This window comes from Anopheles bellator, chromosome 1 (assembly GCF_943735745.2).
Source record: "Anopheles bellator chromosome 1, idAnoBellAS_SP24_06.2, whole genome shotgun sequence".
In the NCBI taxonomy this organism is placed as follows: Eukaryota; Metazoa; Arthropoda; class Insecta; order Diptera; family Culicidae; genus Anopheles; species Anopheles bellator.
This window is the reverse complement of record NC_071285.1, coordinates 44,650,975-44,762,537: the sequence shown is the minus strand read 5'-3', so window position 1 is coordinate 44,762,537 and position 111,563 is coordinate 44,650,975. Positions and strand designations below refer to the sequence as shown.

Genomic DNA, 111,563 nt, shown 5'->3' with positions numbered 1-111,563 from the left:
CGGGCGTCGACAGAAAACAAAGGCCCTTCACGGAACTGACGGGACTTCACTAGGGACTCGGGAAAACTTGTCGGATGTCGTGGGGACCTCCGCAGTCAAAGCGCATCGGGTGGCACATAAAAACGCAAACCGGTGGAATGAAATTCCATTTCGCCATCGCGCCAAACTAGGGACGGTCAGGGAAGGTTTGGTTTTCGGTGTTATTTTATGAGGATTTTTTTGTTGTTGGTTTTCGCCTGCCACATCGGCGCGGCTGAAGAGCAGCAGATGGAACAGAGAAATCTGGGGCAAAATTGCGTTCAAAATTGCGCCTCCGCCGCGCCATTGTAACGCGTAACGCGCCCGGCGGTCGGCGGAAAACCTTCCACCCGAGTGCTCGACAAATGTTTTCCGACAAGTTTTTCGCATTTTTCCTGCCGCCGGGACACACGCTTTTCTTCGGTTGCTGACTGGCGGGCGGGCGTCTGTGATACGTTTCCCGGAAAGGTTACTGCCACCTGGCCTCCGGGGCCGGCGAAGGATCCGGGAAAGCGGAGCAAAAGTTTCTTGTGGTTGCACTCACCCCACGTCCCACCCTTTGCAGCATCGGTCCTCGGGACACACGGGACTGACGGGTGGCACTTCCTCGGAATGTTACACCGCAGCGGGCCGTGGTGCGGACCGCGTTGTTTTGCGGTTGTCGAGATCAAAAGGCCAAGATTGAACGATATTTGTCATTTTATTACGGAGCGCTTTGGATGGGCCGTTGTTTCACTGCTGCCGTCAAATGTGAAATGGAAATGGAAATGGGAAATATAATTTATTTTTGAACAAACAAAACGTGGCACAAAGCCACAAATCAACCAGTTAAGGATGTGATGTCTGCCACAAAGGTATTCACCAGAAGCGGGATTTTGTCACATGAGGTAATGGCTATTTGTGATGCTTGTCGATAAAAGAACTTAAACATATGAAAATCCTTAAATTAATGTAAAGTGAACAAAGCTTAAGCCGTCGATCGAAAAGCCATTCGTCTTCAATCTACCATCTTCTTTCTGCCATCCTCAAGGTAGATGGTGGAGCTTCCTCCTTCAGCTTACAATTCATAACAATAGCAAAAGGATTCATTTTTTGCGCTGTCGTCGTGCACAGCGAACTAGAATTGATCCGTGATGATAGAAGTTTGAGCAGCCGTTCACCATCTGTTTGCCTTTGCGACGTCGCACTGCAGTGACGCACGATGGGGTAGTCTGCGTTTATTTCCTTTCGAATTTGCACGTTCATCATTCCCGAGCCGTGAACGCCTCCAGAGTATTGGTTTTCGACGAAAAATGCAATCAATTTTACTTCCGCCTGCCGGAGCTCAGTGATCGAGCCGGGATAAGTAGTGTTCCTGGTGGCACAGGATATTCGTTTCCTGTTTTTTTTGTCGGGGTATTTTGCCTTTATACGAAAAGTTTCTTTCTACCACTAACGTCGTCTTGTGAGCTGGGAGCTTAGCATCGATAATGGGACGTCGCTCTGCCAGGCCCGATCTACTCCATGGAGGCGCACGGTGCTCCGATGGAGGCGCCCGGTACCCCGTTCGTTCCGATCAGTGGTCTATAAGTTCCATGAAAGCGCCACATTTATGCACATCGCAACCTCAGCACAAAGAACGAGAGTTAATTAACTCATCACGGTATTGAGGAGAAATTTTGACTCACCTCTGACAGGTGACGTGTGTCCAACTTTCCTCACCTGTTACAGGCCCGGCCTTAACCTGCGATGCAGCGTGTAGCGGTTCTTGGAGGCTCGTTGGAAACGGTGATGATCGATAAAAAGCGTATCCGATGCGTTCGAGTACGGCGCAGCGTCTCTAACCGGACCGCAAAAGGTCATACCCGTAGCGAGTGTTTTTGTGCCGTCAACGATTTGGCGTCTAATTTCCGTTTCTGTAGGCGATAGTGCAACTAGCGACACACCCTGACGTGACGAGAAGCAACAGATGGCCGGTTGTTGAACGATAGTCACCTATCCGACCGCTGCTGCACGGTCGAACGGTGCAGGAAAACGGCACACGACGGTGCCTCCGTAGCGACATGATTGATTGAGTCCCGTAATTAGTAGCAGTGGGTGCTGTATAATTCATCTGCGAACCTCCCGACCCGACACATGAGTGTCGAGGAAAGCCGGTTCAGTTTGAACCGCTGGTCGAGCGATATTGATTTCGTTCGAATACTTTCTCTGGCAACTACAACATAGTTGAAACCACGGAACTGAATAATGTATGTGCCTCGATGTGGCTACGTGTCCGGCTGGCGGTTTTCCACAGAAGCTAGCTCATCAAATTTCCTCCTATTCGAAATGCAAAACGGAGATTAATGCCTATTTATTCTGCTCAGGATTCTTTTTCGTTGCCGTTGTCGGGGAAACTTTGCACGGACACTTCCCACCACACTAATAATCGTAATTCGTGCACTTGCGCGTCACCGAACGCAGCGTAGCCCACGCTGCCCCATTTTAATCAGCAAAGCTGACTCATTAATATTCATGACGCCTAAAACATGATAGGAACGGTCCGTTCATAGCCTATCAGCAATTGGGCGGGCTTCGCCGACACTGGCCTGGTATGGCCTACCGGGAAACTGGATCGGGTGGAGGGGCATTACTCACGCATCCGGTCCGCGGGTGGGAAAAGACATGCCAAGTTACATGAAGAATGATTGCCATGGTGGGCTGAGCGAAATTCCTGTTCATCCCGGGTATTATCCATTATTTGGTCGTTCTCTCGATGATAGTGCCGGCCACGAACCGGCAAGGAACATACGCCATCACGTACGCCCCTTTCCAGCTGCCAGTCTGGGAAGGTTTGTGGTGATTTGCTTGATGCTACGGCTCGAATCTTGCACTGCTGTAGAGATGAAAAGAGAGCAACATCAAATGAAGTTGCCAGTGGACGAGTAGGTCTAAATCTGATTTGCTGACCATTCATATAGCACCGCCCAAGGCTAGGACACTGTGTGTGAAGGCCAGAAAATGTGGTAACTACTCACGAAACGAGAATGATATAAAATGTGATAATAAAGATGCTTCGAGAAAACTTCAAACATGTTTGTAACGATTGCAAGCCAGTAATCGTTGCTGCAACTCACGACACAAAATAAGAGTTAGAGACAGCACATAAAATGGGTTGCAAATAAATGTGCCGCATTTGGTTTGATTTGTTGTGCAGAATGTAATGATTGATGCTTTGCTTTTAAGAGCGTCATTGATTTTCTTTCGCATCTCGGTTTCATCTGCACCACATGGGACTCGCTGCACTCGGCTGCGTTTTACGAATATTAAAAACGGGTCCCTACATGCGCTTTTATGTGTTTTTTTCGATTGACTACCCCAACTGAATCGTATGCCTATAATGAATTGGAGTGCCTAGAATTGCTTGCGCTACCTGATCCTTCAGCGTTCGGGCGCTTTGTAGATACACCTTTTTCGCAACACGTCAAACCGTGGGGCTGCATACATAAATAAGTGCAGTGGCTGTTCCCGGGTGGCAAAAATATTCCTTCTCGTATGCCGTCTTTGAGTGTCGAAAGTGCCATAGGCAAAGCGACACCATCGGAAGTTGACTGGCAAAAACAATGGCCACCGGGCGAAATGTATCGGTGTTCGCTGGCTCGCTCTTTGATGGCGTTGGCGAAACCGTTCATATTTTTTGCTATGGCCCATCATGATTGTACATGAATATTCCGCCTAGTGGAAAACTGATGGCTTGCGATGAAAAAGGCTTTGTGTTTGGATTTATTTTTTCCAACCACTAGACACGGTTGTTTATTCATACATGTAGATTACATTCATTCGTGGTGTACGGAAATGTTGAGATGTATAAAAATGATTTTTTCAGCAAAGTGAGGATCCCAAACGGAGTATATGTGGTAAACTACTGAAACCGTGCAAATTGATTAAATTAAATTAATCTGAATCAAAGAGTTAAACGTGGTCCTTTAATCTGCCTTTGCTATGTTTGACAGAAACCCAAATGATGAAAGCGCTACCGATTGTCAATGAGATATTAAGGAGATCTGTATAGACAAATATTTCAGCAGGATGAAACCATTATAAAAACGATGGACTGAGCAGCAACACAATCCAACATTCCTGTGGTGTGGCGATATTTGATTAAATTACTCCGTCGAAAACAAAAGAACCGCGATACAGATCACAATTTGATAGAACAGCAATGAATGATTATCATCAGGCAAGCGGTTTTATTGCTTTTTCGAAAAAACAAATTTTCCATTTCGCATCGCAATTCGCTTTGTCGAGCATCCCAAAAATGATGTTGAAAAAATCCCGTCTATTTTTGGCAACAGAATGTTGGCTCCATCATTCTTTCCTGCGAAGAATGAAGCAACAAAATCTCTCCACAATCTGCAGGAGACAAAACAATGAAATATCTCAACAGAGCGTTTCAGGCTAGATCCCTACGAAGGGCTGGAACTTGTTACTGAACAAACAATCTTACCAAAAACAAAATAATCAAAACTTCAATTAACAGTACCAAGCAAGCAAAAAGCGCTCGTCGAAACGGGCTACACGTGGCAGCTCTTTGCGTCGAACTTTGGGTTGTGTTATATTAAGGCTTTAGCAGCGTTCGTACGAACACAAACAGGAGATTCTACTACGCACACACAAACACCGGCCCGATTCTAATCGATCGAACCGGTTCGAATGGTGGGTGGGTCGATGGGTGAAAGAAAACTTTTGCCACCCCCTGAAGCTCCTCGGGGGCTGAAGATGGCCACACGCCACAGCTGGACAGCCGGATCTGTTGCGGAAATTTATTGTGTTTTTATATGGTATGTTGATGCCGTGCGTAGGTTGACATGTTCCCGAGGAAGTTAACCCGGGCCCTCCACTCAAACGTGGCAAGAATATTTATTTTCATCACATCGCACACACGGGAGGGAGAAAACGTGACACTTTCGAGAAGGGAAAACCCGAAGCAGCAGATAATCTAATTTCAATCACCCGGAAACACCCAGCGAACCTAAAAGGTAACCCACCCGATCTTGCGGAAATACACGCCGAGGCACAACGCACAACGCACCGCACAACGGTGACACCGATATTCGCGAGAATTCAGCGAACGGAAACGACTTTTGGTTCGCCCAACTTTATACTCATTTTATCTTCGCAATCTTCAGCGATTCACGTGTCGCACTTGTTGCTGCCATTATCGATTAGCACGCTTCGCCTTCATCAAGACTCTGTGATTTATCTCACTGGCTCCATGGGATGGAAAGCCCTAGAAAGCGCGCCGTTTTGCTTCGTCCGTGCGACCTTACGGTGAGCTTGTTAAAAACTTTAGAATAAACTCCTCTCGTGGCACGCTCGCTGCACCATCGTAGACGTAGATGGGTGAGACAAGGTTTAGCACCAGTTTTGCCCCACATGGCGTTCGTGGAAAACGATCGGAAAAATATAAACAAACACGCCCGAGCAGGTGACGATTTTCGGGCGAAAGAAAAAAGTTTTCCCATTTCGTTCGTGAACCTATCGCAGGTCTACTTGAGAGAAACCCCCAACGAAAGCCACGGCCGATTCTGGCTTTTTTGTCCTGTATGATGCTTGGGTCGTGGTTTATGTTATTAATTTTCGCTCTCTCCTTTGCTGGGATGAATCATTCGCCATCGCGTGGGCAGCGAACCAAAAATGGCCCCAATGATTTTCGATACCTCTCACACGTCTAGAGAAACTGTTGTCGAGAATGCTTCTGTTCTATTGCGCCGGTCCTCTTTCGCCCGTCCGAGAACTCCAACAGCTCCAAGTTTTCTGTTTTCTCGCTTACCGTAGCACTTTTCGCCCTTGGCAGGGACACGCCACGTCATTGGATTGACGTAATCCCGGACGGGCGAGTAAGAAAAGTCCAAGTCTTTGCTTAGTCCCTCCCGATATGATGTTTTATTATTTCCGACCATTTGGGGCCAGGGACCACGGTAGGCGAGGCGTTCTGGCAGGCGTTGTCAAGCCATCCACTCACGGCGGACTGGATTACGGCAGTGGGCGCGCCGAACGTGGCCAAACAAAACGAAAATCCGCATCCGGCAATGATCATAATATAGTCACCTCCTTGCCATGCTTTTCCGGTCGGCCGGGCAGCTGGCTAGCTCGACCGTCACCCCGATTGATCTTATCTTTCTTTGTATGTGTGTATGTTTTTGGGCCGGAAGCCCTCCGGGCGATTCCAGTAGCGTGAGAAATGGTCGAATCAGTATGTAGTGAGCATTAATCCTTCGCTGTTGGCGGTCGCTTCCCGGGGCTTGGCTTTCGATTCTGGCATTCTGATGAGATAGCAACGGTGGACGATTTATTTTGCCTACCGCTCGGCCCCGTGACCGGACCGCTCTGGCAGGAAGCACCGGCGTGGCCGGTTCCGTTAGTCCAGCCCCGGGGGAATTGATTGCTGGACGTACGCTGGCGAAGCTTAGTGTCTGGCCGAACCCTGGAGTCAATCGAATGGGAAATAGATAAAAATGACCCGAAGTGAAAGTGAGTAATGTATAATTCATTTACCCAGACCATGGTGCGCATCCTTTCGGGCTAATCTGCGGTCATTCATCATCGCGGGGCGTACGATGATAATTTTTGAACGACCATCAGCATCCTGATCCGGTCGGGCCAGGCCCCTTAAAAGTCCAATCAGCGTCCTAATTTGACTGAATTGACGAGGAGACAAGCAAAATTTCATTCCAGCGTTTATCAGCGCCCACCAGGCGAGCAACGAGACACCGGCACTTCTGCGAGCTCCACCACCGAGCACCGGGGCGACCGTAAAATTTATCCTTTCTGGCTGTTTTACATTCCCACCATCGCACTATGAGGAATTTGGCGGACATTGAAGGTTTCAGGAAGAATGTAGGGATTTTTTCAACTTGTTTGTTTTGCTTTGTGGTTGGATCAAATTCAACATTCTACGAGTATCGTTAATACTCGCGTTCAAGAATACTAAATCAACTATTTTTCGGAGTTTCAGGGTATTTCAACGCCAAAAGTTATGCAATCGGCATGACAACTGCTCGAATCTGGGGTGCCACATGAAGCGAGAACAAACGATCTCACATTTAGTGTTACTGGGGTGCCACACGGAGCGTAAACACTCGATCTGACATTTCAGATCATTTTTAAACTTTTTGCGCAGAAAATTTCGTAACCATCTTCATGCACAGATTTCGCGATCGTTTTCTGGCCGACATGTTTCGCTTGTCGTCACGATTTTGAGTCACTACTTTCTTGTAGGTCGTCAGACCAGCACGTTTTTTAGCTCGATTGACGGTTGACGACGTTATTTCCGGTTTGCTTGCGCAATCTCGGACGGAGAGTTTGGGGTTCCGCTTGAACCAACTGATCACATCACTGATTTTCATACATTCGTGACCATTGATTTGGCCACATTCAACAATTTCGCTAACTTGGCGTGCGAGTAGTTCGGATTTTCACGCGGACGGTGCCAGCTCTTAAAACAATGCTCCTCTTGTTTCGACACCATTTCCACAAATGAAGGACAAATGTCACAATCGAATAGTATGTATGATACTACACAAAAACATATTCAAAACGTATTCAATCTGTATTTGTCATAGGTAACTTATGTACTTTAAAGAAATATAACTGAAATCTTCAAACTTTAAAATCGTCATCCTTTTCCCCATAGTGCATGGGTTCGGTGAGCCCCGCCAAAAAGGAAGAAAAAACCAAGGAACTCAGATGATAAAACGCTGGCAATCTTGGAGTGGCAGCAAACAGATAAGCAAATAATGTAATGTCCACTCGCTGCCTGGTGATGGTCCAGCGAGCCGTGCGATCCTGCGGCGTCCCATTGATTGTACGACGCCATAATGGAATCTAATGATTATGACAGCCGTCTGGTGTGAAAAGCAATTGCCAACTGTCCATTCGTTGACCTTTCGCGTCGCGTAAGCTGGTTTTCCTAACGGCTCCGCTCAGAAGAGGAGGTCCTCTTCAGGACAGCCTCTTGAGCGTTGGGTGATTGAAATTTATAAACTATGCGAAGAACTGCGCGAATTACAGCTTCAGTTTCAGTGTTTGTCTACAATTAAAACCCACTACCACCCTCTGGGTCTGATCGCCCCGGGAACGGGATCAGATCACCGGCCCACATCGTCTCGGATTACCGACAATTAAAGTTTATGTGGCTTAATTGCTAACACAACCGGGCCCGACCCGAGCCGTAGGCCGCCGTTGTCCCGTGCCGAGTTTGGCGTGGTTGTTTGCATTACCCGCACTTCATGGGGCCGAGTGCCGAGTGCCGGGTGGGCCGTACTTTCGTGTTTCTCGTCCTGGCCCTGGTTGGTGCAAATTAAGTCCAAACACGGAATCGCACGCACACGAAGCACCAAATTACTGGCCGGCGCCGCCCGGGGCGTTGGCAATAAAGGCTTTTTTTGCCCGTTTGCCGTTACGAGTTGCGCCGTTCCTGGTTTGCGTTTAACTCTACACACCGAGGATCTTGAAGCGCCAACGGTCGGCACGCCATTTTCTTACGCCAGTAACGGGGCGATGGGTGATCCTGATTGTTCGGTTAAAGCCATGCTCTCGATGTGTTTTGTGTTATCGGGTTGCGGGTATCATAATTGAAACGTAATATGTTCAAACCAATAATTCATGCGGTGGGTCATTGTGAAATCCTTTACCTTGTGCCCCATTACCATCGATCGGCTCATTACGTATTGTGAGACAACTAGACACAGGTTGGGGGGTAATTTTATGGACGCCTGAATTGCGTTGTCGCTCATAAATGTAAACGCTGTTGATGGAACCGTCACTTGAATGGGTGGCCCATTTTGCGGCTCAAAACTTTATGCTTATCCTTCCACTCGGCCGGGTAGCCCAAGATAATAAAGATGGTCGTAAAGATAAAGCTGGCATTTGTTTGAAAGACGGATATGTAAATTTGAACAGCAACAAACGCGTTAAGGAAAGGCGTGTGGTGGAAACAACAGCAACGGCCGTTCGGTTCATGCTTAGCATAAACAACGCAACGAAAAGCAATATACGCGCCAATAACTCTTGGGCACGTCCACCTCGGGCACGGCAGCAGGTGGGTTTTCGTGAAAAACCGTGGGCATCCTGGGCACCAAGCGCGAGAAAAACCACACAAACGAACGAACAAAAAGTGACGAGCGAACAAAATTAATCAATTCTTCCATTAAACATTCACCGTGCTGCTACTGGGGCAGGGGTTTTCCCGAGGTTGTGCTCTAATTTGAACCACTCACACAGAGACACACTTTTCGTTCGGTTTCCCGGAACCGGCAGCATGGAAACAAAACAGCGCCAACCAGCTTCCAACACAATGGTTTTATGACCTAATTCACCATCCCGGTAACGGTTCTCGATTTGCTACTTCACCTTAATTTAGACTACGTTCGGCGGGTCTTAAACATATTTATTGAACGCACTTTCGCTCGCCTCCGCCCGGGGGCTCCCGATTCCGGGAAAGGCCGACGGCAAAGACCTGGTACCGTGCCGACCGGCTGTCGGTTTGGTTCGTAATTGGAATACGGCTCACGCCGAGCTCTCGGTAACGCTCGAGTTGATCGAGTAAACTTTCCAGCCCCGAAGGCCCCAAAAAACGCGATCAGCGTAAGTATGTTTACATGGGTGACATAAAATTATCCACCCAGTGCCAGTGCCATTACCAGTGGCATGTACGAGGAAACAACCACGACACCATCCTATTTCGGCAACAATCAGCACCACCCACGACAACCCTGAAGCCAGGGCAATGCCAACATTTGCGACCATAGAAGCTGAGCATATCCCAACGCGTAAAGTCTTGTGCATATTTTTGCATACGTCGGCACCCTGAGCCCGGAGCCGACCGACCGTGATCGTCCATGGTAGACGTTGCAACCACTTAGTGTTTTGTAGGAATTCGGCACTTCCCACGTCCTGGTCTGAGGAAGGTCTCAGAAATTCCGCACCCGCCCAGTGGCCGTTGATGTTCGTCGAAGTCAGCAAAGAAGTGGCTTTTTGGAAGCAATTCATTTGTACGGATGATCAAAGCAATGCTCGGTGTGTGTTATTTTTGTGCTTCGTTCGTATGTTTTTCCAATTCTCCTTTAAACCCTTGAGCTGGGCTTTTGTCGGTAGGACTCACTACACGATTGGATGCGAATTTTGCAGCTTTGTTCTTATGACGGATCGTGATATAGAAGAGCTGCAATCAATTTTTCGGATTTCGGATTTCGTCCTTGGTGCAGTTTGTATCAGGAACTTATTGGATCATGACGTCATACGCAACTACTCGTCAGTGTGTGATTGGGGCCATCCCATGGCTTACATCACAGGAGCAGCTCTCCTGCGTAATTCTCAGTCTCGCTCGGCCCGGGTCTTAAGAACCGTCAGCTTTCGCAGCAATATGCAACAATGCTGATCCCGGTGCACCAGGAGATTACCAAACTATTTGTCAGTAAACGCCTGTAATTCCTTGTTCTTCAAGGGGGTACAGTGGTACAATAGGATGCCGAGACGCATCACCCAAGCCGCAGATCTGGGGGAATTCAAGCGCTTGTGCTCCGCATACATAAGAGCGGTCGTATAACTTGTGTCTAACTTCAACAAAACAGTAGTTACGTTATATGTTACATGTTGTATTTTGTTGTATTTGTAGTATCTGTCAAATCTTGGATCTTGTGGAGCAATCTGTCGAAACTGTGCTTGTCATCATACGCTTTGATTATGGTGATGATAAGATTAAAAAAATATTGAGAAATTGAATATGAAAAAAATTTTTAATAATAAATAGAATGAAAGAGTCTAGATAGGTTTGAGACACGCGCGCGCAAATGAGGAAGTGGTGAGCATTCTGTACGAATAGAATCATTGGTGTCAATTAGCTAAAAGCAGATGATCAGGCTGTGATGATCAGGGGTGGCACCACATTATCAATCAATGGTAACTGGAGGTGTGCACTACAAACAGAGCAAGAGAAACCTGCTGCGCTCCGGAGAGTGGACCCTCCCTTCAGTGGAGGATGTCATGCATTGTCATGGTCCAACACTTTAAGGGATGGCGACCGTTGTACGAAAGGAGTAAAGCTAGATGCCATGGTTCTGGAGAGATTGCTCCCACGCCCCCTCTCGCTTATTGTTATATGTAACTATCGATAGATAAATCCGTCCTTCTCAAACCTATGCAGGGGTAAGAGGTGGGACTTATCATCATCATCATCATCATCATCATCATCAGTATTCGTCTGGCATAAGCTGCTTTAAGCAGACCCGTGGCAGAAGGTACCGATTCGACTCGCTAAGTCCGGAAGAGGACACGCAGGTTGCGCTACTTGCATTAAGTGTACAGGATTGCTACTAACTTAATATAACTTTTGAAAACATACTATTTATCGAGAATTTTCCACCCTTAGCTCCCCATTTAACTCAGAGCGAATCAACTATAGCTGCAACTGCAACTTCTGGAATTTCTGACCCACGTGCTAGCTATGTGTCGTGGCATCGCACAATCAAAGCGAAATTCATCCTTTTACTAATAAAGGGGAGGGCGATGCTACGAAGGCCACCGGATCGCGGGGATTGAGTAGTGCCCGGGTGGCCTCGACGGTCTTATTCTTGCGTGCAGCAGCGTAAATATCATGCATATTACATCTGAAAACACTTCCTAGACTCACCGGCAGGTCCGGCCCCGTGATAACAGGCACGGTTGCGTCCCCGTATGCGCAAGCACGTTCCACCCACTCCCAGAGGGTGGATATGCAAAAAAGCCCCACACCGAACCCGCCGGAAAAAAGAAAACACGAAATATATATTGCATCCCAAATGCATGCCTTGGGGCAGCCAAGATTGTGTTGATGGCCCGTTGGAAGTCGCCAGACGGCCGGAAACGAGCACGCCGTTGACGCCGGTCACAATCACGGCCCGTGCCCGCCGCCACTATCACCGTGGCATCTTCCGGCCCCGCGCACTATGGAATGCAAATTTGATCTTAATTGAGTTTGCCAAATGGCACTCTAGATGGCACGGCACGGTGCCGTCGGCCAACCGATTTCCTAATCCTGCGAGGTACGCGAGTGCATGCCACGTTTTATTGCCACGGTCCCGGCGTTCTGAGCTTACGTCGTTGGCCGCCGTTTGCTAGAAAGTGGATAATAAATCTCGGTTCACATTCAAATACGAACTCCAGCTACGCGGAGCATTGGAAGCCGAGGAACGCCGGGGCTACAAATCATAGCGTAAGATCCTATATCTCCACAGCTAACCGATTCCTTCTTTTGCATTCTTCTTTTTCAGACTTCGCGGATCTGATCCTGGCCGTGGGCCTAGGTTTTGTGAACGATGTACACGCGAATCCCTGTCACTTGTCGAGGTGGATCAGGGCTGTGATATTTTTTAACTCTGCAGAGCACCCAAACCGGACCCCGGGTGAGATATCTGGTGGCCACGATTAGCCAGTGGACCTCAAGTGGGATTGATCTCCAACTGTTCTGTTCGCGCCCGCCCTAGGCTGGTCCGGCCCGAGGGACAGACGTGTCAGAAAACCCGGAAGCCGGAGCTGTCCGTGCCCTCTGACACCGATATTGTTTACTGTCCGGATCTGGCCTTTCTACACTCCTGGAGCAAGCGTTGTAAACAGGTCCCAGGTCCCGGAAGAAAATAAAGGACCTAGCAGCACGTGTCCCCGGCACGGCAGCTCGTAAATATCTACCCCGTGAGTGAGTGTCCGGAGGGCCGCCGGAGGGACAAGTTGTTGTGTTGTTCCCGCCCCTCAAACTCCAGCGCTTATCCTCTTGGCACTTCCCGGAAGCTCCCGGGCGGTAGTTGCTCCTTCGCAAATACGAAGACGTACGGCTAGGGCCTCGCGAGTCTCGAGGGCTACTCGAGGGCTGCTGGCAGCAATCTACTGAACACTGGACTCGCCGCAACGGTTGGCGGAACAATAGCAGATCAGGAAAAAGCCGGCCCCAACCACCACCACACACAACAAGATGAGCTTCTTCAGCTCACTACAGCAGTACGTGACGAGCGGCGTGGCCGGACTGGGGCTGAACCCGCGGCGGTTCTCGCTGTCGCGCCAGGAATCGGCCGACGGCTCGTCCGGGTTTTCGGCGGGGCACTCGTCCTCGTCGTCCTCGGTCACCACCCCGTACGGCGGGATGGCGGGCAGCATGAGCCACAGCCCTGGTCTTAGCCCGGGAGGTCCCGGCAGTAGCGGTGGCCCTGGGATGGGCTCCACCCACGGAACAGTCAATTCGGCGGTCGGCGGTGGAAGCCCGGGCCCGGCCGGACCGGGCACGGGTATCGGCGGCATGGCAGCATCAACAGCCGGAACAGCAGCAGGGCACGGTAAGTGGGGTAAACGGGCCTCTTCCGGGTGGGGCTGAAGTATCCTTGGCGAATGTGCCCTTTTCAGCCGCCATCAAATGCAATCTGTTGTGTGTCCTCGAGAGTGCAGTGCGCGTATTGCGCTGGGCATCCCGTCCCTAAATTCCCTATTCCCTTTTTATGTGGCTCTCCTCGTTACTTATCTGGTCGCGGCCCGTCCTAGCGGCCAGCTACTGGCGAATCAAAACGAGCAAGGGCCACAACTCGGACCGGATGTCGTTGGCGGCGCGGAAAGTTATAAGTGCCGAATGCTGCACGAAACTTTGACATATGCCACAATTTATATCCCACGCGAAGGGCCATTCGAGTTCGAGCCCGGGGCCAAGGCCACATGCCGCATGTTTCGGATCAAAATGCAGGACTTGATTAGGAAGTTTTCTCGGAATTCTTCTTTTATGATTGGTACGGGAGATGCTAGCAACAGAGACGTGTCTACTTCACATGTGGTTACTTTACTTTTTTTGTTTTACATGTGCGAATTGTATATAATCATTCAGGAGGCTACATTATCCACACACGGACGGAGAATATTTAGTTTATTTATGAAGCGAACGACTTGAAGATTTTCATACATATTGAGAGTGACTTTTGGCGTCGGTGTCAGGTTTTGAAAAATCTGATATCAATTCATTTAGCATGTCTTAATTGCCTCAAAAAACGTTAATTACAATTTCAATGATGAACTAATTCTTAGCACTGATTTGTGATGATGATAAGTGATGAGCACTTTCAAATCGATTTTTTTCGTCGAATTCTTCGTCTTTTGAAGCGAACCAATTTCGACTTACTCGCAAGAATCGAAGTGCTGCTCAGCCAATACGAGTCCCATCGATTAAAATGAATGATAATCTGAAAGGATCAATTCTGGTGAATACAGCGGGGAGAAAAAAAGCAGTTCCCAGCCAAGTGCTTTGATCGTGTCGTGGCCCAGTTTTACTTTGTGTCCAGCTGCATTGTAATGAAGCCAAGACACTGCACAAAGTTTTTTGGCCCATTCCAATCGTTTTTCCATCAATGCCCCGTTAAAAGTGATCATTTGTTGTCAGAAGGGATCTGAATTAACGGTTTCAACAGGTTTTAGAAGCTTGTGGTACACCACACCTTTCTGGGCCCATCAGAAAGTCCTTTTTTGCTTGTTAAGTCAAAATCACTATTCATAAACTTTTTGTAACGCTTAAAGTACAGCGATCTTTTAAAATCAAGCTTTGACAAGGATTTGATGCGATTCTGTAGCAGTTTTCTTTAACAGGTAGCAGAAAAGCATTGACCCCGGCGAAACGTCATTTTCAGGCGCAAAAGTCAACAAGGTCAATCTCTTCAAAGATAAGTAGCAAACTATTTGTTTCTTTTCGACATGAAATCATTTGCCTGATGTCAAAACTAGCTAATGTTGCCAGCAGCAGTTCAGAAAAATATCGGTGGTTTGCTAAATGTAAAGTAGTGTTAATTATTAGCTTTTTCTAGGACCAGGTAGCTAATTAAAACTGGCTTGCTTTCACTGTCTGAAAGTCAAAGCTGCTAATTGGACTGCCTTTGGAGTAATGGTGTTATTAATAAGCGGTAATGCAATTGAATAGCGATTTTTTACATAACTACAATTATTTAATTAAAAACGAAAGGTCACCGTACCATTCGCTTCCGTAAGACACCATTCACTGCATATCTTAAGGAGTTTATTCAGTGAATGAGGCCTTCTAATTGCCCAACTCCATCTCGGTCACGGTAGCGAGTTATGCTAAAACGACGAACATTTCCATACTTCCGGTAACCAAAGGCTACCGCCAGCCCAACGGACGCTTCCGCTTTTATGGTGCACAATACCCATCGACGCAACCGCAGCGCCTCCATTAGGCTTAGGGCGCAGCGAAAAAAGCAATCTCACGGTGAAGCATCCTCTATCGTGCTTCAATCTGCGGTGCGGTCTGCCTTTTAGCTCCACTCTACACAGTTGCGGGTTTACCTTCGTGGCCCTCGCCTTGCCCTTTATATTGCCTTCGGGGCAGCAGATTGTAAATGAGCTGGAGATAAAAGATTAAGCAAACAGTCTCCGGGTCTCTCGACCCGGCCGCCCGGTGTGGGGGTCTCCAGCAGATGGAGCAACGAAGATGGATTATGTTGCAGCATTATGAAGCCGGCGGAAATGGGGCTGTCCCCGGGGCTGCAGCGATATGTCCAACTCGTTGACTGTCGCCCACCTGACGTGGCTCCTGACGGGAAAAAAGGTATGGCCGTCTCGGGAACGGTTTGAATATTTGAGCTGGAACTAAATCAAGCCCCCTGGCAGGGCGCACAAAAAAGTCGCCAAGAGCCGTTTCAAGACATTCTTGCACGCCTCGTGGCTCGAACGAATCGTTGATCCTTGGACGAAAGGCCCTTCCGTTAATCGGTTTTTCCGAACGGAAACTTGACACATCCCCCAACCAGAAGAATTATTAATCATCAGGCGGCCGGGACGGATCATTTCACACGGGAATCGGGCCGCCGAGCGTGGCGAAGTCCACAACTCGCCAACTGCCGCCAAGTGGGATGGAGGCCGATTTTTAATGCCGCCCAAAGGTGCCCCGGTTCCGTTTGGTCAACCTTCTGGCCCTCGTCAGACGGCGGTCACGGCGTCCCACGGTGGAAGTCTCCACGGAATTTAAATTGAATTTCTGTCCAACTTTGCCACACAACTCCATAACTGAAACCGACGGGAACGGGGTGGATCGATTGCTCTGTTGGGGATTGTTAGCCGAAAGATTGTTACAGAGTTTTCGGCCGCGCATCTCTCGTTGTTTGTGTTGTTATTTGTTTAGTTTAGCCGATCGAAACCCTGGGTTCACGGCCGTCCTGGACTGTAACCCTTAATTGAATTACGAATAGAGTTAATGATATTGCTAGACACGCCGGACGCGGGCCGTCGAACTCGCTGACGGGTTGTTAAGGGATTTCGTAAAGGCGCTCGGAGAAGTTCCAGAAAACTTTCGTTTTTTTTTGCCCAAACACTGCTAATGTTGCGGCAGCCGTTTGAAACTGTGGCCCGGAAACGGTTTGGAAGCGCTTTCACAGCTTGGACAGCTTTCAACTCCCTGTTTGCCACATCAAAGAATTGGAACACTGCTGACATTAGATTGCTTCAATAAACTTCTGCAGAGTGTGTGGACTTTCGGAGAGCAATTATCAAGGCTACCGAAAGTCAGCAGCGTTCGGTTTATGACGCAGAATCATCGATCGAGTCCGCATGCCAGTACCAGAACTTCGAAGGACATCTATGCTACCATGCAACGATGACAAAGTTTTCCTAAGCCTTTCAAATTACGATATCTCCAGTGAAGCCACTCCTATTGGGATCGATTTTCTTCAGCCCACGCCCACAATCCTTGACTGGTAAGGATTCTTTTCGGGTTCGATGGGAACATTAGAATGCTCCAGCGACCGGGAAATGAATCTCTACCGAGGAACGCACTGAATCTCTTCAGGTAGAGTACTAATTTGAAGCGAAACTTATAAAGCGGATTATAAACTTCATAGCTCAACTTTCTGTACCATTTACTCTAGGCACTAGGGTTTCATTCGTTAGCATGTTCCTTTAAGCTGTTCTCAAAGTTTGCGTGAAATGTTTCACGGCCGATGGAGTGACATTATCGCTGCCAGCGGCTCACGGCAGACCGGCCGTTACATTCAGGAAAGAGAAAGATAGAAAGAGTGAGATGTTTCGGAAACCACCAAATAAATATACAGAACGCGCTTTACACCCAATCGAAACCATCTTCATCCCCATTCAGGCCGCATTTGTATGCAGCAAGCAAGTTTGTGGCCGTGCCCAGTGCCCACTATTGCTACATAACGACCCCAGAAGTCCGAACGGACGCACAATCGTAGCATGGCTTTGTGGTACTCCAACGCCCGGGGATTGGAGGAAGAAAAACCAACGCCACCCTGAGCGCAGTGACTTAACTTCGGTCGAAAGAATTTCCACCAAACCAAACTCTCAGCTGCGTGGAACAACTGCGCGGATTTTCCGACTCGCCGGCCTGCCTGCTTGGTAGCCGAGATTAGCCGACCCCGATCCGGGTCCTTCGTGGACTCCCTGCCTCCTGGGGAGCTTATCTTAAATGAGTCTTTGTGTTACTGTTACTTTACCGGAACTGCGTGGCACGGGAAATCCGAACCGTTCCGATGCCGGTGCCCGGCCCAACACGCAAACCCGGGAAACCGAAAAGAAAGCTTAACACCTGCCGTGCCTTTACGGGGTCCGAGAGAGCACGAACATAAATCAATTCAGGTCTTCCCTCGGAGGGGTTCCGAATTTTCCGGCATTCCGACACACTAACGAATGCACGAGATTTCGTCCCGGTTGCCCAGGCGAAATATCGCTCTCGGTTCATTAGTTAATAGCAGGACGCTGCTGCTTGTTATTGCTTGCCCGTCCCACGCCCGGTCGGTTCGGGGTCGATAAAATGTTTGTCGGCACATCTCGCACGGCGGAATTGGTGGCGCAATTTCTGGGGAATGCTGTGGAAGTCATGTTTAATTACACGCCAGCAGCTGCGATTGGCATGCTGGGCTGAGCTTCGGTTTTAGCGAAACACTGGTTCCAGGATACGGGACCACGAGCTAAAACTGGGACCCGGTGCAGCCTGTTGCTCGCCATTTCAACGTACATCAACGCTGGTGGTGATCTACAAAAAATCCGGGGTCTTCCTGGGGATTCCAACTACCTCTTGGCCCGCTGCGCTGCTAATGGCACAATTATAACACACTTCGAACGGACTCACAGACGTCGTCTTTGTGTCAGCAATGTCCCACCGGGTGGCTGCCGGAGCGATCGAGAGGGTCCCGGGACATTCTTAACCGACCCCCGGCCGAGCTGGCGGATGACGGAAATAATACCTTAATGCTATTATCAGTGCTAAACGATCACGTTCAAGTTCCGTCTGAATGGCAGGAACTTAAGGAAACGCAATTGGAGTTGCGCCGGGTGCGCTCCGGAGGCGAATCAGAAGCGGGCCTCCGGGCACGGCAAACGTGACTGGCCTTGTGCTTCGCTCGACCCTTTTCACTCGCACCCGTTCCGCCATTCCACCTGCCTAATGCACCCCGTTCATTTCTATTACTACGGACCATAATTTATAAACTTCCTGTTACTCCGTCCACCGTCCGGTGGGTGGTGGGACGAGGCCACTTTCCCGGACCACCCCGGTTTGCATCGTTTCCATTTCTTCCTTCGATGCTTTATCTCCGCGCCGAAGGTAGCGGGCGCCTCGCTGAAAGGCTTTCGCTCCTTTTTTTGTCCCACTCTTTGGTGTGCTTTTGGTGTGATTTCGCACGGTGTGAGGCTTAAAGCCTGGACGGCAACCTGTTTCAAGTACCGTCGGAACGTACGGTAGGTGAAATGGAAATTGAACCACCAGCAGTGGGTAGCAAAGTTACGTAACTAACTAACCACCGAGCTACTAACCTAATTCAGCGAAAGCTGCAAAAGTTTCTCACTCTCACTCATCGTCCTTGATTAGTTTCCCGGCCACGGCATAGCGCGGACGTTGTGGATTTGAAAAATTCAACGAAAAGCCCTCCCGCTTTTTAATTAATAAAATCGTTACTGACTATTTATTGCGAGGGCCACGAGTGAGTCAATTGAGTTTGCCACCCGCCAGCCACCGGTGCCAATGCTGGTGTGAAACGAAAATCGCTCCCTTGCGCGGAGGCGTTCGAAGTTTTCCCGAACTACGGCCTACGCACTACAGAACTCCGCTCGGCGAGGCCAATCATTGCGGGTCGTTCGTAAGCTTCAGCCCACTCTGACGTTCATGCGAATTCTCGGAGCTCTGGCTTCAGATTCCAGAGCCTTAATTTAATTCATTCATTAGTACAGGGCCAACCGTAACAGATTCGCCGTACTCATCAGTCAATTGACGTGTTTTCTTTTTCCAACCGAGAATGATGTTGGGTTCGTTCGACTGACTTTCGTGGTTCAAGATGACGCATGCGAAACGGTTCAGCTAAACACCCAACGTTGCCCATGGCTGGATGAGTCATTTATTTTAATCAAATATTTCCGCCATTTCTGTCAGGCTCAGCATTCATTCTCGACTGCTGCCCCACTTCGTGTGGAGGAAATAAATGTCGTGCCATCAGCATAAAACGGCCACTTTGCAGAACGCGCGTTAGCTAATTGTTTTTAGCACCTGAAACGGGGGGCACCACTCGAGGCAGCCACTCGCACGAACGGTTACTTGCGTGTCCGGTGTCCTGGCACACATTATGTTGCCAACCCGTTGGCTGACTAATGTTTGTTTTGTTGCCCTGTTCTCTTAGCACCCTCGCTGTTGCCCTTCAACCACCGCAAACGCCACATGTTGCGAGTGCGTGCGGTGCCCTTGATTTCAACCCTCTACATTACACCTGGCCAAGCACCGTTTCCAGATCTCGCAACCGGGTTCGGAACTGGAGATTGCAATCCGTTACCAAACACACCTGTGGCCGACGTAGGCACTGCCTTTTAATCGAATAAAATGGCTGGCCACGCTTTAATCACTGCCTCATTCCCACGGTGCACCACGCTCCGGTTTGTAATGGAAGCATTCGCCGGGCCGGGTGCATAATTTATGCACCACGCTTCTTCCGTACCGCATCGGGACCGGGCCATTAACGGGCCCAACCGGGACCCACATTAACGTGCAGGTAGGGCCACAAAAAAAACATACACAGCGGGGAACCGGCAACCGGAGAAAGCCTTCCGAAATGGCTCGCGAGAATGGTGTTTGATTGCCCGACATGCTTCAATTAGAAGCCGCTGCTTTTGGGGCCAGGAACAGTACAGTACAGCGAGGCCAGCCAGCCAGGGAGTAATTAGGATTTCGTGTCAATCGTCGAATATGGTACCGCGGCAACAAGTGGCCAGTGGCAGGAGCTCAAAAAGGATCTGCACACCGCACGATCATGTTGACCCACGAAAACGGTAAGCTGGGCGGACCTGTTGCGAAAGTGTTTGGCCACGAAGGGCTGCAAAAAACGCTATTGTTTCCCGGTAATGGCTGGTACTTGTTATTAACACTTTCGGTTAACATGACCGCTGTGTTGGTTTTGTTGCACGTGTGTGTTAATCAAAGTTTCATGCCACGCCCCGGTGGTGGTATCTTTTTAATTGTCACGCAACGTTAAATGAAACGATCTTCGGACGATAAATGCTGCCAAATGGTGTCATTTGAGGAAAGCACCTGCCCTACCAAACAAAGGGATGGTAAACGTTGCTTAATTTTACAATACATTGGTTGATGGTGGAGCTATTAGCTGGTCCCGTACGGGTTTTTACTTCTCGTATTTTGTATGCTACATTTGTACTCTCCAGAACGTGCTAAAACCTATGAAAAGCATCCAAAGTAAAAGGGAATAAAAAAGGGCTTTGTTCGAACGTCCCGTAGATAGACAGGTTCATTAGGTAAATCGGATCATTACTGTTCGAAAAGCGGCCTCTCTAGTGCTTCCCGCGGCTTGGTGCTACGCGCCCTGCACGCGCAACGTAACATAAATAAATCCTGCAAACGGCGTACTATTTTATGTTTTCCATCAGCACGCGTTACGGAAATCGACGAACGTTTAACGGGAAAAGTGGTCCGTCAACAGACGGGCAGAAGGCGGTCTGAGCAAATATGAACGCCCCACGCGGTGCGGTGCAAATGTGCCCGTCCGATCCAGGATCCACGCCAGGACGGTCCTTTGGATATCCTTGAAATGTGGAATCGATAACGTCGATGCCAACCTCGTGCCAGAAACCTCCCCATCAACGACGCACATGGCTCGTCCCCGGGAAACATTTCCTGGGAGCGTAGGACAGCGGGATGCGGGATCCTTGGCTCTTTCGATTGCCATTTTGATTGCCAGGCTGTAGGATTTGTACTAATGCAAATCGCATGATGCTGACGTAATCTTCGCCGCCGGGGAGGAGGGCTTCAGCCAAAAAATACGAATCGCGGGATGCGCTTGGCAAACAATAAAAAGAAATCGACAAAAAATGTTGACGTCTTGATGTGCCGTTGTAAGGATGCTCCGAGCGTGCGTCCGGGATAGGACAATGCGATGTACCAATAACGGCGTGGGTAAATGGGTTTACCGTAATCAATAAGCGGTTTATTTTGACGAAGCACTCCAGGGCGAAATGGTTGAAAATGAAATCGCATCAGATTAGAGAGGGCAGGCCTGTGGACACTCCATTTTTGATGAATATGTGGCATTTTTAGTATTAACTGATTTGACAAATAGGGTCTCTCCTTTTAACCGTTGCTCTGCTACTGTCATTCAGGGTTTATTATTTGCAAGGAAAAATGCAGACACCACTCTATCCGCAAATTACTGTTTCTCCTGTAGTCAAGAGAAGCAATTTAACATCGTAATGTGCTTGACTTGGCTTTAAGGAGCGTGATTTTTCAACCAGTTCGACCTTGTCCGCACTTGTTAACACGACTCATTTTCCCAGTGTTAAAGTGGCTTTCGCAAGACACATAAATTCTGTGCTTTGAGAATGAGAGAAAAAAAAATAAAGAGAACGAGAGTTTAGCGCTGACGAAGAAAAGTTTCATTGCTTTTCCCGAGCCCGAGTTTCCCGAGGCCGAGGCTTCCGATCAACGGATCGCAAGAATGAAACACTCCTTGCAACACGGTACCTGCCTACAGCCGTGAAGCACAATGGCAAAAACATGGAAACATGGCCGCACGGGTGTTCCTGGAGCCAACAGACCTGTGCTGTATGAGATAAACATTATTGGCAAAAAACCTGCAGAAAGCACCGACTTCAAGCAAGACAATACGTCTTCGTTCGTTCCTTCGTTCGTTCGTTGGGAGTTTATCGCGACCGTGCTGACCTGCCCCGCCTGGAACTTTGATCCTTCGAGTGGGCCGCCTTCTTCGACCGGCCATTTGCCGTCTCCACACTTTAACGGATTTTTCGTTTTTCAAATTTGTTTTACGGTACTGGCACATTAAACGATTTTTTCGTCCTGCGTTTGTCTGCACAACTTTGACATCCTTGGCACAAGATAGAGTGGATGTTGTGGCTCGAAATTCATGATATTGAGCAACCGGAACAATGGCTGGTTCGGTTCGCTTTCCGTATTTCCCCTTTCTTTAGTATAAAAAATTGGAAGCACTCAGCCTAATTCCGGCACCGAGTCGACTTTCGGGTTTGAACTTACAGAAACGCTGGCAATGTACGCCGTAAACGTAAATCCTTGGCCGACAGCAACGAGCAAGGGCCAGGGCATGACATTTATTTTGCCTACGGTGCAATCGGCGAAACAATGTTAAACGGCAAGATGTCTGAAGGGAGGACTTTCAGCAAAATGATTTGCTGTTCTTTCATCTTCTTAATGGGTTTATCTTTCGTACGAAATCACAAACCGTGGGGCCCAAAATGGGGAATCAAATAACAACGAATTTCATGTCCGGCACAAAAACTCCTTACCAACACACGGCACAATTTCGTGAGTTTTTAATTTACGTGCCACCCGGTTTCGGGCTCGGGGAGATGGACGCCAAGTTTTTCTCCGGACAGCCAGCAAACCCAAGTTGCGCGGAAATTTCATAAACAAACAATTAATTTAATTATCCCATGGAAATGATGCTGCTGAGAACTTGCGACTCCACTTTTTTTGTGATAGCGAAACCTTCCTCAGCATTATGGTCCATGCTCTTGGCACTGGCAGATACTGGAATCGTTTTCTCTCGGCCACTTTGACCCTTATTAGCACATTTGGGTAGCTACTTTTATCTTACGGCCCTTTCATTCCAAGCGGCCGCTTACTTCGCGGAATTACTTCCTTTTTCGACTTTATTACTATCGCACAATGTTTTCTGCGCCCATTCGCATCTGAAGATCTTCCTTTCTTTCTGTTCAGATCAAAAGTGTTGGCAGAGGATTGGAGCGAATGAAAAGTGCAACATTTCACAACGGGCGAAGCCTTTTCTTTCATAATCGGCAACCTACTTTCCCGTGTTGCGACTCCAAACACACTCAGTTGATAAGCTTCGGAACAATTGCTTCGCAACCTGAGTCACCGTCGACGTGCATAGAAAGATTGTCCCGCCAGAGGGCTTAGTGCAGCTTCGTGGAACGCGTACCGCTGCTGAATCCTTTTGTTGCCGAGATTTGCCTTTCCGCCATCAATCTCGCCAACTTTCTTGCCACACAATCAGCGGCGGCATCCGGCGGCGACGGTGGGCAGCTCCATTGCATCCCGATATCCGAGCCAGGGAGCTAAAGCAATTTCCCGGAACACAGGAGATTGTTTTTCTTTCGGTCGGCAATTGTTGATGCAAACAAAATAAAATACCAACCCCATGGTAGCGGCGGTTTGCCATGACAATAGGATTAAAAGATATGAATATTCACAAACTCAAACGCCAAGATCCAACTCGGAAGCCAGTCAGGATGGCCAGGCACGGGATCGTGGCCGGTTTTAGTGTGAAGTGCATCCACTCAGCATCCTTTTGAAGGCTCCTCTTAAAGCAGCTCCGACACCAATTTGCTACGAAGCTCTTCTGCCAAATGGAAGTGTAGTTTGTTATTTTTCCGCCCCAACAACGGCCCTCGTAGCGAACGGAACAGATCAAACGCGACGTAACGCAGGCAACGTGCCTCGAAAGCTGACATTTTGGGGCATAGTTTCGAGCTTGAGCTTGATTTCGATTCCGAGCACTGCGGCACCGCCTTCGGAGCGGGTTTTGGATTTTGCAGCCGTCCACTCCCAGGAGCCACTTACGTTACACTTGAGACGAGCCGGAAAAGATGAAAGCCACTCGGAATCGGAATGTCCAGCCCTCGAAACTCTCAAGTGGGGGCTCGGAAAACTTTCTGTTGGTTGGTCAGATCTGGTTCTGCAATGTTCGGGCACATCAAATAAACGATGTCGATTAAATGTCCAGTGGTGACACAAAAATGTTTTTAGAACAGTATTTAGATATAAAACTACTTCTAATCAAAATTAATTGGTTTATCAAATCCATCCTCTTACAATTTATGCGTCTCAAACGCTGAAGGGAACCAGATTGACGTTTACCTAAAATTTAAATCCCAACATACTGTCGTCAACCTAAAAGTGGTCCTGAACTATTCTTGGTCGACCCCAGAATGTTAAAACCGGGCCCCGTGTGTGTGTGGGAAGCTGTGTTTTATGTTACCACAACCACGCTCCACTGAAACGGGGCATGTGTCTCGCATGGTTCCCCGCCTGCTCCTACACTCGGACCCCGGTCCAAAGGAATGAAGGCCCAAGATTGCCACCTTAAGCTTGGTCAACCGCAGAGAAAAGTTCACGACAGTTCCCGGGCATTTTGTTAGCTGAGCCGGATCGGGTTTTGTTTATTACTGCCACCGGCACAGGACGTGAGCGTCCTCTCCACCATTAGCCGTAGCCGTGCAGGGCTCCCGAGTAACGACTTGCGAACGGCCCGTGCGAAAGAAGATTGCAGCCTGTAGCACGTAAGACCACGGTCGGTTGCACATCGGAGTGCATCCTAGTTCTGGCAACGACTTCCGGTAACCAATTACCAGCCCACTTTCACCAGATAACTGGCGCAAAGCGTGTGCACTTTCTTCCCGTGCTGCCAACATAAATTACGGCAGTCGGGCAGTGGGGCCGGCAGGCCAACAATAGAGCCAAGGCATCGGAAGGCAGCTCGGAGCCACAGGCACAGAATCATTTATGCATCTATGCGCCCGTGCGCACCATTCCGGTGCCACTGTTTACAATGGCATATCATACCATTCGCTCGCCTGGCCGGCCGCTGGGGCAACACTAATGGAAGGCCGTCGCCACGTGCTTCCAGCTACAGCACGGCCCTCCACTCGTTCCTGGCCATCCTCTGGGGTTGGCAGCTCCGGCACAGCCCCAGCAGGGCCGGCCGGCAGGATGTTCAAATTAGTGTAGACACATAATTCAATGATTTCATTAGGCTACAATAGCACAGCCGAGGCACCGAGCCTTACAGGATGGTGCTCTGTCACGAGCCCAGCCCGGGGCTCCCAGCCCTGCTGCGGCCGTTGCGGCTAAGAAACTCTTCAACTGCAGGCAGCGCGACCGAAATCAGAGGCCCTTCTGCCGATGAGTCGTTGGCTGGGCAAAGGGTCCTTCGGAGCGCACATCGAAACTCAAGAGTTCTTGCACTTCCTTCGAGGACACTTGCACCACCCACCCAACACCACCCAACTTTAAGGATGCGGGCTGCGGACACTCAGCGGAGCGATTGAATGGAACGACTTTCGAATTGGGCAAAACTGATTACGGATTAATAGCTTTCGTTAATTGTTTAATAAGTTCTTTCGTCCTTTCGTCGCCTTTTCTTTCTTCGCCACAGCAGCGTACGGCAAGGCGACGACACCGGCCACGCTGGCCGCCCCGGGAACGCCACCGATCCGGCGCCAGTCTTCCGGCCGCGGGCTGGACACGCTCGTGCCGCAACCCCGCCAGGGTTCGTTCCGCGGCCGCAGCTCGCCCATCAACCCGAACCCGCCGGACAAGCCGTCGTTTTCCGTGTGGAAGCGGCGCCCGTCGTGGCCCGAGGTCGAAATCAAATCCTCGTCCGGGTGAGTACTACCTTTTCGCGCCCTCTCGGTTTCCGTGTTTCGTGTCCGTTTCCGAACAGCCTAGAGAGTAGTGCTGACGCTGGCGCGGGGCGCGCTGCTTCGCTTGTCCGTTTAGTTTCCCGCCCTCCCCGTTTTCTAAGGCCATACGGTGTTTCAGTGTTCCCCGGCGTGATTGACGCACAAAAAGGCTCATAGGAAAGTAAAGGCAGGGAAGGCGTAAAAGGCGTTGATTACTAGGGCGAGTCTTTTGTTGTTGATCCTCATCATTTCAGTAAACGATTCAATTTTGGGCACCGGCCCTCTATTGAGTTATACACGAAAATTAGTTTTTAATGTTCCTCGGTTGGCTATTAATATGTTGGCTATTGATGGTTATTATATTTCTGCCCCTCGTGAATAGGGACGGCGTGCTGCTTGTCGGCGCACATTAAAATCAAACGTAGGTTTATTCGAAGTACTTTCGAAAACTACAATAGAAAAAGTACGTAAAAAGGAAAGAGCAACGCCGGTCGGAACTACAGGGTTGCCTTGCCCATTAGAAGTGGAAGCAGTTGTTCCATGAAAGAAAATAAATTAAAAACTATTGTTCGGTTGGTCGTTTGAAAAACTTTTTCTTTTGGTTGAAACAGCCAATGGCCATTGTAATAAAATGTGCCCTTTCTTCGTCCCAATCATAATATCCGTGCAAATACACCTAACTGAACAGAAATTGTTTGGTCTTAATGAAGTTGCTGTTGGATTAATTGAGGGTTTGTGATAAGCCGACAATTATTTAGTTTTTGGCAGGATGCTTTGTTAACTGGCCACCAGCCTTGTGTTGCGTTATTTCTAAGAACCAGCTAGTAATATGGCCAGATTTCTTTGAATGAAGTAGCTAATATGCCATTCGTTGCTCGCGCAGCTTATGTTCATGCTACTAAAATTCTTTCTTTCCCCCGTAATATGAATCTTTTCTTTCGAAGTATCACTTGCCTTCTAAGGCCATTTTTCAGAATTTAATCCGCTTGCTAAATTCCAAACGTTTCATAACCAAACGCATCTATTCATCACCCGAAAGATGGGCTTTGAAATCCGTGTTTTGAAAGGCTTTTGTGGCGACTCGTTTAAATCAAATTACCAGAAGCCCTGGCTCATGTGACTGCATCCGAAAGGCCCAGGCCCGTGCTGGACCCCGACGATGCTGCCGCCCCAACAAAGCCAACCGAAAACATTAAACTTGCGGCGCAAACAACCACACCATGACGGCCCGACGGACGGTGAGAAACAATGGTTTCACGCAAACCCGCCACGCTCACGTAAGCCCAAGCGCCAGGATTTTCGGCTCGGACCGCCGTGCAACAAAAATTCATTAAACTAATTTCTTTAATCTCCACTGCCCCATCGGCTAAGTGTAGCGCGCTACGCTGCCCGTCACTAAAAGGTGTACGGCGGCGCTCACCGCATTTCCGGTGGCCAGTGTTGGCTCTTTCCGGCCCGCCAGATGACGCCGCCCGTTTCCGGGCGCTAGCCTTTTGTGTGCTCCGCTCCACTAATGGAGCTTCTCAGGGCCTGGGGCTTGGTTGATGATTTCCGGCCCTCCTGACAGCCACACGCTGAGGGTGTGTTTCAATAATTAGTTTTCGAAAACCACACTAAAGGGATGCCGACCGACAGATTGCCAGCGGACACAGGGGACTCGGTCTCGGGAAGGTCCTGGCCTAAAGTGGACATCACCGTTACACGATAAACCGCGGAAATCCACACCACCCGTGGGGGGGTGTGGATGGGGAGTGGCGAGCCGCGCAGGGGCCGTAAACATTCTCATGACTTCATGCAGCTTCGCGAAAGTATGCTTAAAAGTTGGCACATAAAAATACCCTAAAACGGTGTGTGATGAGCCCAAACGAACGCCGCAATGAGGACAATCGTCTGAAGCCCCGTGGAGGGCAAATAACGAATATGATGTTATCTCCCGGGGATGCTGGACTCCCCGATACTGTCGCCGTGCAGTGGAAAACTCGTTACTTAACTGGTCCGAGAACTGGCGCCCCAGCGTTGGCCACTCTCCTCGTTATCCTTCTCGCAATTCGGTTTAGTTTCAAACCGCATTGGATTACCAACACTGCGCCGCAATGGAACACAGGGCGAAAGATAGAAAGAAAGACAGCGAGAGGCATCGAGTTACATCATAACACCATAAAACTTCTATTGCAGTCTTTTGTGACCGCTGGTTTGTAATTGTTTCCGGGAAATGGAAAAGTCCGGTTGCAGCAGGCAGCCAAGATAGTTGCAGCCGCTGATGGAGTTCCGAAAAGAAACTCTCGTTCCGTCCATTCGGATGGCCGGACGGGCTGGACCGCGTTGAACCTGAACCTGAATTGCTACCAACGAACGTTAAATCCGGTGGAAATTTCATCTGCGGACCATCCAAACAATAGCATAATACGCTTCGTAATAGAAATAGTAAACCCGGACCCGGAGTTCCTTCCAGCCGGGAGTCAGACAATTCTAAACCCCAACCCATTAAGCCACACTGTATCTCTCGCTCTCTCTCTCTCTTCTCTGGTAGTGACCTGCTTTGTGTCCTAGCCCGTCACTCTGGAAGAAACATAGAAGCTAACACGGCGACCGATGGCTAGCTAGGTTTTCTTGTTGGCCGATACTGAATCGATTCATTTCGTGCCAATCCGTTCTGTTGGCAGCGATGGACGGGTAGCCATCGACCATGGAATTACCTTGGATCGATAAGAAATAAAAGAGATATTAATTTCCGCACTGTGGGACTACCGTCTGTAAGCCACGTTGGCCTGCACGTCAACGGGCCATCGTTTCGAGTAAGCCATCGGTTTTCGTTCTTCCGAGCAAAACTTGTCGGCGAAAACAATGCTGTTCCTGCCTTTCGGCGTCGAAGAACGAACAAAGGATTCGACAGGATTCGAATACGTTCACCTGGTAAGCGCCAGGGTTACTGTAAGCTCCGCACATTCGGCTTGCAGTGTGAGTCGAGATTCGCTACATTCCGCTAGAACTTGAACGTTGTGTTCATTTTTTGCCCCGACGATGCTCGGGATAGTAGCATCAGTCCCATCGAATCAGGCAACTCATGCGTGCGGGGTTCGAACAAGAGGGTTGACCCATGAGCATAATAATAATCACGCATCCTTCCCAACAGTTGAAGACATCATAAAAGCGGGTCCGGGGATTCTCGTGATGATCAATGGCAACGGTGGCCACCAAATTACCATACTCACGGTCCACGGGTGTTAGAGAGCGCAGAAAAAAACGGGAAGCTGTGCCTGGTCACCCTAAAGCGACCCACAAAAAACCCTAAATAAATAATGAACCGGGAGAAATGTGTGACCCACCGTCGGGACCGTAACGAGAGTAACCCATTTCACGCTTGGTGCGCCGTCATCTCATTATTTGCCTGACGTTTTTCTTTCTGACGCAGCTTGTTTTTGCTTTTCCCAACCGTTTCAACGTTAATTGCGCTCCGTTTCGTGGGTGCGGAAACTATTTAAAACGCTCACGGGCAGATTTTCGGAGAAAAAATCCCCCAAGAATCCAGTTTCGAGTAGTTAAAACGGTACACGTCGCAACATACGCCTAATATACGCTGAGCTTATCATTTTGCCTTTGAAACATAAAAAGCAACGGACAGGACCAGGCCGACCAAGAAGCGGACGACCAAAATACCATCAACACTAGATCCTCAAAAATTACCGACGTGTGGCCAAATTTGGACGGCATAAATAATTGGCACCGAAACTACGCTGATGATGATGAAGCCACGCTCGGTATACTTTCTCAGTGTTGTCAAATTTGCCGGTATGTCCCGCGTATGGTCCAGAGAGGCCGCTGTCGGAGAGGCCAAAGTTCTGTGCAATAATTTTGTACGAGCAGGAAAAGGGTCATTCACTTACCGCCCGCCCCGGGTGGGTCCTTTTTCACCGACAAATATCTCCCGTCGGTGTCCATCCACATGATTTAGGATCCGCACTTGAAGTATGTTGTTGGAGTTAATTATTTTTCGTTTATGGTATCCGGCCATTCAGGGAGATTCAGGTTTTGACTGGTTAATGAACCACCACCGGGACCAAACGGGTGTCCTGCGAGTGGCGCACCACAAGGCGATTAATCTTGTGAGTGGCTTAAGCAATCCGACTTTATTTTTGTCCATGTATCCACAAATACGGCAATGTTTTTGTGCTCCGTTCAGGAAAATGTTAGCAAACGACCAAACAAATGCACTGCGTTGGGTGCTGGCATTGGTTTGGCCACTGTTTCGGAAACATTAGACGTACTGGCCACCGGTGCGCAACTTTCAACAAGCTAACCCGACTCAACTGGCTTCGAAACTTTGCTGCATTGCAACGGATTGGCATGGGTTTAGAGCGACCGAGTAGCGAAACAATGGAACCGCCCCAATGCCAACATTTAATTAGTGCTCGGTCTCGGTTTCGGTACAGCCAACGGTCCAGCTAACATACGTTCGTCCTCGCTAACGATTTACGCTTCAACAGCGCGGTCACACGGAGCAACTGCGAACCATTATTGAAACACCATAAACTTATTTCACGCACAGTAGAAGTGCTGGTGCAAGCAAGCACCCACGCACACGGACAATGGCCGCCATTATTAGGACCGGGCTGTGCTGAAAACCGTGTCATTACGGAGCGTATGCTACTGTGCAAACGCAGAACAGGATGAAGCTAGTGCCGCGTGGATAAAGGGACTCCCCTCGACGAGCTTGCGGCCTAGCAACGAATTACAAACCCAGCAACTAACTACTTCTTCTTGTTTAGCAATGGACAGCTCCTTGCGCCGCGGGTGCCGAGCAGTGTGGAGATAGAGCACGGCCGTTGGCTTGTTGACGAACGCGGACAAGCAAACACGAATCCTGCGGCATAGTTTCCCACCACACCGCATATCTCTTCTTTTCTTTCCACACACATTTCCGGTGAACGGGACATACGTTTCCGGTGAATGGGTTCCGCTTGCTGTTCAAGTCAAACAGCAAACTACCATCCATCAAATGTGGTAATGCTGCCCGCCGGCCTGGCCGCCTCGCTGACTGTGCAGTTATGTAATTTATGCTTTTTCTCCAAACAAATACGAAACTCGGAGCGGTTCGAAGCGAAGCTCCACAATATGTGCTCGAGAAATGCAAAACTTCCAACTTCCTGGCTCGGCCAAACAAGTGGGTCGAAGTAATGTGGCTCCCCCAATTAGTGGTCAAATGGTGGCCCTCGAAGTGAAACCGTTCCCAATTTCCGGTTCCTCGCGGGAACAGATTATGGGCCAGTAAATTGAGCCAAAACGGGCGGGTAACATATGCGGCCGGGGCCCCTCGCTAGGACATTAACTACACAAACCCATTCATCAAAAATGCTGCCATTCTCCGACACAGACACAGAGAGCTCACCCTCCTTTCACGCCCGCTGCCCATTCTCGTTCTGCGGCCCCAGTGTTCGAGTTTGGCGCGCGGCCAACATACTTCCGGCCGGAACCTGTTGCCCGCCGCCGGCTGTCAGCGGAACACGAACACGGGTGGTGGCCACCACCTGTTGTTTGTACGCGGCCGGAACGGAACGGCTGCTAATGTTGCAATGAGCCTGCAGTCCTCCCTTCCCATTGCAACGCCCTCCGGTGGGGGTGGTGCAGTAGTCAAACGGCATTGAGCAAGAATGTCTGCCCGACTTACTACGGACGGGCTCAAGGATGATGATGGGCTTGGCTAAAAAGGAAAGGATAATGGAAGCACTTCTTTTTCGCACGTTTCTTTAGCTCGGTTTGTTCCCTCGACTGACGAACAATTAATTCTGGAATCGTCTGGTTTTCTTGTCGACAGCGCACCTACAGCGGCCACGGCCACTGACATAACGGGCCACAATTTTCAGCACAATGAGTTTTGTTCCAACAACTGCTAGCGATTGTAGAGCTGAAAGACTGCTGAATCTAAACACAGGGTGTCCAAACTAACGTTCTTCTTTTCATTTGGTTATACGAAAGCCGATGAATATTTTCTTAAGCTTAAACATTTATTTGAAAGGTAAATTCTTAAAATTTATGTATAAAATACAATTTCGGTTACAGATAATTGGGAAATAAGGAAAAAAAATTCCATAAGCTACTGCCAAGCCAATTGGGGTGAACATTTGTTCAAAATTGTTTTCCCATTAAAGAATTGCATGAATTAACCTTTCAAATAAATGTTTAAGCATCACAAAATATTAATCCGTTTTTTATGGCCAAATGAAAAACGAACGTTAGTTTGGCACCATGTACAATCACCGTTACCTAGCTTTTAGTTTTATAATGAGCTCTTTTGCGGAAACATTCTCAGACTAAGGACGCGCCGAATTTTGCTACCTATATTTATCTGTCCATCTCTGTGAGAACCTCAAACGACCACTAACACTATACTCTTTTTCCTCTTTTTTCTCTATCTCAAACTTTTTCTACCATTTTCTCTTTTTCTCGCTAACACCCTGCGATGCTTTCGAAATTTATGATGGTTATGACATGCTACATTGTTTTACACTCTCTGCGCACTGCTCTCTGTTTAATTCAATCTCTTTTAACTTTGACCATCTACTTCGGCCACAATGTGCTCAAACTCTTGCGGTTGCGGAATGGCTCGTTTACGATCAATACATTCGCATTCTTTTCTTACGCAACTTACTTTGCATTACGAAATTTTGCGACTCATTCAATGTAAACCTCTGGCATAAATAAATACTCGAACACTCGAACTCGTAACGTTGGCAACCACTTAGATATCCCTTTCGGGCGCCCTTGATAATGGTGCAACCGGTGGCCGAGGAATGTCCTTCGCCGTACGGCCCAAACGAGCAAGGAGTGACGGAGATAGTGTACCGTTTCGACAAAATGCACCCACCCTATAACAGTGTCGTGAGTGGCAATAACAATAGGTAACGGAAATGCAAACACATACCACTCTATTACTCTATTCGTCGAGATGCCCACTGTACATGTTTCTTTTTTTTCTTTTTATGCTAACGTACCGTTTGCTGTAAACCCACTGTAAAGCTCAGTCTGTCACTTTCCGCAGCTATTTGTTCCACACACCATTTAAAACTGTAACACATGCACATCCACAAACACATGCCGGCCGATCGTCAGATGTCAGTTTGGAGCAGAAAGCCATCGGGATGCATCGATCTTTCGATATCGCCTACTCTGCCACTGTGGCCTGCCATAAATGTTCTCTCTCAACCGCTAATCTCTATCTTTCTTTCTCGCTCTCTCGTTTTTCGGCTCGCTTACTCCATCCATGTCAGTAAATATGAATGTTTCTTTCTCTCACTCTCTCTAACACTCTGTTTCTTGCTCTCGTCTATTCTCTCGATGTCATGTAAATGTTTACGATGTGGTAGATGTAATGTAACTTTACTAATTTTTTGACGTAATCCTCTTTTAAACCGAATTCATACTCTAGGCCTTGTCCTAGAAATTGCTTGTAACATTTGTAATAACGTCCCAGTAAAAGGGCCTCAAAGATGACAGGATGACTCTTAACAGCAAACCATCGAAAATATGTTTGTTTCCAAATGTACATTTAGAGTTTAATTTTCTTTTCAATACCATATCAGTCCCTTCATTCTGAATGATGCACTAGGTGTGTATTAAATCGTAAGCTTAAATATTTGAACATACATTTAGTTTTGTTTGAACTTTACTCTAAAAATCCCTCTCTGGGCGCACCACAGGCACTGCCGTTTGCGTATGCAAAGCAATGTGTACAATATCTTTCTCCATGTTCCACTATACCTTTATGTATCTCTGTAAATGGTTGCATCATGATCGTAGTTTCTGTCGGTTTGAATTGCATTAACTCGGGCGCCCCACTAATCGTTACGTAAACGTAGACAATGGTGGCTACAACGCTGATTAAAACTGTATTAAATATTCGTGTGCACGGTGCCCACGAATGTTATCACATAAAATCGCTACTGCCTGGAGACAGGCGAGACGGCACCGCCAATGTCGGCGGCCGTCAAGAAATTCGCTTTCTATGCAAATCCTCACTTAATGTCCGTTTAGGAGGGACCGCCGTCTACCGGAGCACGGTCGGTCGGGTGGTGCAGGACACTGCGAAGCAATGGGAGCTCATGAATAGCAAAGAGAGACCGAAGATGGACCGCGACCGAAACGTGGTTGGAATATCGCACCGCAGCCCCCATAAGCAAGAAGAAGTATCTTGACACGTTGGGTTTTCTTTTATTCGTCCTGGTGGTTTTCCAGTGCCGGGGTTTTGTTTGAATGTGCCAGCCCGAAACCCCCGCCAGACCGGGCTCTAATCGAGCGGTACGACGATAGTGGAGCCTGTATCGCACCAGCTCCTTTTAATCGCATGATCTTGTCGAGGGGTTGTCCGGGAAAAAGTATTTTTTAGCGAAGAAAAAGGCTGAAAATTATACACCAACAGATGATAAGTGAGAGGTTTCCTGTTCTGTTTTCGCGTTTTTTTTTTTTCATTCTTCGTAGTCGAATAAAAAATCAGGGGACCAGGTTTTGAAAAATGCATAGATATGAACGGCACAGCAGAGGTCAGAATCTGCCTCACATTAAACAGATTTTATGCTAAGTCAATTAGAAAGCATTCTCTCAAAGATAGTATTGTCGCCACACTTTTAGTCCGGTTTCTATGATATTTGTTATTATAATTTGGTTGTGGAAATGTTTCTCTTGTTACTGGAACTAAACCAAACAGTAGAAAATGGCTTCTCGCTTCTCGACAACTACACGCCACTTGTTGGCAACTATTCTTTGCCCTTACTTTCCGTCCAGGAATTTGCAAAGCACAGTAATAGTCGCCATCCTAGGAACTCATCTCAAGGATGACTGTTTTGTACATAATTTGCCAAATTATTTCCGGTGGCTCACAAGACTCGTTTCCACGTTGCAGGCAGCGAATGAAGATGTAGAAATGCATGCAATGCACCACGCATTAATAGCATAAAACATGAAGCTTTCGATCGTGTCGAGGAACGCTGCTTCTCCAAAAATGAAACCCCCGACCTACCGTGTGCACCGATTGATGTGGAAGCCTTGTGTTGTGGCTTTCTTCGGTTTTATGTGTGTGTGTGTGTGTGTGAAATGGCCAAACTTTCCATATTGTTCACCCATTGCCGTTGATTGTGTATTCGCTCATAAATCCCCGATTCGTTCGGCATTAACACAACGCTATCGCGCGGTGCCCGCTTATCGAATTTGCGATATTTTATTGCTCTCTCTCTCTCTCTCTCTCTCTTTCTCTTTTGTTTGCATTGTTGCCCACAGTGTGCAGGAGAACGATGGTTCCTACTTCGAAAGCTTCACTGCCCTGTCGTGGAAGAACGAGAACCGGCGGATGTCGGCGGTGCGGGCCGTCGAAACGCGGGCCGAGGTCCTGCCGGAGAACGACAACGATCGGCTGCCGGAGGACGACATCGAGCGGTCGGAGCAGAAGGAGCACCTTTACCTGGACGTGCTGTACGCGATTGCCAACACCGTCGGGGCGCCAGCCCCCGGGGGACAGGTAGGCCTACCGATCCGCCCCAATATGCTGCGTGTGTCTGTGGGGTCGGGCGTCCATCTCGGCGTGGAAGGAACCCGCATCGTGTACCGTGGTTTTCGTTCGTCTATGTTGTTTGTATTTGTTTGCCCTCCGTACTACATGTGTCTGCCGTCACTGTCCTTCGCTGTCCTGAATGTCTCCCTGCCGCGTGATAGGTTAAACACCAGCATCGTATCTTGTTCCGTTCTACAACTTCTACACGCGCCTGCATCGTTATCCCTGATTCGAAGCGAACTTCTTCGCTCTTTTCTCTCCCTTTCCCTCTATCTCTCTGCACATTCTCCAGTGTTCTGTCTCCTTATTTGTTCTCTCTTGAGCACGACAAACTTTGGATTCATCTAACAAAATGTACAACACTTGTGGTGGGCCCCACAGCCTGGAAAGAGTCCGAGAACCCTTGGCCACCTAAGCCCTTATGTAATCGGGTTAAGTTAGTTACCAACGGGAACTGGAGGACCGACTGCCGTCTCATCGTGTAACGGTCATAGTTAATTTAAAATTCGAACAATTTGATACATTGTGTCCTCTTTGTTGGCCCTTCGCAGGAAAAGCAGATTACTTGCTTTTTACGCGGTTACTCTTTAAGACTCTTTTGGATTGCTTTAAGCATTATATAACGTACTCTCAAGGATTGGTTAGTTTTCTTAGAACTCCATACTTTTAAAGGAAAGGATAGGGGACGAAGCATTACGGAAACTCATATCCTCTTCTAATGCCTTCACAATTCTTTCTCTCTCTCTCTCTCTGTCCCTATACTTCTATCATCTATTTCTATCTACCGCACGCCTGTCGTAACTGCACCGCAAACCGAACGGAAATTAAAACTCACCCACCATTGTGTGTCTGTGTTGATCTATGTGATGGCCGAATCCGAATTGGAAATCCGATTCAAACCAACCACCGAACACGCTGGACCCGAACAAAATCAATCACTCTGTCGTTCGATAGAAGAGACTGAAAGTAAATATTCTCCCTGCTCTATTCTCTACTCGGCCTAGCGCCATAAATTGGCTAAACATAACGTGTTCTGTGCGCCGCACGGCCGTAGCTTACACTAGCTTCAACAATAGTTTCATTGCCTGCGCCGCATCCATAAACTGTAAAAATGGCGAGTTTGAGCTAGGAGTTGTTTGATTTTGTTACGCAATATGGATTGCTTCCGGCGCCCGAAACCGAAAGCAGTAACCATAAATATTAAGCCTTTGCACCATTTCACCCTTACGCCAAGCGACCGCTTTTTGAGAGCTTTTCAATTTCAAACAGCCATCCATTTTCTCGGCCAAACCAGTCACTAATAATTAATCGTTTGCTGTTGTAGTTGTATTAATCTCCATTAGTTCGGTAGTAATTTATCCCATTTGAATTATTTCCGTTGCATGTGGGTAGAGAATCAATAAGCATGTACCTTAGAAATATTTTGAATTATAGCGTTAGAAAACGATCATGGAACTTTACAACGACCCTCGTCGACAATTCTATGATGGCAATTTGCATCACGTCAAACAACGAAACATTTTGACATCCCGAAACATGTGTCCCTAACAGCGATATTGCACCTACGACCAGCGAGGAACAAATCGACACTTTTTATAACTCCGTTCAACCATCGATGGAACCGACAACTTGAAACTGTGCCGAGAGCGGGCGAAACAAAACGTGAAAACCCATTTTAGTGGAAACACAGGAAAACCCTTGACAGGAAACTTCAATTTGCGCACAACACGCTAATAAACGTAATTCGAACCAGCAAAGGGTGCCCCCAAAAAGGGAGGGCGCCCAAATTTCACAACCCCTTGTTGCTTCCAGCGGAGCAAAACCGAATCCCCAGGTTTGCCGGTTGATCGCATTTGGCCTTAACCAACCGAACAAACAATTGAACGCTCCGCTCGGTTTATGCAGCGTTTTTCCGTTGAGAGCCCGCCCGTTCCGAGAGTGGGCGTTGCCCGTCAGCCCTAACATAACAGCACGTCAGCTGGCCCACCCCGCCCCCCGGAAAGCATCCTCCCGGCCCACCAAACTCCTAAGATCGAATTCTTCGCGGAGCGTGCCCGGAGAAACCGGAGAATGTTCGTTCATCCGCCTAACGAGTAGTTAAGTCGCGTGGGATTTTCCGATTTACGTCACCGCGTCAAGTGGAACGGAAAGTGCGCCGTTCACGCCCATGTTTCGGGGTGAGCTGAACCGGCCCAGCAACAACCGGCTTGTTTACGGGCAGCTGACGCCGAAGAAAATGGTATCCGAACCAGTGGCCGGTTCGAAGAGACGCAGCTAGCTCATCTCACTTACGTCCCAGAGACGCAAAAGTACCATTCGGTTCGACGATTCATTGATTTGTGGCTGTGTTTTGTTTCCCGAGATTAACCGCACACTCTACAAAAGACGAGTTTCAGTGGATCATCAATAGAGAATGTTTAAAAAAAATTGAGTTTTCAAATCTTTTAGAAATTCAAACAATTTGCCATTTGATTGGATTTCGGAATGGCTTCGATTGCTCCACCCAATCAAACACCGGCGACCGGGTGGCAGCTCAATAAGCTCACGGAGAAGGACCTTCACCGTCGGAAAAAGAATGGCACCCGTTCGTACCTGTTAAATGTTTAATGTACTATCGCAGGAAGTCACCGGCAGGAGATGGTAAACCGTGCGGACGTAAAGTGCAGTGCACCCTCGCCGATGCCCCGCGGAGAAATGTAATATTCGTTCGCGCAACAAATTCAGCAGTCGCCGTACCGTCGATATTAAATTTGAGAAAAAAGGCACAAGACCGTCACCCGTCTGATGTTGTGGCTGGTGTCTGTGTGCCGACCTGTGTGGGACGCTGGCCACGTATTGAACCGTGGAGACATCACTAGGGCCGGGACCGGGAACAGGATTCGAACGTTTCCAGCATGGCAGCCAGCTTCAGCGAATGGTAACAGCCGGTCACGATCGTTACTGCAGGACGGCTCATCGGAAAAACTCACCCAACACGAAGAGAATGCCGTGCGAAACGCGCGTGCTATGCCGACGATTGGTATTTGCATGGTTCGTTTGTCACACTTTCGGGTTTCGGCAGGTCCTGGGGCCAGCATCGAAATTCCATTCGCATATTTTACTCATCCTTTAATTGGACTTACAGTTTTTGGCGTACTTTAATAGAGTGGCACTGGTCCGCTGGTAAATTAGTAACTTTTGTGTAGTCGCATTAGTCGCACTAACAAGTAGAGATCGATTTTCCATAGACTCTAGAGTGCCCATTTAATTAATTTCGCTTGCATTTCGAGAACGGCCATCTGCAATATGTCAATCATAATGGTCTCCCTGTTTTCTTATTCTTCTCGCTCCGTCCGGGCCACAGTTTGCACACTACAAGGAAGAGATGTACCTTCAGGCGCAGCGTGTGTTCAGTGTGTCCGCCGACCGGCACTACCGGTTGCTGCACGCGGCCACCGAGGAGAAGCCCAAGATCATCGTGCTCACCGTCATCGTGCAGGAAGCGGAAGGGCTCGAGGCAAAGGATGCTAACGGTGAGTGGAGTGGCGCTGGGATTTTCTAAAATCAATGGTTTCAAAATTAGTTGCCCCCCATGGGGCGTCGACAATCTGGCTCCGCCGCATCTTTAACATCGAAATTCATGTTGAGCGCCGGGAGATTGAAAAGCATAAAATGAAAATATTGTCTGAGCTGGGGGCTGGAGCTACTGAAACACTGTCACCGGCTCGTCGTAAGAATAATGTTATTCGGTCTTCGGTGTGATGCGCAGCATCTTTGGACGCGACGTAAAACATGTTGGTTTTAGGGGCTTTTTGTTGAAGTTTTAAATTCGACAAGCAGTACACGCTGTATAACGCCCACGGACCGTGCCCGGTGTGGCTGTGGCCCACGAGTTTATCGCACGAAGACACTCCGGAGCGGGCGGCTCATAATTAATCTGTGTCTCACGACGCCAGGTTTGGGGGTAGCAAATTACTTCAAACGCCGTGCATCATCAAACAACTTTCATACGGCCCAAAGTAAACAATCCGTTTCGCTCCTGTACCGCGAGCTTCAGCCTCAAATTAATAAGCACGCATCATGAGGATCGCTTGCGTGGTTGAGGCGTGCGGTTCCAGCCGCTTTTCTGCCGCACAATCCGACGACGGAATCCGAGCATAAAATTGAACCACAAACCATTTGTTCTACCCCATGAAGCCTTACCAGCCCCACAGAAAGAGAGAGAGAGAGAGAGAGTTTAGGAAAAAAATTGGCCACACCCGAAACCCGCACTTCCTACAGACGGGCAGGCGAGATATCAGCTTTTATGGCACCGGCACCCGGACTAAGTTAATTTTGAAGTCTATTTTTAGTACCCATTACGATGTTCGGGAGCCGAGGTCCTGCTACATCGCACCCCGCCGCCTGGCGAACCGGGCACAATCAGAGATTTACGAAAGCTCGTAAATACATTCACAAACACCCGTCGTCAGTTCCGGAATGCCATTATCGTCACGGGTTCACACCATCCCGTGGGCCGGAGGCAGACCGTAGAAAGGACTCACAAAACCGGAACGAGATCGTCGATTACCGATCGTCCGCCGACTTTTTATCGAGCCCGAACGCCGCAGTCGCTAATGACGGAAAATGTGCGGAAATTGGGAACAAAACTTGACCCACTTGGAATTGCAATCCAATGATTAGACCGCTATGCGCGCGTGGCATAGCGGTCCGGGGTCGTAATGATATGCAAAGAGAGTAAATTTAATTATTTGACTTGAACAGTTCCTGTCCTGGGCGCCAGTGTCTGGTGAGATTCGAGCTACCGTTTTCTATTTTTGTTCGTCATACGTGATTCGCTCTGTTCTGGGATTGGCAAACATTGTTACGATCATTGCCGGTGACAGGCGTACCACATTTTCTCGAAACTGCGTTCGCTTCGTTATGATTATCTTACAGTCGTTCCTGGAAGTACTTGCGGAGTTTGCAGCGCGCAACGCTGACATCCATTTGCCGGGGTCTTGCTAATTTCGTTGCTTCAACAAAGAACACTGTTTACGATTTGTAGCAACCAAAACCAGCACAGTAATTTGGGAGCTTTATTGCCTGGCCACGTTGCGCCAACAATCGGCCGCCTCTATTAATAAGCTTTCACTGCGTTGCTTGGACTGCACCACGGCGCTGCAGACTGAACTCACAGAACCTCAGTGCTCTGGTCACGCTATCTACGCTACTAACCCGCTGCCAGCCAATGGCAGTCAATAATCTACCGTTTCGAATGGATCGGTGCCGGCATCAAAGACCACAGCACCACCAGAGACCACATCTAGGCCCCAAAAAGACGAAGAAGCTAGGCCCGAGGAGAGCTCGAGCGTTTGAACCGCTGTGCCGTCGTAATTTATCGACTTCGAGGTACTCCGGGAACGATGAAAACTGGAGCTTTCTCTTCCCTCTGGAGGTGGAAAACCGAACAGCGCACTGGATCGATCCCGCGCAACCACAAACGGCTCCTCGACCGCTCGACCGGTTTGTGTTTTAATTTGAAGTTGAAGGGAAATTAAATTTATCGATTACTTTTTGCAACAGTCATTAAACGGCGTACCACTCCGTGGGGTTGGCTTTCGTGTTCCGAGTGGGCTTTCGATAGCGTAGAAGGTGGAGATCCACTCCAGGCACCGCAGGCTGGGGATTAAACTGGGCGTAGGAATAAGTTTGACAGGTAAATTTATTGACCAAAAAATCAATAAGTCTTAATGGGCGACCGCGCAGGAACGCAATGGTTCCAGACGTGCGAAGTACTTGCGAAGTCAAGTTTTGTCTTCCCTTATTTTGGGGCCAGCATAGATATGCTAGACGGGTCTATAAATTGGCCATTCGGATAATCTAATGAATGGGGCCGTAAAACTTTGGTCTTCGATTTATTAAAGATTAGCATCGAGTTAGTTGGCAAACCGGTGAACCCGCGACACAATGCGAATGTCCTTGCCAGTACACGTGGCACATCCGTTGAGGGGTAGCACCAAAGTCGGGCTTTAACAGCGAACGGAAAGTAACGTGGCCCAAACAAAGCACCAAACGCCCGGTACCCCGAACATAGCAAAAGGAAAATCATATAAAAATATTGCCAGTCGTTTTCCTATTTATGGAACCGAGGACAATAATCGTCCCTGAAGCTCTCTCAGGTTAGCCCCCCTGTTAGTCGCATGGCTTACGCCGGCCAAAGCATGACACCCTCGGGAACAAATGGTGGCGAATGCATTTACTTTCCTTCGGCCGCCGCTGGTTGATGGTCCTTTGATTAGACTGAATGACGCACGTTTACTCAAGGGAATGATCCTGCCCGTATCCTCCTGTGGCTTACCCTGTCGCCGGTCCCGGAAGCGGAAGACTTGGCTCTCTCCGGACCACAGAGAAAGGGAACAACACATTCATTGTGCTAGGCAGACGCACTCCGAACGGGGATATACAGATAAAGCGACCGAGTTTTCTGTGGTTTGACGATGGTGCCAGTGGCTTGGTGGCGACACGGAACACCATTTCTGGGACCGGAAAAAGCACGTAATCAAACAGTCGTTTGGTCAGCAGTTTACGTTCCGTATTTTTACGCTCGTTGCCCATACGATGGGCGGAGCTGGGTTTTCGGTTATGGCGATGGATTTCCGTCGGAAGTGGTATCGATACACGGAACAGGAATCCTCGTACGGCCACCAATTCTTTATTCGCCTCAGATACAGTTCTACAAGCACGGACTAAGATAATACCACGGCGTCTGCTTGTTATTGTGTTGGATTGATTTATGGACAGCATATTTGCTTGGGCGAATTGTTAATGAAACGCATATTAAATTAGACTTAGCTAAGCTTCTATTCTTGAGTAAGATTCTAAATTTGCAGAACCAACAAACAAAAATCGAAAAACAATTCTAGTGAAGTACACCCCAAGGCGCTCTGCCATCAGATTGCTTCGCTATCTGATGCTGCTGCTCTAACCGCTGACTGGCTGAAAGCCAACGCCATAAAGCGGGATTACGTGCTACGGAACGAAAATAGGATTCGGCGTCGTTGAACGAATTTTGGATGCTCGAATCTTCAATTCTGCATACGGACAGAACAGACGGACAATCCGTTTCGGATAGCATTCGATCCACATTTTTATGAGCGCATCTACGGCGCGCATTGGTCGAATTGCAAAGTCGTACGAAATCCTTCACACGGATTTCCCGAACGCCCAGAGGGAATCGCAACATGATTGATTGAATATTATTACGCACATTTGTTGTTCGTTCGTACATCAAGTGCGGCTTCCGTCCAACGAAATTCCATGCCGTTTGCTGCAGTAAAATGTAAATCAACTTGATTTATCCGGAACGGCGAAGCGAATTCGTTTCGAAACCCCGGCGCAAATAAATCAAAACACTCGCCACGCTGTTGATGGAGGCGCCTGGTACTTTGTAACATTTTTGTTTCTGCGAAGCGCTTTATGTTTAGATAAAACTGTATTGGCACCAATTGCTGTCAATCAAACCGTTACATCTCACCGGGAAGACGTCGAGCTCATGACCGTGCTGATGGTGGCTTCTGGTGCCGTTCATTAGCACGTAATTGAATTGCTTCCTGTTTCGCAGGTTAAGCAGAGGCCGCGTCAGTCGTACCAGTTCAAAGTATGCAAGCAAAATATTCTAGGCACGAGTTCCGATCCATTCTTCCGGCAGTGGGCTCAGATGGCAGTTTCTTGTTGCCGAGGAAAATCCTCGCACCAAAGACCAATCACGGACTGGACGGTAGTATGGCTCCGGGTTGTTTGTGATGTGCTGGCCGTACTGGACCTGTTACGGCTCAAATGCGCCCCTCATCAACGGGACTAAGAAATCTGAATTAATGGCCTACAGAACAATGTGATGTCATTAAACGTGGCATGGAACCATGAAACAACAACAACCACTGATGCACGTGTCGTGAGGGGCCTAATGAGCCATTATCATTCAGTTGAAAGTAATGCGCACCGTGATTGAGCAGCAAACCGTGCCACAGCACCAGAACCATCGCATGGCACGGTGGTGATGAAAATAGGCAAAACTCCGTCTGTTGGTATATTGATTATTTTGATTCACAGCAAATGAATTTTGGTTCTTTCCACAACCGTGCAACTTCAACCAAAATGTCAACAATAACACTCTGCGCCAATGAAATATTTTCCCAGAACCGAGGAAGCTTCTGCAAAAGCCAAAACCACGGAAGCTTCTTGCCGAGGCAAAAAACAGAAAGTAAAAGACAACGAAAGAAAACTTTCCATACGAATCAAAAAAAAAAAAACCAAAGGACGTAGCTGAAGGCATTCTGTAATTTCTCATCTCCTTCACGGGGCAGGATCACGGAAGAGTTTTAGTGGTTAATTCAGCACCTGAATTGGCCGGAATTTTGTTCGATTCCTCTACTGCGGGGGGCACAAGAATGGCGGATAAATTATACAAATCTTGATTGATCTAATTTCAAGTTTTTGTGCCACGAAATTCGTAAGCTTGGCGAATTCATTTGAAAAATCACACCTCAGGGAGTTGCGAGCCTGTCGGTGAATGCTTGGCAAAAAGGTGAACGATTTCGATGTCGCCCGTGAACGCAGCACCAACGGAGCAAATCGGCTTAAGGCCGAATTCCAAACTGTGCCTTCTCACCTTCCGTTACCGGAAAGGAATTAATTATTGCCTTTTCAAACGCGACGGCATACTTAATTACACATTCCCGTTTTGCTGTTCCTGGTGGTGGAATAAGAAAATCTTCGATCGTAATGATGACTACCGACTCTGTGCTCCGCGGTAAGCGTGCCCCATAGAAACCCGATCGGAGCGACCGACGACCGTGCTGGGTAATGGCTGTGAAGGCCCACCGGATCTCCCGGGGCCATTAGCGATGGATGTTGGAAATGCGATTGAAAAATTTATTCGCCCCGACGCGATTCAATCTCCCCGGACCGGCTGATGGAGTTGGAAATCCGTGGAAAGGAATTAAGGAACACACAGAAAAAAAACACATCCTGCCTTAGAGAGGCCACAGCCCGGCACAGCAGCAAGATTACTCGGGGGGGGAATTTGCTCTACCAATAAACAATCGTGACAGCCTCCATCAGCATCGTCGCCGGTAATTTGTCAGAAAAGTGATGTCCGCAAATGGATCGGATCCGTGGATATCCTGTAGGCGGATCGTGAGTGGTTGCTGCCCCCGAAGGGGGCATTTATCGACGAAGCAACGATGTTAGGGTAATTTTTGAAAAGTACGACAGCTTCTGCACAGTATAATGAGGACAAACCAAGGCTTAGGTTGTATCTTTATTTTCTCATGATTTACCATCGTTCTTTTAGAAGCTTCCTGTTTCCATCTTTTTTCATCCCAAAATACAAAAGCGTATGATCAAAATCTCAGGTTCATGAGCGACAGGGTTTGGTAATATTGTATTAGTATATTCAAAATAAGTTCTCAAAATGCGCTCATGAAAAGGTTCAACTAAACAGATCGTGTGCTTCCCTGTCCATTCGACCTTCACACAAGTTATGTTTTATGCTCACCACAAATATCTGACGCTGTTTCTTTCATGTGGTGCATGTGAATGCTACATAATGAAAGTGGTTCCAGTGGGCCAAACGAATGAAACCAACATGTACGTGTCGGCTACCAGGCGCCTCCATCACCCGGCACGAAACCCAAAGCATCCATCCCAATTTCGTTGGCATGCATCGCAATTAAACTGTGATAAACCGAATTAAATTAAAATTACGATTTTCGCGAATGATATAGTTCACTCATTTCAAATTAGTTTTTTTTTCGAGTAGATAGCGGCAGCAATGTTGCCCCAATTTGCTGTAGCGACTTTTTATAATAATAAATTGTATCGGAACCTCCATCAGTTATTTCATGACGGTTTATGTAAATAAAAGACAGGATTTCAATACATTTTCCACACAACACGCCCTTGAATCACAAACATAATAATACCATCAGCTTATGGCTATCGTAGCTATTTATGCTCACTACAATGGCATGCATGGCACAATTCGTCTGCCAGCATATGAAAATACATTAATTGTAGTATGATTCGATTACATTTCATCATGACAATGAACACTGTAACCATGCTCCAACGACAAAAAACACCAATCCGCGGACGATGTGGCGATCGACTTATATTATTCCACCGTCGGCGCTTGGCGTACAAATTTAATTAATTAATCATTCGCTGCGGCATCAAAATGACCGCTGCTGTTGGTAACGCAGCGAATTTAAATCAAACAGCATCGGCAAGTACCTTTCCACGGCACGCAGCCAGCACCAGGCGTACGCTGCGATGACTGTGGTACGTGATTTTTTTGACATTGTCCCATCTGGAATGCATTGATTAACAGAACCCATCAGCTGATTATAGTTTATTCGGACATCGAAACACAATCAGCAATCAAACATTCTTTTTCCCGATGTGGGGGTTTCCATACGTCAATGAAATTCATTCCCTTGCCCATCACTACTCCAACACTCAATTAACAAAAATATAAAAAATATTAAGCACTTTATTGCGAAACGTTATTGAGGTCCACCACTGCGGAATTTAGGGATTAATGTGGTGCACCAAACTACCCGAGAACCTCATGTTGGAGGGTACACTTTAGCGCCAACGGCATGTTAGTGACAAAAAACATAAAAAAGCTGGCTTAAAACCATCCCTGAGAGGTTCACCGTTAAGCACTCGGTGTGCTAAAGTAATCCACTTTAGGATAAACACAACATAAAGTCATAAAATATTATCGGTCCACTTCGTAATGGGATTGTGTTACCTGTCGGGGATCCCGTTCGCATGTCTCCTCTCATTTTCGTTTTGTTCCTCCCCTTGGTTCCAGATCCGTATATGGATGTTTTGGACCGCATTACATAGCGAGCGTTCGCTGGACTCTGGACGGCTCGATGGACTCGGTCTACTTACACCACTTTGCTATCGTATTCCCTGCTGAGTGTGTCATGCTGGTTTATGATAGCATTTGCTGCTCTCGTTTCTGGAACGGTTAGTCGGATTGACCAAACACGTTTCCAACACCAATATTATTTTGTCTCAAGGTGGACTCAAGCGCTCTTTGGAACTATTCCGAACTGTGGGTGTTGATTCTATCCACAGTTTTATGGAAACGGATGGAGTGTGGCAACGAGGCAAGCCTCTCAACACGATTAGTTTACCGTCAACACTAAGGTGAAATCGCAGTCAAGAAATCTCAACCCACAACGGGGCTCCGTGTACGGGATATTATCACACTCCTATTACATTTTCTAATAGGTTCCAGGGGTCCGTGTCCGTGAGATTTTACAGGGATAATTCCCGACCCGAGCGCAGGATTACGGCTTCAGTCCAGTGCACAACAGGACACCTTTCTCTTAAGCCCCGGATAACGCTCCGGATTCCAGATTGCAAACGCTACAACACCGCTCCCACAGGCGTCCCGAAGGTCCCGTCCTGATTGGTGAACCTGATAAATCATCATAATTTTCGTAGCCCCGCGAAGAACAGTTCATCACTGACCGGAAAACGGAGAACCTGCTGGGCCTAGGCCATATAATCCTGGGCGTGATGTAGGCTTCAGTTCGTGGGCCATTAGGACTGATTGATGTGCGCGAGGATTCATTCATTCCACCGAAGCTCGTGAAAACACCTGGCCTTAAGATACGTTGGAAGCGCCCAGAAGATCTTTGCAGCGTGCCAAAAGCGTTTCTATCTCCTGGCGCGTGATTTGTCCTATCTGGTCGGCCTTTTTTCCATCTTCCCCAGATGGTGTCCATCCATCACGCGAAGAGCTATTACGCTACGGATGTGATTAATATCACGGCAATTGTCATCTCTTTAGTTTCTTCAAGTTTTCGTTCCCATAGGCGATTCGAAGCACCCAAAATCTCGTACTACGTCTAATTGAATGAATCCTCGACAAGGATACTTCTTCGGTTTTTATGTTTTGCTGCAGTTTCGCTCACTCGATACTCATAAACGGTCAAATCTATAGCAATGGATCAACAGGGCACCTGTTTAATCACCGGTCTACGGGGAATGATGTTGTGTTCCACAAACTACGTATAAATCGCTCAACATCGTTCTCGAAAAAATGCGTACCATTTTATGGCTGTTTTCCTATCTCATCCTATTCTGCCACTGGGGACAATGAATTAAACCTAATCCTGAGCCTTCGAGTCGCTCGTCTATCGAACAGGATAAATAAATTACTGCCAGGTGGCTGGAGCAATAAACCCATTCTACTTTTGGGTCCGTTGTGTATGTGCTAACCTTTCCATTCTTGATTCGGATCGCAAGATTGGTTAATCGTTCCGCAATTGGCACAGGTGCTATTTTAATTGCCTCCCCTAACGATCCTTTGATCGAAATTAATCTATTCGGCTCATGATGCGATGTGGTGTCCCTTTTCCCACTAGCTGGCATACTGTACTGTCCTTTCTTGGGAGTCTACGGAGTAGATTTTATCTGTATTTATGTTTATTCTTGTAAAAAATAACCCTTCATTTTCCAATGTTGCCACAAACAACGGCAGCCATTAGGCAACGATTAGCTCTAAGCTGTGTACGAGCCGTTCGAAACAAAGCTAGAGAAACCCGACCATTGAATCATCAAGCTGAAAAATGGACAGCCATATCGCCAACTTCCTATCAACGGCCAAACGCGATGAAGAAAAATGGACTCGAAGCACAGTTCGGCCAAGCCACGGACAACGGAAAGTTCACTTTTAACCCAAATGCCGGGCCACACACATAAACCGCTTACTTCAATCCATTTTTTGAAGCATTCGGAACCATTTTTCATTCCACCGTCGGTGGGTCGGTAGTGAAACCCGTACAAATCAAAGCATCGTCTGCGCTCAGTGGTTACCGGACCGACCGACCGTTTCCAAGGATGGCGACCGAGGCGGGAAAAAAACTTGCAACCGACAACCACGGGGCATAAATCCCTTCGCACGCAAAATCAAAACGCCACCGGTCCCAGGCAGGCAAATGAGGAGGACATTCTCCCCGGCTTCGCTGTTTAGCTGATGTTTCGGTGCCATAATATTTTTACAGCAAGCCCGACCTACGCAGTTAGTCCTTCGAAGCGTTCCCCGGTGTAGCAGTCGTTCCCATTGCCATCAACAAATGACATCGGAGAGTTACGGAAATTCCGGACATTATCCTACCAAGCGGTAGGCCCACGGAACGGAAGCATTCATAATAAAGTAATAATATTGCCTCAAACGGGCACCGCGAGAGAGAGAGAGAGAGAGAGAGAGAGAGAGACAGTCAGAGAGTCGTAATAATAAAACCGAGCTTTCCGGGAAAATGCGCACCCCGAGTCAGCACGCAACCGGAAGTCGGCCAGCCGGGAAAGAAATCGTTTGATGACCGAACGACGGAACTCCTCCCGGCCCGACTACAAAAGCCCCGGTATCTGCAACGCAAACAAAGCATTCCCACTCCCGGGTCCCGTACGACCTGGACCGGGCTGACGAATGGACCGTTTTTCGACAATCGCGGGACGTCGGGGTTTTATGAGATTGAAAGGAAGCGGAATGCTAGTAAAAAAGTGGCGGCATGACTTTTCGCCCTTCCCGAAGCTAGTCCCGCCCGCCCAGTGGCCCGAAACCGGGTTTTTAAACGTAACATCTTACGTGCCCAGGCCGTGCCCAAGGCGCTAGATGAAGTCTCGAAACTACCATTTATCATCGTGCAGCGGCGCCCACTGCGAGCGACACCCAAGGCCAAGGAGCCGGAACTACACCTTTTTGTGCCATTTTCTTTCGCTTGCCAACGTAAGCGATGTGTCTAGTGTGTGGCCAGGCGTCCCGTTTTCGGTTGTGTGGGTAGAAACAAACTTCCCCAGCGATGGCCAGACCGAGAGGCACATCGATTTCCCGTCGATGGTCCCCGTGGCTGTCACATCAAACGGTAATCTTCGACAAGAAACTAAAAAGCCACGTCACGTCATGTTCGTCCGATCCGTCCGGAGGTGGTTAAAAACTGGTGGGCATAGATCAAAACCGTTGATGGACACATCGTTAGCCACATTAAAGGACTGCATAATTTTTACTTATCGAAGGATATAGCCACTCTCAAGCACTTGCTTACCCGCTTACCCCTGAATCGATTACGGCTATTCTAATTTTTCTACCATTCTCAATTGTCCGCTCAATGTGATGTTCCCGTGCCTGCTGTCAATTTCCACTCTCCGTCGACGATACCGAGATCACGTTCAGGTGGTGAAATCAACCGAACACAACCGGGTGGCCGGGAACCATCCCAGTAACAGGACTAATCGATACCGTTACTTGCCATACCGGAATCCTTCACCGTCAGCCGTTCCACTTCCAGCGTTCCAGGCTTCCATTGAAGCTGTGAATTGAACCGTCTACAGCCAGGCCGACACTTTTATTAACTGTATTCCAATAAATACCGCCTATCAGCAGTATTGTTTCGTACGTCTGTGCTTGATCCCTCTTCATCGTACAGGCACACAGTGCTCTGGATCCTGGATCCTGTACTTCACGGAGCAGAAGCTCCGTTTTATCGATGGCTCTATCGACCGTCGTCTCCGTCGTCGTCGTCGTCGTCGTCACCGTCGACTGACATCGAAGGCTTTTATAAACCTCACGCCGTGACGGTACGGGGTGGCCCGAACGGTATCGTCGATAAGCTATCGCTACCGTATCATTACCGGCTGCCGCCTATTCATGGGCCAATTTCACCATACCGTGTTCTCACTTCCGCTGACAATTAGGATTGTGTCCTTGCGGAGACAGGGCACGAATCGAGCTTTGCAAAGGCCTACTGAAAGAGAGTCCATGTGGCGGAGTGCCGAGCATCAGGTCGGACTCATGTTACCCGAGATAATTAATAACCGTTACGTGGCGCCCTTAATACGCTATTGTTATCATAGCAGATCCCATTACTAACCCGTGAGGGAACCAGTTCGGCGGACCTCGCGTGCCAGCAGAACATCGCCATCATCATCATCATCATCATCATGTTCGTCTGCCAGCGCCGAAAGATGATGACTTTCATAATCCCGAAACTATGGCCGCCAAGCCGTGATGGAAAGTAATCGCATCGCTAATTCCAGTTCAATTTTCATCCATCAGCCAGGAGCGACAATCGATGGGTTGGTTTGGCTGAGGGGAGTCCGGACCTTAGCATTCGAGGCTGACAACGAACTCAAGTCAAACTCGAAATTATGCAAATTGAAATGTACTATAGAGCATCCCCACCGGGCGGTAAATATTTCCCTTTCGTCGTGCGTACGACAAAGCGTTCCGACCGAATCCGGTTGTCCGCGGGCGACCACGCGGAGAAATGGCCCAATTTGTTGTCAACTTGCGCGTCGGCAGGCATGAACCCACCATTCTTGGTGATAAATTTTAATGACTTACCATAACACACCAACTGGGCCGTGCTGTCGGCGTGGCCCACCGCAGCATCTGCTTCCCTCTGCCGGAGGAGCAGGAGCACAACAACCACAACAAGAAGCAACTAACAAGGGCCGACGGTGGAGCAGACGATGGAAAGTAAAATTTGCATTTTCTCGCTCAACTTGTGGGCGAGTGGCACAAGCCACCGATCGTCGCCCCGGGTCTGCGTAATTGAAACGTCAGCCGGAACCGGGTGGACACGGACTTGTGTACCTTCGCTTCATGTGAAACCACTCGGCGTGGGAAGTAGCTATGAAATCACCAAACCAAGGATGACGAATGGATTGGGCTGGTCGCCGGGAAAGCCATCGACCGGGAAGTTGGTGATGCGGCGAGTGCGAACGCAAACACTTCCAATCTGTGGCAGATTACCGATAAAAGCTTTCCAGATTGAGAATAATCAATTCCGGGGCCCAAGGCCAACCGCTCGCCGTGTCTAGGGATGTTATCCCTGAAACAGATTTGATCCCAAAACAAATCCCCGCCGTTCCGCAGACTCCGTTGGTCATTCGCATTAAAGTAATTCTTGCGATCCGCTGTCTGCTTACCAGGTTTCAGTGACCCGTACTGCATGCTGGGAATACAGCCCTCCGGAACACCGCCACCTCCCTCGCCGCAGCCACCGCTGACACCGCGGACCCTGTCGGACACCGGCATGGACAGTCTGGATTCGCCGGAGCACGGCAAGCTGCGGAAGCATCACAGCTTCCGGTTGAGCTTCAAGCGCAAGGACGGGCGCCAGCAGCGGGACTCGGTCGGACCGGTGCCGGCCAAGTTCATCCGGGCCACCTCGGTCAAACCGCACACCCTGTGCCCGAAGTGGAACGAGAAGTTCAAATTGTAAGACCTCCGGAAAGCCCTGACTTTAATGTTACTGAACCCGACTCCCATCTTGATAACCCATCCTGCAGCGACATCGACGACATTCACTCGGATCAGCTGCACCTGGACATTTGGGACCACGACGACGAGAGCAGCGTGCTAGACGCTGTTTCGCGACTGAACGAGGTGCGGGGCGTTCGGGGGTTAGGTAGATTTTTCAAACAAGTATGCCAATCGGCCCGCCAAGGCTCGCAGGACGACTTCTTGGGTTGCATCAATATTCCAGTCTGTGTAAGTCGACGACGGAAGATCTGAGGCCCCGGTCCATCGAATGATCTGATCGATGTCCTCTCTCTCTCTCTCTCTGCGCAGGATATTCCTTCAACTGGCCTGGAGGGTTGGTTCAAGCTGGAGGCCCGTAGCTCGCGCAGTTCCGTGCAGGGCCGGATACGGCTCAAGATGTGGCTGTCGACGCGGGAGGACCGGGGCACGTCCGAGGAGGACAACACGCTCGAGGTGAAGAAGTTCGAGCGGCTGCAGACAATCTTCATGATCCACGAGCTGACAGCCCACGAGCCGGCGTGGAAGTGGAACGGCGAGCTGGCCGGGCCGTCGCTCACCATCCTGCACCAGATGGCGGTGCAAAGTGACCTATCGGATCTACAGATTTCCCTAGCCAAGTAAGCTTCCTAACCGTGAGGTGCTCCATCACTCTAACGCCGCTCGTTCTCTCTCTCTCTAACCCCATCCAGGTTGGTAGCTATCATTAGAATCAATCGGAAGAAGCCGCTCGACACGAAGTTCATCCACCGGCAGCTGATCGAGGTGGACAAGCTGTGGGTCAACAACTACAACAACGAGCCGTTGACGCGCGAACTGGAGCAATGGTTGGCCGATTCACTGAACGGGTTCGTCGAGCGATCGCTCTGCCAGATGCGACGCCTGCGCGAGATCTTCCCGGCCCTCCATCCACCGTCGCTGGTGCGCCTCGAGTACATGCTGCGGTGTCTGGGGCTACTCGGCTCGATGCGAGCCTTCCGCCAGGTCAGCCCGTTCAGCAAAGGCGTCCGCGGGGAAATTGTCGGTGCACTGCGCAAGGGATCGACCACCTGGTCACAGGCCCAACTCCGCGACTCGCAACGCTCGCCGAACCCACTGGTCCAGTACACCACCATCCTGATCGCGGACCTACAGCTCGGCATCAGCTACTACCACGGCCTTTTCGATTCGACCAACGGCATCCAGTACTTTAGCATCGTCTACAAACAGTTCGATTCGCTGGTGAGTAGTCCCCGGAGCGTGGAGCTCGCACGAGCGAGTCGTTGACGTTTTCCTCCGACTTTTCAGCTCTCCGAGGAAGTGACCAACCGGATCGAGTGTGGCCAGCTACCGGGTACGATCGTGAACCACTGGACGATCCTGGACCACGATCGCGAACCCGACACGGCACCGTTCGAGATCTACTTCGCGCTGCAGGAGTTCCACAACCTGAAGTCGCACCTCTCGGTGACGCCACAGCCACCGGAGAAGCCGCTCGGGTTGCAGAACTTCCACGAGTGGTTCGAGCCGGCCGTCCAGCGCTGGATATCGGTCAGCAAAACGAAGGCCATCCAGCGCATCAAGGCGGCCGTCAACGTGGACCAGGTGTGCGAGGGCGAACGGATCGTACGGCACAGTACGTCGTCCATCGACACCGCGTCCTGCTTCTACCAGATCCGCGAGTTCTGGAAGAACCTCGCCTGGCCGGACCACGGCTCCGTGGCGCACTACGAAACGCTCATCATCGATCTCGTCTGCACCACCGCCAACGTGTACTCGGACCTGATCCACCAGGGGCTCGCCGAGAGCGGGTCCGGCTACTACGACAAGCAGAACCAGCAGCAACCGCGCTCCACCGACGAGCTGTGCGTGATCGTGAACAATCTCGAGTACGTGCGCCGGGCGCTGGCCGAGTTCCACCCGGAAACGCACCAGCTGCCGGAGAACGCCGAAACCCTGCTGGACAACACGATCGCCCAGCTGGAGTCGAAAGCGGACCGTGTCCTCACGAAGCTCACCGCGTCGATGCAGGGTCCCCTGCAGAAGTCCGTGTTCCATCTGGCCTGGTCACCGGACTCGCTGCCCGCCAACCAGGCCGTGATGCCGCTCCTCGAGTACCTGGACTCCCACCTGGCCACGCTGAACGTGACGTTGCTATCGCAAAACTTTTACCGCGCCATGACGCTCATCTGGAACAGCGTGCTGACGGAGTTCGCCAAGCAGATGGAGTCCGGGGGCGAGGGCGAAAAGCCGACCAACTTCCACGACCGCATGTACGGCGCTCTGCAGCTGCTCGGCGAGTTCTTCAACGCCGAAGGGCTCGGCCTGCCACCGGAAATACTGCACAGCGACACGTTCTGGCGCGTGGAGCAGCGGCTCCAGTACCACAAGACCGACACCGACCACCTGATTGACCTGTTCTACATGCAACGGCTGCAGGAGCAACTAAACACGGGCGGCCCCACACCCCTGGGGACGCTCTCGGTGAAGGCGTACTTCAACCACGACTCGCTCTGCGTGGAAATCCTGCACGCCAAGGACGTGATCCCGCTCGACCCGAACGGGTTCAGCGATCCGTTCGTCATCGTGGAGTTGATGCCGCGGCGGGTCTTCTCGCACTGCTCCGAGCAGCAGACCAACGTGCACAAGGTAAAGTGAAAGTGTCCAACTCAATAAGCCACTGGTCCAGCAGAGCCCGCGACGAGTGTAATTATTCGTCGTCAAATCCCCAATTCGATTAGACCGATTGGTGGACCGGCGCTCACACGTTGCCAATGTCGATAGGGCTGTGCAACTCCGGTTTTTAATCTAGTTCAGATTGGGTTCAGTCCATTAGCTTTGAAATACCTTACCGGAGGTGGATCCGAATTCGATGTGTCGTACCGAGTAATCCTCTTAGCATGGTGTACCATCCTAATGGACGGGAAGCTAGGATAAAAGTCCGATGGTTCAGGGACGTATCGTACTGGCTTTTGTGTAGAAAAACTAATTCTCAACTAACATTCGTTCGAAACAGCAACTGCGCTCAGTTTACTCACTTTATGTAAATTCGCAAACTTATCCCCCAATAACCCAGTTATCGTAATATCCGGGGGGCATAAACAATATTATTTAATTTATTTATTATTAGCTGAGGTCCCACCGAACAAAATTCAAAAATTGGAACGTAAATTACTGCTGGCTTTATTGGGCTGGCGTCCCTCCTAAGCCGTGTGTCCTGACACGCAACACAGCATTACGATGAGCGCGTGCCATCAGACAATCAATAATGCACGGCGTAGCGACCACCACCGCTACACACGGAATTTGTCGATAGCGGCTCCTAACCACGAACTCCCCCCTTTCACGTTCCGGGACCATATTTACAGAAAACACTCAACCCGGTGTTCGACGAGTGCTTCGAGTTTTCCATCACGCAGGAACAGTGCCAGGTGGAGACGGCCATGATTGTGTTTACCGTAATGGATCACGACGTGCTCACGGCGAACGATTTCGCGGGCGAAGCGTTCCTGTCCCTCACCAACATCCCCGGTGTGGCCACGCACTTCAACATGAACGACAACTTCAACGGACTGGCCCAGCTCGAGCTGCCGCTGCTCGAGATGAAGGACAAAAGTAAGTAGCTGCGGCTCCTCCGGTTATCGGCCATAACCTTCTCTTACCGGGGCTCCCTACTCTCTCTCTCTCTTTCCGGGCAGACCACCCGATTCTGCAGATCCTGGAGGGACGTGTCAACGACAAGAACGCGATGGACTTTTTGCGCAAACAGAAGGCGCGTGTCGTAGGTTAAGCTGTAAATCCCGGCCCGGATTTGGCCAACAATTTGGCAAACAGGAACACGCCGTGCGCACGTTTGGCAGTAACATTCTCGTAGAACCAACTGTACATAACGGGAAACGATGGAGGAGTTCTCCACTCGATGCACTAACGAAAAAGCTGTTGTAAAAATGATTTGCGTACGCTCAAAAGAAAAGGCATCTAGAAAAAAAAACATCAACATTCCAATCGCAAGTTTAAAATTGGCGGCCAAGGATCCTTGGTGGTGGCGTTTGGTTTAAAGCTCTTCGTGTCAAGCCCTTTCTATAGCTCACCCGATCGCAATCGATTCACAAGCTCAGCACAATCGGCATCACGTAAAATAATCATAGTTTCCTCAGGCTGTCTACTGTACATAAAACCCAACCAACCAACCAACCAGGAAACCGTCGACGGGAACCAATGGAAGCACAAGCATCGTGCCAGAAACGAATATCAATTACTGAATACGATCACAAAATAATCACCAAACTAGTCACCACCGTTTCATGTGTTTATGGTAATAATCAATGCAAACCTATTCGGACACCTATTCGGAATTAGATCGTCTCCGGACACTTAAAATAGTCACCGCACAAGCATGGAATACTCAAGCCAGCAAGTAACTTTTTACCTACACAACACGGTCTCTACAAGGCCCCCGGAAGGCCCATAATCTACACGGTATCTCGTATTAGAGCATTAGCGCACACGGTCTGCGAACAGTCTGCGCGGACTAATGAGCCTTTTTAGCAAACAACTATACAATAAACGTATCCTGTCTTCTCCGATGACCACCTATGGCGAGCCAGGACCTAATGGTTTCTGGAAACCAATCGAAATTCTGTGTGCGGCTCGCGGATGCGATGCGTGTGAATGTGGCCTCCGGCTCGGTTGTGTCTGGGAGCGTGCGTGCGACCGTTTTAACAACGAAAGCCAGCGTGGGAGAGAGAAGGATCGAACGAGAGAGAGAGAGAGAGAGCGAACTTAACTTTTAAGCTGTAAATTTTCACAAACTGCAGATATTTTCTTATGAATGAATAATGAATCTAGGCAAAGCCGCCGAAAGTATTACGCCACACCGCGACAAAACACGGGCATGGTTTTTGATATGAACAAGGCGCACAAACCGCAACCCCCCCGCATCGTCCTGTTCCACTTCCCCCACCACCCACCCACCCATCCGACACACCACGAAGGCACCCCCTCGAACGGGGACCCCTTTCTGAGCTCCGTCTTGCTGTGTACAAAGGTCAAATCTTTCACCATCGTAGAAGTAACACTTAATCAGCGAGTGGCCACGTGCTGTATCTGACTCTCGGTGTGTGTCTCTGTGTGTGTTTGTGTTGTACTGTAGACATGTAGACATGGATGGCATAAAACAATCGTAGGGTAAACCCTCTCTGAAAGGGTCCTTTTTCTATTCCGCAAAACGCAAGAAGCCGCACAGGGAGCATAGTTTCTATTTTTAGGCAACTGAAATTGTTAAAAAGAAGAGCGAAACCTGTTAGAATGTGGCCAGAGCTTTGGCTTCGTTTCTTGATTCTTTCAAAGAGTTCTCCTGTTATTGTGGTACGTAAGCTGGTCTTGTGGCGCACTGTTGAGTTATTTCGATAGAACTTTTAATCCATTGCCTTGGACCTCCTTATTGAACGTGCTCTGTGCTGACAAAACTGGTGTAACCAAATCCCTAACCTGCTAAAGAAAGATAGTAAATGTCGAGCTTAGATGTGCAGAACACTAATAAACTACTAAACCAAAATTCGTTGCAGTCTTGCGGCAACCCGAGCAACAAAAATATCTGATTCCTAGCGGCCCAAAAAACAAGGTTATGGAATTTCGCCCGGCTTTACACGTCCAGGCGTCCGTCCGGGGAATCGCACCCGGGGGAATCGTCATGGTTGTACATTTTAGCACACTCCTATCCGTTAGTGACGTAGTGTAGAAGCATTTTTTCCCGGAACATCCCACAAACTAAACACTGGCCAAGCTTTAATGTACGGGAGCAAGATTGTATCACGCACTTCCTCGATCGTACTCTTACTCTTACGAGCCGACCAGAACCGGCACATCACTAGGACTAGGCATCATCGAACGGTGACGAGTGGGGTATCCTTTTCTCGATGTACCTAAACGTAAATGAGGTAACTTTGCTAAGAATACTGTAGAAGTTATTCGGTAGACTGGAAGATAGGCAACTTTTTTACCCACCCTGAGGTTCTGCACCGCCGGGGTTGGAAATCCGTACTTTTATATCCTGTAGAAACCCTTTAGCTGACTGTCTGACCGAAGGAATACACTTCCCACGAAGCGTGTATGATAGAAGAGGGGAGGAAAACTTTAGACACAAACCTTACACTCTCATACCTTGTATCCCTTCTAGGGGGTCATCTCCCCGAGCAGGAGCCTTTTCTAGTCCTAAACTAAAACTATCGAAAGTCCTCGATCGAGTTAGTGCGAATGAGCGCGTGTATGTGTTTTGTACAAATTGAACGCAAAGGTATTTAATTATCAGCATCCGACACAACTATCGTAGCGTATCGAGTTTTGTAGTAATCGAAGCACCAGCAAATTTCTGCTCATTAGCCAAAGCACACATCCATCAGCATCAGTAGTAGTAGTACCACTCCCGCAGCATTAATGGCGTTAATTCAGCAGCACCCTCTCGCAATCTACACCACATTCGAAACATTTTATGAAGCATCGCCACTTTAGTACAGAGGTCCTAGTGAAATGGTTCGCAACTTCGTGACCCTAAAAACGGACTGGAAACTCAGAATGGTTATCGAACAATGTGCTGCAAGAGGTAGCTCTAATTTTACGATAAACCTGTGGTCAAGGGGAACTCTTATACAGATATATTTGTAACTACTTTTCCGTGCAATCTATTGGGGTTCGTTCGCGCACTGGCCCCGCGGCCGGCGCAAAAAACACTATATACATACACGTGCTACGGGTGGAAAGATTGGTTTCCGTTTTGCTATTGCTTTTACCGGATACATTTTATTGTTGACAAATCAAAGAATTTACTGAACGTTGTACAACTATCGTAAAACCAAAACTCTCTACATATATATATATACATACATATATATTTGTACTACGCTGACCGTGCTGCTGATGTGTGTGTGCGTGTATGTGCGTGAGAGTATATGTGTGTGTTCATGGGATCGATTGATTAGCTTAGCACGCATCCGTTACGCGAGCAGCGCGGAAGAACTACTACGCACAGTCAGTCAGTCAAGCAGCGCGAAACATACTACAAAATAGACAGAACAACGCATAAGACTTACAAACCGTATTTTAAACCAAACCCCCACATACATGCTTCGTTGGGGCCGCACCGTACACCACCGTAAACGGTGCACAGGGCACCGGTCACCGGGCACCTGGCCCAGGACGGCACGGAAACGGAATCACTAGTACCAACGACTGTGAAATCAGTATTTTGGAATATTATCAAACTATAAAATAAAACCACAAAACGATATCTGTTCCACTATCCCCCCCTGGAGCGTGCGTTTAAATTGCATCGCGCAAAGTAATAGCGAACAATCGGAGGTAAGCTGTAACCATACACAGACCATTAATAAAACACTCAACACCGATGAGGTTTAATCGATTTTCTTTCGTGTTATTCCAAAAAATTCCTTTTTCTATTGCTATCCCTACATGCCAATGGACAATAGTCCCTAGTACTAGACGGTACAAAACGGGTTGAAATCTGCATGACACGCAACAGCTAGTAGAGTTCCTTAACGACAATTCACGCTCGAAATCTGGCCCATGAAATCCTGCGTTGCAACTTACAATCTAATACAGAACAGGCGTATGGCAGTAAGACAACTGGTAGTGGTGTGAGTGAGTGTGTTTATATATATAAAGTTATGTAAATTTCATATGAGAGGTCCTTTTTTCATTTCAGTTTCATTTCACGGTTTCCTAACTAACTTTCCTGTTGGTTGGTTTCGGTTGAGCTTATAGTAATTTTTCTGGTGTCGTCGTCGTTCCTTTGTATCGTTGTGAAACGGTAGGTACACTTTCCCCCTCCGGCGCGGTCCTCCCCTACGATATTAAGTCTGATTATTGGCGCGCCCCACTGGGCGGTGACCAGTGCCGTTCCGCGTTGCCTACGTTGGCATCGGTTCCTGCGTGAAGTACGCATGATTCAGACACTGTCGGGCGGACGGGCGGTCGTACCGGTTGAAGGCGAGCATGATTTTCAGGAGATCGTTGGCGGCATCGCACAGTTTCGGGCAGAATTCCCGCGGTTCTCGCGCCTTCGTGGGGCGAAAGTTTTCTCGTACGATCGAAACTCCCCGTGGCCATTGCGCTTCCGATGGGCGGCCGGTTAACCTGTGCGCGTTGGGTACGGCAGATACCAGAAATAGAGTTCATCCTTTGCCCCCGCCCTTGTCTCGCTCAACTAACTTACTCAAATATCTTCTCCAGCTGGTTACCCTCGGCCGTGCCGGGGAAGAGGGCCTTCCGTTGGAACATTTCCGCCATTATGCAGCCGGCGCTCCAGATGTCCACGGAACTGTTGTACGCTTCGCCGAGCAGAACCTCCGGCGCGCGGTACCACAACGTGACCACCACCGTCGTGAGTTTCATCTCGAAATCGTACGTCTTCGCCAGTCCGAAATCCGCCAGCTTCAGGTGTCCGTCGGACGAGATGAGGAGATTTTGCGGCTTCAGGTCACGGTGCACGATGCGGTGCGAGTGCAGAAAGTCGATTCCGGTGAGCATTTCCCGTGCCAAGCGCTATAAATGGAACCAGCCGTTAATACCACTGAGGGCCCTTCACATCCCGGTGCTCGGACTGACGCCACGTCCCGGCACCACACACGGTTCGTTGTTTATCTTTCGTTGAAATCATGGTTAATTAATCAAACTCCAAAGACAATAGTGCCTATAGCGCTGGAGGCGGCTCACATACACAATGGCCAGTAATGGCAAAAAACAAAAACAACAACTTGTTGTGCTTCAGAGGGAACAACAACAACAACAATTCAGAGGATACCACTTCTTAGTCCATCGCTTCAATAGTCCACACGGAGGCCCTGAGCTTGGGTGGGAACCTCTTACGCGTCGGTCAACAGGCCATTTTAAGGAAACTCGAATCCGACTTTCAAACTAAACAATGGTCAATGGAACTTGAGCAAGTCTGGCACTCCGGTAGCGCTAAGGTGGGGCTTTCAAACGATCAATTGCCCAGGAAGAAGACGCACACAGTCGTGCACGGGGCCTCCTCCAGGACATTCGGCCACAGTACGAACGAAGCAGTGACAACTCTCTGTTTACCTGTACGGTCATTGACGGCATTCCCATCGATGGCAACCGCTTGATGTACTCCGCCAGGTCCTGGTCAAGGTGCTCGAACACGAGGAACAGCACCAGCTGTCCTTCTCGCTCCAGGCGCTGTCCTTGACACACATCTAGCAACCTGCGAAACGGGCAATGCGGCTGCGTTAGTATCGATGCTCCGGTTGCCAGTGGCAACCGTGGCCACCTGTTGCACGGCGGAAAACAACAACTCACTTCACAACGTTCGGGTGCCCGAATGTGTCCAGCTGCTTGAGCATGAAAATTTCGCGCAACGTCGTCATCGGAACGCCATCCTCGGTGAGAGCAACGCGAACCTTCTTCAGTGCAACGATGTTGCCAGAATTTTTCAGATCCCGCGCCCGATACACGGTCCCATAGGATCCTGGAAGGGAAAGAAAACCGACGAGAAAAAGGTATATTATTACGAGGTCCTTGAAGGGACTGTGTGTTGGATGCCGTTCCGTGGGCTCAACAGTCGCACCTACCCGTTCCGATTATTCCTAGTTCCTCATAGTTGTTGTTGTTGCTCTGGGCCATCCGGGCGCGTCGCTGCTGCGTATCCTGACAGCTGCAGCCCGTTCCTTACCTAACGGCCGTTGCCCGCACTGGTTACTTTCCGCACCCCTGCGCCGCACAACCTATCCTTTGTTTGCACCGGAGTCCTTCACCCATCGGCAGGTCCGATGCTTCCAACGCGCACTTCACTCGTTTCCGTCGGTCGCGTCGGTTACTAGTTACTACGGAAACCTGATTGACCGTTGGCAGGGCGGTCAGTGTGATTGGTCCAAATCAAAACTCCAATCAAGCGATCGACGGAACAAAAAAATCCGAACAAAAAGCTATTAGCCGAGAGAAAATCGCAGGAGAAATCGACAACCAAGCGCGCTTTTTGACGTTCGTCGTTTTTTATCTTCCGGCGCGTCGCGACAGAGGGGAATTTGTCGCCGCGACAGAGGGGAAAGCCAAGAGGGGAAATAGACTAAGCAGCCAAGCCAAATTGGTCTAAAATTGGTCGTTGCAACCCCTATGAAAATTCCATCACGATTCACAAGGAATTCTAAGCAATGGTCGTAGGATTTCAAATGTTACAGGTAATCTGTGAACCTACCTTCGTTTTGCTTACCTTACAAAACTTACAGGCCTTGGCATAAACAAGCAGTTCAAGTCATTCACGAAGTTGTCGAATGTTGCCGTCCAATGACTTTCGACCAGTTGCAGCAACGTATGACCGAGAGGGGTCGTAAACCCGGCCGTATAACCGTAAAAAAAGAGCGAAAGCGCCGCAGATTTGGCGGATTAGCCTTCTGATCTTTCGTGGCATCCGTGCGATAAGCTCCTAATTCAGTACTGCAAGATTTGAAGCTCGCCTTCGACTTGATTGATTGAATTTGAATTTGATCGCCTACCGAATCAAGCATGAAACATCAAACATCAAGGCGCAATGAACAAAAGGGAAGGAAAAGCGGTCATTCTCCATGCTACGACAAGCAAACTAAGCTGATTCTATGCACACCGGAAAAGTGAGAAGTGTTAACGCGGAACCGATGGGATCGGAATTGTGGGAATGTCCTTTGCCACATCAAACTGTGGAGAACTGTGTTCCGGTGGCGCAGGAGGAGGATCAACAGATGCACCGGACCTTGGTGGATGAACCTTTTGTTTGTGAACGGTCTAATGTTTGCCGTGACCCCGTGACTGACTCATCGCGAATCTAGTTTATCTTTTCTTATCAAGTTTCCGACTCCAATTTGGTGATTGATTATACCCCACAGCATCAGTTTTTTTTGGAGTGTATTCGGTGTGGTTTCAAGAGGATCGTATTGTTAGTGATCTCAATTAAAACGGCAGCAGTCTAGGCAAACAACGCGCAATCTAGCAAAACATTCCAGTGTGATTAGCGAAATAAAACGAAACGATTTTATTCAACTCTCTCATCCGACGTCTTTCGCTGCTGATCCTCTTGGTCAGTTCCTCAGTTCCGGTGGTATTCCGGTGAAATCCAGCGAGTACTCCTTCAATCGTGCTTCCTTAGGCTGCTTTGTTGGTTTGTTGAGGTCTTGAACGAATAACAGTCAACAGCCTTTTCAACCGATTTTCGACCAGCTTTTCGAACTGTTGCTGTTATGTTCTAAATAAACGTCACTTTTGGGCTGCGTACGTGAGCACACTTCCGAAGGCAACATATAAAATGCGTGCTGTAGAGCGAGAAAACCGTATGTCGTGAGCGTCGACGTGCCGAAAATCAACACTCGACTCTCTCTTAGTCATTCGCAGTCTTTCTTCGCCTTCGGAGTGAAATTTTTGCTCCACGTGTTTTCGGCCGAATCGATAAACAACGATAAATCGATAGTGATGCCGCTCGCCAAGGATTTCCTGCACCCGCTGCCGGCGGAGGAGAAGAGGAAGCACAAGCTGAAGCGCCTTGTGCCACATCCGAACTCGTACTTCATGGACGTGAAGTGCCCCGGTTGCTACAAGATCACCACCGTTTTCAGCCATGCCCAGAGCGTAGTGGTCTGTGCCGGCTGTTCGACGATCCTGTGCCAGCCGACCGGTGGCAAGGCGCGCCTCACCGAGGGCTGCTCCTTCCGCAGAAAACCGTACTAGGCCCGATCCAAAGGACCGATATGCGACGCGTGACATCGGAGCGAGTGCCGCGGAAGTGCACCGTCAAAGGAGCAGCAGCAGCTAGCATTCGTGAGGTCGTGTATCGTGTTTTAAAACTCCGACATTCGGAAGATGTATTCAACCGGAAGCAGAGCAAATAAAGCCAGGGTCGATCGTCTGTACGTGTTAAAAGAGTGAATTTTGCATTTTGCGTGTTTGTGAGGTTATGGTTTCGCTCGTTCGCAGTGCGTTTCGTTTGCTTGCGGAAAGGTTCATCCGCGCTTGACAGTTCGCATTCGTATTCATTTTCACTATTGTTGTTCATTTTCTAGCAAGTTGTTGTCTGGGATAAATATTATTCTATAATCTCGAACAAGTTGTCCTGGATAAATATTTTTCCATAATTCCGAAAAAGTTGTCTTGGATAAATATTTTTCTATAATATCGAAAAAGTTGTCAGGGATAAATATTTTCTAGAATCTCGAAAAAGTGGTTGTCTTGGATAAATATTTTTCTATAATCTCGAAAAAGTTGTCTGGGATAAACATTTTTGTAGAATCTCGAAAAAGTGGTTGTCTGGGATAAATATTTTTCTATAATCTCTATAAAGTTGTTGTCTTGGATAAACATTTCTCTCTAATTTCGAAAAAGTTCTTGTCTTGGATAAATATTTTTCTATAATCTCGCGAAAAGTTCACTGAAAAACGATGTCTTGAAATATGTCACTGCCATCGAAAAGGTGTCTGTTTGGCAGCACTGCTCTTGGCATTGTTTTGACAGTGTTTCGCATCTTGAGTTGTTTTGATTTTCGACCGGATCGCGCCGAAATAAAACGTGCACAAATAATAATGGTTCGCTCATCAAAAAACGGAGAAAAGGTTTCGCCCCAAGAAGAGGAATTGGACAGTGATGCGATGTGCGCCTCGAGTGATGAGGCTGACAGTGGAAAGGATTCTGAAGATGCTGAAGTGGCCAACGATGGTGAGCAAGATGAACCTTGCAAAGAGGACAAACCGGGCCGGTTCGTGAGACCATTGGAAAAGAAAAAGAAACCTGGCATTGTGCACATCTCCCTTATTCCCAAGCACATGAACGTGACCATATTGCGCGAGATGCTCGAACCGTACGGCAAAGTTGGCCGCATCTACCTGGAAGCGTCCAACAAAGGTACGACCGGAAGAGCCTTTTACAGGCCACAATGTATAAAAATGTGTTTCACTCCCTACTGCTCGTTTGATTGCAGGTGGCCAGATACGCAAGACAACTGCAAGGGGCAAGCGAGCGATGCTGCGATACACCGCCGGATGGGTCGAGTTCGAACGCAAACGGGTGGCAAAGGCGATCGTCGCACAGCTCAACGCAAAACCCATTTGCACGAGCCGAAAGTCCGTTTTCTGCGATATCCTGTGGTGCATGAAGTATATGCCACGCTTTAAGTGGGTCCACCTGAGCGAGCTGAAAGCGTACGAGAAGGCCGTCAGCCGGCAGAAGCTGCGCACCGAAATTGCTCAGGCGCGCAAGGAATCATCCTACTTCCAAAACAATCTGGATCGAAGCGAGGCGGCCCGGAAGCGGGCCTCGAAAGTTGGCAAAGCAGGTGGTCGAAGCAACGGTGCGGTTTAAAGTAGATCGTTGCAGTACCCAAAAAGGCCAAAAGAAGATTCAAGGATTTACGTTTGGTTCGCAACTTATATTCTGCTGTTCCTGGTCCTAGTCCATCCTGGTGCTGCAAAGGAACACAACAGTTGCGAATCTTCATCCCCTCATCCGATGTCCGATGTCCGCTGTTTGATCCCGCAGATCATTCACAACCTCGACGCGACGTGTACAATAATAAAATTTAATCGTTAGAAACGGTTATTACTTCAAACGACGATGTAAATATTGTTTATGGAATTGTGTTTGCAGTTGGAATTTTCAATCTTGTAGACCAATTCTTGAATATCACTGATAGCCTTTTATTAGAAATCAAATATCTTCAATTTTATTTTACGAATTTATGTCTTAAATCCGTGAAACCGTTTTTTTTATTTTCGTGGTAAAAGAAGAAATGTTCTCAGCTTTAACAACAATCTAATGTTATAATGATGAAGGAATGATTTGAGAAAGAAAGGATTGATAATTCCTGATAAGAAAGGTAAAATGTTTCGTGTCATCTGTAACTAACAGCCGTTAGAGGTTGGCCACGAACAAATTGGACCAGTATTATCATTTCAGGCACACAGTTCATGCGCTTTGATGGCCACACCAGATTTCGTATGCGACACGAGTTCCAGCTGCTTGGCGCGGCCCCAATGTCACGCCAGTCCAAGTCACAACCAAGAGGAAGGGATTCTTCGACATTTCGTGCATTACTCAGTTGCGCGTGCGGCCAAAGGTCCTCCAAAACCAAACCACCTACTTGGCCACCGATTATCCGATGGTCCAGGGTTCTGATTTTGCTTCAACCACCAGTGATTCGTTGATTCGTATTTAAGACACTCGCGGCTCACTGGAAGTCATCAGTCCAGCTGCAGACGCATCATTAGCAACATTCGACCAGCCCCAGCCTCAAGCTCCCAATTATCTTCAAAATGTTCAAGATTGTAAGTATCCGACATAGTATTCGATCGATAGGAAAGAAGACTAAAGTTCGGTGCCTTTTTCTTCACAGGTTTGCCTTTTCGCCATCCTGGCCGTTGCCTCCGTGTCGGCGAAGGCTGACCCTAAGCCAGGCGTGTTGGCGTACGCCGCGCCGGCCGCTTATGTCGCTGCTCCGGCTGCCTATGTCGCCGAGGGTGCCGCCGTTTACGAACGGACCTTCCACGGCAATGCCGCCCCTCTTGCCTACGCCGCGTACGCCGCCCCGTACCCTTATGCTGCCGCTCCGTTGGCCTACTCCGCGCCGTACGTTGCTGCCGCTCCGGCGCCGGTGTTGTTGAAGTAGAGGACCTCTGTTTTCGGCCTGATCCTGATTCTCTCTGTTGATCCAGGGCAAAAGTGGAAGCCTGTGTAAATAAACTTGTTGAACAACGTGCTTTTAGCCATGTGCTAAAGCAAAAAGCAATTTTTCCATCTGCTGTTAGAATAATTGGGCCCAAGATCCGAAGATTTTCTCTTTTTTATTTGAAACACAGCTTTCAATGAATTTGGTCTTTATCTCAACGAACTCCACCTTCGCCTCTAATACTAGAGCCCTGTTCAAAATGTGCAAAATGCTGTTGATCTTCAAGAGAACATTCCAAGGAGAACAACATAAGGAACTCTTGGTAAGGCTTGACGCCAAAAGGGTCGGTTGAAACAATAGATTGTACTCAATGTGCATCGACATCAGGATCACTCCCAAACGATCAAGAGTAGGTCTTGACCGTGATCTACAACGACAAAGAAGTGATAGTACAAGAAGGTGAACGAAAATCGCCGTAAGGATACGAGGAAAGATTACTAATTACAATCTAGATTAAAATAAATACATACTTTTTAATATAATACTTGTGGTGGATGCAGCCCCGGCTTAAGTTTAGAGCGACAATGTATATGTGGCAGACCCGTGAAACAATGTAACAGAGCGATCGTTGCTCTTAGCGAAGAATCGCGTTTGGGTAAACAATAATCAAATACCCACAGGAACCACCCAAATGCATCTGGTGGACGATATAAACATTGGACTCAGCATAAACACCCTCACTCCACTCGGGCGACGATCGATTATGCTGAGCATTGCAAAAAGGGTTACGTAAGCCACCACAGTTAGGTCGCAGCAAGCTCAGATTGGATCAGAGCTAAAAGTAATCTTAATCCAAACGCGGATGCGAGAGGATCTGCGCATACCGCACAGTTCAAGAAGAGCGAAATAAAGTCGAGTGGATTACAACCGAAATGTAAAAGTGTACAGACAAGTTTATTACATTTCATACTGATGAAGAAATATTAACGTATACTTTTCAGAAAAGCCATATGTGACCCTTACAACATTTGAAGAGGTGTGTTTGGTTTGTGAACTCAATACTTGCAAACAAAAGTAATCTTGGAAGAACCAAAACATATTTTGAAATATTTTGTAACTATCTGTAAATTCGTCACTTTAAGGTATGAGCGTATAAAATCAGTTCGCCGATTTAAGATAATAAATAATGGTTAAATTAATTGTTTATTAATATGCTCAATTTACTTTTTCTCATTCAATTATCTTGCTTAACAAGATGAAGCACAACCATGAAGGACCGACGTTTGTGATATTTTAAACCTTATCAACCATAAACCCACATAAAACGCACAATCTTTAAGGTGTTACAATCATTTAATCACATTTATTGCCAACAATGCATTACAATGGAAATCGGACTAGCGTTACAGGACGTATTTGGCGGCAAACGGAGCGGTGTAGGCAAAGGGTGAAGCGGCCAGCGCTGCCGGGGCAGCAGCATACGCGGACAACACCGGAGCGGCAGTGTACGCGGCGTACGCCGGATTGATGACCTGTGAGTTGTGCGAAGTGACGAAGGCAGAGTCCCCAACGTTGGCATACCCGGCCGCATAGGCCACGGCCGGAACAGCACCAGGAGCAACGGCCAACGGAGCCGAGTAAGCGGTCAGCGGGGCAGCGAATGGAGCCGCGAGGGGTGCGGCACTGTAAGCCAGCGGAGCGGCCGGCAACACGGCTCCAGGCTTAGCACAAACGGTGGCCACAACGGCCAGCAGGATAACCAAGGTCTGAAAAAGGCGGAGTATTTAAAAGAAACGTACTTTGAAAAGGATTTCATCCCACGGTCTTACGATTTTGCAGAACATTTCGGCTTGAGATGGTTAATTCGGAATGAGTTCGGAAGGTTCGACTGCCCAGGCACTAACTGATGTCGTAAAGACCAAACGCCGTTTATATACCCCCGGTCGCTGGTCGCCGGGCCACCTCCTTGCAGCGTCTAACGCATCCTTGCCGAGTGATTCGCCCCATTTTCGAGTGGCCACCGAATGTCAACGAGATGCAAATCTATCAAACCCCCACTAGATAGACAAAGAAAGCGAGAGTTACAGGTTACAGGGCCGTGTGTCCTTGCACACCCCTCCGTAATTTTCGTCATATATTTTTTCTCTTAATTTTCCTTTTCTATTTGGTCGAATTGAGGAAGGATTTCGAAAGAAAGTCCCAAAAATAGCGCTCCAAATCCCAGCCGCTGGCGCTCGTTGTGTAAGTATCGGGCGCAAAAGTGGTGCCGAATACTAATTCCTTCGTTTCCAGCGTTCCGTTGCACTTTGGGGGGTGGCGAACAATTCGATGCAACCGACCGATATTGGTTATGAATCGGAGCATCCAGGCGCGATGCAATCCAATTAACAATTCCGATCCAAGTACAACGATTGGCTGCCAGTTTGTGTTTGGAATTTATTGGATAGCTTAAAGTTAAACGATTAACGTTTAAAAGACTCACTTCTTTCGCTTTAATATTGTAATTAACGACAGCATTTCTCTTCGTCTTCGTTAATCTTTTGCGACTTAGCATTAGCCCAAACAATGAGTGAAGCGAGACAAATTGAGTTGTTTACATGCTCGACCCGGACGCTTCGGAAAGGCCAACATTCCGCCGGTAAGTGTTCCGTGACACTTTCGGCAAACCCGCCGCACACTTATCATCGATGTCTTCAGATCACCTTGATCCGATTTGCCAACGGCAAACCGCCGGTGGAGAACTGCCACGGTGCCCTTGAACTAGTGTTCCAATATGAAGCAATGGCGTCCGTTGCCAGCCGTTGTGGGCCATAATTTACGTACCACTCTGAACCCTCGTATCTAGCAGCGCGTCCTGGTCCCGGTGCCTGGCCGCTCCGTGCAGTAACGGAGCAGCTACCGGCCGCGTGAAATGGCCTGCACTAAATAATACGCGCAAGAGTGGCAAAGAAAACGGTCCCACAATTGTAATCCGATTACCGGCGTGCACCGTACGTGATGAGCATCAGTAAATAGTAAGCCGATGGCGTCGTCACCGCGCCGCGTAACGTAACACGTGGACCGCCCTTACCGGCGGTTGACAGAAGTCGTTTACCACATTTCCAATTTTTGGTATATTTTCAGCCCCTCGACGAGACCTTCGCGCGGTCGATTAGTAGTTCGGTTCGCCCGGCGGGGTTTATGGCTCACTTTCAGGTGACAAAATGATGAAGAAGAGACCGACGGACAGGAAAGTGCGCATAAAGCAATTACCGGCGCACGTACCACTGTTGCACCAGTTTCGAGTGCCGATGGGTTGGCCGATGGGAGTCCTGCCTCCTGCTGCTGCTGCTGAGGAGGGGCCACATCGGAATGAGTCCGATTGGCTACTGTTGTGGTCGTATATAAAGATGCGCACGATCGTTGAAGGATCATACACCGATCGAGCTTCCAGCCGTTAACAGTTAGCCCCGAAAGCCCTCAACAACTCAACTCGAACCAAAATGTTCACCAAACTGGTAAGTCGGAGCTACGCAGGACACAGCGCCGGGGTAGGTGGTACTAATTCTTGACGATCCCTTTCCAGATCTGCCTTGCCGCTCTGGCCATCTCGTGTGCTTCGGCCAAGCCAGGACTCGTGGCGCCCGTAGCGTACGCCGCCGGCCCAGCCGTAGTGACCGCGCAAAGCTCGCAGGTTGTCGCCCGGAACTACAACGGAATCGCTCCGCTAGCGTATGCTGCCCCAGCCGTGGCTTATGCTGCTGCCCCAGCCGTCGCTAAGGTTGCGGCCCCGCTAGCGTACGCTGCCGCCCCTCATGCTCATGTGGCCGCTCCGGTCGCTTACGCTGCACCCTACGCTGCTCCTTACGCTGCTCCTTACGCTGCTCCGTTCGCCACTCCGTTTGCCGCCCCGTACGCCCATGCTCATTATGCTGCGCCGTATGCTGCGCCCTATGCTGCGCCTTATGCGGCCGCCTATGCTGCACCGTATGCTGCCCGTGCTCCGTATCAGCTGTGGTAAACGCCGGAAGCCCATCGTTGTTACCGCAATGTCCTTACAGTTCCTTAAGAATGTCCGTCTGGCTGGTGATGTCGTGCGTTGTTGAGTAATAAACCGTAGAGAACTTTCATAATCAATTCACAACCCCGTTTTTGTCCGTAGCCCAATGCCTCAAGTAATCCGCTTTAGAAAGAAATGAAAACATAAACAAACAAACAGTATTATCTTCAACCGGCCGAGATTGGTGTCCCTTTTTCCGGCACACACCTATTTAAGGAGTCAACACGGAGCAACTAGAAACTGCTAAAGAACATTGAACTGAGTTAGCTGAGCGCAACCGGATCGAATGTAATCGTCGAAACAGGTTTCGATCGGTTATGTGCCGGGAACCTTGGTTTTCGGCCCAACTGCCAATTCTAGATCTTGCTCTCGCTTTCAATCGGCTCCCATTTCAAACATTCGTCAAACCAGTGGCATCAAAATGTTAACCACATTTCAAAAAGTGTCCGACTTGGGCCAGGTTCTGCCTTCTTCTTGTGTGGTGGGTTCTTGCTAATCTACCCGTTCGTTCCTGTGGCCACTTTACTCAACCGGTTCGGCGTTAGTTTAATAAGGCGCTTATTACGGTGCCTTCCGGTGGTTTAATGAGAGCAGCGAATGTAGAGTTAACTATTTTTAACGGGTTCGTACCCCTTTCGGGCCAGAGAACGAGACAACCAAGCTAACCTTTAAACGACTTCTTGTAAGGCACTTCTAAGAAAGTAGCGTTCGAATCCTGTACGACCGGCTTTCGGACCACTAAAAGCGCGAAACGTTTGGCGATTTGTCCTTCCGTTTGCTTTGGCCGTTGATCGATGGAAGTTAGATGATCAACTTCTATATACCGCGCTGTGGTCTGACGTTCCCCAAGCACACCCGTTCCGGGTGTTCCAGTGAATTAACAATCTTTCTACACATCCATATATGTGCGTCCTGGTTCTTCTTCTTGTCACATTGCCTGGGGCAGCAGTATGTAAATCGTGCGTATAAAAGGCACTCAGAAGCAGTGTGGAACAATCATACCCAAACAAACGTGCATCGGCTCAGCATCCACTTTTGAGTATAACTCTTCAAAAAAAAACTCCCCAAAGTTCGTAAAAATGTTCACCAAACTGGTAAGTGTTTTGTACGAACGATCAGGAGATCGCCAGGATCAATTGCCTACCGTTTCAGTTCATCGTCGCCCTTGCCGTGGTGTGCGCTTCGGCCGGAGTTGTTGAGCGTTCGCCCCGGGATGCCGTGTATCCGTTGGCCTACAGTGCCGGAGTGTATCCGTACGCGTACGGTGCCCCGGTAGCCTCAACCTACTCCACCTACTCCGGAGCACCCGTCTACTCCACGTACTCTGGTAGCCCCGTGGCTTACAGTGCCTATTCCGCTCCGGTCGTATCCTCGCCGTACGGATACTACGGACGCACCGTGGTTGTCTAGGATGTGGAGCATCGAATGCCCCCCCGATCGACCTCACGGATCTAGAACCGCAAAATACCTCCAGACCCCTCGTCTCTAGTGCTTTCCGTTCAATTCAGTTGACACCGTCCCAATGATCTGAACCATTCTGTATAATAAAGTAACTGAATTTTCATTCGACTTGCCACTGGTTTATGATTTCTTTTTTGGAAAGGAGTTTTGACGGAGTTATCAAGTTACTTTCAATCGCTGCAAAAAGGGCAAAACACAGGGAAAGCCCCGAAGGCAGTAAATCGCAATCGCAATTGATCATCCGATTATGCGACCATGTTTGGCGCGTATTTCAATGCCACCCCTACGACGCCGTTATGTCACAGTGCGTGGCCGGGGTGTTGTCGATGTCCGACCAGTGCCGGAGTTAGACGATCGTGCCTGGTCCGGTGACGACGGCCACGGAATAGATTTACTCGCCGCCAATGGGCGGTTTGGGTGGTGCTCGAAAATACTACCCGAAATCGGTGCGAATGGGCGCATAATCGTGACCACGGTTCCGGCAGATGGGACTCTACCGATAGACCGCTGGACGGCGGTGGGAACAATGGCCCGGGGCGTCGATATAAATACCCGAGAAAGGGGATTATGGGTTCATTACGCGCTAATTGACCACCGAGTCCGCAGGTTCCTCTTCGCTGAATTCAGCCTTGTCCGCGTAGTAAGTTCCGCTAGTGCCTCGAAAATGGTTCCCACAGTGGTGAGTGTGTTGCAATCGGCGCTGGTCATTCGAGGACACACACCGTTTGACGTGTCCGTTCCTTGTTTCAGTTCCTCGCTGTCGTCGGTAGCTTGCTCACAGGAGCTTCCGCCAAGCCACATGTTCTAGCTCCGGTCGGACCGGCCTTTGTAGCGGCCCAAAGCTCCCAGGTGTTCGCCCGGACGTACAACGGATTCGCTCCCTTCCCGGGCGTGGTGCCCGCGGCCATTCCGGCTCCCGTGCCCGTCCCACTGCCCGCTCCGACGTTCTTCGTGCCCGCTCCACCGACCCAGTTCTACTATCCACATCCGGTGGTCTACAGTCCGCCGGTGGCGGTTCCGGTCCCAGCCGTTCCGGCCGTTCCCGCGGCCCCGGCTGCTGCGCCGGTTGCTAAGCTGGTTGCGCCAGTCGCGAAGGTAGCGAAACTGGTACGGCCCTACCTCACGACGTTCCGTTACCGGTCGGTGGTTGCCTAACGTCCGGCGAACCTGTGTGATTAAGTAGAGTGCCTAAGCTTATCAGCGTCATAGACTGCAATCGAGAGACACACCTGTACCGCACACGGTCAAGACCGTAGAGCCATCGTGTTGCATAAAATGCTCAAATAAAAATAGTCAAATTGTTATAAGATGAATGAAGCTCCAATGAGGTTTTCCACTTGTTTTGGGGCACTTTTGGTGGTTTGAAAACGGAAAAGCCTCAAAGATTGTCAAGTCTTAATATAGACGAAATCGGTTGACGATATCCGTTCATTGAACATTTCTAAAGGGACATTCGGAAGAGTAATTTCCTCAGAAATCTTTCATTTATCGTTCCTCTTTAATGACTTTGGATCTATGAGATGATCTAAGATTAGAAAGAATTTTGAGATATTGAACATCGGCTGATAATGACCTTTATGAGTTCATAATTCGAATATGTTTGATCATTGTTTAATCTGGTGGCAGTTGATAATTTTGCATTAACGTTGAGGTACGCAATTTATATCAACATTTGGCTGACTTTTATTTGTTCTCCTGTTTTAAGGCATTTAGATACGTTTAGATGAAACAAAGGTCCTTAGATGTAATGTGAATCCTTAGATAGATTTTCAAACGTCGCTAAACCTTGAAACATTTTAAGAAGCTTTAAATTATCTTTTTAGGCGACAAAAACCAGAAAAGTTGAAAAGCTCAATAGAAATAATAAAATCAATAACAATTCATCTTGGATGGCTGATTTGGGTTATCGAATGTATTGGAATGAAATAAAATAAAACGAACCTCACTAAAAACCTTTACGTAATGTAAACAGTAAAATATGCCAGAAATTGTATGATTGGCAAAAATTCTTTATTTTACATTAAAACAATCAACGAGAGCATTGTCCGGGGAGCACCGAGTGAATTCCGATCAATTTCGGGGATTTCCGTTCTACAGAACCAGCGAACCGTAGGCAGCGTAGGGATACGCACTGTACGCATACGGTGACGCAGTGTAGGCCGCGGCCACGGGACCGGCGGTGTAGGCTGCGGCGAACGGAGTGGCAAACGGAGAGGCCACCGCAACTGACGGGGCTGCCAGGAGGGGCGAGGAGTAGGCCACCGGGAACACGGGCTTACCGTAGACCGCCGCTACGATCAGCGCCAGGAAAAAGATCTACCGGAGGATCGAAAAGGAGTCACATCGACTGATCGCTGCTACTGAAGAGGCTACTTACGATTTTGGCAAACATGTTGTTGTTGGGCTGGCTGGCTGTCTGTCTTGGGCTGACTCTTGACCGAAGTGCACTGTACGGCTAGATGAAGAATGTCCACGGTATTTATACTCTTCTAGGTGGGCAGATGGACCCCGATCGGTCTTTAAAATTCGATCAACAAACGTACGGCCTCCTACACATCCATTCAAAGTCCGTGGATAAAGCGAAGATCCATGACCCACCTGTCAGAGTCGTCCCTACCAATCGGGGCGGGGCGGTACCTTCGCTAAATCGAAGGTCCTTTATCAAGTGCCAAACCCCGCCAACGCCCTCGTCAAGGTCGAGTTCCCTCTCGTAGACCCGACGTACTCGGTGTTACGCAACGACGCAGTGACACCATTAACAGGAGCACGTCTGGCCTGTGATTTCGATTGACAAATCGAAGCCGCCAGGCGGCAGGGCTATCAGATGGGCAGGGCTGGCCATTAGTATTCCCATCAGATGCGCCGCGTTCGGATTGGCCGACGCGGTTTCGCTCCACCGAATCGTCAATTACTTGGACGCAATCGAAGGCGCTCCTCTGAATTTTGGGGAACGAAGCTCACTCACTGATAGTGTAGTCGGTATAAAAACCATCCCCAGTGTCACCGGGGACTACAGTAACACGCCGCTATCTAACCAACTCACTTAGTTCCTCGCACGGTTCTCGCGGTTCAGACCAACTCCCCGAACAAAATGTCTGCCAAAATTGTGGTAAGTCCTAAGTCTAAGCCGGACCCTTACGCCAGGATTCTACATCTGCAACACCGTTCTCAGATCTGTCTGGTTGCCTGCGTGCTGGGAGCTGTGTCCGCCGGGGTCTTCCCTGTCGCTGCGCCGTTGGCCGCCGCAGGAGTAGTCGCTCCGTACGCCACCTCCTACAACGCGCACACCATCAATCACGCCGTGGCGGCACCGGTTGTTGCTGCTGCCCCCGCCCTCGTAGCTCCGGCGGCACGGTTCGTGGCCGCCGCCCCGGCACCGCTGGCCGCGCCACTCGCCTACACCGCCGCCGGTCTGCCCGCGTACAGTCCTTACGCGGCGCTCAACGGACTTCCGGCGCCGTATGTGTTCTAAGTTACTCGCCCGATGCCGGAGGGTTACGGGCCACAGCGCAGCCGGCTGATTGGTTCTGAAGAGACCACGGGCCTCTATCGCTTCCCACTTCAACTTTAGCACAATTTTATATCCCTTTTGTAAATAGCCTTTCATAAAGTGCAAATGGAATTAGCGTGAAAAATATAATTTGTTACAAAACGTATACTCGACGATTGTTTTGATTTGGATCCCGAAACTACTTTGCGGTCATTTTCTGGTAAGTCTGTTTTCAAATTTCTGTTTGCCAATTAATAGGCCAAACTTGCAAGACGTACGCAAGGCCAGAATTAAAAGGACACCCTGCTCAGTTTAAAGTGTCACCTCAAACAAATTAAGGCGATTTGTGTAATGGTTGAGCAATGAAGTAGATTTTATATTTCCGATGGAATTTCTTAAGTGGAATCGTTTGGAATGGTATTCAATTATGCTCAATTTGGTCCCAGCTTTACAAAAAAAAAATACAACTAAATTATTGTTTAAAAAATTGTAAAAGTTATCCTTATCGTCAAACATGCCTCATTAGAGCACCCTAAATACATTGTGACAATAAAGTATCCGGAAATTTGTAATCTTGTGATGTAATTAAAATTAATTAAAATGTAAAAATGATTTATTCGATTTTCCATTATTTTGTGGCGTTAGGTTGCTACACATGTCAGTGACTTATGGTAAAAATTTCGGCCATTTTGAATAATCGGTCAATTTTTAACAGCTGTTTTTTTGTGCGCGTGTCTTGACCCATCGGCGATTTTTTGTTCTTCCAAAAAATGGATGGCAAGGAATCTTTATCAAATTATGTGTAGAAAAAGAAATGAAGAGCTCGGATGCAATCGAAATGTTGACTATGGCTTATGATGAAGCTATTAAGACCAAAAGCAGCGCTTATCGTTGGTTCAAACTTTTTTCAGATAAGAAGATGTGAACGTCAAAAAGCCAAGTTTGGTCTATTGGGAACAGTTTTGCTCAAAGTTTTCTTCAATTGCAGGGTCGTGGTGCCACATGAGTTGTTGCCAAAGGATAGAACGGCTAACAAAGAATATTTCCTGCAAGTTATGCGCAATTTGCGCGAAGCAATCCGCCCCAAACGTGAAATCCAAAAGCGAAACCTAAAAGTCGTGAAATTTTTTAAACAGACCACGTGCATACGAAGTTTAAGATCGTTGCTTGTGTGCGAAATTTTGTCCAAAAACTACAAAGTAATGATCCCAAAGCCACCGTATTGACCAAATCTGGACCCCTGTGGCTTTTTCTTGTTTCCAAAACTCAAATTTCATTTATGACAAGACAGAAATCGCCGATAAAGACAAAACACGTTCAAGCAAAACAGCTGTAAAAAATTAACTGAGCATTAAACAAAGTTAAATGCTACGAAAGAGAAGAAGTGAACAATCGAAATTCCTTTTTGGAGCTTGGGAGATTTAAAACAATTATTAAAATAACAACTGAATCAAGTCTTTTATTCACTTTAAAGTTGTAGAGATTAGACAAGTCGTCACAAGAATTGTTCCAAAAAAGGTTCCTAAAAGAATTCCTGAACAGATGTTTCGGCTATAAAACCAACTAGAGACGTTGAAAGAAATCTACACTCAACAGATATGGTTCCTTATAACTTAACTCTCGAGTAGGGCGGAACAGTCGTCAACGATGGTCACTGTACTTGGGGCAGTTGTCCAGGAATGAACAGTGGATCTTGAACAGCTGACAGCTGAATTCGGAAGTAAAGCTGGGGCTCCGGCCGGTTAAGGATGTAGTCCCAGAGTATTTCCTGACTTAAAAACGCCTACCAAAGCGTTCACGTTTCTTGCCCATCAGGGTTGTGGTCATAGCGAAACATCGGCAATCGCTGACTCTGGATGCCAACAACGATTGCTACAAGCGGAGCGGCCCTTTGGAAAAATCTCACCCAGCATCACCTTGTTATGTTCGCCGTTCGCTAATCGCTCATTAAATTGCCTTAATCGGATCATGTCGAGGGACAGCTCTCGAGGGAATTACCATAATGAACGTGCTCTAATTGTGCTCATTACAATAATATCACTGTTTCGCCCAAACCAAGGAGTCGCTCCGGCCGACACTCATCGAAGGTCGCAAACATTCCGTCCCGGGCAGCTGGCAGGCAACCCCTGCGTACGATCATTTATCAACCGGCCAGTGGACAAACATTGGCCAAAGGGCGACGCGAAGGTGACCCCCACGGAGCACCACCAATCGGCGTCGGGAAGTTGGTGTCAAAAGTTTTCGCCAACTCATCGTGTAACAATTTTACATCCACAGCTGATTCGTTGCGTGGCCACTTGGAGCTTTTCAATGGCACATTGTGGCGGCCCGGATGGTGCTCGGATTGTTTACAACCGCCACCGCCGATTGGGAGCTAGCGATTGGTTTCGCCATCGTTTCAATCTGCTCCGGCGGCGCACGGCTCATCCGCGGAGCGGGCCTCCGATCGGCGATCGTGACCGCTGGCGGGTTGATCAATCTCTGAGTGCAAACCTGATAAATCAACCCCGCAAACAACGGTCGCGACCCTTCGTGATCCGAGCGTGGCCCAGCAACATAATAACCATTTACGGTGCAAGCCCAGCGAGCCGTCCCAGGTCAAGCAGACCCGTCGTTGACCGTGAAGAGGGCGCCGAAGAAGTCCACTCTGCCCGAGGACGCATGTGCAACATAATTCAAGCTGTTTTATGTGCGGTGCACGAGATACGCGAGGCTCTACGGTCTACTTCTCCGGTTTGGTCTGGCCACCGCCGAAAACGGAACCCTTGAGAAGGGCTTGCCCTTTGAGAGAACAATGTATTTTCGAACGCACGTCCGTGCCGACGACAGGCCACCAGATCAAGATCCCCACGAGCAGGAGTGGATTGGTTTGGAGTGCGGTCGGCGGCAGCGTCGATGACGTGTGGAATTGAATTTTCCCATTTTCCTCACCCGCCCCACAGGCCAACCACATGGCGTGGCGGTCGTTTATAATGAAGATTTGTCCGAGCCGCGACGCCCCGAAGTTAGCGGGCTCCAAACTCCACGACGCTACGCGCTGACCTTCGGCTCCGTAATTGATTTCCTTCTGGCGCTGGCCCTTGACTCCCACGACACCACGTGGCCGCGGGGTTGAAGGTAACGGACGGCGACGAAAAAAAAGGGGGAAAAAATAGATTACCACTTTAGGTCCCCGGGTCGGGTCGGAAGGCGAGGATAATTATTGATAATTTGTATAGCCGTGTTTCTTTCATTCCACTCCACCGGCCAGTGGCCAGTGCAACGTGTTTGCGGTGGCGACATCGCCCTATGAGTCCACATCCTGCCACGGCGCAATGCGTCTACTAAGATGGAAGTCAGTTAGACGCAACCTTGCCGTGTGCGATTAGCAATTAGAACGGGTGCTGAAATGCAAAACGAATTTATTGTTCGAAGCTCGGGCGACGCGCCGCCGGCAGTGTTTAGTAGTTGGGGCCCTTGGTCTGCTGGTTGGAGCGGAAGTTCTGCGCGGCGGCCGCCGCCGCCATGTAGCAATCGTTCGGGCAAACGCCCGGAATGCCCGGGGCACCTCGAACGCCCGGATGTCCTTGGGATGAAACGATCGGAGCCTGGTTAGAAAAAACGGAAAACGACCACGATCGCCCAACCACTTACCTGCTCCGCCCGGTTCACCGCGCTCACCGGCACGCCCCGGAGGTCCAGTGATCGAGTCACCCGGTGGCCCCGCAGGACCAATGGGACCTCGGGGTCCCATAATCCCGACCCCATCTCGTCCATTCTCACCCGGTAGTCCTGGCTCACCACGCTCACCGGCCGAACCAGGGGCACCGGGAGCTCCCGCTTCTCCAGGGATACCTCGTTCCCCGGCAAACCCGGCGTATCCTCGTTCGCCTTTCTCTCCGGGCCGACCAGCAATTCCAGGGCGGCCTGGTTTCGATACTCCCGGTGGTCCCGGTGGTCCAATCAAACCTTCGGTCAGCTCGGCCAGCTGGTCTCGCAGCACGGCACGGCAGATGTCACGCACTTCCGCCTCGGTGTAGCTACGCCCGGGAACACCCGGGGCACCGGTAGCTCCCACTTGTCCCGGGAGTCCCGCGATCCCTTGCGGTCCCTGCGCTCCGTCCACTCCGGGAGGCCCGGGAACGCCGGCGGCACCTTCTGGACCGCGCAGCCCACCGGCACCACGTTCCCCAGGAAGCCCGGTATAACCGACGGGGCCACGATGGCCGTAGGACATGAAGTTTTCAAAGTACCGACCACTAGTACCGCCTGTACCACCACCGCCACCATCGCCCGATCCTTCACCGGGAGGGCCAGGTGGTCCGGGTAGACCACGCATACCGGTGTCCCCTTTATTGCCCTTTTCGCCATCTCTGCCGGAAATTCCCGGTAATCCCGGTGGTCCAATGACACCCGACTCAGCAACTACGTCACCCGGCTCTCCTTTGGCTCCCTGTGGACCGGGCAATCCGGGAAGTCCAATTCCAGCGACACCCTGTTCACCGCGAGCTCCCTGAAACGGAACGCTTTCGGTAAGTCGCGTTTCTGTTCGGGGTCCTGCCGTTGTCAGCATTACCTTTGGACCCGTCAGCCCTGGTACACCATCGTTTCCTTGCTGCCCGGGAGCTCCCGGTGGCCCAATCAGACCCCGCGGGCCCGTTATCGACTGTCCCGCCCGACCAGGCTCACCCTTCTCACCGGGAGTTCCTACACCCGCTGGTCCAGGTGGACCTCTGGGGCCCACCGGGCCGGAAACTGCTGCTCCAGCAACCGCCGCCATTCCCGGTTCTCCCTTCGGACCTTGCAGCCCCATAATGCCTACTCCCGGCTCTCCTTTATCGCCCCTTGCACCGACGGTCGCTGTCCCCGGAGGTCCCTCCAATCCACGAGGTCCTGGTGGGCCCTAAATGAAAGAGGGTTTTTGAGTGAAGACTTGAGGCAGCAAACAAGGTGTAAGAATTGTAGTACCCTACGACCGAATGCCCCGGCTTCTCCCTTAGCTCCGGGAGGTCCTGGCAGTCCAGGTGCACCGGGGGATCCCTGAAATGGTAAACATCAATGCGATATCCAGCAATGGACGGAACGCGGAACCTACATCGGTTCCATTGTAGCCGGGTGGGCAGACGGCTTTACAGTCCGGGCGTGGTGTTGGGCCCTCGGGAAGGTTGGCCGTCAGCGATGCCACGTCGTACACCGGCAGCTCGTCGCAGTTTCCGCGGGCTGGCCGTGTTGGGTCACAGTTCATCACCATCCACTGCAGGTCGATCACCGGAGACTCGGGCTCGAAAACGGAAGTCTGCGCAAACCGGGAGATCGACACGTACCCATCGTCAATGTCGAACCGATCGCGTGGCTCAAGCGGCACGTTCAGGTTCCCGTCGATCGAGCGCACGGGACGACAGTCGATCCAAAGGTTCAGATACTCGTCCGTTACGCCGAGCATGATCTTGTGCCAGTTGTGGTCGAACAGCTGGCGGGAAAAAGGGCGACATGTTTAGACTCTCGCAACGCAATCCTCGTTCAGCTCGATCGCTACCTACCGGCGTGTGATGGTACTCGACGATCTGCTGCTCGCCTTCCGTCGCCGGAAGTCCGATCTGAAGTACCTGTCGGCCGGGGTTCAGCGTGATCGCCAGCTGGCTCTCCTGGACTTCGTTGGTGACCTCGAACAGATGCCACGACGAGTCGCCCTCGTCCTCGATGCGGTACGTGCACTCGAAGGAGAACTGTTGCGGCAACCCGAGCGGGAACGCCTCGATCGAGCGCATCGTCATGTTCGCTTCCTTCTCGAATCGATAGGCCGTCTGGTACTCGTTGGTTCCTTGGAGCCGGTGCAGCCGGTAGTTGCTTCGGGACTCGAACTGATCCAGCCGGAACTCGCGGATCAAATCGAACGACCGCAGATCCACATCGCCCGGTCTCCACCGGCCACAGGGGCCCTCCTCATACTCCTCCTCGTCCTCCTCGAGCTCTGCCATCGAGAAAGCAGATGGGGGATTGGCATTAATACGCACACTGGCCAGCGAAGGGCACGAAGGCTGGAACACTTACGCGATCTGGTGAGGCCAGCCAGGCACAGCCACAGAATCAACAGACTTTGGACAGCGTCATCGAATCACCCGTTTTGGTGTAGTGTAGTGTTTAGACAAAATATTTAGAGATGAATATTAATATTCATTGAACCAATTGACCAATTGACGTATTAATTATGAGATCAACTTCATTCTTCTAGAAAATTTGTTAGTTAGTTGTATAGGGTGACTTTAAACTACCGATTACTTGACTTTTAAAGCGTCAAACTTTATTCTGGAAATTGTAAAAATATGGTAAAAACTTTGACATTTACGAAATCGGCCACTATAGGCTTACGGAAAATTTGGAAACATTGAAAACTTATTTCCAGAGTGGTAAGTCTTTAACTCAAACTGCACGAAATTTGAAAAGCACAGTTTCAACAGGACGACACTACGCGTCAGCCACAATCGACACTGGACCACCTTATGGATGGACCTTGTTCAAACAAAGCTACGCTCTACAGACGTTAATTTAAAATGTTGCAGTCGGGAACTTCATTAACGTCTTCAGTGAAACAATCACATCCAGCAGATTAAAAAAGATTGTTGAAAATTTTACAAAGAATTGGCATAATGCTAATCACTAACAAGAAACATTTTGTGGCATTAAATATTCTCTTTGACCACTAGGAGCCAAGTAAGCATCATCAACGCTCCTTAATCAGAACAGCGAGACACACCTTTCTAGTTGAACTCGAACCATGTTTCACAATCTTTCACCGTCTTTTCACCACTACGTGTCACTTTCCATACACATTGCTCGTTGCCACTAAGCTGAGAGCCCCGTTTTCCTGGCCCAGTTCCCGAGAGGAATTGGTTCCGCCTTACACGGAATCTAGCGCCGAACTGAGCCGAGTGGATCTTCTCCTGGCCGTTCTTGTATCAGTCACTTCCGACATTGATCTAAATGTGGGCCAGTGAATTAATTCACCATATGGGACGCTTCCCGAGATCCACCAGACTCCGCTCCGTTCTAGCCAGTCAAAGTTCTTCTTTTGCAAATCAAGCGACTGGCTTCGTTAGCCAGGCACAGAGAACAACGTCATCTTTTCGGGCAGGGTTGGTGAAATAATTTATCAACTCCGGGGCCGGCGGGACACTGTGGCCACAAATCTGTTGACCATATGTCCGGGTGTGATCGCGCGACGCTCTTCGCCTGGGTGTTGGGGGACTGCCCGTAAGATCACTTCCTGAGCAGACCGTTGAGACGGCCCAGCGCTTTGCTGTTGGCGATTTGTCAAGAAATAAATTCAATATGTAAAATCGCAACTGTCGCGGCGATGAATGGATCGAATGACTCACTCTTCGATTGAGCAGAGTTGGTTACTCCATAATCAAACAATTATGCTATAAATATTGCGGGCCCTTGTTGGCCCGCAAACGTCATGCCAATAAGGCAACGAAAGGTAGCTTTCGTTCGCGTATGGCGGCGTACCGCAACCTTAATCCTATTGAATGAGGACTGAGGATCAATAAATTTGCTTTCGCTCCTGACAGTGCTGGTCGTGTAGGGTCTGTGCACTTCATACAATGACCCTTGGGAATGTCTTGGGACTACAGTCGGAGTGACCGTGCACGGGATCGGTGATATCGATCGGTTCGAACTCCTTGCGCCCAAGCCGGCGAGATGACCGCGAGTAGCCCCGCGAGTTCTTGGCTCATCTCGTCCCGGTCTCGGGCCCACCACCGACCGAGAAATGTCGTTCGGGTTCTGTATATTTTCGCTTCGCCAAACGCACCGAGCGCGACCATTAATCAATTTTATAGCATTCTCGCACTGAAATGTTATGAAACCCGGGCGTCGTCGTCGTCATGGTGATGGCTGCACGGTGTGATTGTGATCGCTCGCCGCTGGCCGCCCCGGGTCGGCGTCTGATTTGGCGAGTGATTGAACCCGTTCCGCGGCTCAAGCCGGCCAACATAACGCGCGGCAAAAACGCCGAGCCGAGCCGAGAATATGATTTATCGTCGGCGGCATCTGGGGGTCCCAAAGGGGGCTAAGAACTCGCCCCTTGTTTCAGCCGAGTGTGCGAAAGGCGTAATTACGGAACGGCCAGCAGGGCGTAATGTGTGTTTCCGATCCCGGCCACTTCCACGTGGTGGTGACGATCGCTGTGTGTTCCACCGCATTCCAGATCCGGTCCTCGGGGTGGTCAAACGTGGTTAATCCTATCGAGTGAAATGACAAACGGAATTAGGAACAATTTATCATCCCTTTAAAGGAAAGTCCACTCCCCGAAGGTCCTGACTCGATCTTGTTTGCGGGCTCCATACACAGGATATCTGTTCGTGGATTGGGTCTCAAACCCCCGTTACTCTCGTCTGCAATTCTAGGTGGTCTGTCAATGATTTTGAGGAAAGAACCTGTTGAGTGACCGGTTCCGGACCTGACGAGATCGTGGATAACTTCAGGAGCGAGGCAGGTATTTATTAGATTGTCCAATTTCGTCGCAGAAGTACCAGGTGTCGTTATTGTGCTAATTAATTTTCAGATTCTTCAGAGATTTCACCCCGAAAGAACTATGGTTCTGAAACGCTACATCGCGGAGCGTTGTCTGCAGAGTGCTAGCTGCGGAGTAGTTGGCAACCGTGGCGAGGTGCCAAACCCGTCACCACGCCGGGGAGCCGAATGACCAAACGAGAGGGTCTTTATCTCTGACAGGTAACACGCGTTACTCCGTACCCACGTGACTCGTAAAGCGTCCGTGGCTGCTGTGTGGGGTTCGGACCCGGGGCGAAAGGGCTGCGCGTTACGCTTGACCAGCTCCAATCCTTGCGTCCCGATAGCGTCGTCGTCGTTGCGAGCCGCGCCGTCGAGCCGAGCTCAATGCAATGTTGCAATTTACGATGATTAAATTTATAATAAAGTCACCGTGGTAACCCCGTCGTCGTGGTCGTCGGGGCGCGTACGGCGGCCCAAGACCCAGGACTGGATGTTTTTTTTCGCTCTCGCTTTTCGGTCAAAACCAAAGTGACAACGCAGCGAGCCGTACGATCGAAGGGATCACGGGTCGAATGGACCAGGGGTGCCTAACCCGCGAACCCGCCTGTCTCTGTGAAGGGTTACGCGGTGGTGGTGCTGGTCCTCGTGGCCCGCCCTGCGGTCAGCGCGAAACAAAACGTTACCATTAGGATTTAATTTATCATTTCGATCACCACGTCACAGCGAGCGAGCAACGAATCGTGCGTACATGATTTGTGGGCGATTTGCAGTCGCAAGTGCCGCATTCACCGATGGGATGCAAATTGGCCGGCCGGTGTTTTTAATTGGGTTTCCGTCGATCCATGGGTTCGGCCTCCCTTTTTGTTGCCGGGCTTAAATGTAGAACACATGACACAAAGTGCATTTAGCAGTCAAATGGTTCTCACACAGTGCTAAGCGAAGGATATTTCAGTTAATTTACGACATTAATATGACCCTTGGCGTACTTCAATTATTAATCTTCGGGTGGACTTTGGGGTACGTACCAGTACGGGGAATAGATTAATGATCACTTTCGATCACTGCCAATGTGGTATCAGTCGAACTAACCAGATCGTAACTCCGAAAACTGTCTACTTCTTAAGTTTTATCAACAGTTTAATCAAATTTTTCCTCAACATTACGAAAACGCACTGCAAAATTTAATCAATGTTTCTTGCAAAATTGTGTTCACCTCAATTCAATCTCTCGGACAGGGTGGTATTTTTATACAGGGTGGTAAACTCAAGATCCTTTTTTTCATTTGCTAATAATTTTCGGTTTAATATTTTTCGATGCTTGAATATTATTTATTCGAAACGTTCATTCATGAATTTCTTCTTAATGATAACAAATTTTGGTCAAATGTCCACCACGATTTGAATTTGGGCCTAGAGGTGGCCAATAGTTGCTGGTTTGTTCGCGTAATATTTATCTTTCACCGCTCCCCAAAGATAGTAGTACTCGTCTAAGTCTAAGTTATCAGCTTCAACCGGAACCGAAGAACCGCCTGACCAAAATACGCATCGAACAGTCCCTCGGGTTTGGTGCATCAACTATGTTTATTAACATAAACACCGAGGTCGATATGAGGTTAAATGAAATGATCTTTTCAAATGTCGTACGATTTAACCTAACACTTTGAAATTGAAGTTTTTCATATTTCGCAATTTTCTGCAACCAAAGGTGTATTTTGTATATAAATAACATGAATCAGTCTTTCAAATACAAGATTTTTGTTTAAAATTAACTCGAAACTATCTACGATCAATGAAGAACTGTTACAATTCATTCCATTCCAGATCGAACGGGAAGACGCGAATCGGCCCCCTAACCGATTTGTTAATAAATTCAATTCAAAAGGCACCCTGCGAGAAAAACAAACGACCCCTGTTTGGAAGGACCCGGCGATTAGATAGGCGAGGCGAGAGGCCGAGTGGCTACGCAGAGCCATTTTAATGAGCCAGCTGATTGCAATAGAAATAACGATCAGATGCGGGCACGCGACACGCACGGTGAACGGTGAGCTTTCACGAATTTATTAAGTGCGTGAACGGCGCGACGCCGGCGCTGGCTACCGAATCACGTGCGTGGCGGCCACCGAGGCAGGAAGTTGTTATGATTGAAAGGTTGTTTTTCTTTTTTCTTCGCAGTTGATCGCGTCGCGAAGGGACCTTCGCGGTGGGGCGAGCCGAGCGGGTAAGCCCCGGGTGCCTATTTTGTGAGTTGCGTTTGTTGTCCCCATTTTCCTTCGACTGATAAACTTCAAACAGGTTGGAGCGAAAATGGGGACATCAAGTTCTGCTGCAGATATGCAGTCTAGGAGCCAACGCGGTGTTATGGTATGATTTTCTCGGAAATAAAATTGATTGGCCCGCAAAAGGATCCTTAGACCACGGTTCGCTGGAGGCTTTCCAAGGCTTTGTCCACCTAACACTTGTTAATGTCAAATTCTCGCGATCCACCTACGACCATCGTCGCCCCCGGGCCTGAGCTGCAATTAGTTAATCAACATCGAAGTGGATAAATGGTCGATAATTGCTACCCTGTCGCTACCTTCTCGGGGACCGCGAGTGTGTCTCCTTCGGCCACGGGCAACTTGGGTGAAGGCGTGCCGTTTCAAGGAAGAGGCAAATATCACGCCACCACGCGGACAATAAAAAGCGGCCATCCAACGTTCGATTGATTCATCGTTTTTCGAGGCAATTCGGAAGACGTGCCTTGACAACCGCACGTTCCGTCGCCTCGCTCGCCGTGAATCGGCAGCACGGATCGTGCGGAAAAAAACTGTCTCAAGGACGCGTGAACGGCTGGCCAGTCAGCCACGACGCTGCATAACCCGCGTTACGCGGACCGTTACTTCAAGAGCAACCGAGCTGGGAGTTTCCGTATGCATTCCGCTTCGTCTAAGCTTTTCGCAATCCGGCGGCCCCCATTGTGGGATGGAGTTGTCGCCTTTTGCCACCTGGAGTCGCGGCATTAACCTCCGCTTCATATGCACAGCCCGTCCTCACCGTTGCATCAGGTCACGAGTGCCGCCTGGGGCCTGTGGGGTCTTAGACAAGATGGTCTCACAATGTGTCATTATTTTAAGCGAACTTTTCGATGTGTTTATTACGTCGACCACGTCGACACGCCGTTGTTGCTGTTGTCGCCACAATGGCCCGCGCCGTTTGTCGAAATGCACCGGGCACGGACAACACATCTTTCAGTGCCCCTGGTCGATGCTGCAACTGCACCAATTGTCGCGCGCAGAATTATGCTGCAAAGTTATGCTCGCGACATTAGATTGTATGCCATTTCTCATCCCCGGCAAGAAACGGTTCCACTACGCTTCACGCCTACAAATTGTGGCCCGTGTCCGTGGTTCGTGCTCCTCTCAAACGCGCTGCTTATCGCGCAAGGTTGAGCCGCACGGAAGGCCAATCTTGTCCGGCCGTCCATAGGGCAATCGGCGCTTTTACTTTACGAGGTCCGTGAGCTCGTCGCCGACCCCGGGACGTTGGGCTGACATTTTATTTTTGCGCGGATTAAAAACAACAACGCGGTCGGTTGTTGTGCTTGAACTATATGATGTTTTTGATACCCTCGGTCGGAGCACTTGAGAATGTCCGGACGACGCCGGCCGAAAAGAGCAAACCGATCGACATTTTCCAAAACGGATCGGACGGATCGACGGGGCCGAGGGCTCGCGCTGTGCAGAATGGGTCAGTGTAAATTACCGTGGCAGAGAACATAAATCCGATCGAGAATGATCCGTCCGGTGGCTGGCGGTTGATTTATTGGCTTGTGGATTGGTCCTTTTATCTCTCACTTTTAAGGTCTGTCGGAAAGTAGTTACACTACTCAAGGCAATACGTGGCAATTCTATATGACCCTTGGGACACTACAAGGACCTTAAATTTAAAAAATATTCTCGATGGTCCTTCAATATGTTTTTTTGCTATTATGGTCATTTTGAGAGTTTCAAGTTTAATAAATAGTTATGCACTGACACTAGGATAAATGATACTTAGTGTTTAAAAAATGATAAATATTCCGGTTTGTGGCATCGTTGAAACGGGGCACTACCTTCGGATTGACCCAGCAAATCGTTAATATTCGTTTGCTCCAGTTCGCGTACGGTGACATTTTGTGCGTCGTTGTCATCGGCGAATGATCACTTTTTCTTTGCCAGTTGCCAGTTGCCGGCACGGGCAAGGCGCTGGCACGCTGAAGCCCCAACGACCGAAGCGTAAATCAACTTGACCCATATACTTATTTTTCCCATGATCCACTCTGCCCGCGGAATGCAACGGCCGAGCAGTGGCCGAGCAAGCTGTGGCCACTTTTCATCTGTATCACTTAATGCCGACTTATTTATCGTATTGTCAGTCGATGCCTAGAGACCTACCTATACTGTGGCCTCTCTGACTAGAGTACCTGCACCTGAGCCAGGGACCCTCGGCTAGGAACCGTCTAATGACCGTATCGTAGAGGTCGGAGGCGTCGGTTACGTAACAGGGCAGGCCGCAGCCCCATTCTAGACTCGGTCGCGTGTCCATCGACCGGTGGTTGTCACTTACCCCCGGGGTGGCCGGTGTCGAGCCTCGCATTTCATGATAAAAACCCTGCCACCGCCGTGTGGCAGGGTTGTCTCCGATAACGCCTTGTACAACACGCACGACGTCCAATAAATCGGGAAAGGTTGAAAACTCGGATCCAGTTCTACATCAGGCACCACCCGTCTGCGGTCAGACGGAGGCTGCCGTGCTCTTTTGTGGCCCAGTCCGGGTCCGGTTTTTCGGCGCTCCTCCCGAAGGCCTCCTGCCACGACCGGTGGCCCACTGGACCAGTGACACCGCAAGAGTCGGCGGCGGCGGCGACGTCCAACTTGTCCGAGCCGAGCCGGCCCTGCACGGCGGTGGGTCACGAGCCCTTCGCACTGCTCGCTTTACGATTCAATCGTCTGGCTTGCATCACGGACCGGCCAGCCACAGTCAGCTGTTTCAAAGCGCCCGACGGGGCTCTCGGACGGGCTTGAAGATTGAAGTGTGCCACGCGAACGTGTGGCCACCGGAGAAAACGAGAAAAGCAGTCTTGATGTTGAGCACTTTTCATTTTATCACATTAATTATCGCTTCAAAGATCGCGTTAGGATCGCGATCGCTTTTCTTCCTTTTTTGGGGGCAAAGCGAGCCCAGCGAAACTGAAACTCCGTCCATTATCCAATCCTGGTGCACAACCTGGCGCCCTTTCAGGCAGGAGTGATTTCGATAGCACCGAGAGAGAGCCAGCCTAATGGTGCCAGCGGTAGGGCAAATTGGTTGAATTAAATCACCGTTTGGTGGGACCTCGGTGTGAAGTGTGCCTATGAAAAGCACAAAAATTATTGTCGTCAATGGCCGTTGCACTGCCCAACGGTCTCAAATGGATGTCCGTTAGGCGCAATGTATATTTTTTGGATAGATTAATGCCGTGAATGATATTATTTCTTGCTCACATCATTATCGCATGATCATGTCATTTTGATCACCTTTTTCCTTTTTGGTGGTTAAATAATTGATTATATAGATGTTAATGGCTTTCCAATTACTTATACCTATTTTAATAACTTATTAACATAAAGCATCATAGCATAAAAATTTAAAAAAAACTAAAACCCTATTACACCTAAACAGAATTCACCTTTAGCAATGATAGACCTACACTCTTGAACGGAATCAGAAGTGATCTAAACGATTGATTACGACAGCCCAGAATGACATTGCGCGGTCAGCGGGAATAATTGTTGCTTCAGCAGCACCGAGCAGCAACAGAGGAATTCGCCTTTGCTGTCGCGCGAGCATTCGTGATATAATCGATCACTTAACGACGACGACAAGTGATCGAGCAAATATGAGGGGACCAATCAGACCAGAACAGCCACGGTTCTAGTTCATTCTGCCTCATGCCGCGCACCGATCCGATCGCGATCATAATCACCTCTCGGCGAGCATTAGCCAGTGCTTGGGCGCGTGTGACAAACTTGCAGCCCTCCGCTTGGAGCGGAATCGCTACAATTAGCCAATGCGCCAAACGATGACGATGACGATGACGTGTCGGGTTGGGTGATCGAGTGCATCGACAATGCCACGGCGTGGTCCGACTACGACGCCCCGGGTCCGGTGGCTCGATCTAAGTGCTCTGCTCGATATCGCGCCGTGCACGATTAATGACCGTTGTTGGAGCGATCGATCGTACGATAGGGCCGCCACCGCCGCCGCCGAAGGTTTCAACCCTTCAGCCAGCGGCAGGAGCATACGAATAGAACCCTATCTCCGGGGGAGAAGTCCTTGACTCTGAGTGTGACTCTTTCGCGCTCGGGGTTCGCCTGAATTGGAGGCAATAAAAATAGTTAGACGCCATTCAGTCCGCCGAGGTGGTAATGAAAAAAGGTAATCAAAGATGTTGGCCGAATGTCGTTTCGTGGCTGTAGTAGAACTTTATGGTCCTCTCGGCGGGCCAATCAGGAACTGGCTCCATTGATCCGGGTTTGCGGCTCCCGGACCTACCCGTCAGTTCCAAGAATCTCCCTGTCTCCCTCGGTCATAATCCACTTGTCCACGCCGATTGCACCGATCGCCATCGCCGGCGACCTTCGCTGACATTGAAAGCATAAATCAGTGCACGGAAGGCGATCGCGACGTTATACGATCTCACACAGCACACGGGCTCGTGGTTCCGGTTTTTTGCTCACGCGATTGTTCTTCGATCGTTGCCCGTGGTGTGGAAGCCTCACTCCAGATTCAATTTCTGTTTACGATCCTGCCTACGGGCGGATCGTTTAGTCGCTCGGCCCCACCAGCGCCATTGTGCACACCTGGTGTGCATAATTGTTGATGCAAATTATCTGCTCCGAGATCTCCGCCAGGCTGCAACGAGGACGCCGCAATCACCGCACCCTCCGCCGATCCGGACGCGAAGGGCTACGGTGAGCGACTTTGAGGTTAGGGCCTGTGTGCCGTCCCACCACGTCCACGTCCGGTGTGGCCGGATCGTATGAAACCAACTCGCACACCAGCGCAAGCGCGTGGTTCACAGAGACACTTTCGGTTTCGATGGGGAATTAATTACACGGCCCCAGCCGCGGCCTAAGGGACCGTGCCGGTCAGGTCGATCGTGTTTGATCTTCGTGTGAAAATCCACTATTGACACACGCGACGGCCCCAAAGGACGGCCTCTCGAAGCCTTCGCCGGCCGAAGCGTGGTGCAAACTGCACCCTGTCAGTAGCCGGGCCCGACCGGAGCAGCTGTTGGGCAGCTCTACTGCGGCCCCCGTTACGGGAGACAGGACAGGAGCATTACACAATCTCGCCGAGACCATCTCTGGTCTCGCGGGCCAAATGAAACATTCATTCCACGAATACTTCCAACCGCTTCAGTCGATTAGCCGCCAAGGGCTGCCCCGGATATCTGGCCCCGCCAGCCACCGGCCACATCGGGGGGGCTTTTCCGATGCGAAGGTAATAAAACCAGCGAAAACCAGCGTCCGTGGGGACAGTTTATGGAGCGCTTGTTTTTGCTCGACGGCGCTCAACGGCGCTTCCAACGGCGGAGCATCCGCTCGCCGCGCTCGGTAGGGCAATTGGAAGCGATTGAACGATTGGCGGAGATAGTTGAAGTGCCAAGCGGCTCATAGCTCTACTCTACAAGGCGCACGCAGTTGCATTCTTCCAACCGCCCGTGTGCGCAATCCGTAGGCCGGCCTACGGCCTCTTGGCTGTCGATTATCCCGCGTGTCGTAAATTTATTTCAACAATTCACGCTGGCTCGAGGCAAGAAAAACCTGTGGGCTAATGGAAGGAAATTTTTAATATCCCTCTGGCGACCATCTAAAATTGCTCTGCATTGCAGGTGTTAATTTGGCTTTATCGGCATGGAAATAGTTAGAATAGGCGTTAGACCGAATTGGCGGACAATTCTTGATCCTTGCATCACGAGGCAAGTTTTTGCATCACATTTTCGTGATTTCGTGATTTCGCCACAAACTCGTTCCGATATCGTTCCTCCATCGCACTATTTTTCTGGACGCCTGAGAACCTTTTACAATCAAAAGTTGAAATAGGAGTCGAAACTAAGAACGTGTTGAAGGTTGTTCGCAAAAAGAACTTTTTGGACCGCTTCAAAAATAGGAATAAATGTAGATATAAATGTATTGCATAGAGTAAGGATTTAGAAGGATAAACAAAGTTATAAGAAGATTGTTTAGTTATAAGACAATTCCCGATATTCTTTGGACACCGTAGTAAAATATTTACTTTTTGTCCAAAGTCATTTCTATCAAAGAAATAATCCGTTTCATCAACAATGGCCTTTTATTTTTAGAACCACAACAAGCATATGTTAATGAGCACGTGCAAGTACTAAATTATGATTAAGTCTTTCTTGTTATATTATTTAAAGTCGTTTGCTGTTGATTTCGTACATAAATTTATGCTGATTCTGTGTAATTTGAGTACACAAAGTGACAGTCTTAAAAAGAATGCGTTGAATGCGTTTCTCTCTCAGTTCCTTTGTTTCTCATTCTCTATTTATAAAAGCAATTCAATAAATTACTTTTACAAGTAATTGCCCTCGAGACACACGCAGTACGGCTGACCGAGGCCACAGTTAGAGCGGTCGAGCGTCCAGCAATCAAATCGAAACTAATGATGCCCGATGTCCGGGACCGCGAGTGCGGTCGGAAATTAGTAGCCAGATGACTCACTTAGGCCCAACCCTAACCGAACCTCAGTTCCGACCATTGCCTTCACAGAATCGTGGGATTTGGTCTGCAAAAATGTCAACTTCATCACGACTTCCTCAAAGCGAAACACATGCGGGCCGCGCATGAATGGGACTGCGCCAACATAAGACACCACCACTCGCGGAGGGCAATTTATGTTCACAATCTCACTGTGTCGTCGGTGGCAAATGCCAGCCGGGTCGCCTGCCAACACCTCAGCAGCCTCAGCTCGAGAACTATCACGGGCCCCCCATTCGGATGATCTACATTTTGCGGCACATTACCGGCACGCTATCCTCTCCGTAGACCTCCCGAAGCGCTCCAGGAGTTGCGCCGGGACCGATCGGGTGCGATGAATCAGCTTCCCCGCGGGACTTTAGCGTTCAGGTGGCAAGCGACGAACCTAACGTGCCGCTGACCGAGCGACACTGAGAGGTTAAGTCAATAACAATCTGCGGTCCGTGCCGGTCCAACATCGATCGGGCCCGCGTTCACGGCGAGGAGGGGGACCGCAGTGAGACAGTCGAAGGCAGTGGCGTCGTTGCTCTCGGCTACTATCATGTTGTTGTCGCGGAGCTCGGTACTCGGCGGCGACCTACGACGACCACGACGACGACCGGAGTGGTTCGGTTCGGGTCACTGTCAGCAGGCCCCCCCTTCGGTGGTTAGGATCTTTGGAGACAATCCCTTTCGCCACCTCCCGCTCCGTGGCTCCGGCTCTTCGCGCGCACCGAAGAATCGTGCAGCGCGCGAGTAGCGCAACAATCGAGTGGCGCGCGAAGAAAAGCGAACCACGCGGCTGCGAGAACCATGGCCGCGTGGTGCGAGCGAGAAGACCCCACAATTGCTATCAATTCTTGGGCGCCCCCTCCTCGGCGGGGCCACGTTCTGAGTGTGCGGCACCTCCGAGGGCGACAGGTCCGCGTTTTCCCACTATAAATAGTCCGGATCGGCCACCAGAAGAGCATTCCAGTTTCACGCTTCAACAACGGTGCAACAAAAGCCGCTTTACTCACCTCACGAACCTCGACGTAGTTCGCAAACCCCATTCAAAATGTTCAAGCTCGTAAGTGCTCAGTGTTGACGGAGAGCCGTTCCCACGGTTCCGGTGTCCCGTGGTGCGCCGATTGTGCCTCTGACTAATCCCGTGCATCCTTCCGTGCATCCTTTCGTCCATTCAGCTGGTTCTGCCCCTGTTCTTCGCCGCCGTCTCGGCCGGATACCTTGGTGCCCCGCTCGCCTACTCGGCCCCGGCTTACTCCGCGGCCTACGCCCACGGCCCGGCCTACGCCCACGCCCCGCTGGCCTACTCCGCCCCGGCTTACGCTCACGCTGCCCCGCTGGCTTACTCCGCCCCGGTCGTCAAGGCCGTCGCCGCCCCGGTTGCCTACGCCCCGGCCCTCCACCATGCCCCGCTCGTTAAGGCCGTTGCCCCGGTCGCCACCAGCTACGCCAACACCTACAAGGTACAAGAAGACGAACCTTCTTCGCTGACGGAAAACTGGATGACGGCGTTCGTCGCTTGCCGGGCCGTTGAAGTCTCCCGAATAGACGATTTAATTCGCTCCCTACTTTTTGCTCCACAGGTCTCCGTGAAGGCCCCAGTTGCCTACGCCGCCCCGGCCGTCGTGTCGCACGCCCCGCTCGCCTACGCCGCCCCGGCTTACGCTGCCCCGGCCTACGCTCACCACGCTCCTCTGGCCTACGCTCACGGATACTACCACTAAGGAGGGTGCCGTTTCGGGACGGGTCGAAGACACGGGACACTCGGGAGTGGTTTGGCGGGGGGGATCTGCTGGCCGCGTTCTCGCCGTGATCCTGCCGCGATCGAAGCGTGCAACCGAGGCCCCAACGGACCCCCTGACCGCGTTCCCGGCCACTGCCTGTCTTCTTGCCATTAGTTAACGCGCGCTGAATTCCGTTCGCACAGAAACATAACACCCAGCAACACACAGCAACAAACCTCGAGTCTCGAGCCACCCATCTTGACTGCCGTTCGCCGACCGACCGACCGTTCGGTGGCAACATTTTTTGAGATTAGATTCGAGCTTCTCCGCCGGCGCTCCGGTGTGCTGGCGAATTGCCACCCTTCAGCAACCACATCCTTCGGGCACAGTGTCAAATCCAACCAACGAAACGAGTCCAACCGAGTGTGTACATATGATGTAAATTCGCTGTATTTATTACGGAATAAACTACAAAACAATCTAACGAAAGGCCAGTGTCTGGTCCGCGTCCTCCATTCTGGTCCCCGTAAATTGTAATGGCTCGCCCAGCTTCCCATGACCTTTCCCACGTGGGTTTCGGGTTGTCCTGCCCCCTTCGGGGGCTTGCGAAATGTCACCTCTTGTTGCGAAATTGCGACCGAACGCAAGAATCGGACCGCCCTTTTCCGGCCCACCGGGCCCTTCGAGCGGCATGAAGGCGCTACATTTTAAGAACCCGCCGTGTTATGCAACAGAAGCTACCGAAGTGACACCGGTCGGTGGGGCTCGATGTGGCACCTCCCGGCGGCCCTTCGCCCTACCGTTCGCAGCGAGATCAAAACGCCCGCCCACCACCTACGGAAAAATTCTAAGAAAATCATTGAACCACCGTGGCCCCACCGAGGTGCGCGAGCGAGGTGTCCTCCCTTGGCGCACGGCCCACAGCCCTTTTATGTTCGAGTTCGGGGCTAATTATCGGTGCTGCGGGCGACGTGCAGTTGCCAAGACCGCCGCACGACGACGACGGTGCAGCCGGTCCGATTAGCAATCTCGACCTGCCACCGGCCAGCCGAAGGCACCATAAGGCTCTAATTTAATTGATCCTCCACACCGGTCCCACCGAGGCCGATCGCTCGTTCGCTCGCTCGGTACGCATTTCCTAATATGCGCACACCGCCCCGGTTCAGTTGACAACTTCTTCTTCGTCTTCTTGATGGCCGCGGTGCCTGCAATAACTGAGCGGGGCCCCCACGGCGACTGTCTGACCGGGGAGTGCCGAGATTGCCCAATCTTGCGGTCGGATCGAGTGATTTGAATCGATCGAAGCATGCTCATGCGTCGTCAACATACGCATCGGTGCATCGATGCGGCTTTTCTTTCCCATTGACAAAGCATGCGTTGAAATGCGGTTTGTGGGACACTCCGGAACACTCCGTAACCGGCTTCTCGAACGCTCGAAACGAGGACAGCTTGGCAACCGGGAACCGGGCGTGTGCCTACGGTTATTAATCGGACCCACGGCCCTGCCCGGCTGCAACATTGTGCCGCTCGAAGGCAATTAGACAAAAATTCGCCAAACTCCCATGGCCATATGGCTTGCCGTTTCCATGTTCCGCGAGGCAGGACATACACCTTGAGATGGTCTTATCGATACCGCGGGCACAGGGTGGTTCCTTTCGCTAATGCCCGGCACGCGACCTACGCTGCCTAGCCAACAAGCTACAACATAAATACGTTTCGGTAGGCGGCCGTTTAACGTACGGCCAGATTTGCCAGATCGAAATAGGACCCTTCAGGGAACGCATTTGTTGTTCTCGGTGCCGACTGTGCGTTGGTTACGAAAGTCCCGCCCCAGATCGATCCCGCTTCGATTGAAAGCAGCCTATTCACACCGTTTGGGCGTTTACGCGAACGCTCAGTCAGCTGTGTTTCGCAACCGTAAACTCACCGACTCTGACCGGTTGGAAACTGCACAAGCTGCCGGGTTTTTGGATCGAGTCATCGAAAAAAGAGGGCACAGGATGCACTGCAACCGCACGATTGATCGCGAGCTCGTAACTCTTCCCGAGTGCCCGTCATGTTTATTGCCACGCAGAAAAAAGGATCGGAGCTACTGCACCCTGGGTCTGCGTGACACGATTACCGTGACGCGCTCGAAAGCGAAAGTGCGACGACGTGTTCGCCACCGCACCGATCGATGGCCAATCAATGGCTGTGAAATGGAGGTGCAATCACGATTGAAAATGCACCCTCCGACCGGTGCACGTGCACTGAATGAATAGTGGGCCCGAAGATGCTATAAATATTTAAACACATCTTCGGCGCCCTGCTTCGGTGAAGATCTCCTGCGCGATTGGTGAACCGACAGAAAATATGGTGGTGACGTTTGGATCGGGCAACACCACCCCATAATGGGCAGGCGGGCTTCACGCTAAATGGCTCTATCAGCACTGTGGCCACCCCGTTTCCACCGTGTCACGCAGTGCAGTAGGTCTGCTGCGGCGAAAACAATTCCGCCACCGTGCGTCCTTGAAACGGTGGTCGATTTTTAAGGTATGCATGAGAAAAAGGGTTCCACGGTAGCCCAAAAGCAGCCAGCGTACCCGGTACCGGCAAAGAACTCCATATCTATGCTGCAGCAGCATTGTGCAAGTGGTGCGATCACGAGCGATCGGTATCGCTGGCTGACACCTTGAAGGCCCGCGAACTGCGTACCGTACCTGAGTAGTGGGAACCTCGAGGAGAAAAGAGCGAAAATATGCAAAAACAATTTGTTGATTAATCACTCGTTAACGCACCGGTTATTTGCATGAAAGACGAGGCTTTGCGCGCGCTATCTGCACGTGCTGATCCCCGGCAGGGTCTTGAGACGGCCGTGTGGCCCTTATTAAAACATGGGGTGGGCAGGAGAATTTTGGCAGCAGCCACTACTAATCTCGCTTCATCACTGCCGCACACACGATCTTGGCGGGACGCGATGGATACGATCGAGCTGCGGAGATAGCTCCCCATCTTATTTCTTTGATCACATCAACCCCACCTTGAAGGTCACAGCATAACGATCCTCCGAAACATTCCAACCGAAATTCGAACGACTTCGGTCACGGTGTGAATTTATGATGCGTAAAGAATGAGCCCGTGCCCGAGCACCATACCATTAGCGATCGTAGTCATTTGCGGTTGTAGGACAAACAAGACGCCCCTCGGTCGCATGCTGCAACCACTGTGATCAAGGGAGTTTGTAGGGCATATGACACAGCAGAAAATAAAAAGTAAGCAATGGGTAGGCAGCTACGATGGTCCAAGGCAGCTCTAATGCCATTAAACGAGACAGTGAAGATAACTGCTCGGATGTGGCACATCGTGGAACTTCTCGAAACGGACTCAAAACTGCCTGAGTACTGTGTGCGGGGAAGCGGCGAACGGAAAACGATTAGTTTTTCCGAGCTTGATGCTTTGGCTAAAGTGCAAGTAATTGATTTCCGCTCGCTTGCCTTTGCTGAGCTGCCGCCGGTGAACGTTCGTTCTGATCGTAATTAAAATATCAACCAGCTGTCGTTTGGCCGACAGACTCGCGAAGTGTCCTTACCAGAGGTCCAGCTAATTATTAAGTGTGCCATAGATCAAAAAGAGTTTTGAAATTAGTATGTGTCCCTTGTGAAATGAATTACGCATATACATGCTGTGAAATCTTTGTCCTTTTTTATTTATGTTTGTAACCTATCGTAACCTGTCGTTGTCCCTTGTGGTCACTATTTTTAACACGCTTAAAAGCCCATTTAGCATAAGCGTTACAGTCATAAACACAGTGCCAGAAAAATGCTACGGAATGCTTCTGATTGACAGCTGAATTAGAAGCTGATGACAAATTGTTATGAAATGCCACCAATCCGAGGCATTATGAAAGCTTCTGGGTGATCAACCCCATTGTTTTTTTTACTCTATTGTAAAGCTCTATCCAAAATCTGCCGCCTAGTGTCAAATTTTGATTAACTTGTCTATTGTCGAACCGACTGGAAACCGGTAACCGTGGGCTAGTTACAAGGTTGTAACGGCCAAGCCGCCTGTCCGAGAAGCGCATGTAATACTTAATGACCTGTCAGCTGGAAGCCCTTTTTCCCAACCGGTACACCTGCGGGCAGGAATCGTCACCTAGACCTACTCGCAGAAGCAGCCCATTTGTAAAGGGCCCGCTGCGATCACTCCCGCTGCCCAATAGAAACAGTTGCCTATAGTTTTGTTTTCTTCAAAGAGCATCGCAAAAATTAAGTAGTGTACAGCAAGGCGCAGGACCGCTCTGTAGGTGGGAGGGAGACGGTATAAAATCGAGTGTCAGCGTTCTCTATCGATCGTAGAGATGGGACGGTGATCGTTATTAAATCAGACCTCGAATTCCGATTTTGGTTCCTTTCCTTTCCGCACGATCGAACGGCCCGAAAAACATCGAAAAAACATAGAATGTTTAATGTACAGCAGATTGCCGCTATTCTAGGCGCACTGCGTAAATTTATCCAAGACAACAACTTTTCGGACATTGCGAAATTGAAAAAAATTAAACAAAATTAAAAATGTTGTTTAGTTTAGAAAAAATGGTATTGGGTTAGAGAAACCTCTTGGACGGAATGGTTTATATTGTTAAGTTTACAGAGAAACGTGGGAACGTTCCTTCCCCTAAGTCCTTCCCCTAAGAATCCCAAAATGAGTAGAGACCCCAATCATTTCCGCCACGAGGGACGTCCTGTTTGACAAGGATTTTGTATCCGTCCAGTAAAAAAGTACAATATTACTGACAGAAGTGGAGTGCACCAACACACTCGGACAATGGACACCCAGACTACGATTACAAGTACGAAACCAGAGGATCATGGAACGTGCGCACTCCGAGCCGCAGAAATGCACCGGCTATGCAGTGGTTTGCGGAAAAGGCGAGGTTGGTCTGTGCGGTCGCGCAAGGCCCAATAAAAACTGGTTCACGCTAGGTGCGGCGCGGTTCGTTGAACGACGTGCATAATTCGATCAACCGAGACCGAGCGCAACGCCAGCCGAGAGTGAACTTGACCCTGACGCATACGAACTGTCCGCTCTTGGAGCGTAGGGCCTTGCCGGTACCTCGAAGCCGTGGACGAAGATTGAGCCGGCACTGGCCGTCGCCGTGACTTTCCGTTTCGTTGTGAAGTAATTTTTATGAGCGCTAGGCACGGATGTGGTCGCTGAGATGGCGCACGCGTTGATGGTGGGGGTTCCACGGCGCTAATTACGGCAGCCAGCGCCGGCCTAGGGTATTAGATGGATCCGTGTTATTGTGCCTGTTGGAATTACGACTGCCTTCCCATCTTAGGTCCGCGTTGCGAAAAGAACGACATTGTCATTTCGTTTGAAAATATTAAACTTACTTATTGACCACTAGTGAACATGAAGCATATGATCACTTACGCACTTACGATCGGTAGACTGGTAATTGTTTGAGAAAAAATTACATATTATGACAAGGATATTGAGTTAATGGCACACGTCGGTGTATGCAATTTATTCCCTCCCAAGCCATTATAAATCTCACGGTTCGATACGCAAGTTTCTGTTGACGCCTAGCTAATGGTGTCAATAGACGTGTCGTTTTCATTTCGGACTCGTTTCGGAACATATAAGACTAACACATAATCCCCAACTCCGGATAGTAGTTGTACAAAGAAATATAACTTCTAAACAATAATTGAGACAACAATTAATAATAAATTGGTGCAATTGGAAACAAGTACACATTATCTACTCAAAAACACAGCCATGTGTCCAATTTAGAGAATGATTTCTCTAGCCGTACAACACACCGTAGTGTCACGGATTTTAAATTCTTTTAGGGGATAGTAATTAATTTCAGTTCATAACATTTTGACAAATTTTGCGTTGAACGTACCATAGCGGGGACATTGAGTCATCCTTATTTGGGCGATCATACACGGGCAACTCAGGGTTGTTGGTCGAACACACTCCACATCCTTCCAGCACAAATGCGATCGCGATCCAGTACAAAAGAGATCGTGCGCGGCACATGCTCAAAATACCGAGGACACTGCTCGGTCCTTCGATGCACTTTCTGACGCCGGTTTTCGGTTGACAGTAATTTCGTGCAATCAAGCATGGACTGCAGTATTTTTAGCTAGCGCTTACATTGTTGCAAAAGGTCCCCGCGAAGGAAGGGACCTCCTAGCTTGGCTGATCGCCCCAGCAGCAACGAAAACGGGTTTCTGGCGGAGGCAATGGTCGAGATCTCTTGCCCTGTATTGCTTCCCCACTAGTTATTTCTTGCAGTTCGGAACCCTATGCCGCAGGAGGGGAAAGCTGATCATTTTGATCTTTCGGATGGTTGGGCAGAGAATGTAAGGGACTAAATGGTTTCTATACTGAGAGGTGAGATAGTGGGACCAAGTCTGGGGTTATCCTGTCGTTCCGCTCGTCCTGGGTCTGGTGCAGCAACATGCGTGGTGTGATCAACAAATTTCGCGACATTTGCATTTCCGCGGGTTACGTGTACCCGATTTTCGATTTGTTGTGGCGTTCGGTTGGTACACATGTCAGTGATTTATGGTGATAAGTTCGGTGATTTTGAAAAATCGGTCAATCTTTTGCTTGGACAAGATTGGCCTCATCGGCGATTTTTCTTTGCTCCAAAAATTTGGATGGCAAAGAATCTGTATCAAAAATCGGATATACGTGGCCCGCGGAAATTGCAATTGCGCGGAATGGCAATTGAACCATCTGAGCTTTACGAATTCCCCGCAAAACTACAGCAATAAACTTACGCTCGTTTAAACCGTGTGCTGAGCCGCACTTTCCCGATCTTCAGCGTGACGCCTGCGGGGAGACCGTTAACAAATGAATCACACTCGATCTATCTTTTAACTTACAAGCACCGCTGCTTAGCGGGAGCAGCCCTGTAGGAGTAGAAACAATAAAGCGACCCTTTCTAAAATTTCCTAAATCGCCACATTGCGCGGGTGGTTCGGGAACTGTTTTGCCCCCAGAACGAGTACGTGGCCCGATATGCTGTTATGTAACGCCCCGTGGGGAGCATATGGTCGACCCAGAGTCAACGGATCGGTTCGAGCTGATGTTGTGTGTCGAGATGTTGGCGCAATGCCCGGGACGGGCGCGAGAAAAGAACTCATAAACCCTTGTACACCGGATGGCAAAAAAATGAATACGTTAACAACTACCCGACGGTTTCCTTCGGTAGGTGCCGATAGGTCAGGCCGCCAATGGCCCGTGATCGAGCGGCACCATATAATGCCAAACCGGAGCATAATAACACACGGTGCGGGGGCCACTGCCGGGTCACACGCTCACGCAGAACCTCGGCGGGGAGCGAAATTGATTATGATTTATACTGGACATAGGAAGGTAATTTCGCTGTCATCTCCCCCGGTCATCCGTCAGCGGAGTGCGGTGGAGCGAAACACCCGGCCATTTATTTACGACTACCGGTCATTCTGATCCTTTGGCGATCCAAGCAACAGCGCTCGACGCCGATCTTGTAATTGCTTCTGCAATGCTATCGCCTGCCACGGATCGATACGGATGAAGCAAAAATTAAACACATCTGAAACGAACGACATCGAAGCAGTGTTTGTCAGTAGTCAGTTCTTTTGCAACCTTTTGGGCCGGTTATAACCACATCTTAAGAGTGTCCGTGTGTCGGGCTGGGTTTTCTTTGCGTTCCGAAGCAATATAAATTAACTTTAATCGTCGAGGCAGCGGATCGACGGGCATTAATTATGGAGTACGTGGAGGTAGTACCGGACTCGGTTCTATCCACTTGTCGCGATAGTTCTACATCGCGGGCGCAGTGTACACAACATTAGCAAACTCCGCTCTGCTCGGGAAGGTCCACAAACGATGTTGAGCAGCCCGCCCTCCTGGTCTGATGTTTAATTTATCGTCCCGATTTGTATTTTGCACCATTTTCGATCGCTACCCATGCCCATCATCATCATCATCGTTAACATTCGACGGGCTCCGGTGTGTGTCGCTGGACGTGCAACGGTTTCGGTTGTAGGTTACGAAAATGCCAACCGGAAGCCGGCGGTGGCGACGGCCACCGATCAATGATGTAGGATGATTTACCGTGCGACTACCGGCTGTGGCTTTGAGGCCCCGTCGAAAAGAACGCTTTACCGTTTTAAAAAACGTCTACCATGGATACGTCAGTTCGTTTGAAAGAAACTCCACATCCGGGATTCGGTTGGCTGCAATTTATCACGCACCGGTGGAGATGATTGTTTTCGTTTTTTGGTCAAACTATGTTATTTTGGATTCCACAAAATCATGTTCAACAATTTCGGTGTTTATTAAATTCATAACTTAAGCCAGACCACAATTTCGAATGACGAGTGTGATTTTTAATTAGCCGCTTAACGACGATGCTGGACTTTCAAAAGTTGCGCAAAACATGTATCGGTTTACACTTAGCCATCGCGGCCAACCGAAAGTCCTTTTCCATCGTGAAACGTGAAGTGTGATATCTGTCACGTTCCCTAAAATTTAATGGATCAAACGGTATCTTTTATGTTCCATTCTCTTGGCATACGACACGGCGCCGTATGGAACCGTCGTCCATGGCCTGCACTGAGCGCAATTCCAAAACAATAAACACCTCCAAAGAAAAGTAGGCCTCCTCATATCGCTTACATGCGGAGCTGTTGCCAACACTTCGTACCGAGACAGCATAATGCATTTCGCACGGCAGCCTTCCACCACGGCCACCGAAGGCATCGCTAACGATGCAAGTGGTGGCCCTTGTACGGTGCAGCTGCAGTTTTGTAGAACAAACAAACAGGGTGCTATCGTCTCAATTTAATGAATAGCAGCCCACCGTATGATCATCTATCTTGGGGTCGCGGGGATTGAGCAATCATGGGCCTGTCATCATTTGATTGAGATACTACTGCGGTTAAAAACTGACGAGTCAAAGCTGTTACTAGCAGCAGAACAAACCATAAGTAAACACTGAAACCCATGGAACATCGGTGCAAAGTTTATATTAAATCTTTTTTGTGTATAAGAAATAAGTATAATTTTCATGTGCTCAAAAGAATTATAAAATCAAATTTCATAATGGGGTTTCAGAAATGAATAAACAAATATGAAGCTTTATCGGAGCCATATTTTTTGAGCACAGTATCGATTCTTTGATAGGTTGACTCATTAGTTTTCAGACCCAGTAGTAGAGATAAAAACGCGGCCACACGTGGAGTCGTCCTTCGGCAGCGCAATGCGAAACGAAAGCCCCGTGCCGAAAGCTTGTCACGGGTTTGTCCGGTCTTGGCGTCGTTGGGCAACGAGGACCTGGCCACGATTAGGACCGACTGCTACGTGACGTCTGTCATGCGCTGTTACGCCAGTGTACTGGGTAAATGGACAATGCCTTATGCCTTTGCTTAGCGGTTTCGGTCTCTCACCGCACATCACATCGCAACACAATGGTTTATTATGGTGTGGAACAGGTCCGGTAGCAGACTGGCCAACCGTCCCAAAAAAGTCGCGTAATGCTGCAGTGTGACAAATGATTCTTTTTCTACCAACAAAATCGCAAATCGGACAGCATATTGGGTCCCGCAACGGATTCCGTGGTAAATCGCGTGACCTTCTGGTGGGTTCTTGAAGTCGGTACCCTACCGCAACACGAACATCGTGACACGGACATGGGTGAGCAAGTTTCATTCATTTATGCAATCGCTTCATTCACAACACACTTCACGGGCAGCCGGCGTTACAGAGAAGGAAGGAATCGCAATCTGTTTTGTGCATTTTTAACTCTTCAACCCAGCTGAAGCAAGATGGAGCATATAAAAAGATAAGATAAGTCCAGATTACCACGAGGCCGCAACAAAGTTGGGACCACCGTTTCGGCAACGTAACCCAACACCTTGGCTTTGCAAATAATGCTGCTCTCCGTTAGTCATTTGGCTAACGGACTTCAAGAGAGTGTCGAAGAAAAGGTCAAGGTTGACTTTTAAATTGTATTTTGGTGTTTGATAGATGCTATCACAATTAGTCAATAAACTATGGCTTAGTGTTTTTTTCGATAGCCCACTACTCAGCCGGTAGTGAATGTGGCCTCTTGAGTTAGCTTTTTCTGCCCAAACGTTTCATACTTTGCACACATCATAACTATCAGCAACGAAAAATCGCAATCCTGATCGGCGTTCTTTGTCCGGAAGGCGAACCTTAGCGACGCAACGACCCCGTCGCTTATCGAAGGGGCTCTGACCAGCGTCACTCAATGTCTGGATCCGGTTAAACAGGATTTATGTTCTGAATTGGTTTAAACCGGCATCGGCATCGTAATGTAACGTGAGAAGTGAGCGACGCAAAGGTGAATTCTTGCCGCAACATCAAGAGAATAATGATGCTTTTACTATTTATAAAGATCACCATCATCATCATCATTACCGGGCAACTTCCAGCTTATTGTTACGCATATTATCACAGACATTATGTATTGATATGTACTCATATTCCTGGGAGTGAATCTAGTCACTAAACTATCGAGCAGAAACACATAACGTTGGACTGTTTCCACCAACTTCCACCGTATTAATAAAGCCTAGATTATTAATATTATACTTTTCTTCTTGACCGCTCGTTTGGGAGACATCAATTTTGATAATTTGACAAACATTTTGAATTGACTATTGGATCATTACAACGATGGAATGATGGTGTTTAATGTTGAAATATTTATCTTTACCCCGAATGTAAAACACGACTCAAACGTGACCTACTAAAGAGTAACACGGAAGTGCAAAACAGCGACAATATAGCCATTGAACGAGCTCAACGTACTGGTCAGTTTGTTACCAGCGCCACGCGGACCAAATGCTTCCATTTCCCTAACTTTAGTTTCCTTGGTGCATTTCGCTGTGCAATCATGCGGTGCAGGAGCTTTCAAAACACCAGAAATATCCAAATACTGAGTCACAATACTCATACAAAACGGGTTCGACGGGCATTGAAAACCCATCTTGTGAAACGCGGCAGCGAAATATGCAGCCGGACAAACAGCTTTGAACGTGCCAGCGCTTGCCGTACACGAGCGGCAGCATAATTATGAACGAAAAATTGACACTAAACATAAAATAGCCCAATCGATTCTGCTGCTCGAACGTGACCGACGCCGGTGACGAAAGCTACTGGCCATTGGCTTGCGCTGCCGGGAGGCTTTAATGTTTACTGTTTCTACTCCTATTTTTCGTGCGATCGGATCGAGTGTAGGTGTCCCATTGCTTCGTGGCACGTGGTTTCTGATGCCGGCTGGCCACTGGCGAGCTGCTCGTGAAACCTTTCATACCACCACCACAAGCCTCTGGCTGACTGACTGACTTCCCCTATTCCTTGGCCGTGGCTGGCGAAGAACGAACCTCCCTCGAAGGTAATGTAAATGAGTTCTATGTACCCGTGCCGTGGACGAGATACTATGCCGGTCAGCGTTTGTGTGGTCACAATACGTCGTGCTTCGATCATGCCGGATAATGTACGCTAGGGAGGGCAGCATATAAGTTCGAGATTGCACTCCGCAGAGCCCACGCCGGGGTTCGTACGCGGCAAACCAACGCGTTTGGCCACATGCTTCCCACCTGCATTCTGGCCGCCGATGAGATGGTCAGCACAGTGTAGCAAAGATCTTGATGGACATTACTTATCCAAACACACACGCGTACACTGAGGTGAAATTATACCGAGAGGCTGGCGCCTCGGTGCACTCGGCCTTCCGCCAGCCCAGCCGAGCGGCCGGTTTTTCTTTGAAACCAACAAGGGGCTCGTCGCTTGCTGCCGCATTGCTGTCTTTTGAGCTGGTGTTCGCTTTTTCTCTCGCTGGCGCTGCCTGGCGTCGAGTTGAGCCGGCGATTTTTCCCGGTTCCATGTCGGCCGAAGTAAACACGGTGCTAGAACAAGCCAGACCCTGATCACTTACTATAAAAGCTACCGACAACCGGCCGGGATGGCATAGTCCGTACTCGACTGTGATCCGCAACACAGACCTTCTTCGTCGTTTTTTTTAACAATCCCAATAGAACTCGATCGCAAAATGCTGAAGTTGGTGAGTAGATCAGGCGATAGCGGAATACTGTAGGAAGAACGCTCCCGCTGTGTGGAATGGTGTCTCAATCAGGATTGGTTCTACTGCGTTTAGGTGGTGTTGTCGACTGTTTTGGCCGTCGTTGCGGCTCGTCCCGGTGCCCTCACATATTCGGCTCCAGCGTATGCGTACGCCCCGGCCACGCTCATTGCCAAGCCGGAGATCTACTACCACAAGAGTATCATCGAGGAACCGACCGTGGCGCACGTGGGAAGCATCATCAAGACGATCCCGACCGCCGTCTCGCACCAGAGCTCGACGGTGGTGCACAATTCGGCCAAGTTCACTGAACCGATCTATGCGCCAGCCGTCAAGCAGACCCTCATTTCTACTCCCATCGCCAAGACGACGTACATCGCGGCTCCGGCGGCCTATGCCTACGCCGCACCGGCTTTGGCCTATCACAGCGCCTACGGCTATCATCTGTAATCCGACCGGTGACCGAAAACGAACCAACGGAGTACGAACATTGAACTGTGACGGATTAGATTGCGCCAAACATCCCCTTATTCCCCTTTCCTGCCAGCTCCCCGTCGTCGGGGACGAGTGATACTCCACGTGAACTGCAACTGAATGGCCATCCTGAACTCTACTCACGCGCGGTGATAGAAGTGCCCGATGAGAGCGTTCCACAAACGGCAAACGACATTTCGAACATTTGGCTGCTGACTGGCCACCTGTGACGTCACGAGTGAGATCCTTCTATTGTTCATTTCGATTGTTGGTGAAAGAGTAGAAGGCTCCTGGCCGGCTGGTGTGAAATATAGAAATGTCTTTCCAGAGCAACGTGTCAGTTAGTTTTGTGAAGTCCGAACAGTCATTTAGCGGATGCAAATGGATTAATACTCTTACCTTTAGCGATTCACTGTAAACCAACTGAGATTTGAATGGATCAAGCAACTGATTCAAAATCAATTATCTACTAATTATGTATCAAGTCTTTGGCGAACAATTATGCACTTGAATATGTTTTAGAACACACATCGCTGCTTGACACTTTTTAAAACGAACAAACTATTTTGAAGCAAATTTTGACGTGAACTATGATGGCACCGCTACTTGGATGCTTTCGTCCTGTTTCAATTTCTCTTATTTGCTGCAAATGAACCAAGGTGACTATATCGGATCAGTCCACAGCAAAGAACAGTGCTGTAAAAATCACAATTATTAAATGGCAGAAAATGCAACAAATCATTAAAGTCTCTTAGAAAATTGGCATCTGCAACAGTAGGATGAGAAGCATGATAAAAAGGATTGGGATTGGGATAGAGATTTGGAGACAAACTACTGTTTGGTTAAATGTTTGCTTCATTTTAACAGGATTTCAATCACGATTGCACCTCGTATTGTAGATAGTACGAGATAATCAAATCAGACATTTTCACGCTGAAAACGAGAGTTCAATAATCTTCTGGAGCTGTTAGACATATTTAAGAACTACTCCATCTTCATTGATTATTCAACATTCTTGAATATCTTAGCATTATTTACTGTGACCACTTTTGTTTTCATTACGGCATGAAACTGTTTCTAGTCTTGTCTATCACCGTCCATTGGTGCTCGTTTCCTTACGCACTACATTACATTTAAATTCGCTCTGTGAATAAAAAACTATTCCTCCATTGCAACAGGTTAACATTTACAAATGTCAGCTAGAACTGGCCCCAACCGAACCAACAAACCTGATTTCCAACTCGTGTCGCTAGGCTTGTGGGTTGCGAGTAGAGTTTTGTGAAGCCTTTACGTCTTATATCCGTCGCACTTTTGCTTACTTCGGTCACAATTCTTCAGTAGTGGTGCTTCTAGCCAGACTTGCTGCTAATTCAGCGGAGAGATCAGTATCCTACAGTATTCAGGAAGGTTCAGTATCATCCTCACGAACAAGCGAGGACAGACGGTATGTACATGTGATCTAATTAATTTACCCGTGTTTGAACAATGAATGATGAGCCATTCCATTCCATATCTTGTCGTGACCTCTTGTGTTCATTTGGAGGTAATCCTGGTTGGCATATATCCACGCGTTCCAAAAATCAGTCTTGAGTGACTTGAGTTTTATGACAAGGGTATGAAATTTCGACATCGCAAAGCCATGGGCGGGAGCACATCGGTTGTGACTCAAAACCGGTAACAAAGCTTCCTCCAAAAGTTCAGGGGCAAATGGATGGTGTGGGGATGTGCTCTCATTCCTTTATTAAGGAGCACAGCACGGCTTTCACCAGCAACTCCACTGATGGTTCAAGGACGTAACGTGAGCTTCGGATCTTCGTTGCCAGGATCGGGACGAGTCAGTGCATTTCCTTGTTGCAGCCAGTGTGGACCCGAGTCTGACCGAGAGCGAGATTCGATGATCGGGTCTTTGCACGGCCCAATATTATATATAAGGGAAGGCTACGGAAGGGCAGCAGTTGCAGTGCAGTGCAGTGCCACAGAAGATCGCTATAATTAACAAGCAGTATCGTTATAGAACCACAAGGAACCTGCGATGACATCAGTTCGATGACGTGTGTAAAGTGCCATCCAGCCCAAGCCACAGCTATGTTACGATCAGTAAGAATCTAGCTTGGTGTTGCAAACGTTAACCCAGTTATTTCAAAGTGTCTCTGTTTTCGTTTTCTTTCAATTGTGGTTCGCGATATTTAGTTGCTCCTGTTGACGCTTGCGTGTGGTGTCCGTGGACAGAATGTGTCGAGTACCACCAACAACGGATCTCCGCAAGCGATCGTCGATCTCAACGACAACGATTTTCAGTTATTTGTTGCGGTCCGCGAACCGGAAGTTCTTTTGGGATCGACAACAAGTTCCAGCTCGCCTGTAACTAGGACCACACCTCGGACGACCGTTATGAGCCGCACACCAACGCGTCCACCAGGCCGAAATTCGTTAACCGTGACTACCACCTCTGTTACCAGAACTCCTATGATGGAAGGCAACTCATGGGCTAAAGAAGACACAAAAACGGCAGGTAGTAATGATTTGCCTGATCAGCAATTCAAACCAATGAGCAAAAACTTTGCCGAGCGGCTGCAGCTGGATCAGGATCTGCCGAGTGAGACCACCACCAAATCTCCACTATCGACCTTCGATGCTGAGCTCTATGTCCTCGGTCTCGGTAAAGCGATCTCTTTGATGTCGACAACATACTCCAACCATACCACCATATCTCCACTATCGACCTTCGATGCTGAACTCTATGTTCTCGGTCTCGGTAAAGCGATCTCATTGCAATCGACAACAGACTTCAACTTGCCCGCTGAAACAACGACAGATGAATCCAGTGTTCGTACAACGACTACCACACCAGGCCGTCCACAGAGGCCGATCTCGACCTCGTCTACCAGCAGTGTTCCCAAAATTCCTGTGGTTGGAGGCAGCTTGTGGCTTGAAGAAGGCACAACAACTGCGCCTAACAGTGACGTGCTCGGACAGCAGTTCCGACCAGCAGGCCAGGACTTTACCACGTGGCTGATGCAACAGATGAAAAAAATCCAGGAAGTAACGTCTGTTCCCCAGCATACCACAGTTTGTAGTAACCCCGTGCAGGAGCATGGCGTATTGAGCAGCACAGCACGTCCGACAACCGTGTCTCCTTTTCCCGCCTTCAGCAGTGGTCAACCGGGTGGACATCAGCAAAGTCTCCACAGCCAGTTACAAACTTCCCAACAATTGCCGAATCGACTACTGACCCTGTGGACTCCGAGCGGGTCCTTCATTCAGACCGATGCTCCGCGTTACACTCCAACAGCCGTCTCTTACCAAACATCCGCTGTCACGTACGGAAAAGATGGTGTTTCTCACAATAATCATTACCAAATCCACCACCACCAGGATCTGCAGCAGCAGAAACAACAGTTGCCTTTTCTAGACCTTTCGCATTCTACTGACACCTATCTCAGTCACCAGAAGCCTGGAACACAACTGATAACCTCAGCCGGTCGGGCATCCATCGCGGTAGATCGCGTGCCACCGTCAGGTGCTGTCTTCTACTCGGACGGTAGTTACTACTACACCCAGCCGGTAGCACCACCGCCACCTCAGGTCCGACCATACCCTCTCCAGTACTGGGGGGGCCATTTTTGAATAATTACGCCTAACAAATCGCGGTTGCTACATATTTCTAAATGTAAATGCAAAAGAAACATCAGATGTCGGATGTTCTTGTTTTGTTCTTTTGCACCTATTAAATAGTTTGTAGCTTTCTCGTGTCTTGGTGAACCGAATAAACTGCTAGAATTGTACAGTGATTAGGGAACAAAAGGTTCATTAGTTAAACTGCCACACGTTGTAAAATTCAAATCAAATTAAGAAAATCTTCCAATAAACCTGTTGTATTCGTTTACTGGCATTTTGTTAAAGGTGTTCTATAATTTTTTGTTTACCGTTTTTCAATAATTTAATAGTTTGCTTCCAAAATACTAACATAAACCTGTGCCAGGGACTTTTCCCAAATCCCTTGACCGTTCAATTCGACTCAAACATAATAAAACCTCGCCATCGCATCGCATGTTTCGATGCTGATGTCAAAACATCGCATAACAGGCAAATATCGGCTATTGCTGCCAAACGCCTCTATAATTCAAAAGAAAACAAACATCGCATAGGTCTTTGCAGTTTAGCAAAACGGCAAGTATCACAGAGTGGATAGGACTGGTGAAAACGATGGATGAAACCGAAATTAAATATGCAAAATGGCTGCTAATAATGTATCGATTACAACCGATAGGGCTCCAAATTTTTGCTTCCAAGTCAAGGTTCTTTAATTATTAAAACTGTTGCAAAAGAGCCAATAAATTCGTACACCATTGACGGATGATCTGCGGCGAACCTTTTGAAACATGTGTTCAATGCTTTTCAGATGTACAACTTATCAAACTCGTAAGTGAACTCGGGATTTAAATAATTAAGTGGACGGGTGTAAAATTTCGATTTCGCAAAGTCATGGACAGCAGCTGCGAAGCCATGGTCGTGCCTCGGAAACGGTAACAAATTTTTCTACAAAAATTCAGGGGCATATGAGGCAAGATTCCTTAATCAAG

At 49.2% G+C, this 111,563-nt stretch overlaps 10 protein-coding genes across 10 annotated transcripts; 6 read left to right on the top strand and 4 right to left on the bottom strand.

Annotated features, from left to right (window-relative positions):
* The first annotated feature begins 12,982 nt into the window (after positions 1–12,982).
* LOC131216602 (BAI1-associated protein 3) lies at positions 12,983–55,718 on the top strand. The gene is made up of 11 exons (XM_058211135.1): positions 12,983–13,340; positions 25,713–25,938; positions 35,224–35,461; positions 38,838–39,006; positions 51,473–51,761; positions 51,833–52,034; positions 52,116–52,423; positions 52,496–53,024; positions 53,091–54,431; positions 55,151–55,397; positions 55,481–55,718. Exons 1-11 carry the CDS (start codon positions 12,983–12,985, stop codon positions 55,570–55,572), a joined length of 3,999 nt encoding a protein of 1,332 aa, XP_058067118.1. The 3' UTR covers positions 55,573–55,718.
* Positions 55,719–58,683: 2,965 nt separating this feature from the next.
* Positions 58,684–61,763, bottom strand: LOC131209083 (cyclin-dependent kinase 6). The gene is made up of 5 exons (XM_058202069.1): positions 61,391–61,763; positions 61,119–61,287; positions 60,882–61,023; positions 60,013–60,341; positions 58,684–59,933 (listed from the first exon to the last, which is right to left on the bottom strand). Exons 1-5 carry the CDS (start codon positions 61,440–61,442, stop codon positions 59,708–59,710), a joined length of 918 nt encoding a protein of 305 aa, XP_058058052.1. The 5' UTR covers positions 61,443–61,763; the 3' UTR covers positions 58,684–59,707.
* A 1,391-nt stretch (positions 61,764–63,154) lies between these two features.
* On the top strand, positions 63,155–63,711 carry LOC131210193 (small ribosomal subunit protein eS27). The gene has a single exon (XM_058203406.1). The coding sequence runs from the start codon at positions 63,258–63,260 to the stop codon at positions 63,510–63,512; it is 255 nt and encodes an 84-aa protein (XP_058059389.1). The 5' UTR covers positions 63,155–63,257; the 3' UTR covers positions 63,513–63,711.
* Positions 63,712–64,313: 602 nt separating this feature from the next.
* On the top strand, positions 64,314–65,408 carry LOC131212183 (uncharacterized). The gene is made up of 2 exons (XM_058205952.1): positions 64,314–64,679; positions 64,756–65,408. The coding sequence occupies exons 1-2, from the start codon at positions 64,361–64,363 to the stop codon at positions 65,133–65,135; spliced, it is 699 nt and encodes a 232-aa protein (XP_058061935.1). The 5' UTR covers positions 64,314–64,360; the 3' UTR covers positions 65,136–65,408.
* Positions 65,409–66,085: 677 nt separating this feature from the next.
* LOC131215694 (calphotin-like) lies at positions 66,086–75,410 on the top strand. Its single transcript, XM_058210086.1, has 9 exons — positions 66,086–66,097; positions 66,166–66,398; positions 66,685–66,760; positions 69,882–69,935; positions 70,004–70,434; positions 71,716–71,804; positions 72,771–73,045; positions 75,012–75,047; positions 75,111–75,410. The coding sequence occupies exons 1-9, from the start codon at positions 66,086–66,088 to the stop codon at positions 75,408–75,410; spliced, it is 1,506 nt and encodes a 501-aa protein (XP_058066069.1).
* Positions 67,842–68,405, bottom strand: LOC131206410 (cuticle protein 67-like). Its single transcript, XM_058198951.1, has 2 exons — positions 68,268–68,405; positions 67,842–68,204 (listed from the first exon to the last, which is right to left on the bottom strand). Exons 1-2 carry the CDS (start codon positions 68,280–68,282, stop codon positions 67,842–67,844), a joined length of 378 nt encoding a protein of 125 aa, XP_058054934.1. The 5' UTR covers positions 68,283–68,405.
* On the bottom strand, positions 74,030–74,330 carry LOC131206411 (cuticle protein 5.1-like). The gene is made up of 2 exons (XM_058198952.1): positions 74,316–74,330; positions 74,030–74,254 (listed from the first exon to the last, which is right to left on the bottom strand). Exons 1-2 carry the CDS (start codon positions 74,328–74,330, stop codon positions 74,030–74,032), a joined length of 240 nt encoding a protein of 79 aa, XP_058054935.1.
* Positions 75,411–78,792: 3,382 nt separating the features above from the next.
* On the bottom strand, positions 78,793–90,549 carry LOC131215693 (collagen alpha-1(IX) chain-like). The gene is made up of 8 exons (XM_058210085.1): positions 90,476–90,549; positions 81,459–81,502; positions 80,948–81,378; positions 80,503–80,877; positions 80,376–80,447; positions 79,984–80,310; positions 79,062–79,920; positions 78,793–78,993 (listed from the first exon to the last, which is right to left on the bottom strand). Exons 1-8 carry the CDS (start codon positions 90,547–90,549, stop codon positions 78,869–78,871), a joined length of 2,307 nt encoding a protein of 768 aa, XP_058066068.1. The 3' UTR covers positions 78,793–78,868.
* A 3,121-nt stretch (positions 90,550–93,670) lies between these two features.
* LOC131213752 (cuticle protein 12.5-like) lies at positions 93,671–94,893 on the top strand. Its single transcript, XM_058207869.1, has 3 exons — positions 93,671–93,754; positions 93,870–94,154; positions 94,275–94,893. Exons 1-3 carry the CDS (start codon positions 93,743–93,745, stop codon positions 94,413–94,415), a joined length of 438 nt encoding a protein of 145 aa, XP_058063852.1. The 5' UTR covers positions 93,671–93,742; the 3' UTR covers positions 94,416–94,893.
* Positions 94,894–106,409: 11,516 nt separating this feature from the next.
* On the top strand, positions 106,410–107,309 carry LOC131216332 (cuticle protein-like). The gene is made up of 2 exons (XM_058210790.1): positions 106,410–106,488; positions 106,582–107,309. Exons 1-2 carry the CDS (start codon positions 106,477–106,479, stop codon positions 106,954–106,956), a joined length of 387 nt encoding a protein of 128 aa, XP_058066773.1. The 5' UTR covers positions 106,410–106,476; the 3' UTR covers positions 106,957–107,309.
* Positions 107,310–111,563: the final 4,254 nt, after the last annotated feature.

Coding starts and splice junctions, on each gene's coding strand:
- LOC131212183 (XM_058205952.1), top strand. CDS start 64,361: ATGGTTCGCTCATCAAAAAACGGAGAAAAGGTTTCGCCCCAAGAAGAG. Junction 64,680..64,755: donor CCTGGAAGCGTCCAACAAAG/GTACGACCGGAA, acceptor GTTTGATTGCAG/GTGGCCAGATACGCAAGACA.
- LOC131209083 (XM_058202069.1), bottom strand. CDS start 61,442: ATGGCCCAGAGCAACAACAACAACTATGAGGAACTAGGAATAATCGGA. Junction 61,024..61,118: donor GGGCACCCGAACGTTGTGAA/GTGAGTTGTTGT, acceptor CCCGTTTCGCAG/GTTGCTAGATGTGTGTCAAG. Junction 60,342..60,881: donor TGCCGTCAATGACCGTACAG/GTAAACAGAGAG, acceptor TTCCATTTATAG/CGCTTGGCACGGGAAATGCT.
- LOC131215693 (XM_058210085.1), bottom strand. CDS start 90,549: ATGGCGATCGGTGCAATCGGCGTGGACAAGTGGATTATGACCGAGGGA. Junction 81,503..90,475: donor GAGATTCTTGGAACTGACGG/GTAGGTCCGGGA, acceptor CGCTGTCCAAAG/TCTGTTGATTCTGTGGCTGT. Junction 78,994..79,061: donor CGGTGAACCGGGCGGAGCAG/GTAAGTGGTTGG, acceptor TTTCATCCCAAG/GACATCCGGGCGTTCGAGGT.
- LOC131216602 (XM_058211135.1), top strand. CDS start 12,983: ATGAGCTTCTTCAGCTCACTACAGCAGTACGTGACGAGCGGCGTGGCC. Junction 52,424..52,495: donor CTACAGATTTCCCTAGCCAA/GTAAGCTTCCTA, acceptor AACCCCATCCAG/GTTGGTAGCTATCATTAGAA. Junction 53,025..53,090: donor ACAAACAGTTCGATTCGCTG/GTGAGTAGTCCC, acceptor CCGACTTTTCAG/CTCTCCGAGGAAGTGACCAA.
- LOC131215694 (XM_058210086.1), top strand. Junction 66,761..69,881: donor AACAACATAAGGAACTCTTG/GTAAGGCTTGAC, acceptor AGCCGTTAACAG/TTAGCCCCGAAAGCCCTCAA. Junction 70,435..71,715: donor CGTGCTCCGTATCAGCTGTG/GTAAACGCCGGA, acceptor GTTGGCCTACAG/TGCCGGAGTGTATCCGTACG.
- LOC131210193 (XM_058203406.1), top strand. CDS start 63,258: ATGCCGCTCGCCAAGGATTTCCTGCACCCGCTGCCGGCGGAGGAGAAG.
- LOC131213752 (XM_058207869.1), top strand. Junction 94,155..94,274: donor GCTACGCCAACACCTACAAG/GTACAAGAAGAC, acceptor TTTGCTCCACAG/GTCTCCGTGAAGGCCCCAGT.